The sequence below is a fragment of the Olea europaea genome, chromosome 17 (genome assembly GCF_002742605.1).
Source record: "Olea europaea var. sylvestris chromosome 17, O_europaea_v1, whole genome shotgun sequence".
NCBI lineage: Eukaryota > Viridiplantae > Streptophyta > Magnoliopsida > Lamiales > Oleaceae > Olea > Olea europaea.
The window spans coordinates 22,478,715-22,622,893 of NC_036253.1; the positions used below are offsets into that span (position 1 = coordinate 22,478,715).

The 144,179-nt window shown below is 33.9% G+C and overlaps 6 protein-coding genes and 2 long non-coding RNA genes across 10 annotated transcripts; 3 read left to right on the plus strand and 5 right to left on the minus strand.

Moving 5' to 3' along the window:
* Nucleotides 1-19,728: 19,728 nt before the first annotated feature.
* Nucleotides 19,729-23,942, plus strand: LOC111365434 (cytochrome c oxidase subunit 6a, mitochondrial-like). Its single transcript, XM_022985977.1, has 4 exons — nucleotides 19,729-19,940; nucleotides 20,217-20,323; nucleotides 20,412-20,454; nucleotides 23,621-23,942. The coding sequence occupies exons 1-4, from the start codon at nucleotides 19,820-19,822 to the stop codon at nucleotides 23,656-23,658; spliced, it is 309 nt and encodes a 102-aa protein (XP_022841745.1). The 5' UTR covers nucleotides 19,729-19,819; the 3' UTR covers nucleotides 23,659-23,942.
* A 569-nt stretch (nucleotides 23,943-24,511) lies between these two features.
* On the plus strand, nucleotides 24,512-29,617 carry LOC111365435. The gene is made up of 3 exons (XR_002697436.1): nucleotides 24,512-25,060; nucleotides 27,269-27,333; nucleotides 28,482-29,617. It is a non-coding gene; the product is annotated as an uncharacterized LOC111365435 (long non-coding RNA).
* Nucleotides 29,618-30,185: 568 nt separating this feature from the next.
* Nucleotides 30,186-31,986, plus strand: LOC111365437 (cysteine desulfurase, mitochondrial). The gene has a single exon (XM_022985978.1). The coding sequence runs from the start codon at nucleotides 30,306-30,308 to the stop codon at nucleotides 31,686-31,688; it is 1,383 nt and encodes a 460-aa protein (XP_022841746.1). The 5' UTR covers nucleotides 30,186-30,305; the 3' UTR covers nucleotides 31,689-31,986.
* Nucleotides 31,987-36,374: 4,388 nt separating this feature from the next.
* LOC111365725 (EPIDERMAL PATTERNING FACTOR-like protein 2) lies at nucleotides 36,375-37,071 on the minus strand. The gene is made up of 3 exons (XM_022986263.1): nucleotides 36,969-37,071; nucleotides 36,822-36,856; nucleotides 36,375-36,611 (listed from the first exon to the last, which is right to left on the minus strand). The coding sequence occupies exons 1-3, from the start codon at nucleotides 37,069-37,071 to the stop codon at nucleotides 36,375-36,377; spliced, it is 375 nt and encodes a 124-aa protein (XP_022842031.1).
* Nucleotides 37,072-46,029: 8,958 nt separating this feature from the next.
* LOC111365438 (homeobox-leucine zipper protein HAT22-like) lies at nucleotides 46,030-47,636 on the minus strand. 2 transcript variants are annotated; one of them, XM_022985979.1, is made up of 3 exons: nucleotides 47,079-47,636; nucleotides 46,684-46,778; nucleotides 46,030-46,547 (listed from the first exon to the last, which is right to left on the minus strand). In XM_022985979.1, the coding sequence occupies exons 1-3, from the start codon at nucleotides 47,505-47,507 to the stop codon at nucleotides 46,253-46,255; spliced, it is 819 nt and encodes a 272-aa protein (XP_022841747.1). In that variant the 5' UTR covers nucleotides 47,508-47,636; the 3' UTR covers nucleotides 46,030-46,252. The 2 variants fall into 2 exon arrangements, with proteins under 2 accessions (XP_022841747.1, XP_022841748.1); XM_022985980.1 differs by having other exon boundaries at nucleotides 46,684-46,763; nucleotides 47,079-47,624.
* A 66,531-nt stretch (nucleotides 47,637-114,167) lies between these two features.
* On the minus strand, nucleotides 114,168-115,908 carry LOC111365849. The gene is made up of 4 exons (XR_002697507.1): nucleotides 115,838-115,908; nucleotides 115,409-115,468; nucleotides 114,600-114,676; nucleotides 114,168-114,468 (listed from the first exon to the last, which is right to left on the minus strand). It is a non-coding gene; the product is annotated as an uncharacterized LOC111365849 (long non-coding RNA).
* Nucleotides 115,909-117,728: 1,820 nt separating this feature from the next.
* On the minus strand, nucleotides 117,729-120,589 carry LOC111365850 (1-aminocyclopropane-1-carboxylate synthase 3-like). The gene is made up of 4 exons (XM_022986360.1): nucleotides 120,365-120,589; nucleotides 120,106-120,237; nucleotides 119,035-119,195; nucleotides 117,729-118,898 (listed from the first exon to the last, which is right to left on the minus strand). The coding sequence occupies exons 1-4, from the start codon at nucleotides 120,509-120,511 to the stop codon at nucleotides 117,926-117,928; spliced, it is 1,413 nt and encodes a 470-aa protein (XP_022842128.1). The 5' UTR covers nucleotides 120,512-120,589; the 3' UTR covers nucleotides 117,729-117,925.
* A 12,114-nt stretch (nucleotides 120,590-132,703) lies between these two features.
* LOC111365439 (squalene epoxidase 3-like) lies at nucleotides 132,704-138,641 on the minus strand. Of its 2 annotated transcripts, XR_002697437.1 has the most exons (9): nucleotides 138,234-138,641; nucleotides 137,297-137,408; nucleotides 136,583-136,757; nucleotides 136,163-136,331; nucleotides 135,827-136,045; nucleotides 134,873-135,148; nucleotides 134,307-134,585; nucleotides 133,534-133,703; nucleotides 132,704-133,395 (listed from the first exon to the last, which is right to left on the minus strand). XR_002697437.1 is itself a non-coding variant. In XM_022985982.1 (8 exons), the coding sequence occupies exons 1-8, from the start codon at nucleotides 138,495-138,497 to the stop codon at nucleotides 133,599-133,601; spliced, it is 1,599 nt and encodes a 532-aa protein (XP_022841750.1). In that variant the 5' UTR covers nucleotides 138,498-138,641; the 3' UTR covers nucleotides 133,423-133,598. The 2 variants fall into 2 exon arrangements, 1 of the variants encoding a protein (XP_022841750.1); XM_022985982.1 differs by lacking the exon at nucleotides 132,704-133,395 and having other exon boundaries at nucleotides 133,423-133,703.
* Between the last annotated feature and the right edge of the window lie 5,538 nt (nucleotides 138,642-144,179).

The window sequence follows — 144,179 nt, forward strand, 5'->3', positions numbered from 1 at the left end:
GCTCAAATGTTTTTCAGTAATCTTCTACCACAAGGTTGCTCATGGTTATGGTATGGTTTTCCACAGACGGCGCCAATCTGTTGACCCCAAAAAGTGCGCCAACAGATGCCGGTCCCACCCGCGCTTACGTAGGCGAATGTCCAACACGCTAGGACACGTGGGCGGTCTAAATCGAGCGGTTCAAAGGGGTGTGGGAGTAGCCCAACGACGCGGGACGGTGACGTTCGGAATCCGACGGGTTGTTCGTAATCCGATTGTACACTAATTACCAATCAATGCTCGTAAATGTATATGTAAAAGTGTTGAAACTTGATTTGTGTATTGCACGTAAAATGAGAGAGAGTTGAGTAAAAGTAGTCTTTAATATTGATTATTGCATTAGCCTTTGACATTACACAATGGAAGTATTTATAGTGATACATATGAAATGGGAGCCCTTGGATGAAGTGGCACGTGGCCTCATCTCTTTAGTTCAAACATCTTTTCTTAGGTATGGGGCTTGACTTACTAACTTGCGGCGCATTTATTGCTTGCGCAGTTCCTCCATACTAGTGACAAGACTTGACCTTTATGCTTGTGATAAACGTTCCATCAGTCATTCGAATAAGATCTCTGAGCAGGCGATCTCTTGGGAGAAATGACTGTGGAGGAAGCTCCTTGTGGTTAAGAGGCTCGCGCATCAGTTTCGGGACTTCGACCATATGACAAAAACTTCCACTTGAAGACTTCAGCTAAATTCAATAGGTTCCATGCTTCGGGTCATGGGGCTCGGTAGTTGGACTTCAGCAGAGTACATCGGATCGAGGAACCTCGGCGGATGGACCTTGGTTTGAAGTACTTCGGATATAACCCACCTCGGCAATGTGTGCCACCTGGGCAAGAATGCCACGAAGATCAGGTTGAGTGGACCATTGGCCCAGGTGGGTAGGACATGTGTGACAACACGCAACAGTTAGAATGAAATTGTATGTCTTAATGCTACTTTGAGCAACCGTTGAAGATGGAACGTTTTATTAGATTAATAGGTACCACTGATTCTTACCAATAACTGACTAAATTTATTTTCTCACATGCACATTTTTCCCATATAGGTGGCGGCAATACTTAATTTCAAGATCTTCGTCCATGTTGCTTCAGCTGTTAGATTTGATCTTCAACATTTACTTGTGTGTACTTACTGATTATAGGAAGTAGTATTGTGTCATGACATGAATACTCTGTCTCCAATTGCAAAAAGTTATGCGTCTCTCCAACTCTCGCTGTTTCATTATAATATTGGATTTTCTTTGAGCAAGGTGTATTTGGTTACATGAAGGAACACAAGGGCATAAATTTCGTATGATCTTGGCATTGATATTTTCTTTCTTGAGCTAACTTATGATTTGTTCCTATGCTGGAAGAAAATCGAAGTAGATAAATGTCAAGCAATAGTTAATTTCGTAACTAAATTTTGAGGAGATTTCATACAATTAATTTTATTCTTCCATTCAGATTGAAAACCTCAAATGGTCGGCAAACTAGGTAGTCATACTCCAGGTCACCTAGAGAATACATTAATAGTGGCATTGAAGTCACGATTGGTACAAATTTGGAGTATACTACTGATTATGATTTGTTTATATATTCGAATGTAATCTTCATTCAATGTATGTTTCATTTTCCACTAAAATCCCACAAAATCAAAATCCAACATTGTTAATTACGTTATATCAACCACTATATGTGCAACGCACGTGCATTCACTAGTACTTATAAGTATTTGACTTATACACTAATTTGTCTAATTAATAAATCTTCAATAAAAGCCAACTAGCAAGTAAACTTCTTGAAGTATAAATTGAACTAACAAATCAATCTTGGGTAAGACAAGGATTTTGTAAAAAATAATAATAATAATAATAATAATAATAATAATAATAATAATAATAATAATAATAATAATAATAATAATAATAATAATAATAATAAAAATTAGATGAAGGGTTCAAGTTTATTTCTAGCATTTTTTAACAATTAATCGAAACCTAAATCGAACAATTTCCAAAGTTTATGGTTTATTTGAACTGAAATATTGATGGGTCCACATCGACCAAAATCAACGATTTCATTGCTATTGTTTTGGCAACTTTTAGTTCACCGCTGTTGTAAATTTTCGATATCTTCTTATAATTTTCCACCAAAAATCGTTTCAAACAACGCAATAAATAAAAAAGAAGGAAAAATAAGAGTTGATTGGCTTGATCTAAGTTTTTCCATTTCTTGTCCGGCTGAACTAATCTATCAATTTTGACACCTGTATACATATATATGAAAATGTCTATGTTACTTATAACTTTGCCTCCCAATTAGATATATCTACGAGACAATTTACATGTTAAACAAACAAAAGTTGGCTAGCATAGATCTCCAACCGTAAAATTAATGAAGTATAATAAGAAAATAAAATTTGAAGTGTAGAAATACAAGTAATGTCTCTATTATGTATCATTCTATTTTTAAATCATTTAATGAGAAGAACAAATATGGCTTCCAAATGGCTCTATGTATCATAATTTTATTTTTTTAATTAGAAAAATATTCAATGATTTTTTATTTATTTTTTATTTTTTTATTTTTGCTAAAATATTAATTTACAAGTGAGAGGGGGACGAAGTCAAAAACTGCCAAGAGAGAAGCAAGTACAAAGCACTTCTTTTTAACTCCAAAATCACTTCAGATTAACTCCAAATAAGACTACAATTGAAATGAATTAGAAGTAGACACAAAAAGGGCAATGGTAAGAGAAATGAAAATTAATCCAATGGTCCGTGATCAAAGTGTACCCAATGCTTTATTATGTCCTAGTTGATCCTGATTTGACTTGATTTTTCCTCAAACAACTTAATACTTTTGTCAGTATATACTGCATATTTGATTCTATACATAAATCTGTTTTATTCCATATTTGCTAGCTTTTACTTCGACGACAAGCTGCGACAAGATTGATTGCAAGGATGATACATTAGTTCTAGTCCCTCGGCGTTGTTTCTCCCATTCTTTCTCAAAGTTCATTTTGAAATACAAGGAAATTGATTTCTTTTTCAAATGATGAACTTCCCACATTTTCATCCAAATAGGCAACAAAATACCTTCAAATGCGCCCATAGAAGCAATATCTTTCTCAACCACAGTGCTTTCTTAGATATAGAGATGATTAAATTCAAATTTTCTTGAAGGAAGGATGATTTAGTTAGAGCATTCAACTTCATATGGATCCAATGACGGTGTAGAGGCATTGGCTAAGAAGGTTTGTTTCGTCGCATTTAGAGGGGATTTGTTCATAACAATGGAATTGGTAGATGTGTATAGTCTTTGTTTAAAAGATCGTCCCCAAAAATGGCAATGGCTAACCGAATATTACTTCCAATTTTAACTACCTGATTTTGAAGGTAGTTACTTAAATTGGTACTACGACAGGAAATGTAAACCGATAGGGAATCTCCCTAATTTTCGATAGATATATTTTGGCATAAAGAATCCTTTTCTTCGGACTTGTTTGCAAGAAGTGTGTAGGGATGTTATCTGCTAGCAAGTGGGGTGGAAATTTTCAATTTGATTCTCTTGAGTATTGGGAGCTGCAATAATGGGCCTGTTCATTTATTTGGTTTGACCTAAACATATTAGGCGGCTTTACTACATTATATGTGTGGGTCCATTTCTTGAATGTTTAGAGCGCATTTGGTTTGCTATTTTTTAAAAGATGAAATATTACAATATCCCCAATCTATTAGCCAAACTATCGAAACCCCCATACCTTTTGAAAATTGAACAAAACATCCCTGTTTGAAACGTTTTGTCCATAATATCCCTTATTGTCAGCCTCCATCCATTCTGTTGTTAAATATATAATATATTAAATATCACATCACCTAAAAATTAATTTTGAATGATTTTAACCATATTACAATATAATTATTTCAATGAATGACAAATTTTAAGATTTTATACGAATACTTTATGCTTAAAAATTAGTACTCGAAACTTTTATAAAAGTTTCTAGAAATCATTAAAATTTTAATATCTCAAGACTTATGGAAATTTCTAAAAAGTTTCAATTGAATATACCGTAACTTTTAGAGACTTTTTAAAAGTCTTTAAAATTTTAATTGAATACATCTTGATTTTTAGAGACTTCTTAAAAGTATATAAAAGTCTCAATTAAATAATCAATACTTTTAAAAAGTTTTAAAGAAGTCTCAATTGAATATCCTTAAATTTTTTAAATCTCAAAAAGTCATTAAAAGTCAATTGAATACTTCCTTATAATTTTGTGGAATGAGAAGAGATTTTGAGGAAAGGTTTTAATTGAAGAAGTGGGCCAACGCTGATAAATTTTCTAGTTACCCAAACATTTTATTAGTTAGAATTCAGTGAATTCTTGCCTCTTTTGGGTTTTGGATTTAAATTCACTTGTAAATGAAATCTAGAGAATTAAGAACTTTTCTGTTTCTACTGGAATTTGTGTCAAACTTAGAAATTGTTTATATTATTTAATGGATAATTATATTCACACCACAATTTTTACTTTTTGCACTACATTTTAATTGCACTTAAGGTTCTTGATCTTTATTTATTATAACATTTATGTCCCAATGTTTTTCATATCATTATTATCATTAAACTTTCTATTATTTAATTAATAATAAATTTAGATCCAAAAGTCGGTTTAAATAGTGAAGAATAATTTATTTTTCCATTATATTTTTAAAAACTAAATAAATAAAAAGTGCGAAAAATAGTTTTCCCTCATTTTAAAGCATGAAAACAAAATATTTTAATATAAATCATCATTAAGAACGATACACACTAATTAATGAAAGATTGAAGAAAAGAATTCGACGAAAAAAGTTTAGAACATGATTGCTACAATGAGCAAATATTAAAAAGATTAACTGTAATTAAAATGTGATATATAAAATAAAAATTGTGGTGGTAATATTACCTCCCTTATCTCATACTTAATGAGAGAAGAGGGAATATTGATTTTGCCCTTCTTATTTTTCCCATTTTCTATTGAAATTTAATGGCATAATGGATGGAGGTTGACATTAGGGTATTCCGCATAAAACGTTTCAAATATGGACGTTTTATGCTGTTTCCAAAAGGTTGGAGATTTTCAATAGTCTGGCTAATTGATAAGGGGTATTGTGCTGTTTAGCTTTTTTCAAAATACAGGAAATGTGTTTATTTGTTTGTTTGTTTTTTGAGAATAAGTATCTTCAAGGTAACCTTGCTAAAGATGTTTATATATCTCAACATTTGGGTTTCATTGATCAAACATAACCAATTATGACAGTCGTCTTAGAAAATCTATTTATAGACTAATATAGTCTCCTAGGGCTTAGTACAATGAACTACAAAACTTTCGACTTGGCAATGGGTTTATAAAGTCTAAACTAGACACATCTGCATTTATGTACAACTTGACTCAAGGTAGGACACTTTTGCTTGTCTATGTCGATGACATTATTGTAGGGATGTCAACTAGTCGAGTTGGCTCGTGAGTCGAAACTCAAGGCTCGACTCGAGTAAAATCAAACGGGCTTTTTTCAAGCCCAAGCCGAGCCTAGCAAAAGCTCGACAAAAAAAGAAAAGAAAAAGGCTCGGCCTGAGCTTCGGCTCGGGCCTTATTGAGTTGAGTCGGGCGGGGCCGACTCAATTTTTTCTCTCTTTTTTTCTTTCTTTCTTTTTTTATTTTTATATGGCACTCGGCTGTCTTAAGAAAGGCAACCGCCTGATGTTTTGAATTTTTAATTTAATTAAGGCTCGAGCTCAAGTCGACAAGATACACAGGCCGGCTTGGGCTCGGCTCGAAACCTCAAAATGGGGCTCGGTCCGAACCTCGAGTCGAGCCGGCTCGGGGTTTTTTTTTACCCAAGTCGATGAGCCCAATTGACATTCCTACATTATTGTTACAAGTAAATTCGATATTGATCAGTTTTTCTCGTAGGTGGGACATCAATTTCTCTCAAAGACTAAGGGACACTCTCTTCTTCTTCCTTGGTGTTTAGCTTGTTCCTTTGTCTTTTATGACTTATTGTGCCTAACTTATATGCGTCAAGAAAAACAAGTTTGGACAGCCATGCACACTTCTATTAATATTCACATCACCGATGGGTGATGGTATGAACTTGCATGATGCTATTGAGTATCACCATGTACTTCACATTTTTCAATATCACGGCCTGACATCGCTCACTCTATCAATAACCTATTCAATTTATGGATCGGCCTATGTCATAGCATTGGATGTATGTAAAGCGACGTCTCCATTATATCTATGAAACTATGCATCTTGGCACATTCCTTCATCCGTGTTCTCCCATTCGTTTACATGCCTTTTCTAATGCCGGTTGGGCAACAAATGCTAATGATCAGACTTCTACAAGTGCACATATTGTCTCTATCGGTGCAAATCCTAGTGCTCTATTGTCTCGCTAAGTAGGGCTCTCCATAGCTCAATTCTATAACTACACATATTGTATTAGACCACTATCTTGATTATCAAATAGATAATATTATCAAGTAGTTACAAGTAATTGTTTCTATAAAATGTCAGTATAGTAGTAACATTAGAATTCTCTTCTGTATCATCCTATTTATACATTGAAATCAATCTGATTGATTTTTCGATTAAAAGTATTATGGGAAATCTTCGGTTTGTTTCCTCTCCCTCTTTTCCTATCATATAGGTACAACGTTCAAATTAATAGAAAACATTTTCTTCTATATGAATTGATCTTATTCTATTCCAATTTCTTCCAAATACCTCCCAAGAAAAATATCGAATTCAATCTCAAATTGATGGATTAACGTGAGCTTATTCATGTGGTTATGCACTCTTCAATAGTAGAACAAATGTTGCTTCCAAACTGCTTCAAGTATTATAATTTATCACGATATTCTTTATTCAATTCATAAGTTATTATGCCCTCGTTTGATGTGAATCAAAATCAGATTTTTATAGATTTTGATAAAAATTAATCAAGCGTATAGTTAAAAATTGTGGGCCCCATAAAATACCAATCATGGGATATATTTCAAAATATTAGAAATATGTCACGATTGGCTTGAAAATTCCTTAAGAGATGAGAAAATGACTTTTACGGTTTACCTTCTAACATACGTGGAGTCAGGAAAAAAATCCTATGTAGAAGCCAGCCAACAGACCAAGTTGTCTCCATGCTTTGCTTTTTGTCTTGATCGTGAGTGTACTGAGTCAAAGTAGTACCACGAATTCTGGTTATTGCTTGCATAATTTATGAAAAATAAATTCTATTAAATTTTGTCGCTGAATTAATAAGTAACGCCGGCATGCATATATAATTTATAGATAGACCAATTTATTGCAATTATTTATAACAATGTCGGCATCAAATCGGCCATCCAACTTTAGCCAAACATTCATTAAAAATGAATTCCACTTTTTAAGTTTAATAAGAAATTCGATAATTGGATTTTTGTGTGAAAAATTAACTATAAAAGTTTCTTAACTTATTACTTTACGAGTCATTTAATCTAAAAGTTTTTATATTACATAATGATTAATACGGATCTAAATACAAACAAATTATGATATAGGCTTGTTCTAAAGAGATTTGACATTTAATTTTTAGTTTTCTAGAAACTTGCCAAATGTTTCCCTTTCTTCTACTTTTTATTTATTTTTTCCACACCCTTTAACTCTCTAGACGTATCAATTAAAAATCCTATCTTGAAAACTATGGTTTAGATTATGTTTTAAACACGCTCTATTAAATGAAGGTCGACTTCTTTTCCTTTCTCCCTTTTCATATTGAATGCATGACTAGTTGAACTTAGAATCTAATTATGCGTTAAATCTTAGTGGGGTCAAATACATTTATTTTAGAATTACGCTAGTGCAACTTTGTTGAAACATCGATTTATGTAGTATTAAGTGTTATTAAATAAAATGCACATAATTTAACCTTTTAATTGAACCTATCATATAATGTCACGTAGACTAATACTATAGTACCAGTGTTAAATATCATTATTTATTATTCAAATCTAGTCAATGTGCACCAAGAAGTCAAATTTATTCTTCTTCTATCAAATACTTACACGTACACAAGTTTTTTTGAAATGGATAGACATATCTTACATTAAAAGCGGAGTGGGCACTTGGGTGTATGTTTGGAGGAGATATTTCGGAGATTAAGGGATGGAGGGTGGAAAGAAGAGGATGTAAGGGAGATGATGATGATGGACGGCTGTGATGAGTTTGATAACGAAGATGATAATAGTACCAATACTGATGAATCATTCAATAAGAAGTGCGTGGGGTGGCAAGTGGGGGTATTGTCGAAGAGATTATTGAGTGCGGGGTGGAGCACGGAGGATGTGGTGGACTCGCTTGGATTTCCGGATAATCTTGAGAATGTTGTTCTTGATGTAGATTCGTGGTTTGATTTTCATCATACTAGAAGTTGATCATCAAAGGCATAGAAATAATTAATTGACCAAACTCCATTTTTGTTCAAGAGAGATTTTTCATTTTTTCTTGAGGAATAAGTTTTTCTTTTTACTTATTTGGTATTACTTTTACGGGAAAATTACAGCAACGGGCCCTAATATTTTCATTTTTTTCAAACTTTATCGTAACCTTCATTTTGTGTCAACGAATATCTCTAACATTTCATAAATATGCACCTGAGGTCTATTTGGATGAAAACCGTCCAAAGCACTATCAGTTGATCGACAAAATTAAGGAATCAACATTCAATAAAATCGCCCAGAAACGTATCAATATCAAATTAAACTGTTGTGGTAACAGATAGTTCAAAGAATTTTGTCGGTTATTTGATGGTATTTTGGACGGTTTCCGTCTAGATGGACCTCAAGTGCATATTTATGAAATGTTAGGGACTTTCGTCGATACAAAATGAAAGTTATGGTAAAGTATACAAAAAATGAAAAGATTAGGGATTACTGCTACAATTTTCCCTACTTTTATTGATAGCCTCAATTTGGCGAAAATTTATTATCGTCTAATTTATAAATAGATAGAAACGAATTGTGATTTAAGTTGAAAATAGAATTTAATCATATAAATCACTTATAAATTAGCTTAGAATTTGAAATTAAAAAGATATCTGTAGACATATTTGGTATCTTATATCTACAAATAGACCGTGTGATGAATCCATCTCAATTTAATGGCATTCACCAACCTGGTTTATGTTGTAGTTATATTTGTGATGGATTCAAAGTCATTTAGTTTTCCTTATTTATTACACATACTATTATACTGTATTTGTTGGCATTTCCTTCCATTCATCTGATTAGGCAAGACGAAGCCAAAACCTGACCAAGAAAATGACGTGATTTTTTCGTCGAAAAATTAATTGTGTAGTTCTTGAAATTGCATTGATTTGCCCAATTGATAGTATGTATCCTTAGTACAAGTGCCTATTCTTGTTTAGCTATGTGATACTAGTGATATTGATAGAGACAATCGGACGTTTTGTTACAAATTTGACATTTCTACGAGCCATAAGTGTATTAAGTCGGTTTGAAAATTTAAGTGAATTTGGTTTAATATTTTCTTCATTAGTACAAAGTAGCTAGCACGTTTTAATGTTGTTGACTAATGTAAATAGACAAATCATGGAATAGTGGTGTTAAATGGGATTGTCCACACGCCATAAGCAAATTAATTTCAACATGAAAAATTGACAAGTTGAAGAAAAATCTTTTCTATCAATAAAAAAGTTGCAAGAAAATCGACGGCAATCGCCAATCTATAAATAATGTGGTATTTGAAAGCGTTAGAATAATGATTTAATGGCGTATTAATTACAACTTATGATGCCTTGATTTGCTTGCATTCAATGGCTTTGTACCATTTTCCGTTTATCATTCAAAATTTAACTTTGCCTTTCACTTAAAAATATAAATTGATTTCACTATATGGCTCGAACTCAATTATGAAAACTTCAACTTCCTCTTCGAACACCATCACAAAATTTGTGCTTCCTCGGATTGGGTGACAATACTTATTTGTGTATACCTCGAATTTTCTATGTCAAGAAATATAATTTTTGGGTTCATCATATAAGGCTAAAATTTTGAGTAAAAATGAAGTGCAAAAAGTATAGTGTGAAATAAAAATATCGAGTGTTAATATAATTAAAAATAAAGTTAACTTACCGAGAGTGAGAAATAGGTGTGCGATCATTGTGATGCCACGCAGTGTGGATAAAATGACTATAATGTTTAGAATTATCCATATTGTTGTGTAACTAACCAAAACCTTAATTGTTTAGAATTATCCATACACAACAATATGGATAATTCAATATAACATCTGTGCCCTTAACCTTAGCCTTATAAATGGGGGGCCTCAGTTCCTTTGGATAAATCACAAAATGTTTGAAGAGGTGGAATAAGATGTGTTGTACTAGAAATGAGCAACTTTAATATTATTAATTACTTTTAAGTAAGAAAAAAAAAGATAATTATATTACCATGATGAATTTTATGAGGTGCACCACAATTTTAATTTTTTTTCAAATTTACTTAAATAGCATTAAGTAAAACTGCATATTAGGGTGTTAGTGTATTTTTTTATACGAAACAATTCCACTAGAAACAATTTTTTTTTTTTCAACAGCATATGGTGAACAATTTTTTCGTCGAACTATACCAGATAATAATGTGAGAAGATCAGCTCAAATATCATAAAGCACTGTGTTCAATCAAGAAAACAAAAATACCCCCACTAACTTTTGCACCGTGTTTCTTTATTCATTATTTCCATAAAACTATAAAAAATTATAATCAGAACTAAAAAAATCTATTGAGAGAGTAGAGGGTTACTTTAGTCTTTTATGTACATCTTTAGTTAGCTGCATTGTATATATATACATTCACGTGTATCATGCCAAAGTAATTAATAAAACTGATACAATTTTCCCGCCAACTTCCTCTCTTCTTCTCTCAGAATCTCTTGTTGGCAACTTCACAAAATCAGCATTCTCATTACAACTAGAATTTATCTTCTACACAACCACTTACCACAAGAAATTCAAGTTGTTCATCAAGTTCCTTATTTATCAATCCTGGTGCAATGCATGACTACATCACTAAATCCTTCATAGTAAAACCATTTCCCGTTAGCAAATTCTAAGCCCCTTAGAACTCTAAAGAACTTCAAAATTAAATCATTGATGGAAAACTCAGGATCAAACCCAATTCAAAACATTAACTTCTACAGAATATGAAAACAATAATTCACCTTTTTATTTTTGTATATGGAGCAACTTCATGAATTTTGTCCATAACTGGTTTAATTTCCAACAACTACAAACCCAAAAGAAAAAATTCACATCATTGTTTTAATGATCGCGCTTGGTGTACAGGGGACCTCTTACAGGTCCTTTATAGGGCCTACGTGGCACATTTAAAAGAGGAAAAAAGGCGAGTTAATCAGCCAAAGCGTCATTTCTTTCCTCCAACAATCCCCCAAATTGAAATCCTCTCCAAAACTATCTCTTCCCTTCACTTCACAACAGCGGCAAAACACCGGTGGACTCGTTTCCACCTCCGGCCGCACCTCGTAACCCCTTCTCATCAGGTTACATTCTCCCAAATTTGTGACCCTCCGAAGCCAGCTTGCAAAACCCTCACTTGAAGTCGATTTCGGCGCCACAATCCTCTCCATATTCAGCCGTCATAGATCACTAAAAAAAAATCGAACCCCTGTTGCAATCCCCAAGCATTTGCCTAGCCTTTGAAAAGCATTGAACCAGACGAAAATCTCCTCACTTCGGCTGCTGCGAAATCAGCTCAAAAATGTCTAAATACAAGAACCACCACCTAATCCCACTCAGGTTGTTCCATGATTGTTTTCAGAAATTTCGAGGTTTTTTCATATACTTTGTAACCCTGTATCTTCTTTTATGTAACTAAATTGGGTAATATGGTATAATATTTACCTCTTACTTTGAATTTCTGAGACATTGTGTTTATCTGAATTGCAGTCCATCTGTATAGGGATTCATTCTATGTATTATTTTACTGTTGAAGAGTTTTGGATTAATAAGATTAGAATTTATTGACTATTCTGCTCGAGCTTCATGCTGATGATTGGGACTACTCCCCTCAGGAAATTAAATCATTGATTGCATTTGGGTAAATGAAACTCTATTTGATGATCCAGCCAATATCCCAACTGTTATTTTATGTAATTGGGGACTAATTCATCCCAGTTGGTGTTTGTATTCTATTTGATGATCGAGTTAACATCTCAACTTTTGTCATATGTAAGTGGGGATTAATTTATCCTGGCCGGAGTTTGGATTAAATTCCTCCCAATCGATGTTTGTATTTTATACATTCTTTGAGTAATTCGTATTTGCATTAATTAGTGCTTCAATTTGACATTCAATTGATTGTTTTTGGTTGATTCTCCTCTTAGAATGGCAAGAAAGAATTTTGCGAGCTATCTAAAAATATTTCTCCAAACCTTGGCAATGTTTTCCAGAAATTCAAATGCAATAACAAACTAATTTCACTCATAATTGTCAAGTTAGTTAAAATTAACAAACCATAAGACAGTAAGAATAATAAACTAATGACGGAAATATAAAATAATGCCTCTATGTAGAAGCACATTATCATCCTAAATACACAAAACCACAGTAGAACATTAGCACCCTAGAAGCACAAAATTGAACTAAATTCACGTTATCAATCAATTGGAAGTTCACTATCCAACTCCTTGAGAAGATCTTCTCCATAAGTTGCAGCATATGTTTCTCGAATCTTTGCAGCATTTCTATGTATGTGGATAATCAATTTGCTTGTTGTTCCCCAACCTGCAAAATTATATTCAATAGATATTTATCACATTATAGCAAGAACGAAGTATATGACAGTCACTGGCACACACAAGTGAAAGTCTTAAAGCATATGAAGCCATCACATAGACAATTGGTTCCTACTACTTAGTAAACCAATGGAAATTTCATGTCAAGGGAGGCAACTTTTGCAAAAGAAATTTCAATAAGAACATGCTAACTAATATGACCATTCCTTCAAATTGTTGAATGAGAGAGCTCAAATTCTTTTCAGTTACCTCATTCTAGGCAATACAAATCCCATCACTTCTCCAGATCTATCTGGTGCATTTACTACTCTTGAGCGTGTTCAAACAATCTCAACTTCTTAATCGGTGTGCTAAATGAACCAATTCTCGAATATGTCCATTTCTCTCTCTCTTCTAGTTTACTAGAAATTCAATTTAATGTTGTACCGAAAAGTATTCTAAAATCTTGAAGACAATTCATGAATCTGACAATGGGCGGTGGCGCTCAAAATCATTGCATCACATATGGAAAACAATTCTAAGTTCATCATCACATACACATACATATTAAATCATATATGCAAATAATCACAGAATGATAACAAAATAATCACAGTATTCACAAAAAACGAGATTAGCGGTAGTATCTTTGCACTTACTCACAACTTAGAGCAAGAAGATGGGGAAGATAGAATGAACGCGAGAACTAACTGACGCCGTAGAGCGAGAAGATGGGAAAGATAGACTGAACACTCAAACTCATTACTTAGAGGGTTTTCTGCTTTTCGAAAAAAATGATTTTTCGTCTTCTTCTTACGTGGGAAATAGTTGGAGGTGGAGAAGTTGGCTGGGCGGGGGGCAGTCACCGGAGTAAATGCCAGATTTCACGCTTGAGGGAAATGGGTGAAATGAGGGTTGACAATTTGAGGTTCAATTACCAAAGCAGGGTTTCTCATTTCACTTCCCTCCAAATGCTTTTTCTTTTGGAAAAAACCATTTGTACAGAAAATGTTTGTACAGAAGTCATATAGATGCTCACATGAAAGGTGGGACTCATGTAAATTAAATATTGTCAACAATTTCTGCCCCACATGTTTGTGTGTATTCTGGAAGGCTTCTGTGAAGCTCTCTTTCTGTACACACAGTGTAGTCCTTTTCTTTTCATTAAAGACACGTCAAAAAATTTTATTTACCCGTAAACCAACTATCAAACTTATCTTCTAAGTTTAGCTTTATTCTTGTTCTAAATAGAGAGGGTGTGTTGTACTAAATATATTTTATTTACTTTTTAATAGATGATGGCTATTTTTGTAAAACAATTTTATAGTGTATTAATCAAAATTATTTTAAATTGGTGTGTACTTATAATGTTGTGGATGAAATAAAAATTGTGGTAATGATATATTTATCCCTAAATAGCAAAAATAGAGTAGAAATGATGCCTGCACTGCAAGGCATGCATGAAGCATAAAAAAGGAGGCAACAAACAACCTTGTGGAGGTGGGGCAGCATTATCTCCTAGGGATTGACCCTCTTGCTTCTTATGGTCGATCCATAGTCCCTTCTAACTCTCAAAATCATTTTTATATCTCTTCTATGCTATATGGAAAATAAAATATTAATTCTTGGATGAAAGCATTACAATCGTTCATTCCAACCTTCCCATTCCCTTTTCATTGGGAAGTGAATTAAATTTCTAGTTCTTCTTTTGTCAAAATTTTATTACTTTTGGACTTTCGTTATATAGGAAGAGATAGCAAACTTATGACTAACTCCTAATCTAATTGCTTGAGAATGACATTCATATCCAACTGTAGTAATGTTAGAACACCAATTTAGATGGCATTAGGTGGTGTTAAATGAATCCATTTTTTTACTACATTTAATTAAGCTTTTCACTTAATCATACGTATGAAAGTGTTTAGCACCAGTAGTAGTAGATAGCATTATTCATAAGTTTTAGATGTTATTTAATGTTTTATTTTTCTTATGCTAAATGGTAATTTTGGTATATAATAGTGCAATGCATAAGATTATTGAATCATGCCTCTTTTAATGCGTAATAGTAATTTGACTTTATACTCACTTTGCAATTGCCAAAATCAAATTGCAATCTAAGAGGACAGAGTTCTAAATTTCTGATCCCACAACCTTTCAAAATTTATGGCGTTTGGTCAATATATAGTCTCAAATATCATGCTGAGGAATGAAGAAAATTATGTGAAAGAATAGGATGTAAGTATATATTTCTATATTATTAAGCCCCTGATTGGGTCATATTCTTGGCAAAATGAGAATGAGAAATAGAGATTTTGTAAGCCATACACAAGACAAGACACATGAAGTCAATAATTGTGGGCTGGATTTGACAAGCAACGGTAGGAATTCTTCTATTTTTGAAGAAAAAATGCCTCTCAGACAACTCCTAAGAACTATTCTATACATTTAGTTTTTTGCTTGGTTGCTATTTCAATTTAATTATTTTGTTTACCTTTTCGGACTTGTGTTGTTAGGTTGCAGATATAAAGGAAGAATTGTATTAAACGTGGCCAAATCTTCGTGACAAAGAATAAAATTTTGATTTTGGCCAATTTAATTATTTTGTTTACCTTTTAGAAATATAAAATAACGTAAATACAAATAATGTAACTATATGCTAATAATATTTACTATAATTTCTACTAAATGTTATTGCACATTTTGGACCATGTGGTATTGCCGAGTTTTATTTTCTTATGTTTATGCTTTAGGTAATTTTTGAAGTCCTTCCAAGAAGGGGGCAATTTCTTGATTAGTATGGCAACCTGAGATGATACGTTTAGTTTCATTTATTCGACATGGATATCAGTATAAATTAAAGTTCTTGAACTTGGGATATGACGATCTTGTGGTCAACCATTTTGGAATCTAAAAATTGGGCGACAATTAATTTCATCATGATGGCATCTTCGATTTTACTTGGTATCCAAAGATTCCCACAATTCATTCGCATACTTCACGAATACACCAGATAAATAATAAGAAGAAGTAGAAACAGAATACATTTGAATAATAAATTCATATTAAGATTGATGTTACTGGACTATAAATTCATCATTCGAACAATTTGAATATACTACACCGATGGAAAAATCCTAATGCAATTTGAACAGCGTAACGAGATGATCAACAGGATCAAAATATTAATTCGAGCCCTCCCACTTCACGATATTTCCTTAAAATGAATTTGCTACCTTCAAAGGTAGGAAAATAGTTCAGCATTCATCTCCAGGAAAGAACGATTTCCTCTCCTCTGGAAGTAGTACAGTAATTTGCAGGAGTTCTAATGCACTCAATGAAGTGTTTTTTACTTCGGGAACAATATCAAAACAAGAAAAAGAACAAGATTCAAAGTAGAAGTTTGTAATGAAAATGATGTATTTATTCTAGTAGCAGGATGGGCAATCATAGATTTGTTCGTTAGCATTCGAACATCCTTCAAGCCTTTTCAGAATAATAATACTCACTGTTCAAATAGGCCTTTAAATTCGAATAGACATCTCTGTTCAGATTGAAACACTACATCTATTAAGTTGGTTAATTGTCGACCTAGACCAAAAAATATCCAGGAAAAGCCAAAGATTGGAAATAAAAAATTTCATTTAAAATTAGTTACAATTTTATTAGTTATAATCTGGTCCAAAATTTAAATAAATATTATCCAAAAAGATAATATAGTACAAAGACGCACCCTCACCTGAACACGAACCAGTTACATGCTCGTACTGTGCCGGACGAACAACGACAGCGCATGCATTGGATTTAGGACCGAACCTAATAGGATAAAAGTCTCCTCCATTTCAAAGACTATTAATACCCCTTAGGGCCAATAGCCTAACTTCCACCATATAAATGATATCAAAATTTTCTATGTGGGACAAGTATTTAGCAATTTTCAATCAATCAAAAATTTCACTAGTTTTTAGTTTCAAGTAAGTTAGTTTGACATCAAATATTTTATTCAATTCTAAATAATTTTTGATAAATAAATATATCACATTAATCATTTTATGGAGTAGAACGTTAATATACCCGGTCCCGTTAAAATCGATGTATGGATTCCACTAAAATTGGAGCTCAAACTTGACCCAACTCACTAATTACCAAACCATTTCCAACAGATTTTTCGTGTCGAACATTATCCATTGGAAATATCTTGTACACTTGCTATTCATGATAAACTGCAATCAATTTCTTCTACTCATGAACTCTCTATTGAATATATTATTGTATATTTTTAAGTGGGTATGTAAAACTTCAATTAAATAATGAAATTGATATCATATACTTTGTATTAATACATTGGTTACATGGACTTTTGATGTGCATTGGGAAAACTATTTCTCTATCAATATTGAGTAATTTTACTTCACCTTCTATAGTCCTAATTCATCCAAAATTGATCTTTAAAGACAAGAAGTTAGATGAAGGCAGCGAGGATGACGGGACTTGATGATGAGGATCCCAAGTCACAGCACTTCACAAAACCCGATAGGGATTAGTCACAAGCAATAATTTAGTTGCTTACCATGTGAAACTTTATTGCCTTTTTCACATCCATAATTTTTATAGAATAATGCTATTTGCAGTGAAAATTACTAGCAGTCGTCTTATGTGGCGTACACTTGACAGTTTTTCATTTGATGTATAATTCAAAAAATAACTACCACATCTATATATCAAATACCAAATTGTCAATTGTATGTCACATAGGGCGACTATTGACAGTCTTCACTACGAATATCATTACTCATTTTTATATTCCAATATGTCCAAATTCCACTAGCTTAAGACACGTACTTTTAGAACAAATACTTAAATGTCCATAAGCTGAAAAATCATGCTCAAGATTAACTTTGCTTATTGAACAACATATGGCAATTCGAACATCTCAAGACACTTTCATTTTGATAGGAACAATGGATCTAGCTGTGAGATCAAAAGGCGAACCAACAACTATAGTATAGCTGTGTTTGAATGAATTCAAATTGCATCGAATTTATATTTGTATTACTATGAAAACTAGAGGATACTATCAAGTAATCAAGAGGCTAAACTCTCTCCCTCTTAAACTCTCAATATCTGAAAACTGGCGTCTGATACAGAATCATACTTGTTGCCTCCCCTTAATTTCTAGACGTCGTGCTGCAACTTTCCATGCCTAACATACATAAACCTTATCATAGCTTTTTGCAAAGCCTTTTTGCCTACATCTAATAAGCTGAAATCCTAGAATCATCATTAAATACAACCAAAGAATTTGTAAGAATCGGAAGTATATCACATGTATTCTCTATTTAATGTCCTAAGTCGTGAGTAGTTGAAGAACAAATTGTGCGCTTCACCTTTCTCCACTTATCCGCTTGTGGCAATCTATTTGGTTGTTATGTTCATATTACTTATCGTAACATTTGTGAAATCGAAGGGTCCGGGTTGTCCGAGTCCAGGAGACTGAGGCGGTCGGAGTCGAAATCCCACATTAATTTTGAAATAAAGGGTATTTTTGTCTTTCAATGTTAAAAATGCTATTGTGGTGAATAATTATTAAGTTAGGCCTATGTGTTAAACTGAGTGTTTGACGTGGCCATTTAAAAAGGTGGCCATCTATTTGGCTGTTATGTTCATATTACCTATCGTAACATTTAAGAAATTGGTATATGAACTGTTGGAACGTCTATTTACAAAATCCCAAGTAATTTTATCATAAGAGTGTAAATATGCGTTGTATTATTTTCTCGTCGACTGGAATTTTGTTCTATTGGATTTTCTTAGCAAAGTTTTGTGTAAGGTTCTACTAATGTGAATTTAAAATAATAATGAACTCTGTTTCTTGTTGTGATTTTTAACTAGATTTTTATTATTTATTTATTTTCTGTTTTGTTTTAACGCCAAATATTATTTGGAATTGATATTCAAGGGAAGTTTTATTAAATTTGGAGATGTCCAAAGTGCATGGCTCACAATTTATAAACAGTATTAACTCTTTGGAATACTGAAGGAAGTTAAGCCCATTGTTAAATGTGGATTAAAATTAAATTTTTAGTAAATTTTGATAAAAGTTAATAAAATATGTGATTGAAAAGTTATGAACCCAACGAAATATATTATTAAAATTATTGAATTTAGTTTAGATTAAAATTTAATCTCTACTAAACATGGGCTAAATATTTTAATAGTAATCCTTAATTTGTTATTAGTGAGATAAAAATATAAATTTATTTACAAATAACCCAATACTATTATTTTAATACCAATCTTTAATTTGTTTATTAGTGAGGTAAAAGTTAAAGTGTTTGTTTGAGTCATATTATTTTGGAAGAATGTATTTTTGAATAGTAGAATGATGGAAAATATGTAATTAAAAAATGAAATTTTTTTTTTAGATTTGTATGTAATATTATTTTATTGAAGAATGTATAATTGAAATGATGTCAAATCACTATTTGAGAATGCAACACAATGCTATTATTTTAACAAAAAGGACTATTGTATTCACTTCATCAAGGAGGTTTGGCTCGACCCATCTACCCACGAGCTCGCCTAGTACTCGGGGGTGGAGCTTGGTTCAGCCCACGAGCTTGTGAACTCACGAGCCAAGCCCACAAGCTCAAGAATTTTTTTTAACTCTTTTGTTCCCCCTTTTTTACGAGCCCACGAGCTCATAGGCGAGCCAAGCGGGTCACGACTCAACTCGTGCTCAGGCTCGTCCAAATACGAGCTCAAACCACCCACGAACCATCTTTTTACCGGCTGAACAATCAAGTTGACGAGCCGCTCTACTCGATTAAGACCCCTAATTTCATCTGCCTTAAAAGGGCCATTTTCAATAACTCCTCACTCAAATATTAAGTTAATACAAATCAATTAAGTACCTCAACAAAGAAAGAGGAGAAAAACAGAGACGCGAAAATGGCATCGGCAATTGTGAGATCTGGCCTCCGCTCCGCCATCCGCGGCGGCGCATCTACTCCACGCTCCTCCAGTGCTTCTAAACGGACCTTCGCTTCCCATGTTCATCACGATGAAGCTGGTATTAATAAATTAAAACAACATTCCATTTATAACGGATGAAATTGAAAATTGATTTTTCAGGATTTTATTATTTTAAATTACTTTTGAATTTTTGGGCTATTCCCTGTCTAGGTCATCATTACATTCAGATTAACATAGTCTGTATGCAGTTTTAGAAGATTGATTTTTATGATTGTATTGGCGATTCAAATACTGGATGCGATTGAAAATTAATTTTCCAGATTTTAGGTGTATGTTAATTATTTTTAAATTGTTTTGGTGATCGTGTGTGTAGCCGAGGCTTCAAAGTGGGAGAAGATAACATATGCAGGTATAGCAACTTGCAGTATTCTTGCAGTCATTAACCTTTCCAAGGGTCATCCTCACCACGAAGAGCCTCCTGTAAGTTTCTTTATATCTCCCTTCTTTTTCATTTTACTAGATCGAAAACTGGGTTTTATATTGTTGATCATGCTCATTTTGTGTGCAGTCATACCCATACTTGCACATCCGTAACAAGGAGTTCCCCTGGGGTAAGTTTTTTAATTATATTATGCAAATTTCTGTTTCAATTTTATTTATAATATATTTTCAGTGCTTGTTTTACTTTATATAGATGTTTCTGTGGGCTGTACAAGCTTTCATACAGTAAAGAGTATGCTTCTGCGTGTTTATATATTTTCTGATATTGAGAAGCGTATATTTTGTGGCAGTTATTCCTGGCTGTAGTTATAATTAGAAAAAAAGTTTCCCTGTCATTTGTTCTTATTATTCTTTACTTTGTTATACTGAAATTCCCCTTTCCATAGATTTTCCCCCTTATGAGACATTTGCATTTGTATTGTTGAAATGTTGACCATTGTCAAATATTTCGGACTACGACATTGTGTAATGATGGACAGATACAAGTTTAACTTTATTTAGAACTTTTCAAGGATCAAGCAACATTCAAAAATATTGTTCCTAGTATTTAGAGATGGCTGTGGATGAATTCATATTGATTTTCCATGTGCAAAAATGAAAAATAGGGTTTATTGTAGATATTCATTAAAACTCCTTTTAGTTTCTGTCAAAATTTTATGATGTACACATTGTGTGATCCTGCCATTAATAATAGTTGGCTGTTTTATGTCCTCCATTACATGTCTCAGATATTTTTTTGGCAGCCTTCGTATATTTCCATTTGCTTTTATCTTATGGCAGCTTCGGTTGCAAATGTGAAGTGTGGCCCTTGTTTGAATAATGTAGCTTAACTTGAACTAGAATCTGTCTTTGTTCTCATTATTCTTAATTCCCCATATCATAGTTATAGGTGGCATCTTGCATACATTGTATAAAGAGCTTTTCTGGGCTGTTGCTTTTTGAAGTAATTGTTTGAAAACTAGATTTCTTTGACATGCTACCTTTACGAATGCTTATTTTTCCGTTAGTCAGTCAAATGTTAACCTACTATCAAATACCCAACCATAGGGGCAGTCTGATCCTTCAAAATAGATTATTGTGTATTGACCTTATGTCTCATGATGACCTGGCAACATTGGACAACTTTGATGCTTTTGCCATAAATTTTTCAAATCAGATGAAGAACTTGAGAAACAAAAAACACTATGGGCAAATTGCTTTTGTTGGCAACTTATGAATGTTACTTTCAGTTAAACATCAAAGCTACTGTACGAGTCACCTACACGTTTCTACCGTGAGGAATGCTATTTGTCATCACTTGTGATCATCATCACGTTTAAATGCCATTATATGATATGTCAATAACACGAGTCTCATGTCTCCACATTTAATTGAACCTATCATTCAATGTACCATGTTCCCACAGTGTGATGAATATCATCAAAAATAGCATTATTCTTCCACGGTAGGGGTAGGAAGGATCAATTTTTAGGCAGACTTACCCTTCAGAATAGGTTGAGTGTGTATTTGAACCCATTTTGACCTGGCAACTTAGAGCAACTTTAATGCCATCATCTTACATTATTGAATTAGATGCAGAACTAGAGAAAGAAGAAATTCTGGCCACCCCAATTAAACATTCGCCCTTGTGGTGATGAAAATATATTCCATCTCCTATGCACCACATTCTCTAGAAAGACCATCATCGATGTTTAGAAGCTGAAGTTGCTTTTCTTTATAATTAATAGCTGTCTCTTGGTCTATCTTATAAGTTTTGATAATGATTAACAGGAACTCGAATGATAACTCCCAATAGATTCTATAATTTGGGGAGAGGGATTTACTGTTTTTTGGGTTATTAGTGCCTACAGTATCCAAGCAGATTAAATTTGCTTTCAAAGATTTAGCTTTGTGCAGTATCTGTCTGTTGTTTGTTAACATCAACAGCCAAACTGATTAAAATTTTTATTTCTTTGTTTTAACTATGTCGTTAGGTAGAATTTCTGCTTAGATTTTGTTCTATATTTTTATGCCCCTGTTTGGTGCAGCTTAAATACTTGATTAAAATTCAAGTCAAAATCAATCATTAACTTAACTACACATTTCATTTGACCAACAACTTTTCAACCTCAAATTTTATCAACTTTTATCAAAATCTACTAGAAGTGTAATTTTTATCTACGCCATACAGGGCTTTATATGATTTACTTGAAGAATTCCAGCAAGAACTAAGATTTAAGCAGCAGTGGAATTAAGTGTAAAGTAGGAAACCTGAGAATTAATTGTTTGTGTTTTAAGTGTCTTGCCTGCAGAATGTGATTTGAATTATTGTGTTTGTACTTGTACAGCAAAATAAAACTTTTACTAACCAAAATAGGATTTTGCATTCTTTAACTTAGGCCCTGTTCTCTTTACCGTTTTCGGGTCGTTTTCTGTTTTCGATTTTTCAAAACGGTGAAAACGTGTTCTCTTTCCCGTTTTCGAAAACGAAAAAAAATTTGTGAAGAAAACACAAAACGACTTTTTTGTCGTTTTGGGCGTTTTCAGTGTAAAACTTGAAAAAATTGAAAACGCGGGAAACACTTCTTTTTTTTTTTTTTTTTTGAGGTGGTGGTGTGGTGATTCTCAAAATTTAAAAAAAAAATTAAAAATTAAAAAATTTTTTTTTTGAGGAGATAGTGTGGTGATTCTCAAAATTTCAAAAAAAAAAAATAAAAATTAATTTATTTATTATTATTTTTTTTTGGTGTTTTGAGGTGGTGTTGTGGTGATTCTCAAAATTTTAAAAAAAAAAATTTATTTTTTTTTGTTTTGAGATCCTAACAAAAAGAACGCATTTTCAACAATTTCAAAACAAACACTCAAAATACAAAACTCAAAATGAATTCAAAACTCAAAACACAAAACTGAAACACAAAGAGAACACCCCCTTAGGCTTTTTATTTAAATGCGGGAAACGCTCAAGTTGCTTTTGCTGCTCTATCTTCCTCCATTGTCATGATTGTCATCACTTTCGGGCTTCAGCCGATAAGTTCTTACTCGAGCGCCTTTCTGGGACGCACAGAGAAAATCACTTTACATGAATCTTTTATTTTATTGGGGGTAAAGGAATCTGCATATAACTCTCCAGGACTTGCTGCCAACACGTGTTCTAACGTATTTTTACGTATTCATTTGACACGTTGATTTGTGTACTGCATAGAATTCTTTTACCTTGGTGCTGCTTTCGACGAAAAATGCAATATGCAATCTCTCATATGCCTTCTGGTTTCTATTAAGCAAATTTTGTGAATGCAGGTCCAGATGGTCTTTTCGAGGTGAAGGAACATCACTGATCCTACTGAGTTGGTGGATTTGAAGATTCAGATGAATAATGATTTGGTTTATTTTGGCAGTGTAATTGAACTTGTGCTATCAAGTCTGCCTCCCAAATTTAATTCAGTTTATTGTACTTATTCGGGATTAAGATCGAATACTTGTCATCTTTCACTTTTGCTTCTCTTTCCTTTATGGTACTACATAATAAAAGTCGAGCAACGGATTGAATTTGCCCTTTTTCGATGGCTTTTGTGCCATGTTGATACTACCAATTTAATTTGTGATTAGTTATTTTCTTCAATCATGAATCAGTGCAGATTTTTTGACATAATGTCACATAACATTAGACTGTTTTAAACACAGTGAACTTTTCTATTAAATTATCTTCTGCCATCTTAAATTATGTCAAAGAATTTGTTAAAATCTTCTCACAGTGTGGCAAAACCTTGTCTTCCATTTTTTTTTTCTTTTTTTTTTCTCGCCGTTTCGTGGAGACTTTGGAATTTTATTTTGGCACGTCACTGTCAGAAAGAAAAAGGTCGTGTCGTAAACATGTTAAGTACTCTTAAATATGAAATTTCTATTACATTCTTATTTTAATTAAATTTAAAAACAATAATTCACCCTTCTAGAACTTTAAGAAGGGATGAATCAATATGATTTTCTCTAAAATCTCTTTTGAAATGAATATTTTTTAAATATTGGTTTTAAAAAATTAATTAAGTTAATTTTACCAGAAAATTCTTTTACAATAAATCGAAATGAATATAAAAGTCTTGGCAAATGAATTTTGAAACACTTCAAGCAACGATTACTCGAGTTAAAGGTATAGGTACAGACACTTTCTTCCTATCTATTAATAAATGGGAAGATATAAGATAGGTAGCCAACCTCTTCGAGAGAGCGATGTTGATGTGTATGAATTTAGGTGAATTGGGATGCAGCTTCATGAACAGTTGGGATCAATTTGCTACTATATTGATAGACAGGGGACAAAGCTATAATTGTTTGAAAGGAAGATTATGGACTTAGAGTATAGATCCTCCACTGCCACTACGCCCACCATGCTCCTAGCCACAGCCCGCCGCCTCCACCCTTTCTCCACCGCTGCCGACGACGCGACAATCGATTCCCTCGAAGAGCACTGTTCAACCCATAAAGCTTTACTCTTTTTTTTTGCTGACAGCATGTAATAAAATCAATGCCATTCCTGTCCTCCTCATCTCGTTACCTTTTCTCACCAATCCCACGCAAACCCCTCGATTTTTCGTTCATAAAACTCGATTTTTTCACCACATCTTCACCGTCACCCGAAAATTTCTTGGCCAAATTGCTGGAAAATACGTCCAACATAGAAAGGGTTCTCGAATCTGTGAAAGCTAAGCTGGATGCTTCATGCATCAGTGAAGTGTTAACAAGGTGCGTTGTTCATGAACCCCAATTGGGTCTCTGATTTTTCATTTGGTCTGGCCTTTATCCTACTTGTAGGCATAGCTCATACATGTATAGCAAAGCATGTAAATTACTCGGACTTGAGAAAAACCTAAGCATTGTTGTCGATGTTATAAATTACTCTGGCTGAAAATAGTGCTGTTAGTGTCAAGATGTTCGAGGTTGTTCTGATTTTGTGTAGGGAAGCTAAAGATGAGAAATTGGGCTTGTGGTGTTGAGGAAAATGAAGGAATTTAATTGTAGGCCCGACACGTTGGCTTACAATGTGGTAATTAGCTTGGTAGTGGAGAAGGGTAAATTAGATGAAGCAATGGGGTTGATGAAAGAGATGGGCTTGATTGTTCTTTATCCAGATATGATCACTTATGTTTCGTTGATTAAGTGGTTTTGTGATGTAGGAAGGTCGGAAGATGCATGCCAATTGATTAAGTCTATGAAAGGGCATCGGTGCGTGCCAAATGCAGTTGTTTATTCGACACTTCTTGACGGGGTTTGTGAGCTTGGGATTTTGGAGAAGGCATTGGAGTTTCTAGAGAAGATGGAAAAAAAAAAAAAAAAAAAAAAAAAAAAAAAAAAAAGGGATATATGATGCACAAATGATGTGAATTTTTCCAACTAGACTTCATTTATGCCTTATGAAAGGACTTTATTTAGCGTCTATTTGATACCCTTTATTCTAAAAAATTTATTTTTTACAACAGTGTAATGGGCCCACATTTGCAGCATGATGTAATCATGTCGACAAGAAAGAGTTGCTTATTAGTTTTATGGTATGTATCTTTCCAATTTTGCCCTTAGATAAATGCTTGGTTACCAATCGAAATTGGAGAGAAAGGTTGAAGGGGAAATAAGTAAATTTCATGACATATTGAGGGCAAACACGGTACTTAGTGGTAAATGGGTGGATTTTTCAAATTTGTGTTAGGTAAGTCAGTTGCTCTTTTTGTTGGCCATTAAAGCTTTTACTATTACAAAAATTAAATTGGGGGAAAGAAAGGGCGTCAAAGAGACGCTGAACTTAAAAAAAAAAAAAAAAAAAAAAAAAAAAAAAAAAAAAAAGATGAGGAATGTAAGCCAAATGTTGTAACTTATTCGGCAGTGATAAAGGGTTTTGTTGAGAAAGAGAGAGTGATGCAGGCATCAGGGGTCTTGGATCGAATGGAAGATTCAGGCCGTCAACCTAATAGGGTGACAATTATGGCTTTGATTGATGGCCTATGCAAAGAGGGGTGTGTGGAGGAGGTTCATAAGGTCATTGATAGAGTTAGTAGAGGTAGTGAACAGCATGGTAAGTTCTATGGTTTGCTTGTTGTGTTACTGTGTCGAATTGGCAAAATAAAAGAGGCATAAAAGATTATTAAGATGATGATAGCTAGTGGGATGAAGCCTAATGATTTGGTTTCAAGTACTATCATAAAAGCTATAGTCTTTGAGGGGCAGGTGCTAGATGGATTTGGTTTGTTTGATTCACTTGAAAAGTCTGTACATTTTACTGCCATCGATTCTGATATTTAGTCGATCACATTAGCTGGACTTTGTGAAAAAGGCCATTTGGTGGAGGCTTCAAAGCTTGCTAACCTGATGGTTGAAAGATCCTTATGTTCAAAATATAGTCGAATACCTTAAGAATTATGAAGAAGAAGATATAGCTTCCCTTATCGGTAGTATTGACAGTTTATTATGAGCCAAGACTTGTTCTGTATGTGACAAGACCCCTTTTCTCTAATTGAGATGAAAGCCTTTCCTTTGGTTGGTAATTTCTTGCTTCGAGCAATGGAAAGATGCTGCTGGCTCCTTCATTCTGTTCCTTGATTACTTATGGAGAAGAAATTGTATCATTTACGCTACAGTTATTTAAGTTGCTGAAGAACACTGAGGATTCACAATGCAACAGTTGCAGAGTGCCAGTTGCCAAATAAGCAGTCGGAAGATGCGAAATAGAGGAGAGTTTCCACTGTAAAACTAATTGCTAAGGAGTAATAAACTTGTGTAGTAAAGAAAATATATTCTCTATAGAGGCTAGCATCTGTTTTCAAGCTTGAAAATCCTTTCATGCACCTTCAGATGGAAATGGAAATTGTCTCAATATTGAATATATATTTGACCTTAATTTGCTTATTATAACTTAGATTTACATTTTTTAATTATAGTTGATGGATATGCTTGCTTGCACAGGTTTCATCACTTCTAGATTATGGCTGACCCTGCAAAGATTTTGATTTCTAAGCGCTGCTTTTGATGTAAGTGAAGAAAGTTGAAGAATATTTCTTGATCTTATAGTCAAAGCTGATAATATGCTAGTATTATGTGAAATTGCTGAAATTTATTTATTTGATTATCTTCTCCTTTTGGAGATATAACCTCACCAGTTAGTTTACCGATGAACAAGAGTCTTCTATAGCTCTCAGATAATGTGAAAAATCGGGTTGAAGAAATATTATTTTTCATGCAATTCTACTTGTGCAACTAGCATTGTTTTGTCCTATTCTACGGAAATAATTCCATTATGCACATCTGTTGTATTATTATGAACTCTTTTTTTCTTTATTGATTATGTTAGTAGCCTTGGGCGAAACAGAAGCTATTAAAGGATCAGATACGAAAAAATGCCGTACAATAGGGATTTGGAATCGTTGACATCTGGTAATTTATCTAAAAGAATATAGAACATATATGATTTTCCTGCTACGGCTACCTGAATACTTGTGTAATGAACTTGTACATGATAAACATGAAATGTTTACCTAAATACTCATAGTAAAACTTCAAAAAATTCTTTGTGGGGTTCATAATTTGATTAAGAAGAGGTTTAAGACATTGATCGACTGGAGAAGACTTATATCCAAACACCGATTCAGTAAGCATAATATGCATAATTCTTCCAATATAAATAAAAGGAAAATGAAAGAAAAAAAAGTAGATGGCTTCATGTCGAAATGTAATGCAAGCATGATTACAAATGTAAAGCACCAAAGTTTCACCACCTTAAATATCAACTCCAAGTTAACCTTGAAGGGTAGCTTGATGGTCAGTTCTTGGGTTTGCTTCCCAATGATCACCAGTTCGAGTCTCATTATGTCCGCTGAGTTGAGTATCTGGATGTAAACTTCAAGGCCTCGAGGGATTAGTCGAAGTGCGTGTAAGTTGGTCTGGACGCCCACGGTCATAAAATAAAAAAATAAAATAAAAAAAATAATAATATCAACTCCAAGTTAGAAACATGACATATTCTAAAAGCAATAGTGAGGAATATTAACACTTCTGTACACTTTCTTGCAGCTGTTAGAATTAGTAGAGTAAATATTAATTTCTGAAAACTATACCAGAACATGGCAATACAATTAAGTTGCTGGTACAAAAATTACGAGGTGTGATTTGTGGACTGCAGGTATAAAGATTCACAGTCATGCCTCGAAAGGAACAACCTAAAGTGCTTGTGCACAAGATAGTGTTATATACAGGTTGAAAGCTCAAGCTTGAGCTTCTATCTGTGAACTTTGTTGTGTACTTTTAGAGTTGGTTAGCATATGAAGAAGCAACTGTCTATCATAAAGCTCGTGTTATTCGGGTTCTAGATGCATCAAAACAGGGTCTGACTCTTAGACAATTCCTTCTAGTGGATCATCTTAATCTGTAGCACAATTTCTGATAATAAGAATCATTAGAAGAAGCAATAGCAGAGCATACTCGTGTAACCGTTCGACTAGTTGATTAACATACCTTATTCAAAACTAATATTAGAATTCATGAAATAACGCGGTGTTTGGCTTGGTATGTTCATGAACAAGCACATGCATATACAACATATCTAATCTTCTGCCTAGAGTAAGCAGGAGTAATGATGTTCGCTGTGAGCGTGGTAACATGTGGTATTGTCACATCAACATTGAGAGCATAATGTGGCAACATCATATGTTGGCATACTCACAATAAGCATTATAATTTTTATCCATTGCGAGTAGGAGATCAAACTCAGTATATATAATTCAATGGCATCTTGTATAGTTCTATACATTTTTATTGGTATATATTGACACGATATCACCATTATGAAATTTTGTCACTTAATATGTTGCATTTAGTGTCCCCGAGGCACGTGTTACCATTCTTTGAGTTGAACAAAAGCCTTAATAACCTTCATCTTGGCTCGATTCATTGTTTCTAATTCAAGATATAAGCTATTTAAAAAAAATCGTAATTTTTGTTTTTTAATAGATTATGGATGGTTCTTTATGAAAAGGGTGAAACTGAAGCAGACGAATATTTGTTGTGTATTGTAGAAGTCGACAAAGCATAAACGGATAAGAATTTTCAGATGGTGAGAATAAATAAAGGAAGAAAAAGAAAATATCTTGATGAATATTCGGTATTATATTTTTTAAAAATCTTTATAGTAAAAATGGAAAAAGAAAACCCATATTTTCTCTGGCTGAGAATAATTGCCAATTCCCTTTTATTTATTCGTTTGTTGGATCAAAACGAATCCTATCCAAAGGAATAAATGGGGAATAAGAAAAGAAAAACTTGGAATTTTTTTTTAATAGTGGAACGATATCTTTATATCTCCCCTTCTATTTACTCTTAGTACTACATTAATCCATTGATGAATAATAAATTTATTTTTATTATTATTATTTTTAATTTCTTTTAAGTGTGAAGATTTAGAATGTCCATTTTGCCCTTTTCAGAAATAGCCATTTCCATTCACACTCAGAAGATAAATAGATTTTTGGGTCGAATATGTTCAAACTTCAAAGGGTCTTTTTGCCACTTAATTACATGAAGGTTTAGGGATGTTGCAAAAAATGAAAAGTTTGGGGGACTCAATTTCACTTTTGGAATTTTAGAGTCCTAGATGCAATTTTTCCTAATTAATAATGCCCTCGTTTTGATGATCATTATTTTGAAAATATGTGATTAAAAGTAATTTTTTTTAAATTTATGTGTAAAATATTTTATTAAGTAGATACACGATGGAAAATAGTATAAAAATTAAATAATTTTGAAATAATGATTAACAATTAGGGACAATGACGGTCACTTCATTTTTAAATCTGTATACTTGCTATAAAGGTGGTTTATTGACCACAAGTGCAATCCTCAAATTATAGTCCAATGGTACAAACTACAAGCTGTGAACGTACAACTCATTGCTGCAGAACATAATCCAAACGCAAGTTAACCTAATCGAGAAAACCTCACCACCGCCACCATGGCTTCGAAGCTTCTAGCCACCACTCTTCGCCGCTCTTTTCCCAAACCCACATCAGCCTCCGCTGCTGCCACTACCCTCCTCCACCGTCACCCTCTCTCTACCGCTGCTGCTGCAATCGAGCCCGTCGAAGAGGACGCAAATGGATTAACAATGAAGGGCGTCAAAATCTCCGGTCGACCACTATATCTCGACATGCAGGCCACTTCTCCGGTGGACCCTAGGGTTCTTGACGCTATGCTTCCTTATTACGTCTCACGATATGGAAATCCCCATTCGCGGACCCACCTCTATGGGTGGGAATCCGAGAATGCCGTGGAAGCGGGCCGGGCTCAAATCGCGGCCCTCATTAACGCCTCCCCGAAGGAAATTATATTCACCTCTGGCGCTACTGAGTCGAATAATATCTCGATTAAGGGCGTTATGCATTTTTATAAAGATAAAAAGCGCCATGTTATAACTACCCAGACTGAGCATAAGTGCGTATTGGATTCCTGCCGGCATTTGCAGCAGGAGGGGTTTGATGTGACTTATCTGCCGGTTAAGGCTGACGGGCTTATAGACTTGGAAAACCTGAGGGAGTCTATCCGGCCTGATACGGGTTTGATTTCGGTAATGATGGTGAATAATGAGATTGGTGTGATTCAGCAGATGGAGGAAATTGGGAAAATCTGTAAAGAGTTTAATGTTCCTTTGCATACTGATGCTGCTCAGGCTCTGGGGAAGATTCCAGTTGATGTGGATAAAATGAATATAAGCTTGATGTCGTTGAGTGGGCATAAAATTTATGGGCCAAAGGGAATTGGAGCGTTGTACATGAGACGGAGGCCGAGGATTCGGGTGGAGCCCCAAATGAATGGGGGTGGACAAGAGAGGGGAATAAGGAGTGGGACAGTTCCTACGCCTTTGGCTGTTGGATTTGGGGCGGCATGTGAGCTGGCGATGAAGGAGATGGAGTATGATGATAAGAGAATTAAGGCTTTACAGGAGCGGTTGTTTAACGGGATTAGGGAGAAAATTGATGGGGTAGTAGTGAATGGAAGCACAGAGAGGAGGTATTCAGGGAATCTGAACTTGTCGTTTGCGTATGTTGAAGGTGAGAGCTTGTTGATGGGGTTGAAGGAGGTGGCAGTGTCGAGCGGGAGTGCATGCACGAGTGCGAGTTTGGAGCCATCATATGTGTTGAGGGCTTTGGGAGTGGAGGAGGACATGGCACATACCTCGATTAGGTATGGAATAGGGAGGTTCACCACCGAGGAGGAGATTGATCGAGCAGTGGAATTGACTGTTAAGCAGGTTGAAAAGTTAAGGGAAATGAGCCCGCTTTATGAGATGGTGAAGGAAGGAATTGATATTAAAAGTATCCAATGGAGTCAGCACTGACTTGTTTGGGATGAGTGGATTTGTGCTTGACGGAAAATTGAGATAAGCGCATTGAGTTCGGAGGTGCTTATTTTGCATATGGAGTTTTTGCAGGACGCTATCCAGGTTTTATTCGAGACTACTCTGTACTTTCTTTTGTTTGACATGTAGTTGCACTATGGTTAAGTTTCGTCGAGTAGATGGATGCTTTTGATGTTCATTACATTCCAATAATGTACCATATATACAGTCTCTTGCAATAAACTTGGAATATTTATCTTTATGATAGTGGAATGATATTGTAGTATGATTTTGTCTCCGTTCATTTTTTTATTTTTTATTTTCTTTGAGTGAAAGGCTGATTGATTGTTTGTGGTATTGGATGGTCAACTATGTCATGACAGACTTATAATGCTCAATAATGTATGATTGTCACTGCATTCTGTGGAACATAACACCACCTCCCTAATATAGTCTGAAATTAGTAGTTCCTCAATCCCATGAGGAACATATGAATTTGATTATAATTTAAGCAATTTGGTAATGTGTGGAAGGTTTCCATCACTTCGTTGAAAAATTAAAGTGAAATCACTTTGAGGACCTGTTATTATTGAACCTACAAGCTCACAAACTAATTTAGGTATCAATCAAAAGATATTCAAAAGAAGTTCTTTCCAGTGATTAGAATGAGATGAATATTCTTGCCTACATTTTATAGTGCCTTTTTGTGGGCAATGGAAGCCAGTTTTTGTGCATTGCGATTAAAGGTTGATAGGAATTCTTAACTGTTTCTGTTAACTGTTTCTGTGAGAAATTTACCGAGCTCAATTATTTTTGTCGAGTTCTTCTCTGCTATTGCCAAGATGGTAAGAATTAATATATTGAATGCTCCAAAAGTAAATTTTATCACAATAACTCTATAAGCACGTCTTTGGTTTCTGTGTAGTATCTGGAATATGTACTTGCTTTTGTGCTACTTTTCACGTATCCCCAAACCTTGTTGTAGGCTAACATTTATGTTAATATTGCAATTTAATTTAATTTCTTTTGCAAGTGATGAATGTTGAAAATTTCTAGAAGCAGACTAATGAGGAGTATAGGTAAAAGAAACATCGTTATTTGCATCTTGGCTTTCCTTCTATGAAACAATATTACTGGAAAATAAAAAGGAAAAACCATTAGACTGTGATTTACACAAGGTTGTGTGCTTATGTGCTGCAACAACATGAAATACTTCTTATTCATATTTTATCTATGGTCATAGTAGTTATATTACACATTATCATCTTATCGTCTTGAAATATCATCAGAGAAAATGTCCTAATAGTGATTTATACACAATCTTGTGCTTTAGTTTGCATTATGATCTGTTTTTCCCCGGCTAGAACATTAAGAATTACTAGTCTCTGGGCTCTGCTGAACTTGAATTTATAAGTGCATTTTTTTGGTTACTGGATGAGATGGATAGGGAAATCTCAATGCTGATATAGTGTTGATTACAGCAATTAATATTTTTGGATGAGACTTGTAAGAGATGATTATGCAATCACGTGTGGTAATAATTTAATAAAGTAATGAAAGAAGTTAAAGTCTTAAGCTAATAGCCATAAATAGACATCTTTACTTTGAAATAAAACGTTCTTTCTTAGTTCAATAGTGATAAAATAACTTTTTTTAAGATTTTTCGGTATCCAAATATGCCCTTCTTAATGAGATTAAAACTTGGACACTGAAATATAAATAACATTATTTCAGTTTGGAGGGGAGAAAAATAAGAAAAAAATAGTATCTTTCTGGAATGTTCTTGAGCCTAGACCAAATGGACTGGTCTAGTTATATGTTTTCTACTCTCTTTGAAAATGGCCATATCTTTTTCTATATATATTCATACATATCTGTCCTTGGATCATGTCACCTTTCAATATGCCTAAAAATGACCCATGTTATACCTATTCTTTATACTTTAGGAATAGACAATTTTGAACTACCCGGCGGCATATATGGGATTTTGAAACGGATAGAACCAGACAGGCTAAAGAAGAAAATCAAGTGAGATATTCTTATTGTGTTGTTCCAGCTACAGTACCGAGCATGCCCTTAAGATACTGAACTTGCTTGTTTCTTCATTCAAGACTTGAAAGCTAGAGATATTATGCTTGTATTAATGGTCTAGTTTTTTTTATTTACATGATAATAAGTTTTGGAAGGATGAAGATTTAGATGATTTTTGAAGCTTCATTACAAATCGAATAGTTTTAAAATTATTTCTTAGATTTCATTCTAAATTTCAATAAAATTCAAAACAGCGTTAGAAGTGTAGGGTGTTTATTGAAAAATGATCAAATTTATAAGATGAGGGGAGAAAAAAGGAAAGGGATTGTTAATTAAACCTCAGTATAACCCTAGCCTAATCTTGCATATTAAGAAAAGGTTGATTTATATTGAAAGTAACTATACAGAATATGAGCACATAAAAGTTACTTCAAGAAAATCATGCTTTTGTTGACTATTTGTTAGTTAGTGGTTGATCAGCTTATTATTATTAACATATATAAGGTTTGAGTTCTAGAGGCAGACTTTGGACATTACCCCTTATAGATATGAAACAGGGAATGAGCATACATGCATGGTTGTAGTAATCATCCCGAACGTAGAATGCTAACCATGTCCTATAACTTGACAATGTTGAGCTTGACCATAGTGGTAAAATGAGCAGGGTCGTCTTAGGGGGGTGTATTCAATTGGGACTTTCAAATACTTTTGGAGACTTTTTAAAGTGGGCGACTTTTATGGACTTTGTGAAATTTTAAGTGATTTTCATGGATTTGGTAGGAATTAGTAAAAGTTTTCCCTGGATTTGTGGAGACTTTTACTAGATACTTTTAAAAACTTTTGAACATTTTTTATTTTTTTTAAAAGAAAATATTAAACATATATAATGTAAAATGGAGTTTCCATTTTCATGCTTCTGATCACTGAAACGTTTCGTACCATCAACATTAGAATTCAAATTCATCCCACTAAGATTCAGGTTCCACTCACTAAATCCCGAACTCACAGCATTAAACAAGTTGCTTGCCAAAAACAACCACCCTTGAAAGTGCCCCTTTCATTTGAGCAAAACCGACCAAGTTCTGATTAAACTGGCCGAACAGCTCACGTGGATGCAGGCAAATTAAAACCAAAGGTAATAATAAAATATTACCCAAAGTGCAAAAACAGGAATTTGCAGGCTCTGACCTTACTTTGAAAGCTGAAATTCCGGCTAGAACACGTTATGGATCTCTTTTGCACAGGCAAAATACAAAATCAACCAAACTGATTGAGAATCGTTTGTTACCAAATCCCATTAACATTACGAGTTTTCAAGAGTACCTCTTTCCAGAGACTACAGGAAAATAGTTCAATTATTACCGATTGAAGGAGATGGAGGAGAACCCTAGAAGGAAATAGAAGAGCCGGCTTCAATTGAGAAATCTCTCGATGGATGAGAGATTTCCCTTTGAGAATTCTATTCATATTTTCTACCTGAAAGTTTCCCAAAGTCTAATAAATTATAAATTCTCCGAAAGTCTTTCTTAATTGAATACCCCGAAACTTGTAGAGACTCCTAAAAAGTTTCAATTGAATACCCCGTAACTTATAGAGACTTTTTAAAAGTCTCTATTGAATACACCCAGACTTTTAGAGAGTTTTTAAAAGTCTCAATTGAATACACCGAAACTTTTTAAATCTCTCAAAGTCTTTAAAAGCCTTAATTGAATACACCCCCTTAGTCTATGCTTGGGACCATCTAGCATTTGTTTGGTTCAGCTACGACAACGCGGGTTGTCTAAGCTAGGGAGGTCATGAAAAATGACTAGCTGAGACCCAAAATCTTCTCATTATAGCTAATGCACCTCAGAATCCATTTTATCCACCTATAAGTTTTGCTACATGAAAATACTTCTCCTGGTGACACACTATTTTCTACTCTAAAACCCAGTTTGTCAGACCGTGACAAATTGCTTTAGTAAGCAAATCATACACAACTAGTATTCAGATTAGGCAATTTCTCAAATCTAGAAATTCAGGTTACTTGATAGGCAAGAAATCAAGAACCCGGAAAAAGATTTTGAGCTGCATGCCTGACTCGATTCCTGTCCTGCCTAAGAAGAATTCATTTTGCGTGTTCATAAAGGCAGTGTTTCAGAAAGCACAGTATCTCTGGGAAAGACCTAACGGTCCCTTCTATAAAATCAGGAAGCCATGCTCGAAAATGGTCACAAATCTTTGTCACTTTTTACAGTTTTAACCTAATGTTTCACTTCCCTATTGCTTAGTTGACAGACTTGCATTTATTATATATATATAGCAGGCAATAAGATCACAGAAGGTGAGAACTCTAGGATTAGGAATTTAGGATAAATACACAATTTATTGCAAAAACATCAGTAACGAACTAAAACATATAATCATAAAAATTTATATAAAAATTTGAAAATTTGCATGAATTGTGGGAAGATTGGAAGGTGTCCACTAATAGAAAGTAATCACATCTATGGAGCAAAAACTAGAGACTATAAGAGCCAAAGGCAAAAGTTACAATACAGTCTTCTTGAATTGTCCAGTCATGAACCTTCTTCATTTTCGGAAGTTCTGATACAAGGAAGGCATCAGTCCCCATACATGGTCTTAGGTAAGGACTTACGGATTATGAAAAATGATTTATGGGTTGAAAATTAGGTTTCCACATTTGCATTTCCAGCTCAAGGGCTTGTTGTTGGAATTGTCATCACCTCTGTTATAGACAATTCCTGAGGTTGTGGTGGAGTTCTTTATTTGGGAGTTTGTGGGCACCTGAATGGCCTCACAATGTGCACAAGAAGTGCACCTCCTTTCACATTCCGGCACCTTCAAGCCGATTTGTGCCCTAAAAGTTGCCTTCTCATCCTCAGTCGCTGTCTAAACAATGAGAAAAAATTTCAAGATTTTTAAATTCGAATGATTCAAATTGTAAGCCATGAAACTCAAGAGAAACACAGCTAATGCACTAAATAATGCAGATGAAGACATGATAAAGAAAAAATGGACCCCATTTGTGGAGGATTCCAATAATTTTAATTTTTTTTTAGATGAGTTGGTCATACTCGTACAAAACATATGAATATATACCTGGTGAATATCGGCCCGTTGTACTAAAATTCTACCTGCAATGTGCATAAGAAAGGAAACTTATGCTTAGTTTGGCATTTTCCTATTTTGAAACATGATCTTATTTTGAGTATGTGTATTCTAGAAATTCAATTGCAACCAATTTACCTTCTGGACTGAGGTGGGATGAGCTTGAAATTAAGAGAAACAGTAAAGAAATGGCAAAATGGTGAAGTAAAATGCCACATATTAGATTGTAACTGCAACCCATTTCAGAAATGATGATTTTTGTGTGGATTTTCCTTGTTTTTATAGTGATTGAGATTGTATGGCAATGTGTTGACATCTGGCAGTTAGGTTTATGGGGTTCTCGATTTTTTGTTGTCCATTATAGGGGATTTCTAGCACTTATAGATTTTCAAAATTTGTCTCGATTTTTCATATATATTTACAATCATGCTACATTGTCAGCAAAAATTTGATAGAAAAGTTGATGTAATATCACGTGTTATTCTATCATTGAACTATTTTAAATATAGTTAGTTTTTCCAGCCAATCCAATCATCTTCTGCTACCACTTCATTTGTCACCACCTGTCAATTCTCTCAGGCAAAGTGGCATAATCCTTGTATTCATGCAAGAAAATATGCCGTTAATTGTGTTAATTCATGAAGCATTAGGGTTACTGCTACATTTATTTTTTATTTTTTTGGCTTTTCTACCCAGTTCAAGTTTATTTTATTAACTGATCAAGTGGAGATAATCTTGAGATTATCTAGGTGGAGCCAGCACCTGGCGAGCCATGGTGGTCACCCGTGCTGGCTCCATCGAATTTTTCCCCCCATATATTCGTCAGCCGCTTGTTCGCCCTTGCTCAGATGAATTCCTGAATCCTCCACATTCTTGCCCCTCCATGAAGTAAATCAATTCAGCTTTTTGTTTATTACTGGGGTTGGGTGAGGTTTCTCTAACTCGACCATTGTACAAGAATGCCGAAAACTTGGAAAATGTTGAATGGGAGTCAGCTCTCTTGTATAATCGATTCCAAGTAGAACTTATAAATCGACTATAGCAGTGAAGACTTCAATGAGGACATGTGACCCAGCCTGCAGATTCGTGGTTCTCTTCTCAATTGGGTTTGCGTTAGGGGCTTAGGGTTGAAACACAATTTTCGAACAAGTTAGGTTGGGCTGGGTTCACTAAAGTTTCTGCCCAGAAACTGAACCAATTAAAATCTGATTAAGATGACGCTAGCGTACAAGACTAAGCTCCTGTTTGGTAGAGATTAAAATTAGATTTTTAGTTGATTTTGATGGAAATTTTTGAAATGTGTGGTTGCAAAGTTGTGTGATTCATGAAATGTGGTTAAAATTGATTTTTTGACTTCGATTTAAATTAAAATCTAATTTAAATCCGTATCAAAGAGGGTCTAAGCAAATTAATTTCAACAAATGGGAATTTGGGTTTGCGATTACCCCATTGTTTACCAAAAACTTGATTTTCCTTGAGGGAAATTTTTACTTCCAGGCCTGTTTGGAACAACAATTCCAGAAGATAAAGTTTACTTCTAGGTCTGTTTAGATTAATAATTCCAGAAATACTTTTATATTTTTTATAATAGTTGTGGTCAACGTGTGTTGCAAGTTATTTTGAGATTTTCTTAAATATCGAAAAAATATTATTTACAATAAGTGTTTATGGAAAATTAGCCTTAAATTTCTTTGTAATGAAAATAAGCGAGTCATCTGTCTAATGAGAGAACAATTAATCCATATGTACAGAACAAATTAAAATCTGATTTAAATCAGTATCAAACAGGGCCTAAGCAAGTTAATTTCAACAAATGGGAATTTGGGTTGAGCGATTACCCCATCGTTTACCCAAAACTTGTTTTTCCTTGGCGGAAATTTTTACTTCTAGGCCTGTTTGGAATAACAATTCCAGAAATTAGAGTTAATTTCTAGGCCTGTTTAGAATAACAATACCAGAAATACTTAACTTTTTTATATTAGTTGTAATCAACGTGTGTTGCACGTTATTTTGAGGATTTTTTAAATCTTAAATAATTATTATTTACAATTTTTAGGCTAATACAAGTGTTTATGGAAAATTAGCCTTTAAATTTATTTGTAAAGAAAATAAAAGAGTCATCCGTCTAATGAGAGAATGTGGCATTTAGAAAGACCTTATTTTGTCTAGTTCAACAAGAAATCAAAATCGGATAAATACGTTAGGCTGGACTCACAATCGTGATAATCTATATCTTCGCGCTCCACAACCATTGTAGGCATGTGGTTTCTGTACATCAAATATAGATTGAAATTTGTAATTTGACTGGGTGTCATTGCTTTTCAGAGTTGTCACATCAATCATTGTGTAGTGTACTATATGCACAACTTGGTAGAGGCGAGACTTGTAACAAAACTATATAGTCTTGGATATATACTGTAGCGAAGAGGTGATGCATCACCCCGAAGTATAATAATATTATAAGCAAGGTACATAAAGGCATAGTCCAATTATCTCGAAAGAAATATGTGTAAAAGACGATGTGAAGTGGAGTGCTGACTTTTCATGACATCTTGCTTAGTTATCTGTCTACGTGATATTAACAAAAACTATATAGAAACTCAAAAATGTCCTATCCAAGAAAATGAAATTGTATGTCAAAATCATTGTTTTTCTTCTTATATGAGAAAAATTTATATACGTAACTGGATTATTTTGGCACTATAATGGAGAGATTCCTTTTGGGTTATGTAAATGTCTTAATTCAGGTGAAAGTGCCCCCAAAATAGTGACTGTAAATTGTTGTCTACACGATTGAGAATTATAATAATTATGTCATGGCTTACGTATGCATTCCAAGAGCAAATCATTAAAGGCTACTAGCAGTGTCTTGCTCATGAAGGATCAAACATGGACGCTCCTCATCTTTCATGGACTTTGTCTCTTTAAGAACTTGGCCATTCACTTCCAAATTGTAAATAAAAAAAGGCTTTTTAAAAAGTAGTTCTAAAACACCATCATAAAGTATTCTTTCACGTAATTATTAAAGCTAGCATTTCGTCTAGGTACGACTAGCTAGTTATCGGGCTAACTTACAATCGGGAAGTCACGGGAAGTGCTTGGTTTGGTTGTTGCACACTATTAGTTGGAGTCAATCTATATATGATTTAGAGTACGAAGGATTACCATTTATTTTGTAGATATACAAATATATATAAGAAAAGCAGATGACGATATCCACTACCCCTCCAAATAAGACTTAAGGTTAATTAAGCTTTGGCGCAATGGTAAAATATGAGGATTCTCTATGGAGTATAGAAAGTTCGAATCTCCATGACAGTTGGAAGGCAACATCTACATTATAAAGCAGATGTCCTGTGGAGGTAGAGTTATGATGCGTTTTATTGTCCCTTCGGGGTTTTGTCCGCACATCATAAAAAGAGTCTCACAAGAAAGAAAATCACATCCCGAATGTCCTGTCCAAGTGTCTAAGCTGTGATTACATCCAGATTTACTCATGTGACAAATTGGGGGGAGGCCGCCACTCCTCAGGATTAGTCGGGCAAGATTCGAACACCCGAGTTATAAAAAAAAGGGTTAATTAAGCTGCTGTTTGACTCTCTTTAAATTAAAATTCTTTATTTCTCGTATTTATTTTTAACCACATATCTACACAATAAAATATTTTATACATAAACCAACTTTTTCCCCCTTTTTGTTAATTACATAATTTCCAAAAAATCACTATTCGTCCAATTTCTCTTTATGATTGACTAAATTGACAATTTCTAACATCAATAGTATACATTCTATGATTGATTTTGCAGATGTTTAAGAATTTGGTAATCCAAACTTGATACTAATAATGCTAAATTTTTTACAGTGTTTAGAAAAGAACCTCAATTTTCATAAAATAAAGAACCAAAATAATGAAAGTGCTTGTTTAAATTTCCTTATAAGCACATACATAATTTACGGGTTGACGTCAACTTTAATTTTAATTATATACATTTCGTAGTACCCACAAGTTCTATACTTTTTCATACTCATTTCTATCACATTATAATTTTAGAAACTTTAAATTCAAACCAGCACAAAGGAAGGAAATATTATAAACTTATGAAGAACACAATTATCCTTCAATAATTGAACTGCATAAAAACAAAAAAATGTAATAAAAAAAATAAAAAGGCCAGGACAATCGACTGAAGCCATGTCCACTATTGTGTGTCATGACAGTGCTAATTTGTCGTATTCAACTTATATAATCGAGCTTCAATAGCTAGATCAAACTACATGGAGCATCAATTTTAATTACACGGAGTGATTTCATCGATAGTATTCATTTAAAAAATATGATCGTTCTGTCGATCCATCATGATTTGTCACATATACTCTTACAAACATTCTTGAACCTTGAAAAGGTAATACAAAAAATAAATGAAATAGAGTATTCATTTTTGCACTATATAACGTAGGATTATGATGTGACCAGATTACGTGGCACGCACTCATTGGTACAGCTACAACATTAGAAACACCAAATTTTGCCGACAATTTAACCAGCGTTTAACACATATCCTTCAAATTCTTTATTTATTTATTTTCTTATAGACTTACGTGTGCATACACAGATAGCGAATGTGCTAATCTGTCTCTAAAGGGTGATTAAGAAATAAGAACCCTTAAAAAATAATTATATAAAATAGTCCTTTTTTAGTTAATGTATTCACACTTGACCTTTGCTGTCCCCTATTTGGCACTTTTGCTTTTTAAATTAAACAAGGATTACTTGCTTATCACCAAAGTTTGTTGAATTTTTCTAACAAAAGTTCCTTTTGTTTCTTACCCTTTTCAAATAGTAAGATAGAATGCAATATATGTTGTTAAAGTATTCTACTTTTTATCAAAGATACTTGTTTTACATAAGTGCAATCTGGAATCTTGAAAATTGTCATTTCGATTAGTCAATTAGACGGTTAGTTCGTAAGAATGTATCACGTTTTACTTCTTAGTACGTTGGTTGATCATACCATCGAACATTTTTTTTATATGGATTACTAGTTATTATAGATTTAAGTGATTGTCATACAAGATTCGTCCTCAAAATGGTCATGCCTGAATTTAACTCGTTGATTTTATGACAAGACGTATAGTTTCTTGTTGAACAAAATGTTTATTTGATTCTAAAACTAAATGAAATGTGATAAGAAAAGAATGAAGATATCGATCAAAATTGATTCCATCCTGCTATGGGGTTCCAAACTTTCCACCCAGCTCTTTAAAGACATTTTCAACTCAAAAGATGCTAAACCTATTTTTTAGATGGTATTTTCAGAAGGAAAGGCTTCATTTACTTTTTGCTATGTCAATTCGAACTTGCTCGATCTATTCAACTTCGACCTTATAACGCAATTGTATTCTTTGACCCAATTGTTTAGTTCATCACCAGTGGCATAAGTAGAGGAGGCATATGTGAGGAAAAGAAAGGGAATTTACCTCATTAGGATCTAATTCCAGTTAAATCCGTAACAAAGCTCATCAAGATAGACCGCCCTTTACGCAGTAAAAAAATGTTCTAAATTCAATTCAAAGAGCAATATTATTAATATTCAACTCAATAAAATACTTCAATCCGAAAACCAATAAGATTTTATGATGAAATCATGGATAAAAAATGCTGTTTTATGTGAAAATGATTAACTTGAAAATTAGAAGATGAAATATTTTGTGAACTGTATATATTTTAATTCAATTGCCTAATATTTATAGACAAAATTATAATATTCAAATATACAAAAGATAGAAAAATGATAATTCTATTACGGAAACTAAAAAATAAAAGATTCGAACGATACAGACTCCTTAATTATATTTTTGTCCGACAATTTACTTTTATTGTGGATATTTCATGGCATTAAGCCCTTGGTTGAGCAACATTAAAATTAGTTTTTAGAGAAAAATATATTTTAGAATAATAGTTTTTTTGATAATGCATGGTTAAAAGAAATAAAATTTTACATTTACGCTTAATATTATTTTATTGAAAATACATTAAAACATGGATTAAATAAATCTTTTACCCTTCAATGCATTATTATAGGGTATTGGTAAAATTTTGGACAGTGTGACATTGATGGTGGGGACAAAAAAATAAAATAAAAAAGATTATCTAAAAGTAGGCGTTGAAAGAGTAGAAGATAGTGTGATTCGATGGGATAAGATGATGAAATCATGATGATTAGACAATCACCGAAATTTGTTGTATTTCCCAAGAAAGTCACCGAATGATTTGTTGGTCGACAACTTCCTACAACCATCATCAACTTTTTCTTGGTCTACCAAACATCATTAATAATTATGGGAAAATTGCATATTTGTTCCCTAACCTTTCAAAAATGATGCCTTTGTGCACCCAATATTTCAAAATGACACGAAAATTCCACATTATTCGAATACCTATCACTTAAATAAGTTAAAAACATAAATACCGATTTAAGAACTTCATATTCACCATCAATGACCTCCCCAAATCCATCGTTGCTGCAAATCAATTTCTACTCACACCAAAACTTTTCAACCTTCATTTGCAACAAAAAAAACATAGGGATAGGAAATATTCCAAAAATTCATTAATCTTGACTTTTGATTCAAACTTTAAAACAAAAGTTTCTAGATAGTTTTTTTCCCCTTAAAGTCATGAAGTTTTGCTTCGAAATGTTGTCTGTTCTTGATAAATTAATCAGTAAATTGATCAAGAAACTAATTCTTCGTTTTATTGAGAGATTCTATTTGAACAGTATCAGAGAAGAAATTGTAGAAAATTTTGTTCAAGAAGATTCAAAACTAAATCTATATGCCGTTGATTTTCTTTGGATGTGATTGTTTCTAGAATGGTGGTAATGAGCAAAGATTTTATTTGTTTATTTTCACTAATGGTGGTTCCGATTGTTTCCATTTTGGGGTGATTACGTAGTAGTTGGATGGTTGTTAGGTATTATGAAAAATTTTCCTTTGATTGTGAGATGTTTGGTACCATTTTTAAAGATTGTGGTAGATCTGCAATGTTTTTCAAAGACTAGGGACCAAATAATGAACTTTTTCCATAATTAATTATAAATCAAGTCCTTAAAAAAAAAGTAATTATTCGTGATAAATTGTACTAAAATAAAAAAACTCGTTAAAATATTTGTAATTTGGGGGTATATTTTTATTTGAAAGTATTCAAAACGGGCCAAACTAGTTCATTCCATTTTTGCGAGTAAAACTAGTCGTTTCATTTTCAAATTTCTAATGAAATCTGGTTCCAATTCCCAAAAAACTCGGACCAATTTACTCCGTGCTCATCACAAATTGCAATATATAAACCAATTGAAAAAAAAAAAAAAAGAAAAAAGAAGGGTTTATGAAACGCACGTAACACTTTCAGCTTGGTTGTCACATTTACGCGAGCGAGTACAATTCAAAAACGTATTTTAGTACTCCAGCCAACATCTTCAAACTTTCAAGGTCAAATTCCATCGTTTAGGGATCTATTTTTATCATTTTTCCATTTTGAATCAGTTTAAGGGTACTTAGGTCGTTTTTCTAAGTTCCTAGTTCTATTTGAATTTGCCTACCGATTTAGACTTTCACTTCGACTCTTTAAATACGTGTAAATGAAAGCCATATAGCCATTTTTGATTAATAATATTCCAGTTTTTTCCGCTCTCTAGTGGATCCCAGTATGTCTTACATCCGTTCGAGCAATACTTGTTCATGTGTTACGATCAAAATCCTTATATTGTTATTTACGTTTTCGTCCTGTGTCACCCATTATCCGATATATTTTCTACTCGAAATAGAGGTAAAATAGAATTTATGTCCAAAAATCAAAAGCATTTGATAATTACTTAAAAAAAAAAAAAAAAAAGTTGGCATGGGCCCACAAAAACAGGATGACCATATTGAAGACATGTTGTTCATAATTGGTATTTTAAGAGGGGGACACGCTAACTTCACATGGGCTATGGGCCCACCGGTTCCCTAAAGGTTGGGCCATATCACGCGTCCTATCAGGCCCATAATATTTGATTCAACGACTCTGCTTTTTAATTTCTTTATTTTTTTTTAAATTTAATTTTAAACCTATTAAGATTTTCTATTCCTTTCTTAACCCACACGCCTCTCACCGTCGCCTTTCTGTAGCAATAAACTAACATAACTAGACCATTACACGTGAGCCAAATCCCTCCCTCAATGACTCACACGTGTGCAATGCCAACACCGCGAAATTACTTAGACGTTTCTAGCTAGATATTGACTATATGTGACTATTCAATAACCAAAAGAAGGCATGAAGACGGTTGCCCCAACCCCATCCCACCCATCTAACATTTTTTTAAATAATATCTTTTTCGTATAAAATTATTAATTTTTTCTATTTATTTGTAACATTTATAGGAATTACAACGAGGTGGGGTGTGTTAAAGTGGCCCTCCTTGTCCTCTGTCTTGTTGAGGATTTTTGGACGATGGATCGGAACGGGACACGATGACAACCCTACCCCATTGCTAATCATATATCATCATATACTTATTTAATTTTTTATTACATGTATTTTTTATATAAATCTGAGGCGTTCTGGGACTGGATGCTTTATCGTATCATGCTGTATAAACCTCTGTTTAGTTTAGATAAAAAAAAAAAAAACATTTTTCTACCAAATTTGAATAAAAGTTGATGGAATGTATGGTAAAAAAGTTGTAGATTTCATTAAATGTATGGTAAAAATTAATTGAGATAGTCATCATAAACATGATATGCATACACTCTTCTCCAACACTATTCTGTTGTGATTATCGAAGTGCTATTCAAATTGTTTACAATGATGTATTTCACAAGTGAACAAATAAATATTGTTCCATCGCTCAAACTGCTTATGTGTTTACTAAAGTTCATCCATCGAAATCAAGCTCATGTTGGTAGTGTCTTCTCAATCTTGAGTTCAAGGGGACGTTAAAACTAAATCAAATATATACTCTGCCATTATTGTACACATTGTAATTATTGTAGTATTATTTCATTAATTGTAACTTTTCGTACATTGTTGTAATTGTCCTATAAATAGATACTTTTATAAAAAGACACAACAAACATATACATTTTTCTACTCTTTTTCCTTGTCCTAAAATCAAAGATGGCTAATACAGTTGTTACATGTGTAATCATACACCAATAATTGAATGCAAAAGAACAATAATTAATAATCACTCAATTCATATATATTACACTGATATATATTTACAAACGTTTGCTATTAAAAACACGTAAAAAGATTAATAAAAGATTCTGTATTTTTTCTACAAATTCTAATACAAGCCCATAACCAGTAAAATGGAGGGTTGGGTGGATTTTTATATATATTTTTCTTCAAGCTAAGAAAATATAAACTAACTAATTAATTAACAGGTTGCTGGTGGTGGGTTGGCGAAGGGATTAAAGAAGTGAGACCTAGGAGCCATAGAAAATGGGCTCTTGGCCGGAATTTCACTGCCGGCGGCACCGGTGCCGCCTCCACCGCCGATCCTTTCGCAAGAGGGGCACATGGAGAGGGTGGCAGCCATGTAAAAGGGCTGTGCGAGTTTTTGTGCCTTCAATTCTTGTAATTCCTTGTGCAAATTTCTGTTTTCTTCTTTTAGTGTTTCGCAGCATTTCTTCAATAACTCGCAATCCACTTCTGTTTGCTTCAGCTTTGTCCTGTGTAAATTAAATCGATGGTTTAGATGCTACTGAAATTTATCAAACTGAACCGGAACACAATTTTGATGCAAAAGATGAATTTGACCTATATGGTAAAATCTAAATAATTTAAGCTTTTAGATAAAGACGAGACCTTGCTCTTCTGTTCTGGAACCACACTTCCACTTGCCGAGGCCTCAGATGCAACTCCCGTGCCAATTCTTGCTTTTGTTTCTGATAAATCAAAAGCTATCATCAGTAAGATCTGTTAAAAATAAATTTCATATCGAATAAAGATGATATGAACACAAAACATAAGTTTGGCTACTGTTCTTAATATGCTTCACGTTTTACGGAACCCCAATCAATTTAAAGTTCAAACAAGCAATCGGACTCAAGATTGGTGTTCGATTTGACCACCATCTTAAGTGTGAATTGCATATGAAATGATATAAAAATACATATAGGAGAGAGGGAGAGGGAGAGGGAGAGGGAGAGAGGGAGAGAGGGAGAGAGGGAGAGAGAGAGAGAGAGAGAGAGAGAGATTACAGGATTGAGAGTGCTGTTTTGTTTGAAGTTTTCTTCTAAAAGGGCAGATTGAGCTTTAGTCAGTCTGAGTTTCTTCCTTCCGTTATAGCCTCCATCATCATCTTCATCACTAACTCTTGAACAAACTCTCTCTATCTCTCCTTCTTCACTCCCAAATTCTCTCTCTCTCTTCACGCTGAGATTAGAGAGAGATGAAACTGTACTATCTTGACGATACAAATCACCCGTCTGATCAGTAATATCCACAGCTTTTTTCACCGTCCGATCATAGCCAGGATCACCACAAAGGCTGAGAGCCAGTGAAGGCTCTGATGTTTTTCCCAAGCAGTTGAATTTCAAGGTTGGTATTTTGGATTTGTGATTTTCATCTGTTGATGATAATCCCAACCCTAAAACCAAGCCCGTGTTGCAAATTTCGTTAAAACCCATCTAAGTTTGAGGAGAAATGAAGAAAAAAATGTTGGGAGGTTTGGTTAGGGAAAATAGAGGAGTGGTGTATATATATATGTGTGTGTATAGTGAGTTCTCTGTTTTTGGGTAAAATGAATAGTAGGAATGGGGACGGGGTGGCTATGATTTACCGTTTCTCAATACATATTTCACACTTAATTACATCATCTTTTCTTATCAAAATAAATGGGAAAACGGCATCGTCAAGACATAGCGTGCAAATGGGTTGAAAAACGTCTAGATGTCTTTCTATTTGCCAAAAAAGAGTAACGTGTCAACATGTTAAAAATGCAAGTTCGAAACAACAAGTCCGAACTCATCTATGTGGGGCCCCTACATAATACTAGGACCGAGGAAACTAATCAAACCTCACCCGCCCCGCCCCCTACTATTCAAATGCAAAGAATTGATGTAAAGGAATACGAGGATCCACATGGTAATGGGACATAGAGTATTATTCATTAGTCTTCTCACCACCCGTTACCATACCAAATTTCACTATTAGACTATCAAGGACCCCTTCTATTAATTAATTAATTTATTTATTTATTTATTTTTTTTCATAATCCCGGGTTATTTATTAGTACTGGAAAGTGTAAAGTGGAAAATATAAAATTTTAAAGAGGCATACTATTACTGAAAAAAAAAAAAAAACAAAAAACAAAACAAAGATAAATTTGGCATGTCTCAACTTATTTTTTCATCTACATACATTTGCAACAATAATTAGCCGCTTAACTTCTCGATCAGTCTCACTAGCGAAACAAAATTGCTCTTTTTTATGACGTAGGATTGCCAAAGAAGGAGGATTAATCCAAGCCTAATGATCGACCACATTAAGTGGTCAAAAAGCAAGAGCCAAACATTAATATTGAAAAGATTGGCCTATGACGTCTATATGTTTCATATCCAAGGATTAAAATGTTTATTAGGAAGATTTAAGGGATTAAAAGAATTAAAAAGCTTGTTTCATATATTTTCCCTTTTCATTGCACTAAAGATAGTGTGTCAGACTTGGAAAATATTAAAGAAGAAATTTTAACTTTCACCTTGATGAAGTCTTTTCGATAACCCAAAAGGAATCTTCAATCAATCATAGTGCAAAAGGAAATCCAATTACGTAATTAAAATTTTCTCTCCCAATCTAAGAAAAAAACAGTAATTTTGACTCTCAACTTTGTCCAATTGAATAAGATATTTTTAAATATGTAACCACTAATAATACATCAATATAATTAATGGGATGGTGCAATTTTGGGATACTTTTAAAATGCAAGAAATAAAATATAGTTTAACTTATCGGACTATTTTTCGATGTTTTATACATTAGACTATAGTATTGCACATCAAACATATGTATAAAATCGACCGTGAAAGATAGAATGTGTTGTTTACTAAGAAAACACTGGAGAAAGATATAAATTTTGCTCATATCATTTTGTATAGTACAGTTCAAAACTATATATCAAGAACATCTTGAATCGACCGTGGAGGATTAAATGTATTGTTCCACTGAAAAATGTTAAAACACACGAGCTAGAAACTTTGTGATTCTGTATAGTAAAATTTGACATCATTCTTTCAAAAAAATACACTCTTAAACAGTGATTTGACATCATTTCAACTACACAATTTTCAATAAAATAATATTACACGCAAATCTAAATTTTTTCCTCATTTTTTAGCTATACATTCTCCATCAATTTACTTTTTCAAAATACATTCTTTCAAAATAATGTGACTCAAACACACTTAATACTATATGCCAAACGCATCTTTGTGCGGATTGTGAAGGATAGAATGTATTAGCCACTAGAAATGTTGGAACATGAGACAGAGAGGGGCATTATCAGGTGGTGGATTGCTTCATTCTTTTCTTGTTTGTTGTGTGGGAAAGTTAAAAATAAAAAAATAAAAAGTTGAAGAAAAGTAGGTGTAAAGACAACTTGGGTAGTTTCACCAAGTTAAGATAAAAATTATGATACATTAAAACGAATCAGGATCTTTGCTTAACTACAAAGTTCATAGTTTGGGACCCACTAATTTATATTGTTTATAAAATACAGTAATTAATGTATTGTCGGGTATGCTGAAGAAAAGTTAGGTTATGAAGTGTACACCGTGTCAAATTTTCATATTTTGCACCAATTTTATTTTATTTTATTTTATTTTCCCCTCCTCGGATTTAATAAACTTAAAAAAATAAATAATTGAACTCCTACGCATTTTTCTTGAATGTAAATTTGGAAGCTCGAGGGAACTATATATAGTAGAATACCTACATGTTTTATAAAACACATTCAACATAATAATTGAAAGCTCGTGCCACAATTCTCATATCGTTAATAGCATCCAATCCTACGTACCTAAGTGCTACACAAGTTTGTGATCTTTATGAACCCTCTATTTAGATTCTTGAGTGGACAATTCACAAACATCAAAATATCTATTTTTTTGTGAAAGTCGTACATAAGTTATTTTTGGTGAAAGCCATGTAAGAATTCTTCTTTGAAAAATATAATCATATGAAGTGAAAAATTAAAATGCTAAATCATTTTTAAAAACGTTAAATATGTATTCATGGTCGACTCCATTGTCATCTTTAAATTAATTTTTTTTAACGAGGTAGTAAATTATGAGAAAGCGAATGGTCAATTAGCAATTCACTTGGTCAATTCCAATTACATTTTAGGTAAGTCACATAGAGTTAGCCTATGACTTATTTCAATTTAGTAGGGCTGGACAAAACTCTCGAGCCGAACTGATCGAACCTGAACGAACGATTCTTTTTAAGTTAAAAACTCGAACGGGTATTTAAATCGAGAACTGATGGGTTTGGTTCCGTTTTCGGTTCTAGATCAATAACCGAAAAATCGAATAAAAATCGAATTTTTCTAATTTTTCAATTAATTTATTTTAAATACATCAAATTATTTTATTTTTTCTAAATAAATTTACTAACCAATTAATTTAGTTCAATCCCAAAAATACGATTTTTCTATTTCTAATTTTCAGTTCAAAGCCAACTTAATCAAATTAACCTAAGTTTTATTTAAATCTGTTACTCTACCGTCGTGTCATTTCTACTATTCTAGAGAAATCGAATCGAAACTCGACAATGTCTCTCTTAATTATTTTGAGCTCACTATCCTCTTCCTGTGATTTTAACAATCAAATTTATGAAGAACTCAGAAAAATAGAGACGCAAAAGACACATAAGATTGAATTATATTATTTTATAAGAACTAAAATTGAACATATCATTAGTTGAATCAATGTCATTTTGTAAATATTAAAAAATTTAATTATAATACGGGATCTAGGAATTGAACCCGAATGGTTTCATAATTAAATTTGGATCCGACAATTCCACTTACTAAATACCCAAAAATTTCAAGTTCGGTTCTTATTAGAACCGATCCAAATTGGACCATGTCCGACCCTACAATTTAGACTTAAAAATAAGAGGTAATTGCATTGTCAAAGAATGATGCTAAATTTATATTCTTTGTTAACATCAAGGATGAAACCTTCTTATGTGGATGGAATTTGACCAGTAAGTTGATGGAGTGTGCTTCAAATTAAAAGCAATCATTGTCGCCACCTCATTGAATGTCAAATTTGAAGTCAAAGAAAATATACTTGTAGCATGATCCATCGTCCAATTGCTAAGTTTTGTAGTAGAGTTATTAAGAATAATTGAATTGTTTCATGTTACTTGTGTTAAATTTTTCAGATCGTATTAACGGTACATAAATACAATTATTCAAAATGTAAGGGGGGTCAAAAAATCAATTTTTTGGATTAGTCATCATAATTTTTTATTACTATTATGCCTCGTCATCCTATGAGACTGGCCACAGGCAGCTAACTAGGGAATAGCAAGTCCCACATCCAAATATATCTATATAGTTGGTTGACTTGATAGCTAGAATGTCCGCAGCCGTTCTCCCTCCATCAAAGAATGCTACGTATGCCTAACTTTTGTCCAAGTGTGCAAAAACTTGACATATGGACATGAGTTGAGTCTATCTGTTTGCTACACTGCCCAAGTTCAACAAAATGCGTTGTCTGTGAGAAACAACATTTTAACCATAACCATATTTTTTGGGGTCTCTACGTAGGAGAATGGTCCAAGAAAGCCCATAAAAACTATGCTATGGAGGCCAGAGACCCTCAATGACTAGCTACATAGTCAAGAACCAAACTTGTAGATCAAGAGTGGTAGAACCCATCACCTACACCGAAGAAGATGCCAGGGAATTGCACTACCCCTACTACGATACCTTAATAGTGAGAACAATGTTAGCCTGCATCGCGATGAAGTGCATGCTAGTGGATGTTCGCGAAAATTATAAACCGCAAGTATATGGGTCACGTTCAAGTAATAAAGTGGACTTTTTGAGTCCGAATTATTGATCCCTCAAAAAATTTGTATTTTTGATTATACAACTTTAATTAATTTATTTTTAACAATAAAAAACAAACACACAATAAATATTATAATTTTGAAAATAATTAAAAACTAGAGGAAAATATAAAAATCTTGAAATTTTCGAAGGAACACACAGTTGGGATTCATGGTTTCGCTTAACCGTTGCCTAATTAATTTATCAAAAGCCAATTAATAAATTACTCATTTACAACATTAGACTTGATTTTTCAATTTTAGTTAATTACTTTTTTAGAGCAAAATTAATCTTAATTGATTTGTTTGACATACTATATCTTTATGTCGATTAAAACTAAAGGACCGCATTAAATTTTTGTGAAACTATCTCAATGAGTCATTTAAGGCTAGAAGTATTTCTTTATTCTCTACACAAATTTAGGATTCTTACTATTTGGTCTAAAATGAACAATTTTCTCTCAAATGATGTGTAAATTACTAAACTCATTCATTCATTCGTCACATCAATGAAAATGCAATAAATAAAATAGTAGATAGACATGGAAATAAGCATTTTAACATTAAAAAGCTAATTTTAAAATTAATTAAAGCTAGATTAGTAACAAATTACTGAACACAATCATTCATTGGTCACATAATAAATTAGTCCATATTATATAAATGGTAAAAAAAATATTTATAACAATACATTACGAATATGACAAAATAATTAAGAAAATGCAAAGTTATAAATAAAACCCCTTATGGAAGCTTGGCCTAGATTTTACCAAATATTTCTTCATGTTAGATGTATTCTCCCTTTGCACTAGATTGTGTCGTCCAAAATACCAAGAAAACAAAAAGGAAAAGGAAAAAAAAGGGAAAAGAAAAAAAACGAAAAATAAAGAAAAGAGAAAGAAGGAAGAAGAAGACATAGCCCAACAAAGAGGAAAAGTCAATTCAAAACAAGGGCTGCTTGATTTTTATCTCAAAACCCTATTTAGAATTTGCATCCAAGTTCATGGGCCTTCAATTGAGTATAAAAAAGGCCCCGTCCATTTAAATGAGATGTCAAAACAGTGGCGCCTAGATGTCTAGTCTCAGTGAAAACAAGAAAAATTGTTTCCTTTTACAGCCAAGTTCTCAAATAATTGCATGTTAGGTTTCTCAACTTTGATATTGTTTGATCCCAAGATTTGACTTTTATATCAATTTTGCCCTTCATAAATTGCACCTCAATTCCTTCACTTTATGTCCTTTTGCATTTTAGTCCAAATTTACAAATTTGTATGCTTTTGGTCCCTTTTTCCTCATTTTACCTTATCCTCTTTCATTTGGGTGATTTTTGGCCTACAAAAGCTAATGTTACCTGATTGTGAATAGAATTTCATTCATTTAATCAATTATAAACATATTTAGGTATTAAATAAGTGTACAAAAACGCACTTGTCAAATATTTGTAAAAACTTAAACTCTTGCTCATCTCAAGCAAGATTATCTACAACACATCAAGCATACGTGATAATGATCAACACATTAGATAACTTGCCAAAAATATCAAAAAGTGAAAAATTGTATAATCAATTCTCAAATATGTTTCAAATAATACTAACAAAAATAATTTAAACTTATCCAATGTTCAATTGGTGTGTGTGCATAGTCACCTTCAATTGTCATCTAAATTAGGAAGAAGTCGTCAAGACAAAAAAATCTTCAAATTGACTCCAACCCGATCCTTTGTGGTCAAATATTTCCTTTTCCACCGGTGAGATTTACACTCCTCAAATAAATATAATTCTTCTTTTTTTCAGTGTATAAATCTAAAGGTTTCTTTCCAACTACTCATTTCTTTTCTCGCTCTAGTTCGGTTGAGTCTAACTGGTAACCTCAACATTTAGACATGTGATGATTCTCCACTAATGAGTCCTCTCACATTCAAGTTTTTACTATGTAATTCAAATCCACTAGTTATTTAAACTCAAACATCAATTATAATTGCACCGAATTAATTCTTTTTTTTTCTTTCTCAATTAAATTCCATGTTTTGCCTCACCCCTTTAAGCTTTCTTCTTAACTTTTATAGTGAACTTTAGATCGATATCTCCCCAATTGTTTAGACCAAAGGATACCAGATTTTGAGATACTCCAATGGACTTAATAACTCGAGTCAAAAAGGCTACAAGATGAGGCCTAAGATTTAACAAGGCAATATCATCCTTTTAAGCACAACAAAATTACATGGGGCTTAGATCCCTAGCATATGGTCACTACCTAACTTATACTTGGCAAAAGACACTTCACACAAATATTTTCAACATGTATGGAATCAACACACTTCTAGACATTATCCTTCACCAGCTCGACTACCCCTAAACTTATCTTACAGTATGGTTAAGTGAAAGAGAAGTGGATATAAGTTGATAAGAATTTTCAAGCAACTCACAAACTATTTCAACCAATTCAAAAATCTCTTCATCAATAAAAAATTCCACATCTAGATAGCAATTAATAATGACTACTATGCTCAAAGTAATTTGAGATCTCACATGGACAAGCAAAATTTAGGCACAAATAACATATTTGGTCATAGCTCATGAATCAACAACAGTTTAAAACATCAAACAATCTCAAGCCAACAAGGCTCTAACATGTCAACATAATATCAAAACAATTAAAGCACAACGACCCTCAAACTTAAATCACACATTGTCCTCAATGTGTAAAAAAATAAAATAAAAGAAAAGAGAGAATAATGAATTTTCCCAATTAGACATTTGTGAAAGGTACTAATGCTTGAATTGGACTTGTGATACTCTTAATGAACTTAGGCAAGTGACATTCTTGTACACAATTTACCCCCAAACTTGTGAGAAACCACGGATATGTAGGGCTTCAAAAATCACCTATAGAAAATGATAACTAATTAAATAAAATCATTAAAATGCATAAAAGTGAATAAAAAAAACTTAAATTTTAGAAAATTAAGATGTCTCCTAGCAAGCTCTTTTTTTTTCTTTTCTTTTTTTTTTTAATAGTTTTAGCTCGACTTTGACAATTGAATCATAAGCACCTAAAGAAGGCTTTGGATGCCTTGCTTTGTTTGGCTTTGTTCTACTTCTCATTTGATTTACAAACCTCAACATTGCCATTTTCAATATAATAGGACTTTCCCATTCCATCCAATTCAAACTTAATAATGTAGATTTTCATCTTCTCTTCAGACTTAATCACAAAATCAACTTCGATGCAATCAATAAAGTCGGACGAATGTATGTTGATGTCATCTTCATTGATTCCTACATCCTCGATTAGTTCCTTTGTGATTAAATTATCATTCACTTCAAGCCATTCTACAAATGTTGATATTTTTTCAGATTGAATGATCAATCCACAATTTAAATTCACGGACAATGAGTCGGTCTCATTGACGCCTTCAAGTGGATTGTACCCCCATTGTTGAAATCCTTTCCAATACATGTAATCTCCTATAAGCATATCACTTTCATCCAACAAGACAAGTTTTTTTTTGCGTAACAATTTTCACAACTTGGATATCTCCAAGTATATCTTGACTGTCCATATAGAGATTTGTCATTGCAACAATTTTGTTACTTTACCAAATTCAAAATCCTGCAAATATCTGAAAAGTACAAGTAAAAAATACAAAAATAAGGTAGATTAACAATATAGGGTTAGCCAATATATATATAAAAAAATAAAAGCAAACAAGAGTATATAAAAAATTGATAAAACTAAAATTAACTAAAGTGGTAATTAAAGTAAAAAATATTCCTTGGCAACGGCGCCAAAATCTTGTTTGCTAAAATTATAAACCGTAAGTGCACGGGTCGCGTTCAAGTGATAAAATGGAACTTTTGAGTTCAAATTCTCGATCCCTCGAGAAATGTATACTTTCGAATATACAATTTTAATTAATTTAATTCTAACAATAAAAATAAACACACAATTACTTTTATAATTTTGAAAATGAGGATATAACTAAAACTATACAAAAATAGGAAAATATAAAAATTTTGGAAATTTCGAAAGAAAACGTGGTTGGGATTCATGGTCTTGCTTAACCGTCACCTAATTAATTTATCTAAAAGCCAATTAATAAATTATTCATTTACGATATTAGACACAATTTTCTAATTTTAGTTAGTTAAATCTCTCGAGTGAAATCATAATTGATTGGTTTAACATATTATACTTCTATGTTGAACCAAATAACCACATTAAATATTTGTGAAAATAGATCAATGGGTCATCTAAGGTTAATGATATATCTCTATCCTCTACACAAATCTAGGGTTTCTACTATTTGGTGTAAAAACACAATTTCTCTTGAACGATGTACAAATACTAAACACAATCATTTATTGGTCACATAAATGAAAATGCAATAAACACAATAGTAGATACACATAGAAATAAGCATTTTAATATTAAAAAAGCAAATATTAAAATTAATTAAATTTAGGTTAAATTAATAACATAAATCCCAACACAATAAATTAGCCCATATTATATAAATGATAAAAAATAGAATATTTATAGCAATACATTATAAATATGGCAAAAAAACTAAGAAAATGCTGAGTTATAGATAAAACTCTTTTTGAAACTTTGCCTTGATTTCTTTCAAATAGTTCTCCACCTTAGATGTATTCTCCTTTTGCTCTAGAATGTGTCCTCCAAAATACAAAAAAAAAAAAAAAAAAAAAAAAAGGAAAAAAAAAAAAAAAAAAAGGGAAAAGAAAAAAAAAAAAAAAAAAAGGGAAAAGAAAAAAAAAAAAAAAAAAAGGGAAAAGAAAAAAAAAAAAAAAAAAAGGGAAAAGAAAAAAAAAAAAAAAAAAAGAAACCCAAAAAAAAAAAAAAAAAAAAAAAAAAAAAAAAAGGGAAAAGAAATGAAAAATAAAGAAAAGAGAAAGAAGGAAGAAGAAGACACTGCCCAGAAAAGTCAATTCAAAATAAGGGCTACTTAATTTTAAATCTTAAAACCCTATTCAGAAATTGCAGCCAAGTCCATGGGCTTTCAATTGAGTATAAAAAGCCCATGCATTTAAAAGTGGTGTCTAGGCAACAGTAGCGCCTAGGCGCCTAGCCTTAGTCAAGACAAGGAAAATGGTTTCCTTTTGCACCAAAGCCCCTAAATAATTGCACGTCAGGTTCCTCAACTATGATCTTGTACAATTTAATCCTCAAATTTTGACTTTTATCAAATTTCCCTCAATAAATTGCACCAAGTCCTTCAATTTCCATTCTTGTGCATTTTGGTATCCAAATTTATAATTTTGTACGATTTTGGTCCATTTTCTTCCTTTTGCCTTGTTCTCTTTCGCTTGGGTGATTTTTGACATACAAAAACAAATGTTATCTAATTGTGAGTTGAATTTCATTCATTTAATCAATTATATAATTAGATATTAAATAAGTGTGCAAAAATACACTTATCAGTGGACAATGAAAGCTTCGTTAACTTCATCTTCGAAGCCACATTTGATAAAATAAGAGTTGACCATCCACTCACTCCCATTTTCAGCCCACTATTTGGGTTCACATGTGGTAGCATTAGCTCGAGGGAAAAAATCACTCTTACTGTTAAGATGGAAAACGAGCCCCAAATAGCATGCCACTATGTGGAGTTCTTAGTGATCAACCTATCACGGAGTATTGGAAGAATAGCCCCAAAAGAATTATGAGTCATCATCTTCATACATCACCAATGCATAAAATTCCTCGCGAATTATGACACTTAAACCTTCAAAAGCAATAAAAAATAGGTTCAAAAGCAATAAAAAATAGGAGCCAGTGAATGCCACATTAATTTTTTGCAAAACGCAACCAATTGTAAGGTCAATATGGTAACCATTGATACAGAAATGATTGAAATCCTTGAGGAACTGAAAGATTTTGAATTAATAGATCCTCCATTAGAGGAGGAAGACCTAACCTAGGTCCTTGATGCAATATTTGATGAATTGGGCCTCGTATTACTGTGTCCGATTTAAGGACAGCCCAGTATAAGAGCTCGAAAGCTTTTCGATAAACCCAAATAACCCATGAAGATTCTATTGGAGATGATTATAAAAAGGGTTATGTAAGGGTTGGTTTTTGATATATTTGTTTGATTAGTTTTAACCCGCAAGAACATGATCAAAATACAATTTATATGAATGAAAATTTGGATAGAGTTTCGGTATAAAGATTACGCAAAACAAGGATTAAGGAGTAGAAATAGAGAATAATCCAAGACGAGTCGTTATCTCTTTTCTTAAGACAAATTGCCCCGCTACAATACTCACGGTGAATGACACTTATCTCCAAAAATACAATGGATTCATAACTTGTGGTAGCAGCACTTCAAACCACAAGAAACCGATGAACTTTTGACAGAATTTCCCCTCTACAAAGGAAATGTATGAAATGCAACGGAATGCAATGGAATTACAAAGGAGAGAATTGTAAGAGGAGAATGAATGCTCAATGCAATTGATGTACATAAAACCATGTCCATAGGGTTCTATTTATAGATGTAGAAAGAGTGCAAAGAAATAGTATGGGCCAAAAATGCATCCTTTCAAAAAAGTTGCAACACTTGGCCAAAATTGCATCCTTTCGAAAAGTTGCAACACTTCATTTTTTTCAACTTCGGTCCTAATTTCTCATTCATCTCGAATTGGTTTCGAGATTCCAAATATGACACGACGATCTACTCAACGAGTAGAATAAGTTGGTCTATTTACTTTTGTAATTTGACCATCAGATGAAGTCCGAATATTTTGTCAAAAGTGACATGTAGTCACACCTTTTCATTTTCCACTTTTACACACCTTTTCATTTTCCAATTTTTGGTTAATAATTTGAACCAATTCCAACAATCCCCCACATGAACGGAAATTCGGGTACGTATATGCAAATGCGATGATATTATGCAATGTAGAGAGGGTGCAAAAAAATACTGCATCAGGGAGGTGGCTTCTGGCCTTGAACATCTCTTAGTGAAACACTGTTGGACTTACTTGGCTAATTGGTGAACCATAGGTCTTGAACCGCTCAACCTTTGGTGTAAGTCAAGACAACAGTACTCGCACAGATATCTTCCCTATTCTGTACTTAGTTCTCATGACTTAGTTCATTCTGGCGCTGAACCCTTCTTGGTTTCATAAGTGTTTAGAGATATCAAACCTTAAACAATTCTTATCGAAGCGGCCCCACTTCACACTTACATATGTGACCTCCTATTAAGAGTATTTTGCCTCACTCCACTTGACTTAATCAAGATATAGGAATCATTAAAAGATAATCTTAGCCTCTATTCACTCTGCAGAAAGCACTTTAGTATCATAGGAATGAGTTAGGAATTCTAATTTCTAAGTGCTTTATGGAATTTTCACAACTTAGTTGTCCCTTTGAACCAAGATCTTGGGATCTCCAGTCAACAAGGTAGGGTTACCATTGCAAAAACTCTTACGTAGTAGGCTTTAATCACATTCCTCTCGATAGGCAACGCACTCAATCTCTAGGCAAACTTTTCGTAAGTGGATCCGCAATATTCTCCTTTGATTTCACATAATCTACGGAGATAACGCCATTTGAGATCAGTTGCTTAATAGTGTTGTGTCTATGATGAATATGTCTAGACTTCCCATTATACATGCTGCTTCGAGCCCTTCCAATTGCTGATTGAATATCACAATGTATACTTATTGCAGGTAATGGCTTGGGCCAACATGGAACATCTTCTAAGAAATTTCGAAGCCATTCTGCTTCTTCTCCAACTTTGTCCAAAGCAATAAACTCAGATTTCATCGTTGATCGAGCTATGTACATTTGCTTTGTTGATTTCCATGATACAGCAGCTACACCAATGGTGACTATATAACCACTAGTGGACTTGGAATCCTTCATATCGGATATCCAATTCGCATCACAATATCCTTCTAGTACCGCAGGATATTTTGTGAAGTGTAATCCATAGGTTAAGGTATACTTCAAATACCTTAAAACTCTCGTCAAAGCTTTCCAATGACCACGATTTGGATTACTTATAAATCTACTAAATTTATTCATCGCAAAAGCAATATCCGGTCGAGTGCAATTTGTAATATACATAAGACTGCCAATTATTTGTGAATATCTGAGTTGTGATATACTTTCTCCCGTATTCTTGATTAAGTGCATACTCGGATCAAGAGGAGTTCTCGCAGGACTTTCCTCAAACACGTCAAACTTCTTAAGTACTTTTTCTATCTAGTAAGATTGTGAACCTACAATTTCATCCTGCGTTCTAGAGATTTTAATCCTAGGATTACATCTGCCACACCTATATCTTTCATATCGAAACGCTTTTTTAGCATCTTTTTGGTGTTAAGCAACATTTCGTGACTATTGCCCATTATTAACATATCGTTCACATATAGACATAAAATTACATAGGCATACGATGTATGTTTAATATATACACATTTTTCACATTCGTTGATCTTGCATCCATTTGACAACATTATTTTGTCAGACTTTTAGTGCCATTGTTTAGGAGCCTGTTTTAATCCATACAAGGACTTAACAAGTTTACACACTTTGTGTTTTTACTTAGGAGAAACGAACCCTTCAAGTTGCTCCATGTAAATCTTCTTTTCTAACTCACCGTTTAAGAATGTTGTTTTTACATCCATTTGATGAATCTCAAAATTGTGTATTGCCGCAATTGTAATTAACAACCTTATCGACGTGATTCTAGTCATGGGTGAGTAGGTATCAAAGAAATCAAGTCCTTCCTTTTGCCTATATCCTTTAGCAACCAATCTAGCCTTATATTTATCAATGAATCCGTCAGTTTTTAATTTATTTTTGAATATCCATTTGCATTCTAAAGGCTTGTTACTGAGATGTAAATCAACCACCTCTCATGTATGGTTTTGCATTATAGAATCTATCTCACTATTGATAGCTTCTTTCTAATGCGGTGCTTCCGGTGTAGACATTGTTTCATCGAAAGTTTTTGGATCATCCTCTACCATATAGATTAGAAAATATGGGTCAAACGTCTTGGAAGTCCTAGCCCTTTTACTACGTCTTGGTTCTTCCTCATTTGAAGTTTCATTGGTAGTTTCATATGTTTTCTTATTAGAACTCCTATTTTTCTTAACTTTGCAAGGAAAAATATCTTCAAAAAATGTCGCATTCCTTGATTCAATTATGGTCACTTCGTGTACATCTTGTATTTCGAATTTGTGTACAAGAAATTGATATGTACTACTATTATTGGCGTATCCAATAAATATGAAATCTATCGTTTTAGGACCGATTTTCACTTGTTTAGGCCTAGGTACCTCAACCTTAGCCATACATCCCCACACTTTCAAGTATTGGTAGGATGGAGGATGGTCTTTCCATAGTTCATATGGTGTCTCTTCCATTTTCTTAAGAGATATTTTATTAAGAAGACTATTTGCCGTTAAAATCGCCTCCCCCACATGTTTTGTGGTAAACCCGAACTTATTAACAGGACATTTATCATTTCTTTAAGTGTTCGATTTTTGCGTTCTGCAACACTATTTGATTGAGAAGAGTAAGGTACCATTGTTTGATGAACAACCATGTTCAGAACAAAAGTCTTCAAACGGTGCCCCATATTCACCTCCTCTATCACTACGAATATTTTTTTATTCATTTTTCAAGTTGTGTTTCAACTTCAGCCTTATAGGTTCTGAATGCATCCAAGGCTTCGTCTTTACTTCTCAAAAGAAAGACATAGCAAAACTGTGTACAATCATCAATAAATATCACAAAGTATTTCTTACCACCTCAATTTTGTACAAATTTTAGATCGCATATATCGCTAAAGATCAATTCAAGAGGGGTTGTGTTCCTTTGTATTGAATGGAACGGTGTTTTAGCCATTTTTGTTTCAACACATATTTCACATTTATGATTAGGATTTATTTTATGTGCCGGAATTAAATTTTGATTCATTAGTTTGCACAACAATTTGTAATTCTCATGTCCTAATCGACTATGCCACAATCATGAAGGCTCAAGCAAGTAAACAAAATTTATAGTTTTAATTATAATGACTTGCTTCGGTACAATTGTAAGAACGTTCAACTTGAACATTCCATCACATATGTATTATTTCCCTACATACATCTCATTCTTAGATAACACAAATTTATCGGATACAAATACAAGTTTAAAACCATACAAATACAAGTTTAAAACCATTCTTGCTAAGTAGAAATCCGGCCATTAAATTCTTTCTTATATCCGGCACATGTAGGACATTGTTGAGGACGAATTCTTTCCCGGATGTCATTTTCAAAGTGACTTTGCCTTGTCCTTCAACTTTGGAACTTGCAGAATTTTCCATGTATAGTTGTTCCCCATTCAATTCTTGATAGTTGGAGAATATCCACTTGTCTGCACACATACGGCGGGTAGCACCAGTGTCAATCCAACAATCTCTAGTATTTCTAATCATGCTGCATTCGGACACTACTGCAGATAAACTCATTTCTTGTAGTCTATCAGATAGAGTGTTATTTGCAAACATGTGGGCTTGAGTATTTTTCTTTGGCTTTCGACATTCACTTGAACGATATCCAGCCTTGCCACAGTTGTAACAATTCCCTTTGAACTTTTTAGCCTTCTTGAAATTGTCTCTTCGTGGTGCATAATTAGGAACTTTTCGTTTCTTGTTTGTTGCCTTTGGTTCGATTTCAACAAAATTTGCACCATCTTGATCAACCGGCCTTCGTTCGATTTTTCGATTGTCCTCTTCAATCCTCAAGCGCACAATCAATTCTTCCAAATTCATTTCCTTGCGTTTGTGCTTGAGATAATTTTCAATAACTATCCACATAGGAGGGAGTTTCTCAATAATGGCAGCCACTTGGAATGATTTACTCAATTCCATTTTCTCGGCATGGATATCGTGCAACAAGACTTGAATCTCTTGCACTTGGCTAATTACGATTTTGGAATCCACCATCTTGTAGTCCAAAAATTTACCAACAATGAGATTCTTTGTTCCGACATCCTTGGTCTTGTACTTTGTCTCCAAAGAATCCCATAATTCCTTAACTGATTCCTTTGAACTATATACCCCATATAGTGTATTATCCAATACGTTTAGGATATAGTTCTTGCATAGAAAGCCTGAGTGTTTTCATGCATCCAAAGCAATAATCAATTCACGATTATTTCCCCCTTCATGTACAGCCGATACAGTTTCCTTTAGAAATTTAGCCAAATTAAGAGTGGTGATATAAAACGACATCTTTTGTTGCCACCTCTTGAAGTCTACTCTTGCAAATTTTTTTGACTTTTCCCCATGTGGGATAGTACTAATATGCAACGGTATGGCCGCGTGTGGTACCACATTATTGGAACCATTTTGACTTGACGAAGTCCTGATGGTAGTCATTTTTGTTACACAAATAGAAGTTCAATAAAATGATGATAATAGTGGTAGAGGAATAGTATACAAAGCACTATTCAAACAAAGTAATGTTTGTCCACAACCAATCACAAATACACAAAATTTGTCTTAAGATTATTGGAGACAACTTATAAAAAGGGCTATGTAAGGGTTGACTTTTGATATATTTGTTTGATTAGTTTTAACACGCAAGAGTGTGATCAAAATACAATTTATATGAATGGAAATTTGGATAGAGTCTCAGTGTAAAGATTACGCAAAACAAGGATTAATGAGTAGAAATAGAGAATAATCCAAGGTGAGACATTATCTCTTTCGTTAAGACAAATTGCCCTGCTACGGTGCTCATGGTGAATGACACTTGTCTCTCAAGATACAATAGATTCACAACTTGTGGTAGCAGCACTTCAAACCACAGGAAACCGACGAACTTTTGACAGAATTTTCCCTCTACAAAGAAATGTATAAAATGCAATGGAATTAGAAAGGAGAGAATTGTCAGAGGAGAATGAATGCTTAATACAATTGGTGTACCCAAAGTCATGTCCATAGAATTCTATTTATAGATGTAGAAAGGGTGCAAATCAAGTAATGTGGGCCAAAACATGCATCGTTTCAAAAAAGTTGCAGCACTTGGCCAAAACCTGCATTCTTTCGAAAAGTTGCAACACTTCATTTCTTCCAACTTTGGTCCGTAATTTCTCATTCATCTAGAATTTGTTTCGAGATTCCAAATATGCCAAGACGATCTACTCAACGAGTAGAATAAGTTGGTCTATTTACTTTTATAATTTGAACATCGGATTAAGTCCGAATATTTGGTCGAAATTGACACATAGTCACATCTTTTCATTTTCCACTTTTACACACCTTTTCATTTTCCAATTTTTGGTTAATAATTTGAACCAATTCCTACATATTCTCTCTCGAGAGAGAGACAAAGATTGTCCTCAAAGAATTCTTATGCAAAAGCTTGGACATATTCACATGGAAGCATGAAAATATGGTTGGCATCTATCCAAATATCAATAGTCACTACCTTATTATTGACCTCAAACTTCGCCCCCCATAGGCAAGAGCAAGATCTCCTCAATCTATAACAGTTTAAGGTGTTGAAAAAGGAGGTCAACGAACTAGTATCCAATGGCTTTATTGGGGACTCATAACCCCAAGTGGATTTTTAAGTAAATTCCAACCTTATCTAGGTAGATTTGTGAGCTCAGCCCATTGCTAATCCTATAGATAGGTGACTTTACGGAAATATTATTCTATGATGTATTCCTTGTTTGAATGGAAAGTGCTTTATTGGCTTGTCAAGGGAGGATCCTCAATTGATTATAAACCACAAAATAAGTTATAATTTTATGTTGTGCAATACAATCAGTGTAATAACATATTGCTTAGATTCTTTATTGTTTAGGATTGAACTTTGATTTGAGTTTGAACTTCTGGTATTGAGCTCTGTTCAGGTATGCTATTTTGAAATCTGAATTTTGTGAAAAGCTATTAATAAAATAATGAAGATAATCGCTGCCATAGATGGTGATGATATTAATATTTGGTCTATATATTCAAATGACTTTTTTCATTTTCTTGCCTTTTGGATGTATGTATGCTTGTCCCTGCTTAATTGCCTAGCTCATTTTCTAGCTGGTAAATGATTGTCTTTCAGTAGAGAACTTGATTTGCTGACAGTTATTTTTGAAGTAAACAAATTTCTTGGCTGAAAATAATACTTGTAAATTCAATGGCGAATCCAGGATTTTAATTGAGCACGGACGGCCATTGACTGTTGACGGCCACAATAATAACCAATGCTGTGAATTGAAATTACTTATATCGTAATTCGAATTGTAAGTGTGAGTATACATTATCTACCAGTGTAATAATGTTTATCGAGTAACAATTTGAAGTTTGAAAATGGTCCAACTATTTACTTTCTTGGTTCCATTTGCTAATAATTTAAGTTTAATAGAAAAAATGGCTACTTTAATAATCTCACTACAAGGTCGAATTTTATTTAAAAATATTATTTTTCTGAAAAAGACTAGTATATATCTTTACTTGATAAAAGAATATATAGATTTTTGTTGCATGCATTGTCAATATTCACCAACTGCCATAGAGGTCAATGTTGCATGATTCCAACGGAGATCATAGGTTCGAATCTTCCATTTGCACTGGTTTTAATACCAATTTGCTTCAAAATGGTGAAAAATATTATACTGAAATAATTGCAAAAGGGGATCGCAGCACTTGAGAGTTGAACCCCGAGACTCCCTTTCACTTGTTGAGTACTCAAATTACAGAAATATATCTAAAAATATAAGTACTTAAACAGAAAAAAATTGAGTTCTGGGGCATGGGCGACCGCAGGGGCTCTCCAGGGGCTAGATCCGCCACCGCTCCTAATAATTTTCAAATAACAGAAGATTATTATTATTATTATTATTATTTCTGCCTATGGGTTTTGATTCAACCAAAAATGATTGTTTGTAGATTTACTAGGAAGAGACGTCAAAAGCTAAACATACTTTGAAAGTATGGATAAATCAGTTGCTCTTTCTGTTAACGTTTTATCTGACTACAAATACATTGATCATCGTGATGCCTTTATGTATTTGGTAGCACATTTCATCGATGATCCTTGAAAATTAAGTAAATGTGTTCTTTGTTTTAGTGATATGATATTTCGAAGTCTAGTTTTATCGATGATGTAACATTGAAGTCTCTAAAACTCTAGGGCCTTGAGGATAAGATACCTAGTCTTACATCAAGAAATGTTGATACTTGTGACAAAGTTGTTGGGTTGATCAAAGATAAGATTAAGGAAAAGAGGTTGTCACTTGATTCTCACCTTTTCACACGATTTTTTGTGCTGACATGTTTGGTTTAGTGGTACAATATACATTTGAAGATATATCTATTATCATTCGTGTAGTTCCCAGTATTACGAACTTTTTTGTGACTCGAGTATTTTACAGTAAAAACACAAAATATGAATGACAAGAAAGTAAAGAACACAAAGGAATTTTCGGCCAAAAGGCCCTGAGGTTCGATGACCAACTAGCGCCTACATCCTCGTTGAGCATCCATACAGATTAAGCTCGAATCCACCATCACATCCCCCAAAATTGGGCAAAACCAAGTTACAAAAGAACAAAGATAATCTGTCGTTTACACCCACAAATTTTACCTCAGATTCTATAAGTAGATCTCACACAAAGATAGATCTCATCACTACTAATAGTATATTACAATATTTCACTAAGAAATCACACCAAACATCATCCAAAAGATGAAATAAACAAAGAAGAAAAAGCGGCAATCAAAAAGGGAGATTAGGGTTCCAAAGAAAAATCTCTCAACCCTATTTATATGAGGCGCGTCCAACAGAACAATCTAATGGTCACAATACTACTAGATGTAAGAAATCTAGTGTGGGACGCATTTTAAATTGAAGTTGTATTTCCAAATCATGATTTTTCATATCTAGAACGTTCAATTAAAATGTACCAATCATTGGGCCGGGTCTTATACTTAATTGTAGATCATCAACTGGGCTTAAGAATCTCAGCTGCCCAATTCCTTACAATCTCCACCTTGCTGGAATTTTGAGACTGATTAAGTGGATTCGAACATAAACTATTTTCATTTGCTCTTAATACCTATTAACAAAATAAGAAAATTAGTAAACTTCAAGATTTAATAATTTTAAAGAATCAAAGAATTTACAAACAGGTATTACCTTTGTACCTAAATCTGCAGGATCAACTTTAGTTGGAATTTTAACCAGTTTTATATCAACTTTTTCAACATTATCCCTAATGAAATGAAACTTAACATCTATACATTTTGTTCTATCATGAAAGACGGGATTTCTACTCAAGAAAATTGCATTTTGATTATTAGAACAAAGCTCCTCATGCTTTCCTATAATATCTAATTCATTTAACATACACATTAACCATATTTCTTCTTTTACTGCTTCTGTAGTAGCAACATATTCTGCCTCAGTAGAAGATCGGGCCACAAGTTTCTGCAGTTGTGCTTTCCGATTAATGTAAGTATCAGTTATCACATAGAAAAATGTAGTGGTTGACTTTCTACTATTAGAATTTCCTGGAAAATTAGAGTCCACATAGCCTTTCAAACTTAAACTATTTTTATTAGTCTTGAACATAAGTCCTAGATTCTATGTGCCTTTTAAATATCTGATTAAGTTTTTCATGGCTTCCCAGTGAAGTTCACCTGGGTTGCTCATAAATCTGCTTAAAACACTCACAGCATAGGCAATATCAGGCCTAGAACATACCATAATATACATAACAAATCCAATAGCATTAGCATATGTTATACGCAACAATCTTTTAAGTTCAGTTTCATTTTTATGTGATTGATCAATGGATAATTTAATATTTGCAACAAAGGTAAACTGACAGGTTTGGCTTCATGCAAGGAAAATCATTTAATAACCTTTTTAATATACCATTTTTGAGTTAAAAACAATTTTCCTCTTTGTCTATTCCTTTTTATTTTCATTCCTAAAATCTTTTTAGCAGGTCCTAAGTCTTTCATCTCGAATTTAGACTTTAATTTTCCTTTTATAGAGTTCAATGCATCAAAATTGTTACCAACTAGGAGCATATCATCCACATATAAAAGCAGGTAAAAGAGTTCAGATTTTTCATTTCTTTTGAAATAAAAACAGGAATCATACTCAGATTTTCTGAACTTAAGTCATTGTATAAAAGAGTCAAACCTTTTATACCATTGTCTTGGGGCCTGTTTTAGGCCATATAAGGACTTATTTAGGAGACAAACTAAGTGTTCTTTATTTTTAACTTCAAAACCTTTTGATTGTGGCGTGTATATTGTTTCATTTGAAGAGCCATACAGAAAAGCAGTTTTTACATCTAATTGCTCCAACTCTAGGTCAAATTGTGCTACAAGAGCAAGTAATAGCCTAATGGAAGTATATTTCACTACAAGTGAAAATATTTCAGTGTAGTCTATACCCTCTCTCTGTGTAAACCTTTTAGCAACCAGCCTAGTCTTGTATCTTTTGACATTTGAATTGTATTCTCCTTCTTTTATATTGTAAACCCATTTACAGTCAATTAATTTGCAGTCTTTAGGTTTAACCACTAAGTTCCAAGTTTTATTTTTATACAGAGAACTCATCTCATCTTGCATTGTTGCAACCCATTTAGCAGAGTCCTTAGAGGTAATAGCCGCTTCATAACATTCATGTGCCTTATCAAGGATTCTGGTTCTATCTGTCCAAACACATAATCTGCAAATTGGTACCTAGAATGAGGCCTAATAGTTCTTCTCTCTCTCTCTCTCTCTCTATCTTTGGCCAATTGATAATCGTGCAGGTCATGGACAGGTTCTAATTTCTGAGGATTATTGAAGTTTTCATCATTGGTAACATGCTAGATCTCAGTCTGAGGTGTCTCCCCTCAATTTGTATTTGTTCAGGGGTATTCTGGTGTACAAAATCAAATTCAATCGTAACAAAATCATTGTATGTTATTTTATCTTCATTATTGTCACCAAGACATGGGAAGACGTCTTCATTAAAAATCACAAATCTACTTATGACCACCTTAAATCCTTTAGCTTCTTTTAGCCAGAGCCTATAGCCTTTTATCCCTTCCCCATAACCTAAGAAAACACATTTCAAAGATATTAAGTCAAGCTTAGAATCAGTTTGGTGAGCATAGGTTGCACACCCAATTGTTTTCAGATAAGAGTAATCATGAACATCCTAACAATATTTGTTGTGGTACCTTGATATTTAGAGAGGTGGAAGGACACAAATTTATCAGATAACAGACAATTTTTACTGCCTCTCCCTAGAAAATTTTTGGCAGTCCTGAACTAATCATGCACCTAGTTCTTTTAAGGATGGTTCTATTCATTCTCTCAGCTACACCATTCTGTTGAGGGGTATAGGGCACTGTCCTATGTCTAAGTATGCCATTTGAACTGCAATACTGATCAAATTCAGTATTACAGAACTCCAATCCATTGTCAGTTCTTAAAACTTTAATCTTCTTACTTGTTTGATTTTCTGATAGATTTTTCCACTCCTTAAAAATTGAGAAGGTATTAGATTTTGATTTTAACAAGAAGATCCAGACCTTTCTAGAGTAGTCATGAATGATAAGGAGATAATATCTATATCCAGATGCAGTTGACACAGGTGCAAGCCCCCCACAAATCACTATGAATGTACTCAAGTATGTTTTGTGACTTATACATACCGTGATTAAAGGGCATTCTATTCTATTTTCCCATAATATAATGTTCACAGAAGGTTAACTTCTGAACATTGTCATTCCCAAAAGCACCAGCCTTTGAAAGTGCCTTTAGGCCTTTCTCACTTATATGACTTAGTTTTTTGTGCCACAATTCAGAATTATCTGTTTGTGCAACCAAATTCACGGCAGTATTTTGAATGACAAAGTCAGGATTTAGGGTATAGATGCCATTTATTTTGGGTGATTTGAGTATAAGTAACTAATTTCTGTTTATTTTTGTAAAATCATCATTAATTTCAATTTGATACCCTTCATCATCCAATACCCGAAGGATATAAGATTCCTTCTAAGTGCTGGAACATACCTAGTATGGTTTAGCATTAGGAGTTGACCATCCTTCAATTTCAAAACAATGTTCCCAATTCCTTTTACTTGGCAGAAATCATTATTCCCCAGTTTTATAAACCCACCACTAAGGTTTGTGAAATTAGTAAACCAGTTAATATTGGAGAACATGTGAAAGGAGCATCCTGAATCTAGAACCCAATCATGTTCAGGTCTTTCTAATGAGAGCACATAAGCCACCCCAATATTAGTATCTTTATTCCTTTTATAGGAAGCAGCAATGGCTGAAGTGCCATTATCATGCTTAGGGCCATTTCCTTAGTCCTTAGTCTTCTGGAAACAATCTTTCATCAAATGACCAGTTTTACCACAGTAATAACACTTTCCCTTGTATACTTTCTTATCCTTTCTTTTATTATTCCCCCATTTCTTTTTAGAGAAAATTTTATCTCTATTGTAATTAGCTTGACTAAAGTTATTTAAGCCTTTAATAGGGGGTTTTGAATTGGACATAGATTTTTCAACATGTAAGGATACTTTATGTTCAAATTTAAGTTCCAAATCTCTATTCTTGAGCGAGTCATGAATGATTTCAACAGTTAAATCACTCCTACCAAATTCTAAGACATTCTTAATGTCCTTATACTTATCGCCCAGAGCGTTTAGTAGACCAACTACTTTCTCGTCATTTGAAATCTTTTCCCCACAATTGGTTAAATCTTATGTGATATTATTAAATCTATCCATGTTTTCTTCCAGGTCTGCAGTAGGATCAAATTTATGACTGAAAAATTGTTTCCAAAGAAAACACTTATTTGGCAAGGATTTAGAAACATATTGTTTTTCTAAGGCTGTTCATAATTCAGCATCAGTGGTGGTGGTTCCTATCTTTCTAATCACATAATCAAATAAGTGAAGAAATATGGTGCTCCATGCTAATTCATCTTGCTCAATTTTCCTAACTTCTGATAAAGTTTCTGGTCAAGACTCATCAATTGCTTTAACACATTTCAATTGCATTAAAAGAGCTTTCATCTTCTGGCTCTAGAGAGTAAAATCTACTTTACCATCCCAATGTTGATTATCAATTTTAGTGGACATACTGTGCAAGTGTGTCACAATAATGTTCAAGATGATTCAGGCAAGATTTAATCTCAGCTAAATAGATCACACAAGATGTAATACACAGTAGAGATATGTAGTATAAAAATAGTTCACACTCAGTAAACTTAACAATTGACAGATTAATTCTTGCAGTAACAGATAAAACACTTTCTTGCCAAATTTTATATTCAAACGTGAGCACTGATACAAATGTCAATTGAATAATGTCAGTTTCAGATAGGTGATTAGTATTGTCAACCCTATACACAAGAATCAGGTTCTGCAAGAACAGTGACATGAATTGCAGAGCACAAAGAAATAAACCCCTAATGAATTTTCTTCACTATTCCTTAATTTCCTAAAATTCTAGGGTTCTCTTATGGAACCCTAGAAAAGGTAAATTAAAGGGGGTTCAAAAAATCCCTAAACTTAATCCCTAAACAAGAATTGACAAGTGTTAGAGTTGGGGTTTAGTATAGATTTCACCATATCTACAGCTTATGCCAAAAGTACCAAACCGATACCACAGATCTACTCAAGATTCGGATCGAAGACCGTACCACAAAAGTAGATCTATTAGTTTTGGTAGATTTCTAGTACAACTAAGTTATCAAAAATAAAAAATAAAAAAAATTCGAAGAATAATATTTTGAAAAAAAAAATTAATAGTGGCTCTGATACCACTGTAGTTCCCATATTACAAACTCTTTTGTGACTCGACTATTTTACAGTAAAAACACAAAATATAAATGACAAGAAAGTAAAGAACATGAAGGAATTTTTTGCCTAAAGGCCCCGAAGTACGGCGACCAACTAACACCTACATCCCCGTTGAGCATCCATACAGATTAAGCTTGAATCCACTATCACAGCCCCCAAAATTAGGTAAAACGAAGTTACAAAAGAACAAAAACAATTTGTCGTTTATACCCACAAATTTGTCCTCAGATTCTATAAGCTAATCTCACACAAAGATAGATCTCATCACTACTAATAATATATTACAAGATTTCACTAAGAAATCACACCAAACATCACCCAGAAGATGAAGAGAACAAAGAAGAATAAGCGACAGTAAAAAAGGGAGATTAGGGTTCCAAAGAAAAATCTCTCGACCCTATTTATATGAGGCGTGTCCAACAGAAAAATCCAACGGTCACAATACTGCCAGATATAAGAAATCCAGTGTGGGACGCGTTTTAAATTGAAGTTGTATTTCCAAAACACAAATTTTCAAATCTAGAACCTCTAGTTAAAATGTACCAATCATTGGGTTGGGTCTTACACTTAATTGCAGATCATCAATTGGGCTCAAGAATTTTAGTAGCCCATTCTTTACAATTTGTAAACTCAACGACGTACAACGGTCGATGTATGAATCTATATGGCCTGTTACAAATTTTTAAATTGCAAAATGCTTTATCTTTGGAATTATTGGGAGAATTCAATTTAGAAGATATTCATAAGGATTATTATGTGCCATCTGCCATTCAATGGGAGAAATTTTGACTTGTCAATGGATTGGTGGAAAGCACGTACAGTGTAGCAAAATTGGTGTTTGAAACTGAGTATCAAACTGCTAATAATTCCTTGTATAATCTTTAGAAGTTTAGAGAAAATTTAATTCCTGAGTACACTAATTCAGTGTCTTTTGCTAGCAACGTGGCTAAGAAAATGCTTCAAAGGCTTGAGAAGTACATGAAAAATATGTTTCTGGTCTTGCCAACTGTATCATTGATGGATCCTCGCTGCAATATGCAATACATCGAAAGTATTTCCAAAAATTTGAACATGGAGTTGGCACTTTTCAAAGTGGTGCTATTTTAGAAGAGACGTGGTAGATGGTGGAAATTTGAATCACGAAAACTCAAATCTAAACTCATATTTTTGTAGTTTGGGACAAGAATTTAAATGGACTATTGCGTCAACAAACGCTATGGTCATACTGGCTATACCAACCAGTTGCTACTTCATTTGGTGCTTACTATTATACGGAAAATAGACCCCTTGATCAATATCTTTTAGTTCGCGGCTATACTCAATTGATGCCACCTTGTCTAGGAGCTGGTAGGATGAATAATTTGAGTAAATATTTCTTGTTGATGGTAGACATATATGTTTAAACTTATTATGCATATGCTATTGCCATTGTCTGGTGAAATTTTTGGATCCTTTGGCTTGCTTGATCCAATTTTCTGAAGCAATGACTAAAATCTGGGATATTGTTATTGTATTTTATAGTTTCCATATGTTCTTTTTCAGTGTTTCATATTCTCACTGTCACTGGTGGTATGTTAAATTCAAAAACCTGAAATTCAGCATCTAAATTTCATTTTTGTTTGTGCCTATAATTTCTTGTTTAACCACAATAGAGATGATACATATTTTTTCTATTAATCATTTTAGATTCAATTTAATTTATGTACAAAATATATTATTTTCTGGACTTTTTAGACGTGTCTGTCTAAGGAAATGATAATTTAGGCATTTACATTTAAAGTAACGTTGCCCATCTTTGGTAGTGATGATTAACACTTTGGGTGAAGCTAAACTTTCTATTTCATTGTCTAGTAGGATCGCGATGCATTTTAATGTTGAACAATGAATCAAGTGACCAATTGTCATCTAGACGAGTAATGATCACATTCACTACTAATTTATCATAATATATGAGATCAAGATAGCATGTTTAATACCATTACTAAAACGGAGTTGGCTTCTTAATTTTTTAACTCCATGATACAAAAAATTGTTAATATTTAATTTCAATCATATTAATAATCAATAATCACCAAATAATAAATTAATAAAACGAATTCATACCTGCGGAAACCATTGTTGATATAAATAATAGTTGTAATATCAGCCAAATCTTCCCCTCATCATTTCTCACAAAGTATTTGTTATCAATGGGGCAAGCTAATAAAACAATATAGAGAGAAGATGGGACTTAACCTTTATATAGGAAATAATTGAGTTGTCGCATTACGACTAGAATTGTAATTAGGGTTTATTTTTGACCCACATACTTAAAATTACTACATCATATTAATTACAACTCGTAAGGTGTAAAAGACCCAATTGATTAATTAATAAATTTGGCCCAATCACAAATATCATTATGAGTCATACACCTAACCCGTAAAATTTGTAATCGAATGTGAAGTCCACATATGGAATTATTCCAGCATAAATTACTCTAAATTTAATTATTGGAAGCATTATGTATCTTCATAGTATGAATATCTGACTTCAACTTTACGATTAATAAATTATCGACAATCCCACTTCAATTTGATTATGAAAAGTGTTGTGAAAACTCCTTGAGAAATCTTGATTCGGGCTCAGAGAAACCATCAAACGAACAACACAACCAACAAGGCTCGGCCCACAACGTTTCACTTTCGATTGCCTTTTCTATCCACTACAGTTACCCTTCTTCTAACCCACAAAGGACACAAGGGGGGTGACTAGCGAGCCACACATGGAGGAAAGAGAAGAAGAAAAAAATGGTTCAAATCACTGTACATAGCACAATCTCTCTCTCGGCTACCTTTTCTCTATGGTTTTCTCTATACTTTCTTGCACAATTAACAAAACTAACGACTGGAATAATTAGAATATATATAGGTAGGTTAGATATATTTAAATGGGCAACCAACCAATCTACTAAATTGTCCATGTACAAGGGCAATTAAATGCGCTACCATTAATTCAAACCTAAACACTAAACAAACCACCAATAATAACCCAACTCAATAACCACTACTTAGGCTAAACTCATAGGCCATCTTAAAGAGTACAAGTTTGTTTCCTAGTCAAGCCAAGTCTATGATATTGAGAAATTATTCGACATCTATTTTAAATTATCATCCGAGATTTATTGGCTATCAAAACCCAACAAATCTCCATCTTGATACCCAATCAACTTGCAAACCAACAAAACACAAAATTTATAATTGCACAATAAAGGTAACCAATAAAATTGTTGAATCACAAGCCTTACCTAAATGTCTCAAACCTGAAACACATACCATATATGCTTTATCTGCTTATCAGGGCTAAGGTCAAGAACACTGAAACAAAAGTAAGTAATAGTTGTAATTAAGATATAACATAGGATATCACACACAGATATTTTCAAACATTCACACTAAACAATATATTACAACAAGTTAATCAATCAAATGTCCAACACTTATGCAACAAATACATAAATGGCACCACAAAAAGATCTTACCACATTTATCATATTCCATACTGTGTTTCTCGTACCTCGAGAATACATGTATGTATCTTCTGATCGGTCACCATGCTCACCAGACTAATTACTCAACTCATATTTAACTGGTAAACTACAATAGATTCTTAAGTTCACAGGACAATCCTCTATCGCAACGTTACCTCTCTTTACCTAAGGTGAATAATGGGTTTCTACCTGACAAAAGTGATAGAAATGTCTCTCTCATACTCTACCTGATCAAAGTCTTAACTGATAGAAGATTCTAACATTTAATCACATTTTTCACTTGTGATCCAAATGTCACACTCCACATCTCCGGTACAAACCATCAATTTACCTCTAGGCATCTATACTCTACATTATCAAAAGACATACAACACACTTGCAACCACAAAAGTCAGGGCTCAATATAAATCGACCCACTCACTACAAGATTACTCCAACGCCAATGCTCAAGAAATTGACTCCCACAAAGAGAATAGTGAAGGTGGTACTCAAAGAAAATCGAGAAAAGAGCAGATTGCTTTACTACACTCACAAAAAAGGTTTACAAAGAGGAAGAAGATAATCCACACATGGTTGCCTAATATAATCTCACAAACCCACAAGCTCACAAAGATGGAGGAGAAAATGACTGCCTCTCTTTCTTATCACCACCAAGCTCTCACCACTCAAAGAGCAAAATGAGTGTGTCATAGATCTCAACCTCCTATGCATACAAATTCATTATACAAAGTAATCAGATATATCAATTCATGCAGTTACACACACAAACAAATTGAAAGTGTAACATATAAGCAAAATCAAAATAAGCAATCATACACGTAGAAAAGGTTGCATAGATGCACATGCAGTAACCATGTTTACTTTCAATAAACCTCACTTGGGTTGTAACTCGAACTAGTGGCAACATTTGCCTCATCTCTCTCCTCATCTTTCCTTTTATTATCCTTCCCTCTCTTTCGACATGTCCAAAACACTAAAATTAAAAACAACTCTTACTTTTCGCACTTGTCGTAAACCTACATTTTTCATCAAAAATTTTATAAAAACTTTTCGTTTTACCAAATTGAAAATTCACATTTTTCAATAGAAAAACACAACTCCAAATGTGTTGTCATTTCAATAAAAAAAATGCACAAAATGCAACCAATAATGACCATGAGAAAAGTACGTACACAATAGTCAAACAAACTTTCCTGAAATTATAGACAATTCTAATAATGAAAAATTAATTGGCAAGGAGAAATGCAAATTCACTATGTTAAGGCTGCCATTATATGCCCCAAAGCTTCCATCAATTGCAACAACGCTAAACAGTACTCAACACCCGAATGTCAAAGTTCAGAATCGTCCAAATTTTACTGTATTTCTTGAAATTGAAATTCGATAACACTGCGAGTCCATTAAGTCATCAGCAACATTCTTTCTGTTCAAGCCATCGTCAGATTTTGGTGCATGCCGTGTCAAAGTCACACCCACTGACCACTACGAGTAGTCGTCTCCACCACGTTGACCATCGTTGCTACGCCTCAACCTATATGTCACGCCTGTGGTCTCTATTTTTCCACCAAGTAAGTAGTTTGGCCGGAAACATGTTTATAGATTGTCGTCGGGAATTTTTAAAAGTTGACAACTTCTCTTTTGTTTTCTGTCTAATTTCTAGCTTCATTTTCAACCTTCTTCAGCGAGTTTTGACTTCCAAAAATCATAGATTTCTCACTCCAACATGCTCTGGTACCGCCTATATGTCACGCCTGTGGTCTCTATTTTTCCACCAAGTAAGTAGTTTGGCCGGAAACATGTTTATAGATTGTCGTCGGGAATTTTTAAAAGTTGACAACTTCTCTTTTGTTTTCTGTCTGATTTCTAGCTTCATTTTCAACCTTCTTCAGCGAGTTTTGACTTCCAAAAATCATAGATTTCTCACTCCAACATGCTCTGGTACCATTTGTCACTGAAACACCTCAAGGAATCTTGATTGGGGCTCAGAAAATAATCAAAGGAACACCACAACCACCAAGGCTCGACCTACAACGTTGCACATTCGGTTGCCTCTTTCTACCCATTTTGGTTGACCTTCTTCCAACCCACAAAGGGATGGTGATTGGCAAGCCACACATGGAAGAAAGAGAAAAACCAATGATTGAAATCACTTCACCAAGCACTCTCTCTCAGCTGCCTCTTTTCTGTGGTTTTCTCTCCACTTTCCTACACAATACACACACAAACTCGCAGTTGGAATAGGTAGAGTATAGAGCTGAACAATGAAATCATCAAATCGTAAAATCGAACCGAAATTACTTTTTCGAAACTGTTGGTTATGATCCACGTCAATCTGTCAATGTTTTGATTTTGAACCAAACCAAACCGTTTCAATGTGGTTTGGCTTATGTTTCAATCTTTGCAAACCGTTTGCCAAAAAAATAACAATAATAAATTAATTTAAACTTTATCCAATCCAATTAAAACAAAAAACATCACAGATAAAAAGATACATCCGGATTAGAGATAAACTAATTAAAACAAATACCTAAATAGACAATTATCCATCCCAATTGATTAATTAAATTAATCCCAAACACCCATCAATCATCACAATTATGAATACAAAACCTTCAAATTAAGTGAAGTGTTGAAAAAATGTTAATCACATTCTTCAACCGTTTGTTACAATTTAGTAGGCAATTCTAAATCTAGATTTTAATTCAAACTTACACATTTATTTTCTTTGTACTAATAATATTCTTGAATTTCAACTAAACTTTCAGGTCAAATTATCCCATTTTTCTAAGTCTTTGATAATAATTTGCTATATTTTATTGGTAATTGTGTTGTTTTGTTCTAGTTTGAGTAAGGGTCGGACAATATTTTTTGTTTATTTGTATCTCAATTTTTTGGTCAAATAACTCAATTATTTATTTACATTTTAATTTAGTTTCTAGATTTTACTGTTAATTGATATTTCTTTGATTTAGTGGAATACTTAAATGGTCGTTTTGAAGATTTGATCAATGAATTTTCCTCTATTACTTTGGTGAAAATTTAATGTATATAATTACAAAATTGTCATCGAAATTACTAAAGATGTGTTAGCAATTCGAACATAATTATTTTTTAGTCTGCATGCCCTATTAGTGGTCAGATTCTTGATTTCTTTAGAAGTTCATTAAGTGCAAATACAGTTCAGGTGATGATGATTTCCCCTAAAAAAATGATTGCATTGTAAAAGTGAACATATACTGACTCATCAATTTTTGGATGAGTAGAAACGTTGTATAATTCACAAAAAGTTATAAAATGTATTATCGTATTTGATCATTTTATTAATTTTTATTAGTTATTTTATATTATTTAACTATAATCAACAAATTCATATACAATATTCTTATCTTTATGGAGTAAATGAATCATATGTTATAATTGCAAATGTTATGTCAATTAGTATCGTCTAAGAGATTAAAAAGTTTTATCTTCTTGTTACATTAAAATGATTAGAATTATAGAATTTTGGTTTATAATATTTTTAATGGTACTATTTATGTTTTCACGTGAAATTTTAGACTAGTATTTATAATTTAATTTATTCGATATTTATTATTTTTCTTGTTAAACCGTGGTTTTAAACCGAATCAAACTGAAAAAAATGGTTTGGTTTAGAAATTGAAGTCGTTGGGTTTGATTTGAAAAAAATTAATATCGCTTCAAGTGGTTTGATTTAAAAATTGGTAACAAACCATCCAAATCGAACCATGTCTATCCCTATTAGAATATATATAGGTAGGTTAGATATCTTTAGGTGAGCCACCAAACAATTTACTAAATTGGAAATCACAGAAACTAATAGATTTAGAGATCCCATTTCATAAATCATACTATTTCAAAAATCTGATATTTTGTTAATTAATTAATATATTTTAAATATTAATAATTATATTACAAAATTAAATATACATGTTTATCCTACCACACCCTAAATTTATCTTCATTCATTCCTTTCATTTTCTCTCTCTATATCTCACATCCACCATCGTCTCCTTATCTCTCTCTTCACCGCACCATCGTTGATTGTTAATAGTGCCGGCTGTGGATCTTCTCTCTCTCTTCGCCACTACTATGTCTTTCTTGTTGCAAGCAGAATCGCCACTTCTTTTAGTTGACATGATGTATTTTCAGATCGGTGTGTTGAGGTGAGGCCGCGCGAAGAGGTGTTCTATTTCATTTATTTTCTTGTGTTGATTGTTGTGCAGGTTAGTGATTGTTGATAGTGCCGGCGGTGGATTTGGGGACTTTTTTTATAGGGTTGGTGGTGGTGCGGTAGTGGATGTATGCTGCGGAGGTAGTGTGATGAGCTACTGTGGGTGAGGTGGGGGTGAGTGGTGTGGTGCTGTGTACGATGGTCGTATGGTGCTGTGTGCGGTGGTGGTGTGGTGCGATGTGGTGGTAGGAACGAAGAGCTCTGATAAGTGTTATGGTGGTGTGCAATGGGTATGTTTGTGGTGGTGCTGTTTGGTAGTTGGGTACATGTAGTACATGGCGACCCTCTTTTTGTGTGCGGTGGTGTTGGCAACATGGTGGTGGATCTAGGGCGACGCTGTGGTAGTGTTTTCTGTGATGGGTTGTTTTGTTTGAAGTGGTGGTGTTTCTGTCAGGAGGAGGCGATGGTGGTTCTAGCAACAACGATGGTGGTGGTGTTACTGGAGGTAGTGATGAGATAATGGTCACAAATTATTTGATTAACTGTAACCATTAAATTGGTTAATCTACGACCAATAAATAATGTGACTAATGATAAAGACGAATTATAACCAAGAAATAATATATAACTTAAAAAATTGTTAATTTGTGACCGATAATTTGATAACTTATGACTTGTGATATTTGTGATTTGTGACCGATGAGCAAACCTATAAATTTTTTGAATTGTGACCGTTAAATAATTTGAATATATATATAAATACTGATTTATGATCGAAAAATAATATGTAACTAATTAAATCGTTAATTTGTGACCAAATTGTATAGATATGTGAGATTATATATTTAATTAATTAATTAATAAATTTTAATAAATATATGATTTTTGAAATTTGAAACATTTGTTCTTAGTTTGAAATTTGAAACATTTGTTCTTAGTTTTGAAATGGTAATACTTAACGTCTTACTTATGAAAATTTCCCTTTACTAAATGGTCCATGTCAAGGGAAAGTTGGCTACCATTACTCCAAACCCACACACAAACCGAACCTCCAATCTGATATTCCAACTCTATAACCACTACTATGGCTAAACTCATGGGTCATCCTAAAGAGTGCAAAGATGTTTATGGGTCGAGCCAAGTATATGATGTCGATAAATTATTCGACATCTATTTTAAATCATCGCTCAAGTTTTATTGGGTATCAAAACCCAACAAAAAGCATCACATTCCAGCAAGATCAAATGCTTCCTACCATATTTGATTCTCTTTTCTTTTTGACATTCTTATACTTGTTACCCGTTTTACTTTGCTTAAAAGTCGGCTCTATTGAATAGTACGCGGATAAATAAATACTTCAAACGTGTTTCTAAGTGAGGCGAAATGTGCTCGGATCTTCTACTAATGGATCATTCTCCATCCACTGATGACCAAAATATTCATGTGAATTGCATAATCATGTAGAAAGGTTTGAACTTTCCGAAAGTTAGTCCCATTACTACTAATTCGTCAGCGTATTCCCAGCAATAATTAACACCTGGAATGTCAAATTATTCTTCATGTTTTCACCTTTATTCTTTCCTATTGTCTAGAACTTAGCAATGACATATTATGCTGCACAAAATTTCCCTTCTATTTATTTGTAGCGATATTAGGAACCCTGCTACTATGTGTTATTTTAGTTCAATTCGTCACAAAGTAAGGTGTTTATTAATATCGAAACTAAACAAAATACAAACATAGAAAGGGTACATGTCAACTAGTATAGGATACGTGTTGATGATGAATTAAAGAAAACAATTAGTGTAGGATTCAGCTTGGAGCATGAGACGATGATTATAATATTGGAATTGGAACATTCAATACTAGAATGCTATGTTCTTGAGGATGGAACTAGTCTTCCTTTTGGTTTGGGATGGCTAGATAGTATTAGTATACAATCATCTTTTAAATGTAAATACATAATTGTGATTGATTGATTTCATGCTAAATGTAAATCTATATACATAATTGTGATGAGAAAAATCCCTTAAAATCCCTCTTTTAAAATATTAAATCCAAATGAAAATCGTTAATCCAACGTATTTTTTATTGTTAAGTAGAAAACTGGATTTCCTCATCGATGTCATTTTGTTGAGTTGCTCAAAGTTGCTCAATATGACTATATTTATTACTATGAAATATTCAAAGTTTTCGAATAAGGTGTGCGATTTGACCAAGGTTTTAATTTTTTGTTGAGCAACTCAAGGAAATAAAAATTTGGAGGAAAAAGTAAACAAATAAGATGCATATGACATGGAAATTGTCTACTTGATATTTAGGAGTTACATAGAGATGTAATTAATGAATTTTATTTACCTCGATGCTCTATTAGGGTTTGTTGAGTTACTCAGAATTCTAATAAAACAAAAGGCATCCTAGTCAAATGAGATCTAAAAATGATTCTACTAATTAATGTAAAGGGTTATTGTAAAGGGTTATCAATTCTGGTTTAACAGTAGGAGTAAATCGATTTAATTACATATTATATCAAATAAATTATTTCATTATAATCGAATTAAATGTTTTTATCTTTTGCGTTATGAATTGTAAATTGAGCAATCTGTTAAACTTGCATAGCACAATTGATTCTGACAAGTTGACTGGACTGAAATCGCTGGATTGTCATCATTACTTGGTAATCGTTCTCAGACACAAGATAGTCGCTAGACTCTTTACAGAGAATTCGAGACATGCTAATAAAAGGATACTGAAAATAAAAATGAGGAAATTTCACAAAATTACCATTTTTATTTAGTCATTTGTAAAAATGTTCACCATTGCAAAAATATGTAATTTGAAAAAATTTAGATCAAAATACCCTAATTAACAATTTATAATTCCACTCTAAGACAAAAGAATGGACATTTTTGCAATATTATTATTGGCCAATAAAATTTTGACACATAACCTGCCATATTTATTTCAAAACGTTACATGTCAAATCATAATAAATGCTACGTTTTTCATTGATTCAGAAATGGAGAACGACATTTTTAAATATAGAGAAATGTCACGTTCAAAATGAAATGTCATTCTAGACAAATAAAACGATGTTCAAATGTCGAGAATGACATATGAAATGTTGAGAAACATTATTTTAATGTAATTTCTCATGAAAGCCACTTCTCAAAATTCGTGACAAATTGATAAAAAAAATCAAATGTTGAGAACGACATTTAAAATGTCGAGAATATTATTTCAAAATGTAGCTTTTTATTAAGGGTATAATAGACAGGTTGGCACTAAATTTAAATGAATGGACAATTTTCAACTCATACCCTTAAAATTGGACATTCTTAAAAATGCCCCATGTAAGGATTTTGTTGGATATTGGTTAAATAAATCGAGAATTGAAAATCGATTAAAGTGATTTCGTATCGACTTCGGCCAAATACTCAAAAGCTCGACTCAATCCGTTTAGGCAAAATTGTTTGGTATATTTGGCATTTTGAAAATCAATATCGGATGAATGAGAAATTACGAAAAAGGACGAAAATCAGTGAATAGACACATTTTCATAAAGGTGCATTGTTTAGAAAGGGTGCATGGTTTGGCCTCAACCATTAGTGAATAGACACCTTTTCATAAAGGCCATTAGTGAATAGACACCTTTTCATAAAGGTACATTGTTTGGAAAGGGTGCATGGTTTGGCCTCAACCATTTCGTCCACACCCTTTCATGGTCTATAAATAGGACCCTTTGGGTGTCCTATTCCTTACAATTTGATATGCAAAACATCTCTCATCCTCTCTTCTATCCAAAATCAAAATCATTTCATTTATTTTGATTTTCCTTCTTTTCATCCCTGGAGTACATAAGCCTAAATTTGGTTCGTTGTACTTGTGTTTTGGAGTGCTACAGACACAAGTGTAGCCGTTGTATCTTGGGAGTCGATTGCCGAAATCCGTAGGCACCGTTGCGGGGCAAATTCGACTTAAGGACAAAGAGTCCAACTCTTGCCTCGGCTTTGTCCCTACTTTCTTCTTCTTCTTGTTTGGTTTTCTTTGCCGTTACTCTATCCAATTTTCGGCACGGATTTACAAACCATCATTATACTTATTTTGGCGTCACTATTCACAAAATTCCTCCAACAATCTTAAGTCGAATTTCTATAAATTTTGTGAAAGTGACATTCTTGTTTGGTTAAACTTGTTAAGTTTAACTTCTTCTTCACTTCTAATTTTGGTTAATCTTCTGTTTTACGTAAACAGAAATGAATACGGTTCTTAATACCGATACTACTTCGAATGAAACTTCGAACATGGGAACTTCTGAAGGAAGTGTTCCTACCGGTGTGATTTCTCCCGTTCTGAATACAACTACTACTAATGTGATTCCTCCGGTTGTGGGTGCCCCTACTATCGTACATTCAAACTCCGTTTCACATGGGGAAAAGCCGGATAAATTTGTTGGGGTTGATTTCAAAAGGTGGCAACAGAAAATGTTGTTTTATCTCACAACCCTCAACTTGGCGAAATTCTTGAATGAAGATCCTCCCGCCATACAAGAAGGGGAAAACAATAGGGCATCTTTGATTGCTTTGGATGCATGGAAACATTCGGACTTCCTATGCAAAAATTACATTCTTAATGGCTTGGACAACGCCTTATACGGTGTATATTGCTACAAGAAATCTGCAAAGGAACTATGGGAGTCCTTGGAAAAGAAGTACAAGACCGAAGATGCCGGAACCAAGAAGTTCATTGTGGGAAAATTCTTGGACTACAAAATGGTAGATTCAAAGACCGTCATCAGTCAAGTGCAAGAATTGCAAGTCATACTCCATGACATTCATGCGGAAAATATGTCCGTGAGCGAATCATTTCAAGTGGCTGCAATTATCGAGAAACTTCCACCCATGTGGAGGGACTTCAAAAACTATCTCAAGCACAAGCGCAAGGAGATGAACATTGAAGAACTTGTGGTCCGATTGAGGATTGAAGAAGACAACCGAAGTTCGGAAAAACGAGTTGGGGATAGCATACCACAAGCAAAGGAAAATGTGGTAGAATCTAGCAACAACAAAGGAAGGAAGAGAAAGCATTTCGTTGAATCTACAAAGAAGAATGCAAAGAAGTTCAAGGGCAATTGCTATAATTGTGGAAAGGCTGGACATCGCTCGGTTGATTGTCGCAAACCTAAGAAGCAATCCCAAGCCAACATTGTCGAATCTGATGCCATATCAAATGGCATGTCCGATATGAATTTATCGGCAGTTGTTTCTGAATGCAACCTTGTTGGAAATCCCATGGAATGGTGGGTTGATACGGGTGCAACCCGTACATTTGTGCCAATAGAGGAATGTTCACATCATACACTCCAACTGAGGGAGAAAAATTGTTTATGGGGAACTCCTCAACATCCAAAGTGGAAGGACAAGGCAAAGTGGTCTTGAAGATGACATCGGGAAAAGAACTTAGCCTCAATAATGTCCTTCACATACCGGATATTCGCAAGAACCTTGTGTCGGGTTCTTTGTTAAGCAAGAATGGCTTTAAACTAGTCTTTGTATCGGATAAGTTTGTACTTACCAAAAATAATATGTATGTAGGCAAAGGCTATGTAAAAGATGGACTATTCAAAATGAATGTCCTAACTGTTGTGCCAAATGCTACAATCAATAAAACGTCATCTTCAGTTTATATTCTTGAGTCATGTAATCTATGGCATCATAGATTAGGACATGCAAACTTTAATTCAATATGAAAGTTAATGAATTTAAGTTTACTTCCAAATATGCATTTTAATAATGGAAAATGTGAAACATGTGTAGAGGCAAAAGCGGCCAAAACACCATGTCATTCGGTTGAACGAAACACCACACCATTAGAACTAATTCACACGGATGTCTGTGATTTGAAGTTCGTACAAACAAGGGGTGGTAAAAAGTACTTCATCACATTCATAGATGATTGTACAAGGTACTGTTATGTGTACTTGTTGAAAAGCAAAGATGAAGCTTTGGAAGTGTTTAAACACTACAAAAATGAAGTTGAAAATCAACTTGGAAAACGAATTAAAATGATTCGTAGTGATAGAGGTGGAGAATATGTTGCACCGTTTGAAGAATTTTGTGCAGAATCTGGAATAATTCATCAAACAACGGCACCATATTCACCACAATCTAATGGAATTGCTGAACGCAAAAATCAAACGTTAAAGGAAATGATGAATGCAATGTTGATTAGTTCGGGCTTACCTCAAAACTTGTGGGGGGAAGCCATACTTTCTGCAAATCATATCCTTAATAAAATACCACACAAAGATAAGGTTGAATCACCTTACGAATTATGGAAAGGTCGAAAACCTTCCTACAAATATCTTAAAGTGTGGGGGTGCTTAGCGAAAGTACAAATACCCTAACCTAAACAAGTTAGGATTGTACCAAAGACAATTGATTGTCTTTATTGGATATGCTATTAATAGTAGTGCATATCGATTCTTGGTTCACAAATCCGAAGTACTTGATGTACACGTAGGTACAATTATTGAATCAAGAAATGCGGTCTTTTTTGAAGACAGTTTTCCGTGTAAAGAAAAGGAAGTAAGTTCAAATAAACGAACTTATGATAACATACATGGAAAGAATGATGATCTTCAAGTAAATGAAGAACCGAGACGTAGTAAAAGGCAACGAATTCCAAAGACATTCGGTCCAGAATTCGTAACCAATTTACTTGAAAATGATCCTAGGACATTTGATGAAGCAATGTCCTCTCCCGAAGCTCCTTTTTGGAAAGAAGCTGTACACAATGAAATTGAATCCATCATGAGTAACCATACTTGGGAATTGGTTGAACTCCCTCCGGGAAACAAAGCTTTAGGCTGTAAATGGATCTTCAAAAAGAAATTGAAGTCGGATGGATCAATTGATAAATACAAGGCTAGATTAGTAGCCAAAGGGTATAGACAAAAAGAAGGACTAGATTTCTTTGATACCTATTCACCCGTTACAAGAATTACGTCTATACGTGTCTTGATTGCAATCGCAGCATTGCATAATCTTGAAATACATCAAATGGATGTCAAAATCGCATTTCTAAATGGTGAATTAGAAGAAGAAATCTACATGGAACAACCTAAAGGGTTTGTTGCACCAGGAAATGAAAAGAAAGTGTGTAGACTCGTAAAATCATTATATGGATTGAAACAAGCACCGAAGCAATGGCATGAAAAGTTTGATAAAACTATGTTGTCAAATGGCTTCAAAATCAATGAATGTGACAAATGTGTCTACATTAAAAACACACCTAATGAATATGTAATCATATGCCTATATGTTGACGATATGCTAATTATGGGAAATAACTCCAAAGTCATTTCCTCGACTAAGAAAATGTTAACAAAACATTTTGACATGAAGGATATGGGAGTGGCGGATGTAATATTAGGGATTAAAATCTCTAAGACATCCGACGGTTTGTCATTGTCTCAATCACATTATGTTGAGACTATACTTAAGAAATTTAAGGCGTATGACGATAAACCGGTTAAGTCACCAGTTGACTTAGGTATTTACTTAGCCAAGAATACTGGTGAGCCCGTATCTCAATTGGAATATTCGCGTGTCATTGGTAGTTTAATGTATATTACCAACTGCACAAGACCGGATATAGTATATATAGTCAACAAGTTGAGTAGATTCACTAGTAATCCAAGTGTTGTACATTGGAAGGCATTAAACCGAGTTCTTAGATATTGAAGACACACGGTTGAATATAGATTACACTACTCAAAATATCCTGCGGTATTAGAAGGATATACTGATGCAAATTGGATATCTGACACTAAGGATTCAAAATCCACGAGTGGTTATGTATTTACCATTGGAGGTGGAGCCGTGTCCTGGAAATCGTCTAAGCAAACATGTATTGCTCGATCCACGATGGAATCTGAGTTTATTGCGTTAGACAAAGCCGGTGAAGAAGCAGAATGGCTTCGTAATTTTCTTGAAGAAATTCCATGTTGGGAAAAGCCGGTTTCTGCGATTAATATACATTGCGATAATCAGTCGGCAATAGCAAGGGCACAAAACAGTATGTCTAATGGTAAGTCTCGACATATCCGTCGGAGACATAATACCATTAAACAATTAATATCGAATGGTATAATCTCTATTAACTATGTGAAGTCAAAAGAAAATTTGGCTGATCCTTTGACGAAAGGACTTGCAAGAGATCAAGTTTACCATCTTTCGAGGGGAATGGGCCTAAAGCCTATTGAATAGAATTACTATGACGGAAACCCAACCTTGTAGATTGGAGATCCCAAGATCTTGATTCAATGGGACAACTAAGTCATAAATGATTCGGAATAAAGCACTTATTCCCATTCCTAAAATTTAAAGTGCTATGTAAAATGTGTATAAGGATAAGTATACACATATACTTTTAATGATTCATAATCTTGAGATGGAAAGGTATGAGATCACCTATATAAGTGTGAAATGGTGCCGTTTCTACGAGAATTCGAGGCTTAATTCTCTTAGAGCACTTATGAAACCAAGAGTTGCCCAGGGCCAAAATGGACTCAACCATGAGAACCGAATAGGTTAGATGAGTCATGGTGTTGGTACAGTTGTTTGGTTTTACACTAACGGCTGGATGGTTTAAGACATCGCGTTCACCAACTAGTTTAGTAAATCCGATTGTATTCAACTAAAGAAGGTTCAAGGCCACAAGCTACCTATCTTGATGCTATGACTTGTCGTGTGTACTCCATTTGTTAGAGTCTGCATTTCATTTGCATTGCATTTGCATTGTGTTACGCATATCGAGGAATTTCCATTCATGTGGGGGATTGTTGGATATTAGTTAAATAAATCGAGAATTGAAAATCGATTAAAGTGATTTCGTATCGACTTCGACCAAATACTCAAAAGCTCGATTCAATCCGTTTAGGCAAAATTGTTTGGTATATTTAGCATTTCGAAAACCAATATCGGATGAATGAGAAATTACGAAAAAGGACGAAAATCAGTGAATAGACACCTTTTCATAAATGTGCATTGTTTAGAAAGGGTGCATGGTTTGGCCTCAACCATTAGTGAATAGACACCTTTTCATAAAGGCCATTAGTGAATAGACACCTTTTCATAAAGGCCATTAGTAAATAGACACATTTTCATAAAGGTACATTGTTTGGAAAGGGTGCATGGTTTGGCCTCAACCATTTCGTCCACACCCTTTCATGGTCTATAAATAGGACCCTTTGGGTGTCCTATTCCTCACAATTTGATATGCAAAACATCTTTCATCCTCTCTTCTATCCAAAATCAAAATCATTTCATTTATTTTGATTTTCCTTCTTTTCATCCTTGGAGTACATAAGCCTAAATTTGGTTCGTTGTACTTGTGTTTTGGAGTGCTACAAACACAAGTGTAGCCGTTGTATCTTGGGAGTCGATTGCCGAAATCCGTAGGCACCGTTGCGGGGCAAATTTGACTTAAGGACAAAGAGTCCAACTCTTGCCTCGGCTTTGTCCCTACTTTCTTCTTCTTCTTGTTTGGTTTTCTTTGCCGTTACTCTGTCCAATTTTCGGCACGGATTTAAAAACCATCATTATACTTATTTTGGCGTCACTATTCACAAAATTCCTCCAACAGATTTCATAACCAAACTTAAAAAGAATGATGAGAAGTTTGGTAAAGCTTATATTTTAGACAACTATTAGACAGAGGTTAACTTCCCTACTTCTCTAGACATTTGGATATTAGATATCGAACATGGATCGCTTATTTGTACAAATATGTAAGGGCTAAAAGTAGAGCAATGTGAAAAGAAGTGTTGACAAAAATATATTTCGATTTAATTTGATTTTAATTATTGTGATCTTAACCGAAACAAGAATAATAAGATTTATTTGTTTGCGACAAAATTATAACTAAAATAAGTTATTTATGCAATTATTAGTGAATTTAACTACTAAATGCAAATTATGGTAAATAAAAGTTGATGTGTTCTAATGAATGACAAAGGCAGTAGGATTACGAATCTCCAAACAATAATCTTTAATAACCTTAGTTTTACACTTTGACAATACGATTGAGTTTTGACGAATCATTGTTTATATTTTATTCAATAATCTCTCTAGAGTAATATCAAACATACTTTCATATATGACCCGACTATATTTTTATAATGGATGTGAACATCAAGAATGCAAAAATTTTTACGAACATTTAAAGATTCACATAAAGTATAGCGGTATATCTCTATCCCCTAATAGACCCTATGATGATTTATACCCGTTGAATTTATTTTCCTTCTTTCGAATGCATAAAATAAGCTATCAAATTCACACAATTACCGCGCACCATAATTGTGGAGAAAAGATAATCATCTAAATCATTTAATATCCAAAAACGTATTTTCAATTACAAATATGTAAAACTAGAGATTAAAAACTCATCTTACATGGTCTATCGTTCTTCTAACACAAAGAGATCTAGCCTAATATGTTATGAAGAAAAAAATAATAGAAATATTGAAAAATAGACATCACCCAAATAAATCTTGAATTGAATTTTCGAATCTTGAAATCAATCTTCGTGTTTCTTGCCTCCTTCTATGCTTCGAAAATCTCTTAGAATGTGTTGTAATGCGTGGTAAACTACTTGTGGACGACCAGGCGCGGAGCCAGCACTCGGCGAGGGGGCGCGGCCGCGCGTGCTGGCTCCGCCGGAGTCTTCAGTCAATTCAGTGGCCGCCGGGTTGGCAATTACAGATGGAGCCAGTCAGCCAGGAGGAGGAGGAAGAACTCAGTTTCAATCGGAGAAGACGACCACTTTATTAATTTTTTCTTTGGGCTAATCTAACTGAAATTGGGCCTATTTTAAAAAAAAAAAAAAAAAATTGGCCCAAATATGGAAATTGAATCCATTAAAACGGATAGTCCACGGATCTTTGGATATATTGGTTTTAATTGGCATTTCTCCCAACTCCTAAACCTGAAATTAGTCCCAAAATGGCAAACCCTTGGTCGGTTGGTCCCTTCCATTTCCATAGTTCCATTATATAGAAACCAGTTACCCACTACCCAGTTACCCTTCAATTTCCATTTCTCTCACAGGACACAATGGAGGCGTTTGATTCAAATTGTGTATTCCTTGGAAGTGACTGTTAAAAATGAACAGATGCACATATTCAAAAACTTTTGAAAATAAAATGAACAGATTCAGGTCGAACCCCGTTGCGCAACGACAAACACTAATCCGGGCGGCAAATCATTCGCAAAACAAAAAAATTAAAACACATGCAAAATGATGAAAAATATCTAAGAGTTGAGCACTTGGAATCTTGGATGACTTGAGTTGAGTGACTCTGTTGGAGATTTGGAGGCTCGAAGTGCTGACTAGCTTGAGTGTTGTACATGTTATTAGTAATTAGTGAGAGTGAATCAATGTTTAATTCATAGAGTCGTAGCAAAGGAAATTAGGATTTATGAATTATTACTAAGAATTGTGATTTTTTAATCAAATTTTTATATGATGTTGATTATCGACGGTCAACGATCAATAGTCAAAGTCAAAGTCAACCGCCCTAGCTGAACGTGGAACCTAGATCCGCCCCTGTGGACGACCCTAAAGTATTTAAAAGACACACCAAATTATGTTTCCATAAAAATTAGAGTCATATAAATAAACCAGAATTTTCCTAGCATAATACAATCTCAAGCTCTAGCATAGTTCAATGAAATTCAGCCCTAGAACTCCTTGAATCATTCCATGTGACCGCATGGAGAATATAACTTTGTTATAGCATAGTTCAAGTGAAAATTCGTTCTTTGCATTTTGGTCCGAACTTCCTTTTTTCGTTTCTTGACCTCTTTTCTCACTTCTTCTTCCCCAATACTTTATGCCCTCGCTAAATTGGTTTTTGACTCTTTCACATCTTCGGTTCTTCTTCCGAGTTGTTTTTCAACTATTTGCACCTTGATCCCTTTCTTCCATTTTAGTTTTTTTTCGCTTGTTCCTCCTAAATTCCACCATATTAATCAATATTGACCTATAAAACGTAATTTATATAGAATTAAGCCATATTTCAACATATTTGTCAACAATTATCCATGCTTTGTGACATAAATAAGTGCATATATAACACACTTATCAGAAGTAATAAACACACATATATTAGATGAAGCAAAAGTTGCTAAATTAAATATAGGACGCTATTAATCACCTTTGCCTTCTTGTTTAATTTTAGAGTTAGATAAGTTGTTACGTTTCAGTTCTTGTGAACAACGACATTTTGAGTTTCATATTTGGATATGAAAGTTGAATTTAAGAATAATCTTTATAATTTTATTTTATTTTTCAATATAATACAATAGAAATGGAATGAATCAGAACGGATTCGGATTCTAAATCTAATGAGGCAAAATAAAAATAAAAACAATAAAAACGTGCTTATTTTTGACATGGTAGACTAGATCATGGAAACAAATATATGCATATCTAAGTTGCTCATTAAAATATACTTAAAACACATTTGATTGTGAATCACTTGAGTATGCAAATCTTACCTATGAAAAAGACTCATTTATGTTTTACCTGAAAAGAGGAAAAAGATTGATGATCCAAGCATGTTGCATACGAGTATAAGTGAGCCTATGTTTACAGTCTGACATCGGATTTCATATTTCATCATATTCATTGACGACCAAGATAGTCATGTTCATATATGATGATAAAGTTCAAATCTGAAGTGTTTTAAAAGTTTAAATAATTCAGAAATAAAATAGAAGACTACAATGGGAAACTATTCTAACAATTAGATTTGATTGAAGTCGAGAATTTTTCAAGATTGAGTTAAAAGAACACAGTTCTCTCACACAAAACTCCACCACAACACCAAGATACAATGGTGAATTGAAAGAAGAAATCGCAAATGATGCAATCAATAATAATATCATACTAAATCTTCTAAATTATTTTTGGGCTATGCATGGAACACTGCCTAAATTTTGGACAATACACTAAACCATGTCCAATCTAAATAGGTTCATAAAATTCATATAAAATATCGATATAAAAGCCAAATCTTTTTCGCGTTAAATTTGAGGTGGTGATTCTTACTAGCAGGGCCGGTCCTGTGATAATGGAGGCCCGAGGCGAGGTCCGTAAATTGGGCCTCCGGACGAAATCAACATAAAAATTTACGTAAAAATCTAATAACATTTTCAATTATGTACGCAAAAATTTGAGCATTACAAGTTTATGAAAACAATACAAAATTAAAATAACATCCAAAATTCAAAACTATCCCAAAAAAAAAAAAAAAAAAAAAAAATTTGAAGCAAAATTGGGCCCCCTAAGGGTTTTGGGCCTGAGGCTGAGGCCTCAAATGCCTCAGCCCAGGACCGGCCCTGCTTACTAGAAGGATGCTAATTCGAAAAAGTTAGAGCCTCATTGAGAAGAGTCTTTAACTCGAAACATGTTATTTTCTTGGAGAGTTAGATTCTAAGAGAAGGCCAGATAACTAAAAGTCGAACCTGAAGGAATTCATGGTACCACAAATATAATGAACCGATTAGCTGATCTTGAATCTGAGACTTCCCAATTGGGGGACAAACCGACACTAGGGACACACAAGCTACCTAGGACATGATAAGTCCTAATGACGCAATGCACTATATGAATGTAAATCTGTTAGGTTCGATTGTTCTCCTTGGAAATGAAAAATTCCTTATTACTTATAATATATTATTAATGAAAATGTTGAGCTTAATACCTGCGAGAATCTAAGTCAGACGTAGATTCAAAAAGATGGCAGAAAGTCATAGAATCTGGTATCATGAAATAAACTCTAAGTACTCGGTTCTATTGATATTAGATCTTAGTCCGATAAGGATGATAACAAATTTTAGTGGAATTATGTGTTTTATCTAAATGTTTCAAATGTAAGTGTTATGCCCTAAGTCCAATCAACATTGGATATAAATACTTTTAATATATAATTAATGCAATTTTATGGCAAATCTATTATTTAATTAATATTCAATTAAATTAAATAATAGAGTCCGTAGATTCAAATCTTCACAATTTATTAATCACAAGGAGTTATGATTGTGAGATACAAATTACAAATGATTGAATCTTAAATTATCCGTGGTCATAAGTAATAACGAGATACGGATATCGTTATTACAAATAGATCATCATGTGTGGCATTTCTTACTTGTGAAGTAAGTAACTGATCTCACAAGTTAAAGTGTGGTGATACTTGAATGAACACGTGGACGAGTTGTTATAGAACAAAACATTGGAGACCAACCTAGAGATTTCACATGGATAACTATCTGAGTGTCAGTTGTTAATCTTTAATATTCGATAGTGGGATTGGTCCTTTGACGTGAGGTCATCATAGTATCTTATGTGAAGACAGTCATGCTTTGACGGCAATGGATGTTGCTCTGCCAAGGGCCGCTAATAAGACATCGTTCGGATATGTCAAAAATCGTATGAAAGTTGTGAATGACTAATAGATGATTCGTCACTTTTAGATAGTAAAAGATTATGATCTGCATTTTATTAATTAAGTCGATAACAAAATCTTTGGCCAATGTGCACTCATAAGTCGAAAAGGGGTTTTCAACTTGTATTGACTTAATAGTGGAGTGAAAGATATGATCGATAATCGAGATTGACACACTTTCATATCTCGTAATTAATAGGATTATATTGATGAAGGGATTATAATCTCACGGTAAACGAACGAGTTTGGTTTTGTTATACCACATGACATTTCCCATCACATGTATTGCCCTAATACATTTCTAGATGTCAATCTAGTACGGTAAGTGTGAATTGGTGATAAATGAAAATAATGTTTTAATTTATCAATTTTGATTAGATCAAAATAATATTTCAAATCATTAGGCATCGTGATCAGGAACCTAATAAGTCGCACACAAAAGAAGAACTGTAAGATTGTAATTTGTCAATTAATTAATTTAGCAAGCGTTGGATAAATTAATTAATTGGGTTGTTTTATTTATAGGCCTGAATTAATTAATCAAATTAATTAATTCACGGACCGAATTTTATTAAATGGTATAATTAAATATTGGATCTGGTCATGCCAAGCCCGTTTGGGCTTATATAAATATGATTAGGGTTTTCAAATTTGTAGAGAATTTATTATTCTTGCTAGCATAAGAAGAAAATATTAATCCTGCAATCTTGTTCTCTGTGTGAATCACCGTTGGATGCTGGACAATTGGACAGTTGTAGGTGACAGATCGAAGTTGTTGGAATGAAAAGAATGGCAAAAGGTTTGCAAAATTTTAAAGGTACATCTTTTATCACAATTCCTATCTAAACACAAAGATGAATCCTGATGGGAATCGAAAACTATTTTTATTTTCCGCTGCACATGTTAAGTAGATTCCTAATAGTGGTATTACAGCCTACTTTGTATTTGTTAGGAGTTGATTTACATATTATTGAAATCAAAAGTTGATTTATCATGTTTTCTTGGATCTAGCAATTTAGAATTATTGTTTATATTCAAAATTTGTTTTGAAAAAAAAAACTAATTTTGGATCGAGAATATTATAATTAAAAAAAGGGGGATTTGGCGGTGGAGCCAGGGGCAATTGTTGCTGTCAGCAGGGCTAGCATTGCTGTCGCGTGCTGTAACAGCGCGCTCGCTGCTATGGGCAGTGACGAGCGCCGCTATTACTGATTTTGGAGCAGCTGCTCGCTGCGGAAGGCAGGAAGTCGCCGCTGTTGGACAACGGCGGCCTTCGCTGCAGAAGTCCCTTATTGATAAGAACCGTCACTGTAAGAAAATAAAATAAAATAAAAAATATATATCTTTGAATTCTAAGGTTTTCAGTCGGTTCAGGGTGAATGGAGGTGGGGGCCTATCTTGCAATTTCTGAAATTGTAAGCCCTTGCCCGCAATTAATGACTTAGGGTCACACTGCAATTTTTTAAAAGGGGACCCAGTCTACAATTTATGAAACTTAAAGGGGCCGCTTGCAATTAAATGAGAAGGGTGACTTTGCAATTTTTAATTGGAGGACCTGTCATACAATTAAGTTAATTGAAGGATCACCTTTTAATTTTAAACTTGGGTCAATTTGGAAATTTCAAAACGGGTTTTGAATTTGAATTTTAAATGGGTTTTAAAATTATGATTTTAATTTGGTTTGACCCATGTTTTAATTTTGACCCAAGTTAAAATTTTATTTAAAATTGACGACTTGTTATATTTTCGTTAAAATTGGATTTTAACCTAAATATTAAAATTTGACCCTAAATTGAATTTTATTTTATTTAGGGGTTTCATCCTAAATCAAAATATTAATTCAATTTAAATTAGAGTTAGACTTAATTTAATACTTAATTAAAATTTGATTTTAATTAATTATTCACCCAAATATATTCTAGAAATTAGAATTGGATTCTATATTGACATTTAATTAAAATTTAATTTTAGTTAAATTGTCTTGCCCTAAAATTTTTTTCTTGAAAATTAGAGTTGGACTCTAATACTTATTTAATTAAAATTTGATTTTAATTAAATAAGTTCACCATAAAATCTTGGAATTAGAATTGGACTCAAATTTAATGTTTAATTAAATTTTGATTTTAATTAAATAATCACGCTCTATAATTGTGGAATTAGAGTTGGACTCTAATTCGATATTTAACTAAAATTTTATTTTAATAAATATGCCCGCTAATTAAATTAATTGATTAATAAGATTAATTAATGATTTAGTTGTTCCGATCCATTAGTCTGAAAGAGTTTAGACGATCTTAATTGTTAGAAACTTGAAACGTGTTTACATATAATATTAGATATTATATAGTAATACATTATGTGATGAATGTATTATTAGTGGGCGATTATGGACTCGACCATGTGGATGTGTTGATTGGTTAATTTTATTCTTTTTGTTTTATGAGCCCGTGAGTTCTTAATTGTTTTGGGCTTGTGAGCCCATTATTATTGTTATTATTAAGGGCCTAGTAGTTCTTACTCATTTTGGACCTGGGAGTCCATTATTGTTATTGTTATTCTGGACCTACGATTCCAATTTCATCTAGACCCGCGTACCAACTAGTATATGATACATGTTGCAGTTAGACTAATCGAAGACACACGGAGAGAAGGAAACCATGAAAATGGTGCATTGATACTGATTAGTGCGATACCCCATAAGAATTGACCAACTAGTCTTCCTTATGACTTGGGAAGACTAGATAGTAAAGTCTATAATCGTCCACGCTATTACACACACACACACACACACACACACACACACACACACACACACACACATATATATATATATATATATTTATTTATTTGTATGGTAGATGTGTAATACAATATAAATGACTGTTACGATGAGACTTTTGAATACAAAATTCCTCAGTAAAATATTAAATCATATTTATAATCGCTTTCCATCATTATAGTGAAAAATTAGAGTCTTTGTTGAGTACACTCAAGGTTGGTCTGTTAGGGATATGTTTGACACTATGAAATATTAGATATTTCTAAATGATGAGTCCGACTTAACTAAAATTTATCTTTTGTTGAGGACACTCAAGGAGATAAATTTTATAGGCATGTTAAGCTAACACATAAGATGTGTGAAGACAAAGAGTTGTCAGCCTAATAATCCAAGTGTTGTATAGAGATACAATTGATAATAGTTTCTACCCAAATGTTATATTAAGGCTTGTTGAGTACATTCAATGTCTTGGTATAACAGATTGGATCCCAGCCCACTGAGAGTCAAGTATAGGCTCCATAAATTTATGTGAGAGGGTCATAAATTTGAATTAAACAGTGGGAGCATAATTAATTTAATAAAAGTCCATGTTAAATTAATTGATGTATTTTATATATTATTCTTTTTCTTTTCGTCATTTATATTTATTGAATCGTGATTAACCATGTGTAGTTGAGTGGCGTACTAGATGCCAACAACCAAATTAAATGTTCTTGATTGGCACCGCAATTTGAGAATTATTCTCATGCATGAGAAAATCAGTCATGTCCTTGAGTAGCCATTTCTAGAGACACGTGCTGATGACTCGAATAAAGAAGAAGTGTCTACTAAAATAACACGGTGATTGCAATATTACTGCAACATGTGTGATGTTTGTGTTATGTCACCTGAGTTACAAAAGCAACATGAGAGTATAGATACAAATACATGATTTTTCATTTCAAAGAGTTGTATGATAATAATCATGTGTGGAAGAATATGAGACTTCTAAGCAACTATACCGATGCAAAGTGACAGAGGAGTCTTCAGTCAATGCTCATGAACTGAAAATGATTGTCATTGAGAGGTTGTCTCAATGAGGTTCAGTCATGAACTATGAACTAATATTGACCTAACTTTGAAATCTCTATCAGAAAGTTATTCATACTAATTATGAATTATGATATGAATAAGTTCAAATGCACACCCATTGAGTTGCTTAACATACTTAGGATTGTTATGCCTAATATCAAATTTAGAAGTGGGCAAGCCATTGATTTCTCTAAGGGTATTAAGAGGAAGTCTAAAGAGACTTTGGTGAAAGCATCCAATATGGCTAAGACGGTCAAGCAAAGGACAAATACCAAGTCTAATAACCATTGGTTTCATTATAGAATGAAAAGGTCATTGGTAGATATATTGCAAAGGTTACATCTACTTCATGAATTTCTTAGGTATTTGATACTAGATGTGGATCTCATATTTATACAAATATGGAGAAACTAAATAGAAGTAGACCACTGCAAAAGGGAGAAATTGACCTACACGTTGAAGATGAGCAAAGATTGTTGAATTGCCTGTAGGAGCATATTTCTTGTTGTTGCCTTTTGGCTTAGTATTGAAATTAGAGAAATGTTGATTTGTACCCACCATAGCTGGAACATTAAAATGAATTTCATGTTCAAACATGAACTATTTTAATGTTAAAGACAATTGTTGTTCCTGCTTATCTTGATTAAGATCTTAATGGTTGTGGTAAGCTACAATATAACATTTATATTCTATACACTAAGCATTCTATAATGAGTATAGAAGTTAAAAGTCATAAATGCAATAATCTAGTTATTACCTAAATCTGGCATGGCAGACTTTGTCATATAGATGAAATGCAATATTACACATAGATGTGTATGTGGAGTCAATTGATTTTGAATCATTTCACAAGTGCATATCATGCCTATTAGGCATAATAACCAAATCTCCTTTTATTTGAAAAAAAGAAATGTCTGCGTAAATATTTGCATATTACATAGTGATATATATGGACCTATGTCAATTAATGTCAGATGAGGTTTCTCTTATGTCATCAATTATCATGTACACTGAATGAAATTCAAGCATAAAGTTTTTAAAAGATTCAAAGGATTCAATCTAGAAGTAGAGAACCAAATAGTTAAAGATACCCTCACATTAAGATCCGATCGAAGTAAGAGTATCTTAAAGATTATCTAAGAGAGAATGAGATTCTCTTGCAGTAGACTTCTCCATATACACTGCAGCATAGTGGTGTATCTAAAAGGAGGAATCGTTAACTATTAGACATAGTGCGATTAAAAACAAGGCATGTAAATCTCCCAAAATCGTTTTGAGGTCATACACTGATTGCAGTGTGCAACACACTAAATCATGTCACATTTAAGTTGGTTAACATAACTCCATACGAGTTATGGAAAGCCAACAGTCCCAAATTATCTCATATTTGGGGCCATGACGTTTATTTGAAGTGCCTTGAATCGGATAAGTTTGAGACTAAATTCGATAAATACATATTTGTGGGATATTCAAAGCAGATATTTGAATATAAATTCTATTATCATGAAAAAAGTGTTCGTCTCACGACATATCATTTTCTTAGAGATAATGTTTATTCTAGGGGAGGACAGTGGGAGCAAAATAGAACTTAAAAGAGTTCAAAAGTCCACAAATATAGTTAATCAAATAAATAAATTCGAGTTTGATCACATATCTGATATGAGACATACTCTTGATCAGGAAGTAGAGACTCCTGAGGACATGACAGCTCCATTTAAATCTAGTAAGATCATTCGACCTTGAAGAAGGTGCGAATCCATGATTACTAATAAGGTATTATTGATCCAAGATTATGAACCTATTAATTTCGCAAAAATAAAGTCAAGTGTTGACTTAAAAGAGATAGCAAGAGGCCATGAAACTCGAGATGAACTCGACGTATGTGAATAAGGTTTGGACCTTGTTCGACCCGCCTAATGGGATAAAACCCATAGGTTGTAAATGGTTTACAATAAAAGATTGACATGGATGGGAATATCCATACATACAAAACAAAGCTAGTAGCAAACAAAGACAGTGTGTTGACTTTGATGAAACCTTTCGCCTATAGCTATGCTGAGGTCCATTCGAATTTTGGTTGCAATAGTTGCATTCCGTGACTATAGTTTAAAACAAATCTCTTGGAGCTGAAATCTTCAATTTGATGAAAAAATCAAAATGTTTGATTTTATCAAATATGAAGATGAATTGTGTGTTTACAAAAAGATAGTGAGAGCATTGTCGCATTCCTAATATTAAAAGAAACGACATCCCTATATTTCAATCGTTGAAATAATGGTTGTTAAAGGATTTATTCATGAACGATATGGGGAAGCAACTTAATCTATAGAAATAAATCTAGAAGATTGCTTAACTCATCTCAATCTATATATATATAGAATCTTGAGAAGATTTTTTATGGAGAAATTGGTTTACTCTTAAACGGTGAGTTGGAAAGGTTCCAAACATGAAACAATCGTTGATTCGATAGCAAAAATATAATGCATGATTGCTTCAGAAGCAGCAAAGAGTTGCAATGTGGATCAAAATGTTCGTTAATGAACTTGGAGTAGTTCCTAATATTGTTGATCACATGTCATTGTATTGTGATAACAATAGAGCCATCACGAAAGTGAAGGAACTAAGGTCTCATCAATGATCCAAACATATATTAAGGCTGTGTAATCTCATCAGATAGATAATACATAGAAATGACGTAAAGAGAATAATGAATTCCTACATTTGACAATATTACAGATCCACTGACAAAGAATTGTCGTAGCATAAACATAATCGTCATGTCGACTCTTATGATATTGGATACATTAGTGATTGGATCTAGTGTAAGTGGAAGTTTGTAAGTGTTATGCTTTAAATCCAATCAACCTTGGACATATATACTTTTAATATATAATTAATACAATTTTATGGTAGATCTATTATTTAATTAATATTTAATTAAATTAAATAATATAATCCGTAGATTCAAATCTTCATAATTTGTTAATCACAAGGAGTTGTGATTGTGAGATACAAATTACATATGGTTGAATCTTAAATCATCTGTGGTTGTAAGCAATAACGAGATACGGATATCGTTATTACGAATAGACCATCACGTGTGGCATTTCTTACTTGTGAAATAAGTAGCTGATCTCACAAGGTGAAGTGTGGTGACATTTGAATGAACACGTGGACGAGTTGTTATAGAACAAAATATTGGAGACCTACCTAGAGATTCCACATGGATAACTATCTGAGTGTCAGTGATTAATCTCTAATGTTCGATAATGGGATTGGTCCTTTGACTCAAGGTCATCATAGTATCTTATATGAGGACAGTCATGCTTTGGCGATCTTGGATGTTGCTCTATCAAAGGCCGCTAATACGGTATCCTTTTCGGTATCTCAAGAATTGTATGAAAGTTGTGAATGACCAATAAAGGATCACTCTTAGATAGTAATAGATTAAAATCTGCATTTCATTTAATTAAGTCGATAACAAAATCATTGGTCAAGGTGTACTTATAAGTCGAAAAGGAGTTTTTGACTTTTATTGACTTAGTAGTGGAGTGAAAGATATGATTGATAATCGAGATTGACATAATTCCATATTTCGTAATTGATCGGATCATATTGATGAAGGGATTATAATCTCACGGTAAATAAACGAGTTTGATTTTGTCATACCATGTGACATTTTTCATCATATATTACCCTGACACATTGCTAGATGTTAATCTAAGACAGTGAGTGTGAATTTGTGATAATTAAAAGGGTGTTTTAATTTATCGATTTTGATTATATCAAAGTAATATTTCACGTCGTTAGGCATCATGATTGGAAACCTGATGGGTCGCACACAAAATGAGAATTGGAAGATTGTGATTTGTCAATTAATTAATTAATTTAACAGGCTCTGGATAAATTAATTAATTGGGTTACTTGTTTATAGGCCTGTCCAATTAATTAATTCATGAACCGAATTTAATTAAATGAGTTAATTAAATATTGGACTGAGTCAGGTCAAGCCCGTTTGGGCTTATATAAATATAACTAGGGTTTTCAAATCTGTAGAGAATTTATTATTCTTACTAGCACAAGAAGAAAACCTTAATCTTGCAATCTTGTTCTATGTGTGGATCCGTTAGAAACTGGACAATTGGACAACTGTGGGTGACAAGTCGAAGTTGTTGGAACGAAAAGAATGACAAAATGTTTGCATAATTTTAAAGCTACATCTTTTATCATAATTCCTATCTAAACACAAAGATGAATTCTAGTGGGAATCGAAAACTGTTTTTATTTTTCACTGTGCACATTAAGTAGATTCCTAACATCAAACAAGGATTACCGCTAACTTTACAATTGAAGCCGAAGACAGGTTTCTTTGGAAGCAATCTTGATTGAGGAAATCATTAGTGAATAATAAAGGGGTCCCTAGAATTGTAGCTTCAGTAATGGTGTACTCTGATGACAATTGAGCTATTAAGAAGGAACATTTGAATATGTGTTAGGATTTATGTTGTATTAATAATTCTATAGATAAATCAAGTCCTAGTTAAATCGTAGTAAGAGTTTAATGAGTTATGACCAAATTCAGAATATAAGTTACTAGGTCCTAATTAAAGTGAAAAGCATTGGGATTGGTAGGATAGTACTTGAAAGAGTTTAAGATGTCGAAGAAAATCACATGTAATCAAGGGAATGCAATTAGAATTCTTAAGAGTGTCAAAAAGCTACACAAGTTATGTTCCAAATTTTCGATCGTAACTCGCAACACTTTTTTCACATAGAAAATATTGGAATTTGGACAAGTCTAATGCTAGCTGAATTATAGCCCATTGAGTAAGCACTTGGAAGGTTCAGTTCAATCGCTGCTCACGGAATTTATACATATAGCTCTCTTCCCTCCACTCTTTAGCCTATCCCTTTGGCTGATACGCGATTTGAGTTGTTGGGAAAGAGGCGAATTGAGGCGAAGACAAAACCTTTCGAAAAATCGAGTCAGTCTAGTGCCCTTCTACTCATTTTAAATCATTTCAATCGGATCATCGGAAAAGAAAGTTATGATAAAAATACTAATGGCTGCTCAGTAGCTGCTCACCTGTCGTTGGCCTCTCACTCAAGCGACAGTGTTATCTGTGAAACCCTAGTTTGTGTTTTTCAAAAGTTGTGTTTTTCAAAAGTTTTATCCATCCCATAATTACCTCATACTATAAATATCCAAGCCCTAACACGTTTTTTGGTGTGGTTGTTCATTATATTTCTCCATCATGATATCATTGAAAGATTCAAGAGCATAATTAAGCCTCGGATTAACCCTTTGATTCTTGAGTTCATACAACCACAATTTTGGGAAAAACATCAAGTCACATAATCCAAAGCATCAACTTCCTATCAACATACAGGAATGGTTGAAGAATGAGGAAGGTTGGATCAAAAGCACAGAAGAGTACAAAAATAAGGTGTTCTGGGTAATCTATAGGAGATAGACAATTTCAGAAGATCGGGAACAAATATGAGTGAAGCACATTCCAACGGCTCTTGAAGATTGCAGGAACTAAATTAGTGAATCTAATGGATTTTCTAGGCTAGATCATACTGTAAGTTCAAATTGTCTATAGTGGAGGTCACTGGCTTGGTCCTTTGGAGTTTTTGCTCGGTTGAGTTTTCTCCATCAACATATTTTTGTTGTTTACTGCTTTCATATTATTCATTGAGGCATTCAAAACATATGATAAATTGACTTGATTGACTAAACATTTAGAACAATTAAAAAGCAACTTGTTGCTTTTAATTGGTTATTTTAATTCCGCAGTATTCAATTATTCACCCATCTTTAGGTGATTTTTGTTGGAAAATGACTTTAGAACTTATTTGTGGCACAATTTTAGGTGAGACCTGTTGGTTCAATTTGGAAGATCGAAGTTGATCCGTGTTCTCCTCCATGAGAAGGTCAAAATCATATATTTACTTGCCAAAAATGATAAACGGATGAATGAGAAATTGGAGTTTAAAGTGGACCATTGGAAAATGGTTATGTTAGCGGGAAAACTATATTGAAGTGAAACCCACATGGGAAGTTGATGAAAGCAATGATTACTTTATATATAGATATACTTTGAAAGGGTGTAATCATATGTAGCATTAAGGCTTTCTCCACGTGCATGCGCGGGGTGCAAATCAAGGACCAAAATTATATATCGAGCATTGAATTTGTGTGCAAGAGTGACCCACGCATACCAATGTTGAATCGAACGGAGCAAAAATTGGCCCCTTAAGAGTGTCCACGTTTTGCAATTTTTTACTTTCTCCAACTGACTTTTTGGCTTCCAAAACAGTGAAACTCCAATTGTTATTACCATTATAATATTGAGTTAATGGACAAATTTACTCACCATTCACGAGAGCCAAGGTTATAATTAAGCTCGTTTTCCACCATTCAACACATGAATTTTCAGTCCAAGATCCATATCTCTACAGAATTTCCAATTCCATATCTCTGCATAATTTGCAATTCAAGTTCTTAGAAAAATTTCCATTTTTTGGCTTACTGTTCTAGCACAGATTCATTTAGCCGAAGTAGAAATTGAAGTGCTCAGATTTTACTGGTTCATCTATTGTATCCTAGGAGATAGACGTCCAAACTAACCTCGAGCACTATGGTGAAGGAGAGTATTAGTTTTAAGGAAACTGTGCATAGGCCTCGAGTTGCAAATTTATAATAGTTTCATTGGTTCATACATTTCTGCAGTTTCATTCTAATTTTTTTTATTCTTGCTGTAAAAGATCAATTTATATTATTCTATAGTATTGTAACAATTTTAGTGTCAAACTAGCAACTTTCAATATGTATTGATGTGCCACCATCTCATTGAGAGTTTGTAGAAAAGTTAGAGCATGTGCTCACTTACCTTGAGGAGCTTGAAATGGGATAAGCAGCGCTCATCATAGAAATTCAGATAGATCAAGAAGATGAATTTGACTTAAAATAATAGATCCCGGAGAATGCTTGTCTAGCTCAAATATTTGAACTTATCATAAATCTTTGTTAAGTCACTATCCCTACAGAAACATGACTCATGAAAACTTATAGGATGCATGGACAATTTGAGCTAGTGCAAGTGGTAGAATTATAATGTTATGCCCTAAGTCCAATCTTTGAGACAATATAATGAATTTATTAATGTATTCATACTTGTAGATCTATTATTTACTCTTGTGCGTTCAATGATTTTATATAATGATAACTTGTTAATTGCAAGGTGTTGTGAATTGTAAGATACAAGTTATAAATAAATTGATCTTAAATTATGTCTGATCATTATAACTTGATCTTAAATTATCTCTGATCACTATTAATTACGAGATACAATATCGTAAATACATATAGATTAGCACGTATAGCATTTATTTCTTACAAGAAAATGTATTTGATCTTACCAGCTAGATGTGGATAAATATAAATGTGTACATGGATGAGTTGTTACAAGAATAATTCATACCAATAACCTAAAACTCCGATTTCATATGGATACGTATCTTAATGTCGGTAAAAAAAAAAAATTCGCAAAGTGTTAGATAGTATATTTGGTCCTTTGACTTGAGTCACATATATAGAATCTTAGATATTGAGATTCTAACATGCTTTTCATCCGTCTATATTAATAGACAAATTCCTAGGTCATGGTAGAGTTATGAGGTGAAAGGATTTCAAGCATAATTCATTTGCATCAATAAATGATCACGACGAATAAAATTATGGATTTAATCAAGAAAGACACTTATCCACATTTCCTTATCAATTGTGTTATCTTAATGAGGGGGATTATATGTTCATGTCAACATAGCAGAATGGCTTTATCATCTCACAGGACATTTATTGTTACATGAATTGTCCTGACACATTACTAAATGAACGGATTGAATTAATTAACCTAGGTGTAATAACAATAAATTAAAAGATGTTTTAATTTATCTTATTATGATCATACCAGGATAATATCAAGACATTTGCCATTGTGAATGTGAACCTAATGACACACACAAAAAGATACAATTGAAAATATGGAATTGAAATCGGACATAGTCCAACCAGAAGGTTGTTCGATTAGTGTACTAGATCCAATTGTTTGACTGATTTAACCATTGTGGACAAAAGTGAATAGTTGAATTAATTTTTGGCTTTCTAATCCTAATGGGATTAGTATTTGCACTAATTTATAAATATATAACACTTACTATAACCTCTTGTTAATACAAGAGAAATATGCAAATCCTTAAACCTAATTCTATCAAAATCCAACTATCAGTCATGAATTGTTCGTGGTGTTAGAATTCCAATTTGTTCTATTCACGCGAATTTTAGTTAGAGGCGGAACATTTGGACACCAGCTACAGTATGTTGAGATCATGATATAATATATTTAAGGCATTTTTTTAGCCCCATTATTTCCTCATTAAAATAAGGGGAATTTACAAAAATGTTACAAAAAATGAAAGTTTCAAAAAATTTGTCATTTTCACTTTATGAGAGCAAAAATGTCACTTTTTGTGGTGCAAAGTCCAAATTACCCTTAATGACACTTTTAGTAGCATTGAATGCTTGATTTGAAGGAAAAACAATGATGTGATGTGATCATTTAATTTCTATAGACAAAACATAGATAAATGTGTATTTTATTGATTAATATGAGCTTTTGTTAATAGAAAAGGGTAAAAGAAATTTAAAAATGAAATATACACTACAAACCATAACTTTTCTCCATCTTCTTTATTTTCATTGATCAAAAAGATATTTGTGTTGCATTCTTCATCCATTTTGCAAGGTTAGCAATTACAAATTATTTATATTTTACTCTTATAGTTTTTTATTTTATAAAAATTAAAAATAACTATTATGCATTAATTTGTTTGGTTTTAGAGTTCTTTATAAAGTGTCATTATCACCGTTAAGGTTTTAAGTAATTTCTTTCATTATCATCATTAAGGTCTCTTTAATGGCAAGGCCAATCTGACCTTTTCATTTTGTTATTTGGTAGCTCAATAATAATGACCACACTTAATGTGATGTGGTGAAGAAACTTGAGTTCCACCCACTGCCGTCTACTTCTCGATATTGTCTACAATTCAACTATCGGGTTCGACATTTACAAATTGTCGGGTAAGATGCTTTAAATGTCGAACCTGACATTTACAAACTGTTGGATTATACAGTTTTACTTTTAATTTGGACACTTGAAAACAATGGAAATTCTTGATTTAACTTTTTGCTATTGTACAGATTTACGCATTATGCAGTGTGACTTTCAGCTATTAAATGTCAAAATATTGATTATGAATTCTTACAGTTGCATTCCCAACATTTTAGGTATGAGTAATCATTTGAGATTCATCGTGTCACATGGGGGAAATTTTGTTCATGCGGATGACGAATGGAAGTGGAGAGGGGATAAAACCACTTCCATTTTGGTGCCGATAAGTATTACCGCAGGCGAACTTTTGTTAAGATTGAAGGAGAAACTTGGTATTCTTCAATCCCGTGCTCAAATTGAATTGAAGTTCAAAGTCCCTAACTTGAATATACCTCCGGCCGAAATTCGTGACGATGAAGACTTAAATTGGTACATATTGATGCATAAGGAAACTGCTAACTACGTTACCATTTTGGAATCCGATTTCCCAAGTATTGACATGAAAGGGATGCAAATTATCAAGATCCTTCGTTTGCTGCAGTGATTGTTCTACAAAACGTGGAACATGATTTTGTGAATCGAATGCATGGTGTCTTAAACAATAATGCACCCAAAACATATGAGTATGATAACGGGATTGCACCATTAGATGAGAACATGGATAACCAATCACATAGTTCAGAGGCTGCTAATTCTGTTGACGTCGACAACGGGCAGTCTTCGTCACATTCCAACAGTTCGGATGGATATGAACTGATTAAAACTATGAATATATCCGATCTTGGCGAAAGGAAAATATTCTTCAGTAAGAAAGAGTTGTACTCGACAATTCGTGCACTTGCTTTGAAAGACAAGTTCCAAGTTCAGGTAAGCAGGTCAAGCATGAAGATGTTAACCGTTGTATATGTCGACAGCAACTGCAAGTGGATGTTACGTGCTTCGACTGTGAAGCAGTATGCAATTTTCGTGATTCGTAAATTCAATAATATGCACACATGTTCCATAGATTTTTGCAATAATGCGCATCGACATGTGACTAGTTCTATAATTGCCGGGCATATTTTGGGAAAATTGGATAATTTGAACCGATCGTATGATCCCAACGCTATTGTACGTGACGTGGAACATGAGTTCGGTGTTCAAATAAGTTAGAGTAAAACACATAGGGGGAAGGTGGCTACTTTACACATTCTGCATGGGACACCGGTGGACAGCCTTCAGAAACTATCTTCATACTGTCACGTCCTAGGTGAGAGTAACCCAGAGACGGTAACCCACATCGAACTTGATTCGCGCAATACATTCCATTACTTCTTCCTAGCTTTCGATGCAAGCATTCGTGGCTACATATAGTACTTGAGGCCCGTTGTTTGTGTTAACGGTAGTCACTTGAAAGTTCCATACAAAGGTACACTTCTACTGAAAACTACCCAAGATGCTAACAAACAAATTTATCTCTTAGCATGGGGGATTGTGGATTCCGAAACAAACAAATCTTGGATGTGGTTTATGTCTCACTTGAAAGATCTTATAGGAGACTCAAATGAACTCGTATTTGTTTCGAGCAGGAAAAGCAATGTTGAAAGAGCTATTACTCACTTATTTCCTTTGTCTCACCATGATTGTTGTATGTGGCATGTGGAAAAGAACCTAATCTAGCGACACTGCAACGCAAGTTTAATATTCCAGTTCGAACGAGCTACTACAACTTATCGGGTCAAAGAGTTCGAACGACTAATGGGACCGATTCGAAGGGTGAGCAAAAGATGTTACGGGACTTGGAGCAAGCCGATTTTCCATTTTGGTCACGAGCACTATTCATGGGCGAACAGTACAATATAATGACAAACAACAATAGGGAATCATTGAACTCAATGTTGAGACATGCCCGTTCGTTGTCAATCACGTGCTTGGTCGAGAACATTCGTAAAACATTGCAGAAGTGGTTTTACGAACGTCGCACCAATGCAACGACATGTAGTACTATATTGTCATCGAGGATGGAAAATGAGTTATAGACAACATTCGAAGGTGGTACTAGGCTTCGTGGTCATGAGTTGACAGACAACTTGACACAGGTTGGAATATCCAATGACACGGATATAGTGGACTTCTCCGACAACATGTGCACCTGTCGTGAGTTCCAACTAAATCGTATGACATATGCTCATACAACTCGTCCTGCTACCCTAAGACGTAAGTCATTGTACGATCTATGCTCTTCGTACTATACATCAAAATACTGGAAGGGTGCCTATATGGAAGCAATATCTTCCGTTATGCAGGAAGTGGACTGGGTTGTTCCGAACGAAATCCTGGGTATTCTTATTTTGCCACAGGTTGTAAGCCGTCTTCAGGTAGACCACCCACGCGACGTAAGGGAGCCCGATACGAGTCCACTACTCGACTTAAGAAATGCACTTGATGTGGGAGAGTTGGTCATAGTTGAACCAGATGTTCGAACCCCATTGTATCACAAGCGACGTGAACAAGCACGATGTGTAATAGTGGTTGTCAAATGTAATCCCCAAAAATGTAATTTAAATAAGCAGTGTACATTTCCAACTTATTTTATGAATTTTTTGTTATTATCGTATGCAAACAAAAATTTGATCGTTATGTTTCGCAAGCGAAGTACCGATCATATCGGTTCCATTACCACAAACGAGATGAATACGTTTTTTTATTATAAACTTAGCCGATCATATAAGTTCTATTAGCTTCGACTGACAGTCTATCGAAACGTAAAATTGATTTTCATCAAGAGACAGTTCACAACCAAAACATCAACATCATGTCCCAACAGTTCACATGTCGTTCTCGACAAATGATCTCTGTAATTCTCGACAGTCGAGATTAATAACGGCTTCAAAAAATATACTACTGCGGTTACCTATTATGAACATGCTGTTTCTGCATGTACGCAAAGGACGTGACCAAAATCATCCTTTCCACAAAATAATATACATAATTTCCTACAAAAGGGCCATTTATTGCACACTTGCATTGCTTTCGACAAATTAAACTTCTCCCCCACTTTCTCCATCAGACTCGTTTGAGCTAATGACAATTACTTCTTGAGGTAAAATGTGAGCCAGCCACTCGTTCGAGTGGGACGGTGATTTGATCGGACCTCTAACCTTGAAGACTTGATCGAGCACACATTTTGATGACTTAGATTTTGCACTTGACACCTCTTCGAACTCGACACCATGGTGCTCAACTCTTACCTCCTCGTTGTCTGAGAATAAAACGATGAAAAATTCAGGGGACGAACCCAGTATCAACGGATGCATATTGGGGTTGAATTGTTCGTTACTGGAGATGGATGAACCCATTATCTCGTATCAACTATCTCTTTCAAAAAGGGAGCTCATAACAACTTTTTGAAGTCTTTTAAGGGGTGGTTTATGAACATGAAGTCCTACACTGGAATTTATAATTAGGCAGAGAAACTTGCACACTAAAGGCCAATTAGTATTCATTTACCAACTTATTTTCATCACATCTCAAATGCAATTTGATAGACAACGCTTGTGATGCCTTGAATAACTAAGTTTACTTCCATTGCAAGGACTTGTAACTTGGAAAAAATGAGAAACTTATAATATCTACACTAAGATGTTAAACTAAGACACTTGTATTGGTTAAACTTATAATTTCCATTTTTCCAAAAGCGAGAAACTTATAAAACTTGAAATGATTTCCTCATTTTTCGAAAGTGATAAAGTTATAAAATGCACCAATTTCCATTTTTCAATTGCACAACATCCCAAACAATTGAACTGTCGGTCCCAACAGATTTTTTTTTTCATTCTCGACAGTTGACGAAAACGTGCACATCATTAAAGATCATGTAACTTCGAATTTGTTAAACTACAGAATAAATGAAGAAAAACAAACATAAGGAAAATGTATACCACAATGCTCTTCATGTAAGTTGAAAGTGTCACAATGCTGTGCAGGTAAGTTGAAAGTGTCATAATACCTTGGCTGAAAAATTGCTTGTAAATAACAATGATATTATGGTATTTATAACCATCCTAAGGAGAGGAAGCAGTTACTTCAGTATCTACCCAATCACCAAGTCCAATCTCCAAGTAAATCTGAAAAGCAATTGGTGTGGTGATTCAATATAGTAAGTGTACCTTTATCCCCCATTGTACCATAATTACTAGGACATTGCTAGTGACTTAAATCTTAAATTATGTGTACAATTCATTTCATCTGGTTTCCGCAACTAATTACTTCTCATTTGCTAGCTTGTTAGTTATACCATTGTTGTAATGCTACAGTTTCTCACAAAACATATTCATCATCTTAACCTACATAAAAAAATACCAGTGACAAGGAAATAGACATAAACTCACTTGTGAATTAGTTGTGTACCATGATTGCATGACTTTGACACTTTTAATGGGTCCTCATCTTAACCCAATCTATAGTTTATGAAGGCACTATCATATTCAATCTCACCATGTACTCCTAAATGGATATTCGTAAAACCTATACATACATATAGGTTTAAACTTTTCTTCAACTTCTTTGCAGATTGAAAATCAAAAGGAAATTTTATAATCAATGTAATGTACGAGGCTGGACAGAAAATGAAACAAGACATGAACTACGGTATTTACGATTCACATAATAGACTAAAGCCGGATAACTTATGTGGTTTCTAATAATACAGCAGTGTCAGCAAAAGTAAACAGTGACACGGCATTCACCATGGTCATTGCAAAATGCGAGGAATGCGTCAAAGTGTCACCACGCTCGCCAATAAACATTCAAATGTAATTTACGAAAAAAAGGAGGTAAAAACTACAAGTGTCCAGGCAATTAACAAACATCTTTCACCTCCTAAACCAAAGCAAAAAAATGCAAACGCAAGTTCAACCATTAATCCGAATGCTACAGTCGGCAATTCTTTCACATTTAATTATTTGTTCTCTTCGCCCTCCCCCTCGTATACAGAGTCCTGGTAGCAGGTGTCGGACGTCGCAATCGTGCCGATCGTCGTCTCTTTGTAGTAACTCAACCTCCTGCTCGGACTACAGTGGTGGGAACTAGGAAAGTTGCAAAGTAAACGGATGGCACGAATGAAAGCAAGTGAAAGTAAGGTTATGACACACGTAACATAAATATTGAAACGAAATATATGTCAAGTGTCGATAAAAATTTCCACCAAATGCATAGAACGAGTATCACCCATATTACTTCAAGTCGCATTTGCAATTTACTTATGTAAGATCGAAATTAATATAAAATACACTGAGCTGAGGCAATGACTAAGCTGTCATTCTCGACATTTTATCCGTGGACAAGTTCATCTCTCGAGAATTACTAAGGCTAACTATCGAAAAAGATAGATCAGCAACAATCGTCGACATATGAACTGTCGAAAAATCTAGTTTTTTTTCCTTCCTACATAGGTATTATACAAAAGAAAAACATGTAGGTGAAATTCGTTATAAAAAACTATAACATTCCAATTTCAGTGCAAGGATCAATGTGTTTGTGTAACTTTTTTTTTTTTTTTTTTTTAAGGTCAAGGGTCAATGTGTTTGTGTAACATTCATTAGAGTTCCAATTATGTACCACAATTCACATTTTCAATTGACTCCAACAGTTAAATAGGACATGAAGCAGATAGACAAGTGACTAGAATAGTACAATTAATTAATGTCAAAACTTTCCCTTGAAACATATTTCTCTTTATGTTAACTTTAGAGTTTGATACTAGTGCTTTATTGTTAATGCATAAATTTTGATTTCAGATAATACTGTTTCTGAACAAGAAATTTCTTTGGAAGTCTAAAATATAAAGACAATATATCTAAGTTTCCAAAGCCAAAACACATCCAAGCAATAGGCTGCAGCCTGCAGAAGAGTTATGCAATTAAGATTTTTTAAAGCGGGTCTTAAAAACAAGTTACTAAAGAAACGAATCAATTATGTATTTCTATGACCACAGATAACCAGAATTCGTAAGCGAGATAATTTATGTGAAAAAATAGAGGATGTGTGTAATCATGATATATTTAAAGTACAAAGGAAGATTTGATAAATTTTGAAACAAATTACCTTATTTATTAACCCATCATCAATTACAGAACTGCTAATGCTCTTAAATAGCTCAAATAATGCTTCAACTTCACTAACATTGATTGCAGAAAAATAAAATTCCACGTCTTCAGGTTTTGACTTAAAAAACTACAAGGAAAGCATTGAGATAGCATATCATAGCAACAACCTTAGATGACAATGAATGAGTGTTGACTCAAAAGCTGAGTGAAATAATTTTTATTGTCAAGTGTAAATAAAGTATTTGTTCAGCATGTTAATATAAACCCCAAAGAGATTTTAAGGCATAATGTATTAATAACTTTACAAATTTCAATTAAATGCAACGAACAGGCAAGTCGCCACTCATCATAAAAAAATACAATACAATACAAATGCTAAACTACAAAAAAAGATTGTGCAGTAACTCCTGTTTCCCTAAAAATCAATCATAACCCAAAAAAACAGATCAATAAACCATATTTTCTTGTTCGTTACAGTTGATTGACGACGGTAGGACTGTATTTTTTTTGTGGAACAAAGCAAAGTAGAAATTAAGAAAAGCTAATGGAGAAGAAGAAACCAAACCTGGGAAAGAAAGAAAATTGTGGGGAAGAAAACAAAAACAATGATAGATGAAAGGGACAAGGGACAAGGGACAAGGGAAAGGAAAGGAAAATTACCTAAAAAGAGTGACATGGATAGGGGCGAAGCCAGGAAAATTATTTAGTGCGGGCACAGTTTAAAACTTTAGACGATCAAATTTTTAGATTTTAGCTAGGCAGCCTAGGCTTCTCCTAGTCATTGTATAAAACCTCTAGCTATAAAAATAGCCTATAAATAATATTTATTCATTAGTTAATCATTTTTCATAATAATAATAATCCTTCAAGCTTTTTTCATAACAAGCAATTCCAACAACAAAAATTCCTCAACCTCTGACATAACTATATTTACAAAGTCAAGGCAAAAATTTGACAAGTACAGATTTTACATGATATATTTTTAGCAAAACATAAACCTTAATTTCGTACACAAACAACAGACCCATCACTAATTTCTCATTCTTTTGAATTCGACAAAATTACACAATATAGTAAACAAGAGTTTAACTCTTTTTCATTCTTAATACTATTCAATTTTATCGCTATTGAACATTTCGTCATTATCTAACATCATCCGGTAGTCACAGCAAGATGTTCAACACCCATTATTATTACAGTTAAAGAGGAGTTGTACTTTGGTTTTGCTTTGCAGGTAGGCATTCCCGTGCTTCTCGAATGGTCGGGACATTTTTTCATGTTGGGTATTATACTTTGCTTTCCACCTTCTTCGACCCTGCAATAAGGTAATAAAATTTCACCTCTCATGTCTAATCTATTCTTTCGATGAAGAGCATGCAACCTTCAACACTTCTCACTGTGGGGATTTTATTGTACAAGTATTTTGCAATCGATTTAAAGACTTACTACATAAATTGTTGTAGGCCATTGTTAAACACATTTCCAGCCAAAATGAAATACGAATGGAGGCGTTGGCTTGAGGCCTGAAAATATGGAGTTGGTTTAGACTATAAATTAAGTAATCTGGAAAAAGATAATAGAGAAGAATGACGCTGATAGAGAAACAGCGGATGCATGCTTGAGTTTAGTGTATGCTTTAAGCAGGTTTGCTGAATTGCTGTTATTCATACAATAAATCAGTCCGGAAAGTGTTTTGATGATTTGGACAGAACATATCACTCATTTGGTTGAAAATTTGATGAATTTTTTGTATTTAATTAAAATGTATAGTGAAAATTATTTGTTAAATTAGACTTACATTTTTAGTTAAATCAAACAGAGATTTAGTATCATTAGGAGAAAGAAAGAATCTGATAGTACAAAAAACTCGAGAGCAAAATTTTCCAACTTTTTATTACATCATAGATAAGAAATTACATCACAAAAAACTCATTCCTTAAAATCGACTTGTAAATAAAGGTGCTCAATGTACTTATTAAGGCAGACTCTTTAGAATTCATTTCCATTTCCACTTCCACAGAAAATTAAAAACCCAGCAATAACTGAATTCTAAAAATTACACACAGTACTAAACTAGAATTTTAAAACAAAATATTTCAAAATTTAATTAATCACCCTGTATAACAAATCATAAATTATTCCCTAATGTTAAAAAAAAAAATGGAACTAGAAAACAAAAAAAAAAAAAAAAAAAAAGAGAGAGAGAGAGGGAGAGAGAGACGCTTACAGCGACGACAGTGAAGAAAGGTACTTACAAGTTATAATTGGAACCAACTATGATGTAATTGTATAATGTCGTTAAAAAGCCTTTCCTTCTGAGAATCATCGCAAAATAGCAATAATAAAAAAATTTCCCAGAAAATAACATAAGAGCTGAAAATTATGTACAGGACGAATTGACAAAACAAATAAGAAAAAAGGATAAGCAAAAAAATACCCAACAGCAATTCGGATAATTATTTTTATCTCACGAAGTGACTGCGTCTATAATAATGGGCAAGATCTTTTGTTTTAATCACAAAACTTAATTATGATTTATTACTCTAACCATACAAAGGAGACAATTACATGAAGCAAAAGAAGCAATTGACACGGAAAAGACCAATTAAAAAAACACAAAAGGAAAATTCGAGGGAAGAATTTCAAGAATACGTAAAAGAACGGGTCAAAGAATATGTGCATACCTGCAGTTGGTGAGAAGATTAGCAAAGTTCCCAACTGGTTAAGCGTGGGAATGGGAGGAACGAGGAGAGAAAAAAATTGACAAATTAGGGTTTAAACATAAAGGATATAAGGGTAATTGGCACAAAACGTCCCTACCTTTCAAGTTTATTGTGGAAAACGTTCCTACCTTTCATTTTTTGACATTTTTGCCCTCATTTCAACCTTTCTTTGCGCTGGACGTCCTTCCGTCCATATTCCGTCAGTTTTTCCGTTAAACATTCGGGTAATTGGCACAAAACGTCCCTACCTTTCAAGTCTATTGTGGAAAACGTCCCTACCTTTCATTTTTTGGCATTTTTGCCCTCATTTCAACCTTTCTTTGCGCTGGACGTCCTTCCGTCCATATTCCGTCAGTTTTTCCGTTAATTAAATACAAAAATACCTTTTTCGTTCCAAAAACAAGGGTAAAATTGTCCTCACCCATTTCACCCCTTTTTCCCGCCATCAACTTAGTCCATAAGTAACAGTAGCAGCGATGTGAATCTGAAAATACTTTAAATGATTAAGTTAAATAAAGAAAAAATATCGGGAACACATTATATTTCACAATTCCACAACTACTGTTGCTGTCATTTTGTGTCACTGGAAAAATTTAGAAAGACATATTAAATGGGTAGTCAATTTATAACGAGTCAATTTAAAATGAGCCATTCATCTTCTCCATTGAGCCAAAAAGAGCCATTCACCATTTTGGCTCATTATAAATTGACTACCCATTTAATATGTCTTTCTAAAATTTTCCAGTGACACAAGATGACAGCAACAGTAGTTGTGGAATTGTGAAATATAATGTGTTCACGATATTTTTTCTTTATTTAACTTAATCATTTAAAGTATTTTCAGATTCATGTCGCTGCTACTGTTACTTATGGACTAAGTTGATGGCGGGAAAAAGGGGTGAAGTGGATGAGGACAATTTTATCCTTGTTTATGGAAAGAAAAAGATATTTTTGTATTTAATTAACGGAAAAACTGACGGAATATGGACGGAAGGACGTCCAGCGCAAAGAAAGGTTGAAATAAGGGCAAAAATGCCAAAAAATGAAAGGTATGGACGTTTTCCACAATAGACTTAAAAGGTAGGGACGTTTTGTGCCAATTACTCTTTAATTAACGGAAAAACTAACGGAATATGGACGGAAGGACGTCCAGCGCAAAGAAAGGTTGAAATGAGGGCAAAAATGTCAAAAAATGAGAGGTAGGGACGTTTTCCACAATAGACTTAAAAGGCAAGGACGTTTTGTGCCAATTACCCAAGGATATAATTATACATATTTCAAAGTTCACTTTCCTCTGTTTTGATGCGACAAGTTCCCAGTTTTTTTTGGTACAATTAGATGAAGGATATGTAGGATATTTAAATTATTTAGAAGGACAAAAATGTCATAAATTGACAAGTTTGCAAAGGCTTTAAAAAAGTGACATTTTTGTAAATGCAAACCCAAATTTTGACATCCAATATAATTTCCACTTAAAATAAAAAATATGAATTTTATCCATTATATCAAGCCACCATATTTAACTTTTTATCTCTTGTGTAAATTTCATAACGACTATATTTTTCATTTTTATTTTTACAATAATGTGGCTCAAACGAGCGCTTAGAATCGTCCCAATTTATGAAAATTGTCGAAGATATATCTTGAGTCATAGATTCTATCTAAGCAGGAAGTATTCGACTCTTGGATATTCAAACTTCTTTAATTTGGAACTATGCATATTTAAATCAATACTTCCAATATATGTTGGAAAATTACATGAGACTAATCTGCAAAGAATATCTTGATCATAAGCCATTTTGTAAAAATTTCAGGAAGATTTCATCAACACACATAAAAATTTGGTTTACAAATTGAAGCGAATTTCACTTCTCACCCACAAGGACAGAGTGCAATCTCTACAGGAAAATCATATCGAAAAATTGAACTCAGCGTTATACTATTGAGAAAAATAAATTTTCAAATGGAAGTGTTCGCGCATACTGGAATACTGGGCTATCGTTCATATTTGTAGTCATTGGAAGTGTGCACGCATACTGGAATACTGGTCTATCGTTCATATTTGTAGTCATGAAACGATTGCCCGAAAACCCAGTTGGCAAGTGACTTTCTTCGCGAATTCTTATTCCAGAATTGATTTCTATTGCTGCCATTAACATTAGTCTTGCATTCAGAATTGACAAAGACTTTTATTCGTTGCATTGCGCAGTTTAGGGTTTCTTCTGACATGTTGGCGAAGCAAACACGAAACCATCCAGGCTCGGCGCAATGGCAGGAAGATCCAGGAGATATATTTAACCCAACTTCATAAATAATTTTCTTCCAAATCTCCATTTCTGCTTCAAAAGTATTGGAACTCAAAAGGTGCCTCATGTCCACCCAACAGAATAAACCAGCATTGCTTTCTAGACACCGAATACCAGCATTTCTAAGACCTCGAATCAGCATTTCCTGTCTATGCTTAAGTCGTTTTCGATTTTCTGAAACATAAGTTTTCGTAAATTTTTTGTCTGAAAGCATGGCTGAAAGAAGATACTGAGTTTGAGAAGAAACCAGTCCAAAACTTGACATTTTTGTTGCTGCAGATACGACTTCTTTATCGTTAGAGTAAATTGCTCCAACTCGAAATCCTGGAATACCTAAATCTTTGGAGAGACTATATACTATATGAATTTGGTTCCAAATTTGTGTATTCATGTAGTTTTTGTTCATTAGAACCTCCATTACGCTCACAAAGTCTGGCGAGTTAAAAACCAGGCCCGAGTAGATTTCATCACTTATCAAATGGATTCCTTTAGCTTCAATGAAGTTTACTAGGAGATTAAGCTCGTGCAGGCTCAATGTTATGCCAAGTGGATTTGAAGGATTAGTTACTAATACGCCCTTAACTTTAAGATTTCTTCTTTCGGCTTCTTTATAAGCTTCTTCTAGAGCAGATCCGGTAATTCTAAAGCCATTCGAGCTATTACACTGTATTGGTACAATTTGAATTTCAGTTCGCCACCTAAGGTCTCTGTCGAACCTGCATTTATGAAAGTCGTACGTGTGTCGGGCATTAGTTGGAAAAATGGACTTGTTGAAGCTATAATGTAAAAGAATAAGTGTGTCGTCTTATAACAACTTCAAGTATTAGACGAGGAAGTTTAAGGAATACATACCCAGGATAATAGGGAGTGGGGAGAAGAAAAGCATTGCCAGGATCAGCAAGGCAAAACATGAGAGTTTCATTGGCTGAAGTGGCGCCAGCAGTGAGTACTAAATTTTCCGATTTGAGCCGAACTTTGTTTCCTCGGATTTCTTCCATAAATTCAGCCAATGCCTGCATGAATTTACAAATAGGAAAAGTTAGATGCATATGCAGGTCTCTGACGGATCCAACACCTGGCAAGCACCCGGGGCTGCTCGTGCTAGATCTGTCTAAAAAACAAAACTCTTACATTAGGCGGCTGATCTCATCGACCTTACTCAATATTCATCCTGGATCTGCTAGTGATGTAGGTACTTGATTATTCTCATTGATTTACATAATATGAATGAACTAAATGTATAAACATTTTTATAGAAATTTTTTAATAATCCATTAAAAATATAAGTAGAACTCATTTGGAAATTTTGCAAGTAAAACCCGTCCAACTCCTAGGGTTCTGGATAGAGATGGCAATGGGCACAACTCTGGCTCATTGACTTGGTCTGCACCCATGGGCAGCTCAATCTTCACCAATAGGCAAGCCTATGGGGCCAGCTGAGCCCAAAAATCTAAAGTCAAGCTAGCACGCGGTCTCCCCGAAGTGAGCCGATCTAGGTTCACTTGGTATCCAAGCCGCCCAGCTCGCCCATTGCCATCTCTAGTTCTGGATGGTAGATTTTTTTATTTTTTTTTTAAAATTTTTTTTTCCAGGAAACACTATACATATTTTTGTATATGCATTTACGCCTTCATCCGGATATGTTTTGGTGATGCCAGTCTATCATAATATTATTATTTTTACGTGAAAATGGTTTCTGTCGATTTTAATGTTGGGTAATACAGATTTAAGATTGTAAACTTGATATTTCTATCCATCCAAGGAAAAAGAAAAATAATATTGCACCAATTTTCTAAAATTCATTTTCAACCATAATTCATAATATATATCGCCCTTTTAACCACACATTTTATCTACTTTTAATTGAAGACTACTAAAAATTTAATTTTTAACTAAAAAACACGAGCTAATTGAAATTATTACGTTCTTAAAAGCTGGGAGGCCACGATAATCTTGATGAAGAGCAAGCTCTTTCAATATGGACTCTCCATTTTTCTTGAATCCAACTGCATCTGGATTTTGAGCAAGCCACGATTCGAGTAGATCGAAAGAGAGCTGTAGAAAATGTTAGAAAATGTAAAAACTAATGTGCTAAATATAAAAAGACAGTCGTTAGAAACGAGTATGATATTAATTAAATTCCGTAGACATAATATTTTTTTTCTTAAAACAGCATTGGTACCTGGTTCTCCGCAAGACCCATCTGAATAATTCCTCTAGGATTTCGAACCTCGTTATATGGGTTCTTCTCGTATTCCTGCCATCCTAGGAAGTACGAAGAATCTTGGCCGTGCGCATTGCACTTAACTTTCTTTGATAGCAGCTTCATTCTAATTCAGATTAGTCTAATATTCTCAAAGAGTTAGAACAAACTGTTATACAAATGGGAGATGTCACAACTATGATTTGAAGAACAGATGCGCCAAAAAGAATATTTGGTGCAGAGGAGTGCATGTGTGCTCAAGAATGTGGCATAATGAGGTCTTTATATAGAGTTATATCAGTAGTTCAAATCTATTACTATATATGCTATCTTAAAATCTTTTGACCAGATTTATGTAGATACTTTTGAAGTAATATAAGTTAATCTGCTGGCTTTTATTTCATATTGAGAGGGTATGCTTAATGTAGATTTTGTTAAAGTTTATAGAATATCTTTGTTCAAAAAGATAAAGAAAAGTTATATGTTCATAATTCAAATTATCGTATTGAAATAATATGTTATTGAAGATGTGTTTGGAGAGTTTACGTTGTGCACTTGAGGTTTATTAATTAATTGTAGTTTTTAGCTCATGTTTGACTCTTTTTAAATAAAAACTCTTTATATCTTATACTCTTTTATAACCACAAAATATTCTACACGCAAACTCAAAACTTTTCTCTTCTTTTTAACTATATAATTTCCAAAAAAAAAAGCTCTTCAAAACATCATTTTTCCACAATTTCTTGCTATAATGTCCATCGAACGGGCGACTAATAGCTCTAAAAAAGAATTAGTAAATGAGCACTCCTTTATATCAATTTCATTCATAATCTTGGCTTCTTACGTTACGGTGGGAGAGCAGAAGAAAAGGATAGAAAAGCAAAGAGAATCATGAAAAGGCACCGCCTTTTCACGGACAGAAATCTCAAATTATCATGTCAAAAGTTGGCTGGTTTACATGTTCCCCGGCTACACTCTCCATTTTCTTAATTTCTTGTCACCCTGTCTCTCTTTCACAACACCTTTTTCTTCTTTCAAATTAACTATGATTTTGATTCTATGGTGGATGCAAACTGACATCTTTTTTCACTTGAAGTGGCCCTCGATTGTCCCTCATTAAATTAAATTTTATTTTTCTCTCTCATAATTTCAATCCCACAATCTTTTATAAAATAACATTACACGTAAGTCGAAAAATTTTCCTTCTTTTTTAAACATCCATTTTTCAAAAAATTACTATTCCACCCATTAAAATTTTTAAGTATTGGTATAGCTTAAAAATAAATAATTTTTTTCCTACTTAATTGTGTCAGTCTTTAGAGTATGTGATTCAATGTACTATCGAAATATGTGAATATTGCAATTTCAAGCCTGTTGACGATCATTTATAACAATTAATTGATGTAGTTTGTTCTATGCTCGAGAAGATATTCTGCCAGATATCTTCAAAATCTATACTAAAAAACATTAACAATTTTTTTTCAATATGCATTTAAAGATTTTTCTGAGTGTGTTCTATATGGAACTGAGGTTAATTATATATTGCAACGGAAGAAATTTTTTTATCTGAACTTCTAAAAGAAATTGAATTAACAATCAACATGAACGTAGAAGAAATGTTTTAATTATTATCAAGCATGGATCTTCTTGAAAACCTATATATTCTCAATGTACTACCGAAATTATCTTTAAAAAGAAAGAATCAAATTAAGTGCAGGACAACATCATCAGAAATAAAAGGACATAAATGATGAGTAGCAGCCCGCCATTTAGGGCAACAATGTTGTGAGTTCTAGATGCTATTTGCCACTCGATAGACACGATTGACAACATTATCCATCTATAAAAATGGCAAATAATAAAGTGAAACACTTGCGACGAATTTGATCACTCCATTTAAGTCATTCTGCAAGAAATAGTTGATGAAGCAATCTTGTGTTGCCCCTAGAGATTTGTCAAATTAGTACAATAAGTATTCTTGTGATTAACTAACTGTCTTGTTACACCTATCGTTTCATTCATTTTTAACTGTTAGATTTTTAATTGTCAAATTATTCTACTATAAGAAAAAGTTATTTTATTTTCTTAAAAAGCAAATCACAAATTTCTATCAAAAACACCTAATATATACATATAAACCCCTATTTGATAAGAATTAAAATCGAAAGTTTTATCAGAGTCAAAGTTAGAAATTATTTATAACCACATATTTCATGAAATCCATAACTTTTTAATCACACATTTCATCAATTTTTTTAGGGAAAATTGCAGCCGAGGTACCAAACCTTTCGTTTATTAGCAGACTTTGCTCAAACCTTTCATTTGTGCCACCGGAGGTACCAAACATTTCAAAAATATGCACCGGAGGTTCAAATGGACGGAAACCGTCCGTTTGACCGTTAGTTGACCAAGAAAAGTAAATTTTGACCTATTTTGACTAAATTGGAGAGGGTAAATGGTAACTTGATAATTACCATATTAAATAAATTGAAAAAAATCAAAAAATAAAAAATCTAAGAAAAAAATTAAAAAAAGGTTGTCTTCTTCAATCACCCCACCCCACCCCACCGCCACTCTTGTGACTCCCACTACCACCGGGACTATCCGCCATCCGTTCACAAAAAACAAATCGAACTGCTATAATCCCCATTTTTATGGTTTAAAATTACGAGGAAGTAAGTCTAGTTCTTAATAAATTTGGGGTTGGCAGTTGGCTTTATGACTTTATTTTTTTTTTTGCTCGGCTCAGTTTATTTCTATTGCTATATCTATCTGAAATAATTTAGTATTTATAAATTTCTATTCGATCTATATTACCATCTCTTCTTAAAGTTAAGCATTTGCTAACTATTTCCTTTGGAACTGGTCAATTTTCTTGAGGAAGGTCTCTCTTTTGCTTCAGAGAAGTGACAAATATTTGTCCTTAAAATGAAGGAAGAAGAAATAAATAGATGTCAGATTCAAGAATGGTATCCAAAATTTAAATCTGTAACCATAAAAACCCGTATTCATGAGCTTTTGGAGTCCTTTATCCAGTATCTTCTGTTGGGTTTTGGTGGTTTGTCGATGTTGACAGAGTGGTACCGTCGAGGCTCTGGTGGAGGAGGTGGTGCTGGAGGTGAAGGCGGAGATGGGGTGCTTATGTTCTTGAAACGGCGGCTTTTGGTTCCATTTTTGAATAAAGAATTGAGAATTGGAGGAGGACGTGGTGCTGGGAAAAAGATGGGGGTGGCGTGGGGTGGGGTGATTGAAGAAGACAACCTTTTTTTTAATTTTTTTCTTAGATTTTTAATTTTTTGATTTTTTCTTGATTTTTTGATTTTTTTTCAATTTATTTAATATGGTAATTATCAAGTTACCATTTTACCCTTTCCAATTTAGTCAAAATAGGTCAAAATTTACTTTTCTTGGTCAAATGGATGGTTTCCGTCCATTTGAACCTCCGGTGCATATTTTGGAAAGGTTTGGTACCTCCGGTGGCACAAACTAAAGGTTTGGATAAAATCTGCTAATAAATGAAAGGTTTGGTACCTTGGCTGCAATTTTCCCATTTTTTTTATTAAAGCCTGCTACCAAACATGAGCATAATTCATATATCTAATAGCCTTAGCCTACAAACAAAACTATGAGAGAGCACTAAGGGTGGGGGCCCAAAGCAATTGATTAGAGGGGGCAAATGGTCCGTCGTGGTGTCTCTTTTAGAAACATAAGGTCATGGTCTTAAAGTGGGTGTCATGTTAAGTTGTCACCCTGAGCTGGTCTCTAATGGTCCATTTGAGAATATATATATATATATTGACGGGTGTCGTGTGTGGGGTCGGATTGGGTCGGGTCGAGTCAACTTAAACAAGGTTTCATATACCCTAATCACCCTTCTTCTACAACAAACCACATGGCCCTTCCGTATCAATTTATTTCACCATTCCAAGGTACAATAAGAAACTTTCTTTTGTTACTCTAAGAGCATAACACGAAATGAAATTAAGCAATTTTAGTTCCTCAATTAAAGAAGAATTTTTGGTTATCTCAATCTTATAAGAAGTGGTCCAATAATTTCAATAAGAAAATTGAGAACTGGTTCATCATAAACTAGTTGGTGCGCTCATAGAACTGAGTGAACTTGAACACATAATCCTAGTTTAGTTTATTGAAAAAGTAGATCTTTATTCATTTACTTAGTTTTTTTACTATTGGGCGACTCTTTGACCCTTGACGTATAAACCTTTTCAAGTCAATTTCCGAATCAATTTTTAAAAACGTTAATTATGACTAAGATTGTGGAACTTATCTAAATTAACAAATTGGGAGAGAATTTATATTTTATTTTTTAACAAAGCCTGGTACGAGTGCGGATTTCGCACGTACTCTTATTAGTTAAATAATAATTAAAATATAGTACTGCATACTTTATGAGAGGAACGGAAATCCTACTTCCAACATAAATGCTTAGAATTCATTAAATAAGATATTATCTAGTTATAACTTTAATTTTAATAAATTATCTAGTGATATGGTTTGTTTGGAGCTAACATTAGGAGAGGACATGTCTGTTTAATGTTGGTTGAGAGGAAGTCATTTGCGATTTTGATTGGACTAACTACATGAAGAGATTGAAAATGATCTTAGTACATAAAATTGATTTAGTAACAGGTAAGCGAGAGATTGCGCTGTACTTTGTATTAATTGGGATAATGTTTTTGCATATCGATGTGCGTCAAATTTGCTAACTCACCCAATAGTCTTATTTATATTTAAGTTGTAAACGTCTGTTTTGCAATGAAAAATTAAAAGCTAAATATATTTACACCATAGTTTTTAATAACCATACTACATTTTATGTTGTGAAATGGGGAGATTAATATGGCACAATATGAAGTCTAAGATCACAAGAACAGAAACAAGATTTAAAATGAAGAAGAAAAGAGACTAATCGAGGAATAGATGTTCTATTAATGATAGCCAATGAAGAGAAAATAATACAAACTCAGCAATAATGTTTCTCATAAAATGAGGCCCCAATTGATTCTTATTTTTATCAAAATGTATTTTTCTCTCTCTTTTTTTTAACAATACATCTTTATTAAAATAATATTATACGTAAATCAAAAACTTTTACTTATTTTTAATCCACACATTTTCTATCAATCCATTATTCTAAAATTTATTTTCTATAAAAATGGGTGTCAAACACCCTCAAAATAAAGAAGCCAGGTATTTATAAGGGACGTCCCAAACCCTAGAAATAATACAAGACATGGAAACTAGGTTAAAAATCGCGTAAAATAAAAAAAGTTAAAAAATAGGCGACTCTGTAAAATCGAGCGAGGACCCTATTGCTTGAGCGATAGCTCGATAATAGGTGAGCGACATACTCGTTGCTCCAATTTTGTTCATCTCGCTTGAGTGACAAGCTAGCGACCGTCCAATGCCGTCAACACGACTTTTCTCCCAATTGGACCCTACTTTGACATCTTGAAGCCCAATATACAAAACGCAAAATCCATACCCTAATTTGGGTCCCAAACCTAACAATCTCCACCTTAACCCAAATTTCGGTGCAACGAACAAAACTCCAAAATTTCTCGACTTGAAAAAATAAGTTTGATTGCATCGAAATAGACCAATCTTTTCTTTCAGTACCAAATATCTCCACCAAAAGAACATCTTCCCCATCCACAGCATCCACTACCCAAATCCAAACCCCGACTTCCCAAACTTCCACCAAAGAATTTAAAATTTACCAAACAAAGTTGAAACACACCCTATAGCAGAATTAACTTCAAATGCTTTAACTGAAGGCCCCTTGCTAGATCGACACCTTCAAAACCACAAAGTATACGCAACCAGATTAGCATCCCCGTATATATTCTCAATGGGTCCTTCCCTAACGGTTTACACAATGGATTCACAGACAATAGTGGCAAAGGAAAATTACCTATATTCTTCAAACTCCCCGAGTAGTGTTCTTCAACAATGACCCAAAGCCAACTCCTGAAGGCACTGTACCAAATTGTATATCTACCACGGTACTAGACTTGTGCTAATGATTTATCACTGATTTTGCCCGACCTTAAAAAATGTACAATTGGAACTTTTTCTATCCCTCCGGTACCACATGGACACCCTTTCGGACCTTCAAGACTCCACCTCCTTCAGAAAACCCATAACTATTCGAATCAAGGATGCTCAGTAAGATGATATTCTTTTTCAAATCTGGAACATGCCAAACCTGGTGAAATGTTCTAATTATCCCATCCAACAGCTTCAATCTGACTTGTTAATACCAGCTACCCGATAAGATCTGTTGTTACCCATGACAACAACACCTTGTGTCACCGTTTCATTTGTTTCAAATAGATCCCGATTAGGACACATATGGAACACACAAACTGTATCCAAAATCCATTCTTTGTTAGGTTTGGATTCCATGTCAAAAATCACCAAGAGATCTCTACCATTCAAATAGTCCTCAACTATGTTGGTCTCGATCAAAATGTTTGATTGTTTCTCGTAATTTGCAGTTGAATTACCCTTAGTCTACAACTTCTCGCAATCCCTCTTGATGTATTCTTTCCTCTTGCAATAAAAATAAACCAAATTAATGTAATTCACCCTCGACTTGCCCCTTCATCGATCACCATGAATCATAAGACATTTTTCATATCTAGACTCAGATCCAACAAGATGCTTCATCTTCTCCTTCGAGAACAGGACATCATACACGTCTTCAATGGTGAGTGTGTTATAACTATACAAAATCGTGTCTCTAAACGATGAAATCGAAGCAGGGAACGAGCACAACAGGATCAAGGCCAATTCCTCTTCATCATATTTTACCTCTAACATTTCCAAATCGGCGATAAATTCCCTGAATATAGCCAAGTGGTCTTCCAAAGATCCTCCTTCTGCCATGCGATGGGATTATAATCTCTGCTTCAGATGCAGTTTGTTCATAAGACTTTTGGTCATGTACAACTACTCCAGTTTCAACCACAACTCTCTTCTCCTTCAATACGTCCTAAGAATGTTATTAGAAAGATGAAAATGTATTTGTAAAAGAGTCTTCCTATCCTTCCGTTGCTTCTCCTCTGTTGTCCAAGTTGTTAACATCTTGTCAAAATTCAACAAACCATCGTCCAAATCCATTTACACCAAAACAACCCTCATCTTTACTTGCCACAAAGAAAACTTTGTATTACGATCTAAAAGCCGAATTTCATACTTTATGGTTGCCATCGATAACAGAAACCTCGAACAAAAATCCTCAAGCTGGCTCTGATACCACTTGTTGTGAAAGGTAATATGGCACAATATGAAGTATAAGATCACAAAAATAGAAACAAAATTTAAAATAAAGAAGAAAAAAGACTGGCAGAGGAATCGATGTTTTATTAATGACAACCAATAAAGAAAAAATAATACAAACTCAACAATAATACTTCTCATAAACTGAATAAAAGAGCCACATACTTATAGGGGACATTCCAAACCCTGGAAATAATATAGGATATGGAAACGAGGTTAAAAATTGCGTAAAATCGAAAAATTAGGCATTATAGTTAGATGGTAGATCACCTACTACGAAGTCGGCTAAAATTCTCCTTTGACAAGTGGCCTCTCCTAGTTCGACGATCAAGACGATCTGACCTCGGGCTTCAATGGGATCTTCGGAGAACCCTTGCAGCTTCCGAAGATATGGCTGGAGATATCATTCTGATATCTCCAGCTGTATCAGGGTCCGATAATACAGTACGTTGATCGAACTCATGTTGTCCACGAGTGTCCTATGTACTTTTATTCCCGCAACAGGTAGAGTTTTCACCAAAGCATTACTTTGGTCCTGCAGGATCCCTTGAGACTCCCCTTCAGAGAACCAGAACCATTCAGGGTCAACTATCGTTTCGAGGTCGGACTTTGGGGCTCTTACCCCAAAATTCTAGCAAACGCGAACATCTCGAAAGCGCCTGCACCTCACCCTCCTGGATCCTTCAATATACTGATTTTTGCTCTGGGAGGTAGGTTTTAATTCGGGACAGACTGCTGGGCTCTTTGATCAAGCTCCGGCTACGATGGCCTGGGTTGACCTGTTTCTCCTAATTTAGCAACGAACTCTTGTAGTCGACCTCAGCGGATCAATGATTCGACCTCCTTCCTTAAGTCCTAACAATTGTCCGTATCATGACTCGTCGACCTGTGGTACCGAAAGTACCTACCTTGGTTATTCCCAACTGGTCCCTTTTGTGGGTGGTTGGCCTTCTGAATGCTTCATTGTCTCCTATTTGTAGGAAGACTTCTTCAAGAGTTGTCTTTGGCGGGTGATATTCATGGAACATGTATGAATGGGGTTTAGCACGATCCTTTTCCCTAGTATCCTTCCTTCTGTCGGGCAAAGGGTTTGTATCCGACCCTTTTTCCTTAATATGACTCCTGGATTTGGGATCGTTCCAAGCGTCATCCTGATCCGACATTGCTTCCTCTGCACTTATATGCTTCTCAGCTCGAGAGAGGAATTCGTGGTAAGTTTGAAGGGCCATCCTCATGTACCGACCACCAATAATCCGGAGAGTACGGTCATGAGCTCGACGTCATTAGAAATTTTTTCTCTATAGATTGCTTGTTAAATCTACTTAGGTAGCTTTTGAGTGATTCACTTTTTCCTTGCTTGTTGCTTACCAACCACTCTTTGGGCATAGTTTTGGCCTTAGAGCACATGAATTAGGTTAGGAAGGCTGCCGCTAGGTCGTTCCAGTTTTTCACAGACCTTTGGTGCAACCTCCTGAACTATCTCTGGGCTTTATTTCCCAATGTAAATGGGAAAGCTCAGCACATGATGGCATCACTTATCCCTTTCAATTCCATCCACGAGGTATATTTGTCCAAGTGACTGAGGAATCGCCTTCCCCTTCATATGTGATTATCTCGGGTATCTTCAATTTCTCTGGGAGAGGTTCGGTGAGAATGTCTTCAGCAAATGGGGAGTGTCGTTTGGTGAGATACTCTTCCGTCCCTCCTTTGTTTTTAGCTTCAAGGTCAGAAATGCGCTTTTTCAAGGCGTTCATCTCAAGTTCTTCTTGTTCAAGCATTACGTTCTTGTGTAGAAGCTGAGAAGTGCAGGGAGCCCAGTCCGTCGAACACGCTCCTTCCTCACGATTTGTTTCGTCACTGGGGCTTGAGTTCTGACCTAGTCAGTGTGACTTTTGGAAGATTCTGCTTTGGAAAAGTGGAGAAGTCTCTTGGTAGAAAGTCGTCTAGCCATTACCCCAATCGAAGATTCCACTTCGATTTATAATAGGGAAGTATGGGCCCGGTCTCGTTCTAATCGACTGACTGCCTTCTTTAGTCTTTCAATGGCTTTTCTCATTGAGATTACTAGTGGTTTGCCTATCCCACTTTGGTCTTGCCTTCTCGGGAGACTTCGTGGGACGTCGGTTTCATTTGGGTGAGTGTGAGATTGATTCCCCGACGTGGACCTATGGCTCATGACTTCTGTTTTTGGTTGTCTTTTTATGGGATGATGAGGCAGTTTTTCACAAGATGGCCCTCCTTGTAGTGTCAAACTGTTGACGTCGAAATTTGTAAATCTTGATTTCGAGCTAACTTTATTAAAAAAGAAAGGTACTTTGTTTCCATTGCGAAAAAGACCAAGAATGTATGTTGTTGACGTTCACAATTGTAAAGATTATTACCCACCAACCCTCTCTTTATCCTCTTTGATTTTTATATTTAAAGTGTGTTTCTTTTTTTCCTTGCCTCCCTTTTTATGGAAAGACCCTCATTATTTATAGGAAGTCTTTGGTTGGAACAGCTTCATGTCAATCAAATCAGCTAATGTGATAAGCTTGGATAATGCATTGTCGATCTTCGCTATGATTGGATGACTCGGCAGCCATCTGTTCAATGTTCCATCGAGTAATGATGACTTGCCATAGATGAGGAAATCATGGTAACCGATTGGTGGGATGAGGCGGTGCTGACGTCACTCTCTCCAGAGATTGCCTATCCAACTGGGTGATTTGACAAGTCGCAGGCAATTTGCAATCGTGATGTTTGTTGAGATAATGGCGGTGATTCTTTCGAGCTGACCTGAACAAATGATGATGAAAAAAGTGAAATTAACATCCTGTTTGGGAGTGATTTTTTGGCCAAAAAAATTGATTTTTTGACCATTATTTCACTATTCCAGCCATCATATTTGACTTCTTCTCTCACAGGTGACCCTACTTTTTTTCCTAGCGGTCAAAAAATCAATTTTCAAAATCACTCCCACACAGGCTCTAAATATTTGACTTTCATTTTAAAGCACATTAACAATATTTTTAGATGAAAATCAGGATTGAAGACAATATTTTCTAATTAATAAAATGCTAAAAATAAGAATGTGACGAAGAAAGTTAAGAGTATAAGTGTGATAATGATTAAAGATTATTGACCTTCAATATAATTAAAATGCATTTTATAAAGAAAAAAAATGTGGTGTGAATATAACCACTCAAGACTCGTAAAGATTTAAAAATTACCAAAATAAGCTAAAGGTAAAAGACATGAATATCCTTTCAATCACAAAGAAAATATCATGGTAAACACAATTTAATTTCAGACAAACGAAAGGCTCTTTCATTTCACCAATATTTCATCTCCCTCAACACTAAATCCTGACTAATTCAATTTTATTTGTTCATATTTATCTTCAAAATTTAATACAAACATCTTGTGAATAGTTATTAAAAAAAGCCAACATTTCAACATTTGTATTGGTAAAACAATTTTCACTTTCATGTGTTTGCCTAGTTTAAGTTTATAAATTTTAAATGCAATGTTGACATATTTTATCCATAACAAGCTGAAACTTCTTATTTATAATGATCAGCGTTTAAAGGCTTAGTAGACTCTGACCCCAACTTGTAATCACCGAAGATCCTCTCAGTTGTGCGCTTCAACGCCAACTCCAGAACTTCTGAATTCTTTTATCTTCATCAATCACCAAGAACAAATTTGTTCTTCACAAATCGAAACTCCAATCAACTTTCTGGATCTTCAAAACTCTAATATACGATTGGAAATGTTCGGTTGGGTGTTTTGAGAATTTGGAATTTTAATGTTTTGAATTTGTGATTTAGTCAATTGATCTTTGGATCGTATTGTATGATCTTCAATGTGTTCTGTAGTATGAAATAATGTTCAACGACACTTTGAGACGAAGTATGGTTTGAGTATATTTACTTGTTTGAACCACATTATTTTCACAATAATGTATTTTTGAATAATGTATTATTGAGAAATAAGTGGTTAAAAATAAGAAAAAATTTTGGATTCGCGTGTGATATTATTTTATTGAACAATGTGTGATTGAAATGATATCAAATCACTATTTAAGAATGTATTTTTTTAAAAGAATGTGAGTCAAACAGAGCCATAATATGAAGTGTTTGGTTAAAATAAAATAGAAAAATTGTTCAAAGAATTGTGAAATAGCGTCCAGCTATACCACATTGCCTTTTGAGTGCCAGCCTGACAGCTAGCAAACGACGAATGTCCGGTTTTGAGTGCTCAAGCGCAGCCAGCTACGAATCTCCTTTCTTGATCTTCTTGAATTGTCTTTGACTCCCTTTAGGACTCTACCAACCCAAAACGACTTTAACTCTTATTACAAATTAATGACTTCCCATTTTGAACACTGAATTTGCCAATTTAATTTTGAACCTAACAGTATACTTTGCAAAATTGACCACAGCTGCAAATTAGTGTGCATTTGCTAACATTGGAATGTTAAAATGCTTCTATCTAGTGATGAGATAATATGAAAACGTGAGTTTATCTGGGTGTGCAATTTATTCCACTTCTCAACACAAACATTATTAGAGCTACACAACTCAGAAACGGTAATTTATTTGAGCCTGTGTGAGTGATATCGAATCCTTTACCATCATCAACGATAACCAGACCCATCATACTCGTCGTGAGAGGTCCATTGTAAAATGATGAGAAGAGACTGAATCCATTAGCCACAAGCGGAATGTATTTGAGAACCATAGTTGGACGATGGATTGGAGTGATTTGCTACATTATTAGAGCTACACAACTCAGAAACGGTAATTTATTTGAGCCTGTGTGAGTGATATCGAATCCTTTACCATCATCAACGATAACCAGACCCATCATACTCGTCGTGAGAGGTCCATTGTAAAATGATGAGAAGAGACTGAATCCATTAGCCACAAGCGGAATGTATTTGAGAACCATAGTTGGACGATGGATTGGAGTGATTTGCTACATAGGCTCTGGGTCTAATCGCTAACATAACATGAAGGTAATAGCTAGAAGGTGGCTGCCATACAAAAGAGATGGATATGTCCCTACGCAGAGATAGACTTGAAGTCAGGATTCCACCGATTGATAATATTCTTTGTCAAATCTTCGTCATCAAGTGGTTGATACCACAGTCCATGTTCATCAGCCGCTGTTTTGATGTCATCAAGATATTTAGAATTTTTCGAGCACCAATCAAAGCAGCTAGTCTCGCTTTGATGCCAAGTATTTGCCCACGGGAAGGCCTAGCATACCTTTCTTCAAGTTTACTCCATGCCTCAAGAGATGTACTGCAAGCTGTGACATACATCTGGGTTTCTTCGGATATTGAGGCAATAATAGCTCCAAAAAATTGCTTATCTTGCCGTACCCAAAACTCATTAGCAGGATTTGGAATTCTTTCTAGTTTTGAAAAAGAGCGTCTGGATGGAGAGATTTTTCCATCAACATATCCCTATAGACCCAAGCCATTGTGAAAAAGTTTCAGCAGAGGCAGAGGCGAGGGAGAGAAGAGTAACAGGTCATCTGAGCGTATAAAGAGATTTCAATTTGATAATCAGAGGGAGAAGAGTGGAAGAGAGCTGTGATTTATCAGCCATGATCAGTGTCTCGTTACTTCCACTTGCTCACTATCCAATCTTGAGTATATTCACAGTACCGCGGGTCTAAACAACTATCTGCTCGTAAGTTCTTTCTGTATACAACTTTGAACAAAAGGAAAGACACTGTGATTAAAAAAAAATGTAAAAATCTAACTGTATATTTCATATGCAGTATTACATAGTCCAAAATAAAATAGTGGACAGAAATTTAGTTCATCTAAAAGTTTAAATCTACTTTACCAAATATGCCATAATTGTTTCTTCTGGCTGTACAATTTGTTCCATCCTTGTTCATGATGCTACTTTCATTTGAGCTGAGGAGCTCTATAGTACGATGGAACACTAGCAGGAAAGAACATTTGTCGAACTCCCTCCGCCTTTATGATGGGAAAAATGATAGCCGACGCACCCTGGAAAACAAAAAGTTGCGGGAAGAGCCAATTAAATAGAAAAGATGATCTTCCACCTCAAATATCTCGTAATAGGTTTAAAGTGTAAACCGACCTGCCCTTTTTCTTGGGCATGCTGAACTAAAATATCTAATACCGATCGAGCCGGCACTACAGCCGCCCCAGCCTGTGTCATGTCCGACACGTTTGGAAACCCCTATGTGGAAGGTCAAATTAAATTGACAGATGCTGGCCTTAGTATGCTAGTGAAATCTTGGTGTTAATGTTCTTAGTAGTCAAGGTCAAATACGTATTCAACACAAAAAAGTTCTGCTGTGAGCACTTGAAAGTTTGTGAATTTTGTGTGTTTCGTGTATAATTCATAAACCATTGAAGCTATTTTATGCACCAATTTGGTGCTTAGCATGCCTAGCAAACAGCTGAATGTATGGCTTCAAGCAAACCTGACTACAATGTTGTCCTGAGAAATTGTTAATTCAAAAATCGAAAGCTTAGTAGTAGTCATTATATATTTCCAAGATGCAAATTGGAGAAGGAAATAGGCATGACTACAATTTCTTTTAGCCATGCATCGAAGGATAAAAGGAAAAATCAGGTACATACCGAAATCAATCTAGCTCCAATCCACAGCCGTTTGGGAGAAGGAAATGGTATCAATAATCGACCAACGCCATATATAGCAACGGCAAAGAAATGGAATACTAAACTCAGTGGGCGAGGATTTAGACCCGAGAGCAAAGCCACAGGTCCTCTCGAACAAACACCTCCAAGGCTTAAGTAATCAAAGCAAGCTTGGCGCATTTCCATCCTCGCTTGATCAGACGAAGCACAAAACACTTTGTGTAGTGCTCCAGCCAAAGTATTAATCGTCGAGGCCACTGGCTGCAAAAAAAGGACCATATCAAAAAACAGTAAATATAAAAATTAGAGCTTGAATACTGTAGTGATTAGACTCTTTAGACTTGCATGTGGGAGAACTGAACATAGCAGTCAAAACGCAAATAACGATTAATAAGGTTCTAACTCAACTCCACAAAAGAATAGCGAAGGAAAAAAGGTATAAACTAAATAAGTCAACGACCAGGCAATTAATTTGATACATGTAGACGAAGCAATAAAATATTTTACTAAAGAAATGAAAGATCAAGATTGATGAATCTAGGCTTCACCTTGCGCAAAGTGTAGAAAGACTCGAGATATTTACACAATGAATCCGCATCCTTCAAGTTGCACAAGGGCTTAAGAAGATTTCGGAGCACAACAATATCAGAGAGTGCCACTGTCATGCCTCCACCGGTTAAAGGATGACGCATGTTGAAGGCATCACCCATTAATAAGGCTCCAGGAGTAGGGTGGGAAGCAGCTGGCATGCTTCTGTTTGGCATTGTTCGAATATTTCCTTTATCAATGGCCGATATGAATGCCTCATGTAACTGGGTTGGAACCTAAATCAAAAAGTGCATTGGTTAGCCGAAAGCAAGCCCAAGAAAGAAAATAATATTATAGTCTATGAAGCATAGATACTCCTAGGGTTGCATGGTCCACCCAATGTCAAACACCAACACTCCAACAAGACACATGACATGTCGTAATTTTTATATATTTATTAAATTTTTTGACATGCGAAGAACACTTTCCCAACACAATTACACTGGCTCAAAGCTACAAAGGATATTGATAATATTGAAAGAATAAGTTGACAATAAAAGTATAACACATATAAATAAAGATGCACAAATAACAGAGATTTTGGAATTTACTAGTTCTGCCAAATGGTTTTAACAAGGAATTAAGGGGCATTTCTAGAATTACTTATAAATAATAAGAAGTCAAGTTGTTTTTTCATTCGAATGGAGAAAAGAATTGAACTGGAAGTGGTAAGAAAAGGGCTGTTGTTATCTCAAGAGAGGCTGGGGTTTAATTAGTTCCTACCGATCACATCTCTCCCGAGATGAAAGAAAAGATAGGCAGTTCCTAAACATTCTTGAATTTTGTATCTCTGCTTCATAGGTTATTGACAATACAGAAACTAAGACACAATTTTTTGAAATATCTGATTAACAAAATCAGGGTTTTTTATTAATATCGAGAGACTCCTATCATGCAATGAAAGCCATACATACCTGGGGAGCTACAACTGTTTTCAAATAATTTGCCATTTCACCATCAGCCAGAGACGGAAGCTTTCGACCAGGTACATCAACTAAGCATCGAATTTCAGTGCTACTGATTGGATAAAATAGGATCGGTGAAGGATCTGCTAGAATAACATGCCCATGGTTTGGAAATGGAAGTTGACAGTTCTCCAATACCAAACCAACGAAACAGGAGGGAATATCGACCTGTAAAGTGATCAGATTCCCTTCCTTCAGTGGGGATCAATTTTAAGTTCAATCGATCAAGTATACGAACCAGAGAAACTGGTTAAGTTGTCTACAATCTAGAGCTTTGAGTCTTACCATAGAGCTGCAAAGAGAACGACGCAAATTTGAAAAGCAGCCATCACAAACTATAGTCAGAGGAGCATATGCTTTAAGCTCCAGACCGGCTTTAGTCTTGTACTGCACTCCTTTTATTGTTCCATTTTCCTCAAGTAGAGATGTTACAGTACCTTGCTCGAGCTTCACACTATTGAGGACAGGAGAAAGCAGTATCAGGAAGGGCCGGTATAAGTTCAACACTCAAAAGAATCACATGAACAGAAATAATATCAAATTGAGAAAAGTGCTTCAAAAAAAAAAGAAAAAGACAAAGCAACTAGTGGGCTTAATTTAGCAGGATTTCCAAATAGACAGCTAAAGAAAATGAAAACCCAAAAAGGGGGCAAAATTTTGAAAGATTTAAGATTACAAACTTAAAAAATGGGCAACAAAGTATACTTGAGAAGAGTCGCTGCTTTCCCTCTCATCATCTGTATGAAGCGTCCGTTATGAAAGCTTCTCCCAGCCACATCTGAGTGAAACTTCTCCAAGGGATAGGAAAGTTTAGTGTTTTTTCCATCCTTGGAAAGAGCATATCCAACCACCCTCTGGGCATCAATATTCTCAACACAATCTGCAATCAAATTACAAACTGTAGTTCATAGCAGAAAAGTATAAAGGTATGTTTAATATTCAGTATTAAATAGGACTCAACAATATAACATACAAAAATTTTAGCTTCTGTTTGTTCTTTGATATTGTCTAATGCCAGGGGGGCTTTAATGGATTCATTCATGGAGACAATGATGAAGCTATGAACTTCTCGAATTTTGGGTATGGTATTAAACTTATGTAATTTCCTTCAAGCAGCGAATCTAAAATGGACTAGGAGACAAAGAGACAACACACTCGACTATAGAACATGAAGTGTAGTTCGTTTAAGGTTTTTAGTGTATTCCCCCGCCTTCAGACAAGGTGAGATCACTGTTATCGTATTATGTTTTGTGCCACCTAAAAAGATTAATTAAAAACATGTGTGTGTGTGTGTGTGTGTGTGTGTGTAGTCGCACCTTACCAAACTAGCTATCAAGAACATGTTCATTGTTCCTCAAATCAATACTTGGCAGACATCCAAAGGAAAACAAATAATATCAAGGTAAACTTCAAGAATACCTTCGAGGCCCAACTCTATCAATTTGAGATATCCACCTGGTTGTAGTAATTCACCAACAATTCTGTGCGGCTCAGATAAATCTCTTTCAATCACATGTACTCGTCGTCCATCCTTCAATATTAGTAAAATGAACAAATTACTGCTTACTGACTTTTGCACTTCTGAGGAAATAGTTTATTAAAAACAGTTTATATCATATGCAGCACACAAACAAAATCAGGAAAATGATTTTTCAGAGGGCGAAAAAAAAATGACCAACTCTGCGAGAATTAAAAAGTAACAGCAGATATCATCCTTTCAATCCAACAATAGTAATCTGGCACTGCCAATGATATGAACAAAAAATTAAGTAAATTCCTCCAATCTCTAGAAACTTAAAGTGTTAAACTTTTAGCCGAGGAAGTCATTCATTACACGTATCATGCTGTCAAGATTTCTAGTGTTTGTTTGATATGCCTTAATAGGACTGAACATTACAATTAACTAGATTAAGCTTCTCTTCATTCTTAAAATTGTCTAATCAACTTTATCAGGCATCCTGTAAATGGAGTCAAAGATCTCAACCATCGTTTAAAATAATAAGTTTTTTAGCATATCATGAATCACATTAACATATATTTCATAGAACTAACCCCATGACATTATAATAAACAACAAATCTTTATCATATTCTCCCTCACCCAATGGACAAACAAATAACAACAATAATAGAACCTATAAAGAAAAATTGAATTCTAGCAAATAAAATAGTTTTCCTTTCTTCTTTCGTTTTCACCAGTCTTAAAGGTAAAAATAAATTCCCATTCGTGGGGAAAAAGATTATGGGTTATTTCTCAACAACCATTTGAGAACTCAACAATAAAAATTCAAAAAAATAATTCCACTAAAATATAATACAAAAAGAAAAAAAAAAGAAGAAGAAAACAAAAAACTTACCTTGCCCAGAGTGTAAGCTAGAGCAGCACCAGCAACACCAGCGCCTACAATAATAACATCCAGGTCGGATCCTTCGTCATTCCGGCGTTCACCAACAGTCGTGTCGCTTCGAATCTGGTAGCCACCCCTACTCATTTCACGTTCTTCTTCTTGGTCCTTTCGCTTATGGGATTTGGTAGTTTTAAAGAGTAAAATATAGAGAAGAAAAGATCCAAAAAGAGAAGCAAGAAAAGTTCCCACAATGTACTTGTCCATCACCAACATATTGTCAATAATTCTCGATAAAGATTTCTGTAGATCTTGTGTTTGGCCCGGAAATTTTAATGTTTTTGCTTGTTAAGGTCTTATGTCGAGGATAGTATGAAGTGAGAGCGTTTTGTTGTCGTGGAAGAACGAGAGAAAATTGAGACACGGGTTACTTATGGGCAAACAGGTGGAAAAAATTGTTAATGATGCGTTGGCTTTAGGAGTGTAAAGGAGTCTGGTGTGACTCGACTTTGAATAGCTTTTTCTCATATTTTTGTCTCTCGTATTACATTTTTTTTTTGAAAAAATAATTAATTACAGTAACATACAGAACAATAAAAATGTAGAAGTAAAATTTATTGACTGATCAAGTATCATGACAACACGATATTCTAAAGTAAAATTGTTCGTCGATAAATGTTGTAACCTATGTGGACAATCACTCCAGGATACAACGATCATAAACCACTTGTACGGCAATCACGAATAGTTTATCAAAACTCTCAAGTGTACTCCAGAATATATGTAAAAAACTCAAGTATAAAAATTTCAGAATATGAGAAATTATGATTTTGTTTCTAGTTATTTTGTTTTTTTTTTTTTTTTAAGTTTATTTTTGCCAAAACGAGATGTGAGTTTATATAGACAAATTGGATATAATTGCCTCCTCCATGATCCAAAAAATATGTAATATTTAATGAATTCGTGGATAGTGAGTTGTTATATTTGATTGTTAAAACGGTCATATAATACCTGCTAGTTTGACCCATTAAATAATTTTGAAAATAATTAAAATAACATAAAAAAATTATTATTATTTTAATCAAGTAAGTCCAAGAGCGTGGAATATGACTCAAACCCTCGACTTCCCACACAAATTCCACACTTTTTACCACTTGAACACCCATCTAAATTAGTTGTTTCTTTCACATATTATATTTATTGTATGAATATCTAACAAAACATGGCCATACAGCAATAAATCAAGTCACCTTGTTGTAAGATACGGTAGGACTAAAGATGTGATTCATTTACTTCAATATAAGTGAGAATCAGAATACCATATAAATATAAATTTGTATAAACGGTTTGAATACTGATTTTTAGGCGAATGTGTTGTTAAAAAGTAGAGAAAAAATTTTGAATTTGTGTGTAAAATATTTTACTGTACGAATGTGTGGATAAAAATGAGTATATAGAAAAAAAAAAAAAAAAAAATTTTTCAAATGATGATTGTCAAAAAGGCTTGATTTTGCTAGGAATTACATTTTTTTATAAATTTTGACAAAAATTAATGAAATGCGTAGATTAAACAATTATAAAAATTGTGGACTGCTTAAAATGTATTATTGAAATTAATTGTATATTTTTATTAATTTTTTTAACTAAATCAGAGAGAACTTATCCCTTTTTTTTTCTTGTTATTAGAATAGAAAAATGAGTTTTGGAATAGTGAATTTTTCGAGAATATGTGGTTAAAATAAGCAAAAATTTTGACTTTACGCGTAAAATATTTTATTATGAAAATATATGGTTGAAAAATAAGTTTAAGAAAAAAACTTTCAAAATAATGATAGACAAACAGAGAATTAATACGGCGTTTTTGAATTTCTAATTACATTCATGATCCTGGAGAAACTAATTTGAAAATCTAAAAATATACTTAACCATAAACGAATTACTTCCCACATCCCATTTATATAGAGTGTTTTTGTTATTCACATAGATTTAGAAATTTTATTTAATGTTATTGAAAAAGCAATTTTTGCTAAAAACTTTTCTAGCCTGCTCTTGTTTATATTTGTACAATTTCAAAATTAAGTGGAAAAAATTAATTATAATTAGGAAAATTAAACAAGAGTATATTAGAAAACGAACGAAACAAGACATTCTAAATAAAAAAAACATGAGTATATAATTGGGACAAGAAAATAAAGAAAATCGACCTATCTAAATGGGACGGAGAGAGTATAATATAACTTTTGATTTGGGCACTCTACTGTATCTTTAGAAACTTCTAGAAATTATGTGTATATAAGAGCCCCTGGATGGATAGGTGCTCTGTGGTCCTATCCATATACTAAAACTCGTGTATATAAAGAAGGATTAGAGATGTAACTCCATTTCTTTGACAAATGTGCTTTGTTATAAGGACTTTTGGGAGAATGTTAAATTAAAAGTTAGTGAAATATTTAGAATTTATAAATAAAATTAATTTAAAATAAAATGTGTGATAAGAAATAAATTTTAAAAAAAATGAAATATAAACAAAAACTTATTGAGATCTTGTGCAATCATATCTATGAAAAAAATAAATAAATAAATAACAAATCAGCTCCCCGGAACATAGTTCAGTGGTGTGAAGGATAGAAGTAAGGTTATCTCCAGCCTTGTTGACAGTCGCAGTGTGGAAATTCGATTCTTGAAACATGGAATTGGACTCCTTATAGGCGTAGTGTACAAGCAGCTCTTGTTCCCTAGCTTGCTAGTGCACATTCAGCGATTTACCTCCTTCACAAAACTCTAAGAACAGAACGGTGAGAGTCTTCAACGTTGCGGTTCAACCTTTTTTTTTTTTTTTTAAATAACAAATCAGGCCTTGACCCATTGTGAATTATGCATGACATCAGTGGCCCTGTCCTGCATATCGCATCTATTTGATATTATATACCCCACATTTCTGGCTGCAAGTGATTATCAAACACCAAAATCTAGAACTTGCCAGAAAAGTGATGAGGGTAATGTTGTCATTTTAATAAAAGTTGATCTGCCTTGGCAGGTTCACCAGCCGTTGAGGAGAGTCCAATGGCCAGACTGTTAAAAGGTTTCTGAGCGCAATTTTTTTTCATTTTTTTTTTCTTTCATATGGTGCGTGCAAGTAATTTCTGGAATATTATGAAAGCTCGCATAATCTTTTGCAATATCTTCTAATAAAAGAAAATCTCGCAATATGATATTTGTGGTATGTCTCAAATTTTTTTTGGAAAATATTTTATTATGCCCGACAAATTCAGTACCTGGCCAGCTCCCGCGTCCGTCCGTACAGGATTCGCCATAACTCATTTTTTTTTTCTTGATGAAGTATTTACTTTTTTGGATATATTTCTGTAATTTCCTGTAATTCACAACAAACTCCTACAGGTCAGCTAGTTAGATTACCATATAAGTGAATGGGAGTCTTGGGTTCAACTCTAAACGATAGCAATTCCCTTTTTGCAATTAAATAATTTAATATTTTTCAGCATTATGGGGCAAATAACATTAAAATTGGTGCAAATGGAGGATTTGAACATGTGATCTCCATTTGAATAATGAAACACTTCGACTACTATATAGCAATCTGTGAAGGTTGACAATGGATGGAACAAAAGCTATATTTCTTTTATCAAGTAATAGATATACTCCATCTTTTTTTTAAAAAAAATAAATTTTTAACTAAAATTCAATCATTCAGTGAGATTAATAGTCTTCTTTTTTCCTGTTAGATTGAAATTATTAGCAAATCTAACCAAGTAAATATTTGGACCATTTTTCAAACTTCAAATTGTTTACTCGATAAACATTATTACACAGGTAAATAATGTAAACTCACACTTACAATTCGAATTACAACATAAGTAATTTCAATTCATGGCATTAGTTATTATTGCGGCCGTCAACGGTCAACACTCGCTTGTGCTCACTTAAAATCCTGGATCCGTCACCGATTATACCCCTGTTTGGAAGGAGGATTAAAATCAAAATTTTAGTAGATTTTAATAAAGGTTGATTTGTTAAAAAATTGTGAATCTCATAAAATATATGGTTAAAATAATTAATTATTGACTTTGACTTAAAATAAAATCAGGATTTTAATCCTTAGCAAACGGAGACTATATTATCCGTGCTCTTACTTGCTGAGTAAATGTTGGTCATCATGCGTTATTTTTTCATCTTCCATTATATATATGACTCAAGTATCCGAGTTTCACCCAACTAATCCTGAGGAGTGGCGACATCCCTCCCCCCCTGAGATTTGCCACTCAAGTAAATTCAGATATGGTCACAGTTTATACAGATTTGAGCTGGACATTCGGAGTATGATTCTCCTCCATGTAGACCTCCATTTACGAAAACTTTACCTCCACAGAACATCTGTCTTTCAATATAAATGTTACTTTTCAGCTATCGCAAGAATTCGAATCTCCGATACTCCGTAAAGAACCTTCCTACTTTACCACTGCACCATGCCCGTGGAGACCATCTTCTATTATATTGTCTGTTGTAAATGTGTATATAGCACAACATTTTAATTAAATTAAGACTGCATAGCAAAAGGGATATTATCTTTACAGTGCACCCGTGTTTCTTTTCCTCGTCTTGCTGGGTGTTTATGTTCAATTGAATGTATAATAAATGCAATATGTGATCGTTGGTTAAAAAAAATGTGCTTCATCCTCGAACTCGAAGCTATCTTAGCAAACTTAATTAGGAACATTCCGCAATCCTGTTTGCATAAGTTTAGGCATAGATGTAATTCACATTTCAAATAGTGGGTTCATAAATAAAAGAATGGAAAAGTGAGTAAAAATAAAATTGCCGATTGACAGCGCAGTTATGGTCCCAAAAAATCGCTTGTGGCTTGTTATTATACAATTATAATCAGACTTATGTCAGACACATACATAAAAAAGGAAAAACAAAGCTATTTTAAATTAATTACTGTTTGCAAATGACAGTTGTAATCCTACAATTCTAATTATGGTATTGCGATATTGATTTTCAATAAAGGGTACACAAGTCCATTGACTCTCTCTATTTTTTTCTCTTTTTCCTTAATTCATAACACGCTATTGACACGATTATTCTTATTTGTAAAGATAGTAAAATAGCTTATATGTGTGCTTATTAACTAAGCCCTTGGTTGAGCCCCATTCTTTTAAAAGTTCATTTTTCAAAACTCATTTTTAATAGCACATTTTTCAATAAAATAATATTACGCAAATTCAAAACTTTTCCTTGATTTTTAATTACACGTTCTCTATCAGTAACTATTTAAAAATGCACCCTTTCTCTTAAAATGGGACTTTAACAAGGGCTAAATGAAAGATCAACCCTGTTTTAGATTGTCCTAGGCACTCAAAATCCATTATGGTGCATTTTCTGTCATATTTGGGTCCAAAACCAATAAAAAATTGTCAAGTATTGATCTGTAAAAATTCTATCAAGTTTTTTCAGTATTTGTAGCATAACTGAAAGCCATAACCTTCCTTACACGACAGATACAGGTTTGCGTCATCCCACTTAATCACAATAGTGTAGACAAGATTATATTTAGGGAAATACGATATGTACACCATGAGGTATACACAATGCATTATACCTCTCATATGGTGGGGGCCCACGAATATTTTATTGTATGTGGGCCCCCTCCATATGAGGGGGGTGTAATGCTAACTTTATTTTCTTGTTCATGATGTATATCAATCAAGAATTTTTTTATAGAAGGCATTACGTAATTGTTAGGAGGTGTAAGTTCTCAACTCTCAATTATGCGAAACAGGTCTAGCATGGTTTGATTTAGGTCAATTTCTACTCCAGCCTAAAAACAAAATCAAATTAGTCATTTTTGGTGAATTTCAACCCAAACCAACCTACTCTAACTCTTTAATCGATTTGATTAGATTAATGGGTTTCGACTTTTAGTCCCAATTGATTTTT

Bases quoted from the DNA above. Each gene is read 5' to 3' on its own strand.
- LOC111365850 (XM_022986360.1), bottom strand. From the start codon at position 120,511: ATGAAGCTGCTATCAAAGAAAGTTAAGTGCAATGCGCACGGCCAAGAT. The intron at 120,238-120,364 runs GTACCAATGCTG...CATTTTCTACAG, and splicing joins TGGGTCTTGCGGAGAACCAG to CTCTCTTTCGATCTACTCGA. The intron at 119,196-120,105 runs GTAATAATTTCA...AAATTCATGCAG, and splicing joins GCCTCCCAGCTTTTAAGAAC to GCATTGGCTGAATTTATGGA.
- LOC111365438 (XM_022985979.1), bottom strand. From the start codon at position 47,507: ATGGGTTTTAACGAAATTTGCAACACGGGCTTGGTTTTAGGGTTGGGA. The intron at 46,779-47,078 runs GTAATCTCTCTC...TACTGATGATAG, and splicing joins AAAACAGCACTCTCAATCCT to CTTTTGATTTATCAGAAACA. The intron at 46,548-46,683 runs GTCTCGTCTTTA...TAATTTACACAG, and splicing joins TTCCAGAACAGAAGAGCAAG to GACAAAGCTGAAGCAAACAG.
- LOC111365439 (XM_022985982.1), bottom strand. From the start codon at position 138,497: ATGTTGGTGATGGACAAGTACATTGTGGGAACTTTTCTTGCTTCTCTT. The intron at 137,409-138,233 runs GTAAGTTTTTTG...CTAATATTGAAG, and splicing joins TAGCTTACACTCTGGGCAAG to GATGGACGACGAGTACATGT. The intron at 136,332-136,582 runs GTATACTTTGTT...TGTCCTCAATAG, and splicing joins AAAGCAGCGACTCTTCTCAA to TGTGAAGCTCGAGCAAGGTA.
- LOC111365725 (XM_022986263.1), bottom strand. From the start codon at position 37,071: ATGGGTTGCAGTTACAATCTAATATGTGGCATTTTACTTCACCATTTT. The intron at 36,857-36,968 runs GTAAATTGGTTG...TGCACATTGCAG, and splicing joins ATCCCACCTCAGTCCAGAAG to GTAGAATTTTAGTACAACGG. The intron at 36,612-36,821 runs GTATATATTCAT...CTCATTGTTTAG, and splicing joins AACGGGCCGATATTCACCAG to ACAGCGACTGAGGATGAGAA.
- LOC111365437 (XM_022985978.1), top strand. From the start codon at position 30,306: ATGGCTTCGAAGCTTCTAGCCACCACTCTTCGCCGCTCTTTTCCCAAA.
- LOC111365434 (XM_022985977.1), top strand. From the start codon at position 19,820: ATGGCATCGGCAATTGTGAGATCTGGCCTCCGCTCCGCCATCCGCGGC. The intron at 20,324-20,411 runs GTAAGTTTCTTT...TTTTGTGTGCAG, and splicing joins CTCACCACGAAGAGCCTCCT to TCATACCCATACTTGCACAT. The intron at 20,455-23,620 runs GTAAGTTTTTTA...TTGTGAATGCAG, and splicing joins TAACAAGGAGTTCCCCTGGG to GTCCAGATGGTCTTTTCGAG.